The sequence below is a fragment of the Schistocerca cancellata genome, chromosome 9 (assembly GCF_023864275.1).
Source record: "Schistocerca cancellata isolate TAMUIC-IGC-003103 chromosome 9, iqSchCanc2.1, whole genome shotgun sequence".
Taxonomy (NCBI): Eukaryota; Metazoa; Arthropoda; class Insecta; order Orthoptera; family Acrididae; genus Schistocerca; species Schistocerca cancellata.
Genome location: NC_064634.1, coordinates 225,036,389 through 225,180,567, shown reverse-complemented (window position 1 = coordinate 225,180,567; position 144,179 = coordinate 225,036,389).

Sequence of the window (144,179 nt, the reverse complement as noted above, 5' to 3'; positions counted from 1 at the left end):
GACACGCTTTACATACCCTTCACTGCTAGTGCTCTCACCTGTGTATGGGAGCGGTTACTGCACAGTGACGTCGAACATAAGCGGTGGTTACATTAATATAACTGGATTGTGTATATTAAAAGTTACTGTCGGTGTATGTTTTACATAAACGAACTCGGAGTTAGTTTACCATATCATTACTTTTTACTCGACATTTCGTCTTCTATAGCTGGGACAGCAATGAACAGAAAGGAGAAATGGCGGTTAAACATCCTGTGTGTTGGGATTAAGCCGAGCGGTTCTAGGCGCTTCAGTCTGGAAACTCGCGATCGCTACGATCGCAGGTTCGAATCCTGCCTCGGTCATGGATGTGTGTGATGTCCTTAGGTTAGTTAGGTTTAACTAGTTCTAAGTTCTAGGGGACTGATGACCTCAGATGTTAAGTCCCATAGTGCTCAGAGCCACTTGAACCCATTTGTTGGGATTAACACATTCAATTCAAGCAGCGTGTGGCTTTCGTTGTAAGAGTAATCGTATTGGAACTTACTGCTAGTTCACAGTTTGTGCGATCCTCTCTCGAATCAAAGCCTTCCTATCGGTTTAGAAACAGACGGCAGCATTAGCAGTAGAGTGCATTTAAAACATGCCAGAGGGATGCAGACAACAGTGAAGTCACTGTCTGACATCCGGAAGGGTATGATCATTTTCTTTCGGACCAAGTGTGGAAGTATTTCCGGAACAGCTAATTCTGCAAACTGTCGGTGCGCCTCCATGTTTAAAAGTACACCGAAAATGGAAAAAGGGTGCTATCCAAAACTGGTGGCCGAGGGAACTTTGGTGCTCTATGGGCCATAGATCACAGGGGTAAATGAAAGCTGTGGAGATGTTTACGAGCGAACAGACCTGCAACTCATGAGCAGCTGGCCACTGGGATGAACCAAGGAGTTACCAGCTGTGTCTCCTCAACGACTGTTCGTCGACCGTAGCCACGTATGGGCCTCCGCGGCAGGTGCCTGGTTCAGGACACAAGCTGACGACTGTTCATCGGCGAGGAAGGCAGGAATTTGCACACATATACCGTAACTGGAAATCCACTGAGTGACGACTTCCTATGAACCACGTTGGGGCTCCACTACTCTGAAAGCTAACATCCTTCAAAGATCGTTGGAACTGTCCAGAACAGCGGAGGGTTCATCATTGTCTGGGAAAAGTTTTCATGGCGTTCCCTGGGTTATCTCATCATTCTGGAAGGCTCACTGGAATTACACAAGTATACATCTATCCTTCGGCTCCACGTCAATCTCTTCATGCAATTTGATTCTCCTTGGCAGCAAGACAATGCAACGTGTCACACAGCGATGTTTCAGAGAGCACCAAGCTGAGTGTACCGTACTATCCTGGTGCACACATTCCCCGGATTTTAACCCAATCTAAAATCTGAGACGGGCACCTCGATCGGGCTTGTCTTGCCAAGGATCCTCAGCTGAGAAACCTAGCGCAGCTGGCCGCTGGAGTCGAACGGCACCACATCCCATTCGGTATCACCCACTACCTCACTGACTCTCTTTCTACACATCCCACAGCGAAAGACAGTTATTCAGGCTTTTGACAAGTGATCATATTAATGTGGCTGGACAATGTATCTGTTGTTTATTGTCAACTAAATGCCTTTGCTGGATTTTGAAAAGTGGAAATGCAAAACTTCCATTACGTCAAACTTTATATTTATCAGAAGAATGAAACCAAAACAATGTACCTCTGTTTATACGTAACTTATCTGCATCCATGGAATTAAGAAGGTATTGTACCGCAAAATATAACGAGACAGATTAGAAAATAAATGTTTTATTAAGAAGTTGAAAATGACGCACCAGGAATGTGTGGGGATCTAAGTGCTAATAAGAAAGTCTTTACATGATAATTCTGCAAAGAGGTACGTAATAGCCAGCCACTGTGTTAATGCTGTTTACTTACACAAATGGCACTGTTCGCGTTATATATTATTTTTGCTGTTGTTTACATTAGTTGTTGGCTGTTTTTCTTTCCGAAGATGACCTTAGACACAGTTCTAAACATTATTAACACTGGCTACTTTGCAAGAATCAACTTGTACTTTGTACGCATTAACAGCCTCAAAAAAGTGAGTATACGAGAAAACAGCAGGTAGAATTTTTTTCCAAGTGCCATTAACACTGAGTCACTGAGCTTTATTTGTGATAAAGTACAGTATTACAACATTACTACTTGATTTGTAAATAAAACCGCATTTTCTTGTTACAACCAAATTTATTTTTCCAAGATGCGTTTAAACATTTTCTAACTGTAAGTCGAAATGCGTCTGAGGAAATAAATTAAGCTTCAGCAAGGAAAGGCGATTTTATTTACGTTTCTGCGCTTGCTGCGGAGGGTGGCCACACAAACAAACTTGTGCAACATTAAGTATTTAATTAGTCGAACTGTAGTCAATATAAACCACTTGTCATATCTTTTAAAATTTAGGACTCCAGAGGGATATGCAGCTATACCCTATCTGCTGACGTTTATCTGAATAAACCCCTTCATGGTTTGACACTTGGCACTTGGGTGAAGTCTGTGGACTGGCATTAGAGTACCGAGAACAGAGCAGCCCTGAAAACACTAGTTGGGAGAAATGGCACTTAGAAAATTTCTATTCCCACGCTTTATTTGATCTAATTCCAGTTGCTTCAATTTTAGAACTGTTTTACTAAGGTAGAATACTTTTTAGAGACGATATTCTGGTTTAATTTCGTCCTTCAGTTAAATGAGTAAGTACGTAACACATCATCCGTCCTTTCTGAGTCGTACCTGCATACATACTGTGATTGAGCAAACTGCACAAATCGATAATTTTCTGAAACTGACTCGTTATTCTTTTTTGTGATTGTCTAGCGAAGATACCGGCTGTACAGCGTGCTTTCCACCTACCACACCACGCCGTTGACTTGGAGTCAGGGCCCAGCGGTATTAGATAAGTATTTAAAATACAATTTTAACAGGAAAAAAATTGTCCAGATGCGGGTAGGGCTCTCGCTCTGAGGGTTCTGTACAACTTTAATTATGTACAGTTTGTACAGTTCGGGAACCGAAAATCTCTTACTATTTTTCGCTGTTCTAGGTGCTGCAGTCTGGAGCTGCGCGACCGCTACTGTCGCAGGTTTGAATCCTGCCTCGGGCATGGATGTGTGTGATGTCCTTAGGTTAATTAGGTTTAAGTAGTTCTAAATTCTAGGGGACTGATGACCTCAGAAGTTAAGTCCCATAGTGCTCAGAGCCATATGAACCATTTTTTTTGTTTTTTTTTTGTTTTGCTGTTGCCGACACTTATACTGGCAAGACATCGGTCTCACAGGCACCATGATTTTCGAGAAAGTTTTAATTTCAGTAGAACTAGTCTGAGAATGTTGGTTTTACCATATCTAGGTGCGTTAATCGCGTCATATGTGCAATAAGGTCATTCTTTGCCTGATGTTCACTTTTACCACGTCAGCCAAGTGGGCCTGAATACTGAACGACTATTTTAATTACGATGGCGAATAGCAAATAAAAGAAGGATTTCTTTTTTCGATTGGTAATTGCAGACTGACAAATTGCGGTTTTTTTTCTTGACTTGTATCGTGAATTCTTACTGCTTGTCAAATTTCATCACTGTAGATCAACGGGAAGTACCTTACAGGCTTTGATGAGTGAGTCTGCGAGTGTTAAAATAGGTCACGTAAACAGCCGTAGCTTTTACTACAGTGACTTAGAAGCATTAGTCTTTTTACAACCAACGGACCACTCCCCTCAGTATGTGGCATAAATTCAATACTGAGACGTCCAGTCGTACTTAGGAAAGAGGCTTTCTAACGGACGGACCGACAGAATACTGATAAGAATTCAGAAAAAAATCGTGTGATATAATTACAAACTTACAGTTTTGTGTGGTTATATTGTGAATCCTTACTAGTTGTGGACTTTCATGATTCTTGGCCTACTTGAAGTACTCATTAAGTTTTGATGAATGAATCTGCTAGGCCGGCTGGAGTGGCCGTGCGGATCTAGGCGCTACAGTCTGGACCCGGGCGACCGCTACGGTCACAGGTTCGAATCCTGCCTCGGGCATGGATGTGTGTGATAGGTTAGTTAGGTTAAATCAGTAATTAGTTCTAAGTTCTAGGTGACTGATGACCTCAGAAGTTCAGTCGCTTAGTGCTCAGTGCCATTTGAACCATTTGAATCTGCTAGTATCAAAATACGTGAACTAAATGGCTGTAGCTTTTGGTCGCTTTGATTTAGAGGCATAAATTTATTACCCCTTCAAGGCCTACAGGCCTTACTATGTGACACAAACTTTAGCTTGATACGTCTATCCGTTAACAGTCGGACGGACAGACAGACAACGAAGCGATTCTAAAACGATTATGTTTTTAAAAGCTGAGGCACGGAACTCTAAGGAAATAGCATACAATCGCACTTACGACGCTGAGACAATGTGAAATGGACGACCGTGTTCAGAGCGCCAGAGACGACAGCAGACGGCTGCTCCTCGGGGACGCCTGTGTGTGTGTGTGTGTGTGTGTGTGTGTGTGTGTGTGTGTGTATGTGTGTGTGTGTGTCACCTGTTCGACGCACTGCACGTAACTGAGTTAGCGACAAGCGAGCAGCGCCGCATTGTAGCGAGCGGAACAAACAGCGGAAGCTACAAAGCCCCGGCTGTGTTCCTGGGCAGAACTGTCTGCGGAAAGGCACTCAGCGTCATTTCCGTTCTAACTCCGTCACATGTAAGGCCCTCGTAACGTAACGACATTCCCCTCTACAGTACCACAAAACTCATGTGTAAAGGTCCAGCAGGCCAACGCTTCTAGGACGTGAAGCTGTAAGAATTTCTAATAGGAATCTTATCAAAACCCGTATAAGCGTAATCATGTCTTAAGGCTCTCCATAGTACAACACTGAATGCCTTGTCTACACAGCTATCTATATAGAATTTGCACTCCGACTCTCGCTATTTATCATCGAAGTATCCTTCCCGATCGAAAACTCGGTTTACCACCTTTTATGTGATGCCCCATAGCAAAAATCAGTTTCGCAGTGTTTAGCTTGGGGAGAAGGAGAGATGTATTACCTTTATCATGAAATAAATGGAATTGTTAAACAAGTTTCGCATAATTACCGGCCTTTGTGTGCGAGCGGTTCTAGGCGCTTCAGTATGGAACGACCGGCTGCTACGGTCGCAGGTTCGAATCCTGTCTCGGGCATGGATGTGTGTGATGTCCTTAGGTTAGTTAATAAGTAGTTCTAAGTTTAGGGGACTGATAACCTCAGATGTTAAGTCCCGTAGTGCTTAGAGCCATTTTTTGCATAATGTAATTATTCATTTCCATAAAGTCAACTGTTGAGCAGAAACAAGATTGGCTTAAAAACACTACCACATAATCAAATGTATTTATTCTTACATTATTGCAGATATTCGTTTTCTGTCTCACGTCTGTCAACACATTTTATCATGCGAGGATCATATCAAAAGTTATGCACATTGTAAGGTGGAACCGAAGAAAACAATTTATTTTACAAAATACCTTACGTGCCTTCAATGTAATCTTTATTTTGGCTTATGGACAGTTGCCCAGCGTTGGAGTAACCTTTGTATTCCGGATAGATCATCTTCATTGTTGTGGTGTCTGATTATTCGGGTTACCTCATTGGAAGTTTTATCGACTGTATCAAAACGTCTTCCAGCGAGTTGTTCCTTGAATTTCGGAAACCAATCAAAGTCTGTTGGACTCATATCAGTGATTTGTACGGCAGATTTTAGCTTTTCAGATAACAGACTGTAGTTATGAACAATAAATAAACCTACAAAAATAAATACAGAAATATCGCCGTCTCTCGTAAGTTGGTGTGAACAGGAATAAATTTCTTCCCATTATGATGTAGGTTGGGAAAGTATTCCCCGCATATTCGTGCCGCTTTACGTGCACTACATACTGCTGTACGGTACATTAAATGCATGTCTGCCAACTCTCGTAACGAATAATTTCCATCTCTGACTACGCGTCATGCGCTGCACGCACTAACACACCTCACTGTGGACACTTCACAAGCTGAAGCAATAGACAACTGGCTCTAGGGCTATTGGTGTGCGCGCGCCACAAGTTAATGCGCCAGAGCGATACATACGATCGTCACATGACACACGTGCTACGAATTAAGTGATGTACAGTATATTTGTTTGGTGGGAAGGGGTGTACGCTGTTATAACATCTGTTGTACGTTCCAGAGTATAAAAGACACCCGCGATCTTTGCAACAGTATGGTGGCACTGCGTGTGCTGCAGCAAGACTTGCATTGAAACTGGCGGTCGTCGCTTTCAACAATTGCTGTAAGCTACGTTGTCGTTATCCGGTGTATGCTGTGTATGTCCATATCACAATAAATATGTATTTCCGACTATTGGTTCCCTATCTCAATATAATCGGTTATGAACCCACTACCACGTGTTTCAATTTGATCCCAACAATATGAGACATTCTGTGTAATTGCAGAAACTGAACGAGTGGAAAGTTCTTAGCAAATTATGTGGATCCTCATAGAAAATGGAATTTGCATGAAGACAACATTTGAACTCTACACGTAAATATTTATGTTTACCAACACAATGGGGAGGAGATGCTTCAAATTCGTAGACCGTATTTATGGAGTGGACAACAATGAATTCACCGAAACAACATCATTGTAAATTTGAAGACTTTCAAAATCAGATGCAAACTACGGAACATTTACAAGAAATGAAAATTAGAAAAGTAAATATAATGAATTATTCAACCTCTGGAAAACTAGTAACAGATTCGTGGAGAATAGTAAAGAGAAGACTGGGGAGGAAGTGATCGGAACAACGGAAGAAAAAACGTACTGAATTCATGACGTTCTGGAAGTATAAAGATGTAGGAACCTTCAAGCCAACCATCAGATTTGGATGCACTCCTGAAACGAGTGGAACGAAGAAAGAAGAACACTGATGACACTTCACCGCGCTTCGTAGCACTGTAGCTGGTCTTGATACAATAGCGTGCGCGACAGATCCGACCATTTCATTCGTATGGCACCGCGTGGCAGCTGGAGCATTCAATGCCGGCTCGCGGGACGTCGCCTTTAATACGTGAGAGGGTCATTTTTCTTCTTTATCCAGGCACCGCCACAGGGCGCCTCGTTTGTCACACAGCAGCGGACATTTGTAGCGAGCAAGCTGGGAGCGAGCGGAAGCACGTGGCGGCCGTTCCCGTCTGAGGGACAGCCCAGCGCCTTAGCGGGGCGAGGAATGCTCATAGCAGCGCAGCGGGGAATGCGGACTGCGTAGCGGAATGGTGGTGCTACGTTACGTCCCTCGGGACCGAGCAGCCATCACTGGAGAAGAAATTTGGGGCGGCAGCCTTCAGTCCGACACTTTCCTCCAACTGTCCCACTGTTGCCTGCTGTGACGTCAAGTTACAGTGTAGGTCATGTTAAAAGTACCAGAAAGCATTTCAGAATGCTGACGGATTCATCATGTTTTAAGGAAGTGGAGTGTAAATAAAGAATTTGCAAGGAAATGCCTATATGGAAGTTGTACCGCAACTTCAACGATAGCAGTGTGAAGGTGGCTGTATGAAGACAAAGTCAGCGCCCATTCTTAAGTGTGGGGGTGAGTGATATCCATATTCTACCGGCACTTTCCTCAGCGTACATTGCGTAAAAGAAGGTGGTATTCTTTCTGTTACTGTCTGTCCATAGAACTCTACTTTAGAACATGGTTTGAAATGGATCTCACTATTACATATTAAACTTCCATTTCTCTGTTTATAGCCAACAAAAGCGCAAGTAACCTCTCAACTAATATTGGTAATGATATATAAAACATTCACGTAGGATAATTACATATCTTTTTTTACAATTTCTTTATTATTATAATTGTTGTTTTATTGGCTTCTCCTACTGAGGACCTCAAGAATAATTTATATCTTATTTCTTTTCTCCTTTCTTTTCTTCCAGTACTTCTTCATTCTATGAACTTTGAGTTCCAATTACGAAAGCTTTTTTAGTGTGCTAGTCCTCTTCATTACAGATTACATTTGGCTGGAGAATGATTCATCTTGGTTGGTGAGAACCATGTGGGCAACTGATCCCGATCCCCACAGAAATCGCTAGTGACTAAGAAGAAAGGCAAAGTGATGTACTCTGTGAGCAGCACATGAAATTGTCACTTACGAATTTCGTGCAATTGGTAGCTGACAGTGCCTTCAGTGACAATGCGACATCAGTTAAGACAACATTATGAACATTATCTCATACTCTACTGGCATTTCCAATGCTTCAAAATTGTTACACTTATACCAACTACTATGGAACGATGCAAAACTTCGTAGTTTCTTGACACGTAGGGGCGCTCCCTCCACCTCTATACCTCTCCTCCACCCCCTTTTCTTTTTCGTTTTGTTCTCCTCCTTCCCCCATCTCTGTTCATCACCTTCCACACTCTTCCCCCACCCCGTCTCTCAAGCCTTGTTTATTTTTATAGCAAACGGAACCTTCATTTGGAATACAAGTGAAAATGATCCCATAAATCGCGTACATTGGTACGTGGGGTATGAGAGAGGCCTTTCCAGCTACTGAATCTGCTAAGATAGCAGTTTTAGTGACAGTATTTTGGTATGGTTTTAATCTACGAACAGGTAATGTAATAAGGTTAGCCAAAAAAACATCCTTCCTGTTTTTGTCTACAAATGACTATGAAATGGGAAACAAAACAGCACATTTTCACAGCACAGCTTAGGATATTCTATGTCGGAGCCGACTTAACAGATAGTGTTTGTTGTATAATTGTTATTCGATTTGCCTCTAAACGTTGTTTACGCTCTTCGTCAGTCTCATGGACTCGCCAACCATATAATTGGTGTGCGTTGCGCGTACGTCGAAGCATATTTCGGCGCCTCATTGGTGGCATTTTTTCAAAGAAATAAACCACAAACTGAAACTCAACTGAACGTTTACAGCACACCAAGTTATCACCAACCGACATTAACTCAATCTTTGCAACATACCAAAGATATGGTCATAGCGGTTTCAAATGTTTTCTTTTGTGTAAAATATCAATATTCAATGCGGAATTTGTTGTTGTCATGAAAACATGATGCAGCAGAACTGTCAAACTGAACGTCTCGTTTGTTTATAAAAACATGTGACACAGAACTGTCAGACTAACTGTCACAATTCTTTCATTGACATTTTCATACAAAAATTCCTTCCAGATTTTTACGGAGGTTTCCCAAATTCGCAAAAAACTGGTTCAGCTGCTCGATGATATGTGTCATTAACGATCGGCAGCAAGTTGCTTGTCAACAATTCCATTTTTCATCCTTCAAAGCCACGTCACCAGTTTGTCCACTGCAGGAAATGAAAGTAAGTGCTAGGATGCAAAGCTTTGTGCACTTTTGCTTACTTTTGAAACTTTTAGTTGACGTGAGTTCGTGAGTTTATAAAATTGTTGACCCACAAATTTCACAAAGGAGCCAATTTTGTTTTCAAATAAAAATACACTATATGCACCGGCGAAAGTAATCTGTCAAAATAAAAGGAGTGATATTGTAATATAACATTCATTTTGATTTATATTATTGACGTAACCTAAATGCATTGAGGTGATAGAGACTTCTTGCTTAGAGAACTGTGAAATGTGTCCAACCGTAGCGACTTCACATCTACGAACGAATCACATCGAAGGAGGAAGATGACGAAAGAATCCTACATATCATATACGAGGTTTGGAACTTAAATAGTGGCAACTATTTATTCACAACCGATACAAAAGAGTTAAATATTTTGCACTTCTTACTATCGCTCAAAGTAGTCAACATCGTTGTGTAGTACCCGTTGCGAGCATTGTGGAAGGCGTAGGATACCGTTAGCAGAGCCTGTTCTGTTGATGGTGCGAATGGAGCTGTCTACTGCCTGTCGAATCTCTGGAAAAGTTCTGAAGCGAATGCCACCGTCAATGCACAGCATTACTCTCGGTTATTGGAGCATCAGCTACGACCAGCTTTGCTAAAGAAGCGACGACACTTTCTGTGCAACCTACCCATCATTTTGGACGACAATGCGCGGGTGCATACAGCGCCAGATGTAGCTGCTTTGTGCGGTCGATGGGAGTGGTAAATACTGTATCTTCCACCGTACTCCCCGGACTTAAGACCTTGTGATTTTGATTTGATTCCGAAGATGATGGAACCACTACGTGGCATTCGCCTCGGAACTGTTCCAGAGATTCGACAAGCAGTAGACCGCTCCATTCGCACCATCAACAGAACAGGCTCTGCTAACGGTATACTACGCCTTCCACATCACCGGCAACGGGTTCTACACAACGCTGGTGACTACTCTGAAGGACAGTAATAGGTGCAAAAATGTAACTCTTCTGTATCGGTTGTGAATAAATAGTTGCACTATTTAAGTTTCAACCCTCGTAATAGACGGCTTAGTACTCAATGTAGTTGTTTTCAGATTGTATTACGGGAATGTGGTGAACCTAAACGTACAGCCTATTTATACGGTATTGTGCATCGACATAGATCGGGGTCGAATTCACATATTGTACGCAAGTAAGGAGATAACATCGTTTCCTGAGATAAAGAGATAGACGTAAGGATAAAGAAATAGTTTCACTGGGTGCACGTCCGAAGTTTAATGGATCATTTATTTCACCACGAACACATGCAGATGTAGAAGACATGCTTCTCTGAACCTCGATTGAATTGCTTTGAGGCCGCTGAAGAAAGCAAATATATATCTTAGTCTAGAAGCATTAAGTTCCCGTAACGTGTGGTATTGCAAGAGAGAGGATAGCATCAATTAACAGACTAGATATTGACCACGATACGTTCTGCATCTGCCATTGAACTAATATTGTATAACCACTAAGCCTCATTATCTGGTAATGACCCTGAGAACGAAAACTACGTTTACTGGTGTTTATTTCTCTTTTTTGCATTTGGACGGTGCACATAAACTGTTCTTTAAATATTATCTGCTACAGGGCTATAAATACAAACGATGCGAAATTATAAGCCTCCCTAGATTATAACTGTAGATTGAGGGATACAAGTGGAAAATTTGAGGCATGTCAATGTAATCAGCTGTGCTTTCTTTTTCCAGTCCCTCTCTCCCCTGATTTGAATAATAATGTCAACGGTACGTATGCTGTCAGATTTCCATATGCTCTCAACTTCCATGAAGTTTACAGGATATTTTGGTAACAGTGACAAGTGACAGAGGTTGAAATGGAATCCAGTTATATTCGGCCGTTCCACTTTGTGAGATATATACAGATGTACACAGTAACTGTGTTTTAATTTTCCCACCAGTGATTCGCATCTACTAGATGCGACTGGTGGCCACGGATGCGTGAGAGCTGTCACCACTATTTTTTACTGATTTATTTAAAACACTCCAAACCGTAATTCCTGTTCAGTGTAATCAGTGAAAACATTACCTGTTGTTAAGAGGCACTCTAGTTTCAACGTACCAAAATTTCACATTGATTTTATGGGCGCTCTCGCCACGCAGAGGCATTTTGAGCCTGACGCGAGAAGCAGCACTGCATAATGGCTTCGGCGTTACTTTTTCCGAAACCCTCACCTGCGATTCTGCCCTTAGTAATTTACAGATCTAAGTTACAATAAATCCCGATATCTGCTGAATAATACCAGAAAAACGGAAGTTGTTATATCCATGCCTCTCCCACGTGCACGTTTATTATCTGTTAAATATAGCCACCCCTACACTCCTATATTCAGGTTTCGTATCGTACAGAAGCCCCGTCAAGAAAAGAAGAAATTTATTCTGCAGTGTCGAGGGAATATTTCGCTTTCATCGCGAAAGCTCTGAGAGCAGCTGCCGTCACAGGAAGTTTTTCCAGCCTCCGGATGTTTGGAGCTCTTAGAATGTTTGCGGAACCATGCGTTGTTCTTTTCAGTCTGTTTGGAACTTTGTGTCTCGAATGCTGTTTTTGACAGGCTGTAGCAGTGTCTGTCGAGAGAAGAAGAAACGTTTCCCATGCGAGCATACCACTTCGCAGAATTCACAAACTAGCCTCAGAGTAACCAATTCATGAGCTATTCGACATCCACTGTTGTAGAACGGCCCGCTAAAGTTTACTGTGTATATCACATTCCTCAGCTAGATCCACTCATGCACTTGTTTACCTTCAACTGACTAGACTAAAACTAGAAACCCGAAGAGAGAGACGACCATACCAAGGTTAGTAGCAGTCAGAGATAGACAAAGAAGACTAGAAGCATACAGGCTATTAAAGGACCAGTACAGAATTGAATTTTTTAAAACACGTAAAAAACACTGGGAGAGACATGTGGCGTCTAAATTACAAACATATGGGGGTAACCATACAAAATAACTACTGAAAAAATAAAGGGCCCAATTGTTCTGGGGACGTTAAGACACGATGACGGCACGATAACAAAGAGATAGTGGCAAACTGCACAATTCCTGCTGCACAAGCTCCTACTTGTTGACATCGTCAGCACAGATTCATACCAACAAGCAACACAGCGAGAGGAACTGCACGCACCATACGACACTGCCACAATCACTTGCCGTTTTGAGCAAGAAGAAGTGGCGACAGCTCAAAGACAAGAAAGCACCGGGACCAGACAGAATTCATTTAGAAGCATTTAAACAGATAATATCATATCATCCCATTCCTTGCAACTACGCTAAACGACGCTCTACGGCTGGGTCGAATGCCTACAATTTGGAAGGTCTCTAAGGCAGCTGACAGAGAACATCAGATCCCAAGTCATAAAGGTCTCTCGTGGTCGTGCGGTAGCGTTCTCGCTTACCACGACCGGGTTCCCGGGTTCGATTCCCGGCGGGATCAGGGATTTTCTCTGCCTCGTGATGGCTGGGTGTTGTGTGCTGTCCTTAGGTTAGTTAGGTTCAAGTAGTTCTAAGTTCTAGGGGACTTATGACCACAGCAGTTGAGTCCCATAGTGCTCAGAGCCATTTGAACCATAAAGGTCTATATGTCTTATAAATATATTTGCCAAGATCCAGGAAAAGCTCCTGTGCAAGCGTTTACAGGGGCACAGAGATCTCCATGGCCTAAATCAACAGTAGTTGGGCTTCTGAGAGGGAACGTGGATTGATGGGGCCATCAGCCAAGCATTATAGTTGCCATTTTGGCATTTGGCATTTTAGATCGACATTTCCGGTGCCTTTGATAACTCCTGTTGGCCCACATTGTTCATGAGAGACAACTAGAGGTACCTGAAACAGAATACAACAGTTTACTAGACTAATGTAAGAATGAGCGGTCGAATGACAGATGGACGGCTGAAAAGTAATCAAACGAATTATAAAAAGGCTGGCCACAGAAACTAGCTAGACATAATTCAGAACAATTTAAACTCCCCTTGTCAGTTACACGGACATCCCATTGCGGGCTCTTCTAGTCGATACGTAGCTTCGCCGCCTGCACATGGTCTCACAGGTTGAGTCTGTCAACAAACCGGACCCTCATTAGACAAATGCAAAGGAACGCCTTACGTAGACCTTCGGCAGCTTTCGGCACCACCTCAGTGGAATCACAGTGTGTGGTGCTGGGAATCTAGCCAATAGGTATTACGATAATATATAGAGCAGCTATGTACTACTGCCTTAAGGCGGGAAGGCACGACCGGTTTAGGAAGATCAGTGGAGTAAAAAAAAAAATGGTTCGAATGGCTCTGAGCACTATAGGACTTAACTTCTGAGGTCATCAGTCCCCTAGAACTTAGAACTACTTAAACCTAAGTAACCTAAGGACATCAAACACATCCATGCACGAGGGAGGATTCGAACCTGCGACCGTAGCGGTCGCGAGGTTCCAGACTGTAGCGCCTAGAACCGCTCGGCCTCCCTCGCCGGCTCAGTGGAGTACCAACTGACACGAAATCCCAATTAAAAAACCTGACAAGGTGAATGGGACACAAGTGATAAGGCCAACAGGGTACACCATTTCTTTCCCGATGTGAGGGAGGAACTGAAACTTAAATATATCGAGCCCAGCCGCGGTATGATCCACTTTTTAACAGAACATGGCACTTATCCCTCGCTCTTAAACCAACATGCCCTTGCGCTAAAGAAGGCGCCCCAGACACACATTACTGTTAAACCTCAACAATATTCAGGAGACCATACATGCAATGCTCTGAGACGAAGATAGTGGACTACGCTGAACACGCTCACTGAACAGAGTGTGTCCGAGCCATAAAACGAGCCTGTAAACAAAGATAGAAGGAATTCACAGGGTAGAAAACAGCACTGATCCTGACATGGCATAGGGTGATGATACTGATTCCGACACGATCGTAAGTGAAAATCAAGAAACACCCGGAATAGACAATGCAATAGCTAAAAAAATAACATTAATCCCAACCCCTCTGTATCTAAGCAGCGCGTATGGGTAAGTGCACTGTCGTACCATCTCTGGAGCGACCGATAGTATTTACGGGTCGTCGTGTGTCTGGCAGTCAATTCGAGACCGACCAGCAGTGCAGTCGGGAACGGAGCCCCAGTGAGGTCGGCACTGTTGGTTGGTCGTTCGGTCGATCGTCACATCGACGACGTGTGTTTGGGTCGGTTCCTTCCTGTGCAGAGACGTTGGTCGTGTTCCCTCTGCATGGTTGGGTTGGAGCCAGTGTCTCCGGGACGTCGTCCAGCCGAAGAAATAAAGTCAGTTGGAGACGCACCAGCAGTGCAGTCGCAACGAAGCAGCAGTCGCGGACGGACCAGCAGAGTTCGACGACTGAGTTGTTGTTGGCCGTTGTGGGCGCCAATATTCTGTGTGTCGTTGTATTGAAATCTTGAGGTCGGAACTGATTTGGTTAATTGGTCGGTCGGCTGTCTGGCGGTTGGGTTACCTTCCGATTAAGAGATTGCTGGTCAGGCTGCCTGTCTCGCCTAAACGGGCCTCGGTGTTACAATTCCAGGCCGACCCTTGGAGCTTCCGAGCGCCGTCACGTGTCTGTTACATAGTAACTTCCCTGTTTGAGTTTTAGTTATTTGATTGATGTGTAGCCTTCAGCCGAGTTTTATATATCCTGAATTAATGTTCTTGTCTTGCCTTTAAGGCATGATATTGTTGTTCTTTTAGGGGCCCTCAGCCTAATTTAACATCAAATATTTTAAGGCCTTAAGCCGTTAAATTATTGTGTTGATGTGTGACCTTCAGCCGAGTTTTAATATCTCTTAAATTAATGTTCTTGTCTTGCCCTTAAGTCATACGGTTGTGATGTTTTTGTATGGGGCCTTCAGCCAAATTTGCTTCAATTGTTTTAAGATTAGGCCTTCTGCCGTTGGATTGAAACACTTCTTATTGCTTAATATGCGGCCTCCAGCCGAGTTCCATTAAAATTAAAGTGATAAGGCCTTCAGCCTGTTTAGATTGAAGATTTAGAAAATATTTTTGGGTGACACCTCTAGACGAACCTTCGGCGTCAATTTCTGATTTAGGCCTTGCTTCTTGGCTTTTGAGTGTGACCATCAGCCGATCTAAAGTTAATCAAAGGAAATCCATTAAAACTTTGAGTGTTTTGCATTCTTGTGTAATACTGAGTGTGGACAAATAAAGTTCGTATGTTGAGTGCAACTGACAGCAATCTCATTTTGACCCCTTTCAACAACCTAACACACTCTGGCCTGCTAGCCCAGGAATCTCAGTATTGACAACATACTGTAAAGGCTGTTGTTATAGTTCAAGGTTCAGTCATTAGGAAATCTGGAATGTATGTTAGATTTAGATGAACTGTGACTGGAGGTCAGCGACTGGATGGACAATTCCAATACACTTAGCACCATACATATTTTGTGAACGGATGTTATTCTGCTGCCATCTTTCTTATCTTCTGTTTTTATTCTTCCTATATATATGGTTATGGTTTATATTTCAATTTTCCGAAGTTTTGTAAATTTTATTAACTACTTCTCTCTGCTGCAAACACAAACAAGAAGAGATGAACAACAAGAAAAATTAAAACAAAGCAAAGAAAAGAATGAAAAAGATAAGGAAAACAAAAATAAAAGAAATACAAAAGCCTGCCTTCATGTGGCGGACACGGGCTACGGTGTACTGGGAGGTGGGAGCTGGCACGATCTGTACCTATCATCTTAGACCCCATGAACCATCGCAGCGACTAAAAGGCTATAAGACAAAAAAATGATCCACCATAAGCAATCGGAAGGTGATTCGTAAAGAAAAAGCGACAAGTGGAAAAAGGAAGTTACCTTCAATCAGGTCATCACCTGCGTCTCCTCTAATAGTGGACAGTAACAGTGAACATCACTCATAGTTCTTCCTGTTTCTTGTGGTAACGCCAGACACGCACCTCTCCTTTACTTTATAAAAAACACTGAGATTTTGAATGGCTTTCGGATTAAGTGTCCCATTAGAATAAGTCAGAATTTAAATCATTCAGTGGTTATAAATTTCAGGTAGTAACAGCTAAGAATACAGTTACAGTATTATAACAGAGAATGCATATTTGGAAACTGTCTGAAGGTAAGAGAAGATTTCAGCTGCATACACAAAGTCAGAGAGAGGTTCAGAAGTCAAATACTGGATTTTAAGGTGTATCGAGGAGCATATGTAGATTCGTATTACATATTAGTAATGCTAAACAGTAGACAGAACTTGAAGAGAAATATACGGCAGAAAGATGCATGAAGAAGTGTGGTACTGAAGTACTGAATAATGTTCAGACGCGTTTAAAGTTCTTTAAATTATACTGCGATAAATGACTATCACAATACACATTTCGTTCGAGGAGAACTGTATTTCCCTGTAAAGGGCAATTAGAGACGTTGGGATGTCTACGTAGTAACAAGGGGAGAAACTGCGAATTAACCTAGGGTAACAGAAGAAATATTGATGGACGAAACAAAGAACTAGAACATAATGAATAAAACCCGCTGCAGCTGTAATTTCAAAGTTCCTGTCTTCGGCTAACCTGGGCTTCAGGACAGTAATCCAATTAATTAATTAATAGCGGACGACGAAACAGTACAAGTCTCGGTATTGTCGTACACAAGTAGGTCTCACCTCAAAATGGGATTAGTGTCCTGAAACCCAGGTACTGTACAAGCTTTTATCCGAATAAACGAACTTCAAAATTAAAACTGCGGTGGTTTTCATTCAGCATGAAAAATCCACGTAACAGTTGTGGATGTGAAAGTAACAACACAATTGTAATGTTCGGGGTAATTCACGAATACAGAAACACCAATGAAATAAATAGGAAGTGAGGGGAAGCCAAGGCGAAATGGCTGTGGAATAATAAGGTAGAAGGGATGGATAACATTCCTGCGGAATTCCCGAAATCTTGGAACAAGTGGCAAACAAGGGACTATTCTAGTTTTTCTATAGATAAAGGTACTACAGATGCATTTCCAACTTTCCAATGATACAGAAACCACAATTTAAAACATTCAAGATACGTACATAGGATTTGTCGAGCTGGAAAAAGCGGTCGACAATGTAATATGATGCAAGATGCTCGAAAGTCTGAGAAAAATGGGAGGAAGCCATAGGAAAAGATGGATAATTAGCTTATAATATGTAAAAGAACAGAGAGGTAACAAAAGAATGGAAGTCTAAGAAAGAAGTTCTGTGATTAATAACGGTGTAAGACAGAAATGCCCCTTGCCCTACTTTTCAATCTGTATGACAGAAGTAAAAGAAGATATCAAGACATTAAAATTCAAGGTAAAAAGAAATTCGTCGATGACATCACTACCTAAAGTGAAAGTGTAGAAAAATTCCCATATTTGTTGAATGGAAGAGCTGTATAAAGGATATATGGATTAAGAATAAACCGAATAAAAGGCAAAGTGATGAAAAGTACAGGGGCCGCGAACTCTGTGTTGCAGTTCCTCATAGATCGGAGAAGTGATCACTATGGTACGATTTGCTTTGGACCCATCCACTATATTGGAACCTGGCAGTTTTTAATCCGAGCATACCGTCTTTTAGCGGTGTTTTCTTTTTCCGGACAACGAACGTTGGGGGAAGAAAATTCCGAGGTTTTCCGCTGTAATGTTTTAATAGTATCTTCACCTGAAGTTGTGGCTTTTGGTACCGCGAAATTGGTAGTGATACAGTAATAAAGGACCAAATACAGGTGAAGCGGTTATTAATGCCCAAGATGAACACATATCTGTGGCTGTCCCACGTGCTAGGTTGTCTGAGAATTTTTGGTTACTACATGTAGGATTAAAAATTAAGAAATATTTCCGTTCTTGCTAACAGTGACCACATATCGCTATATATGTTTTAAGTAACATCGTTTCTAAATTAAAAATGTACATCTTCACATTTTTTGTAATTGTAAGTGGCTACCGATTGTAATTGTTAATCGTTAAATAGCATAGAAGTGGATGGCTTAGTGATGTATTCATACTGAAGGCCAAATAAAGAAATTAATGAAGAAAATAGATTTTTGGCTAGATTTGGTAAGGATTGCAGTGAACTTTGAACATGTGAAAGAAGACAATTTACCCGTTTCATCATTGAGTGATAAAACACACAGAACTATCTGATTCTTCTATTAATTGGATGCAATCAATTTTGTCTTTGATCAGAACCAGTATCAAGGGCAGTACGTCTACGTTGTTGAGATTTATGACAGGAATGTAGGCTACCTGTCCTTGATTTCTTCGTCGCAGTTTGCTTCATTCCACGGTTTTCATTTGATAATGACCCAGCAGGAACCGGTCGCACCAGTAACTTTCATTTTCACTGCTGGTATCAATCCGCAGTTTCGATAAGGTTCTCGCCGTTAACACCGGAAGTTTCACTCGTCTGGTCACCTCCTTGTCGGACCTGACTCCGGTGTGCCGGGGTACGGATGCAGCTCGTTATACGTACTTCTTCAACTACCACAGCGACGAACACTGTTCTACATCCAATTACACAGTTATCGTTTGCTCAGATTTGAAGAAACCCGACCATAACGCCGATGGCGTTTCCGATGGCGTTTCAGTAAAATAGTTTTCCACAGAACAATTGTGCTGGCAGCATTTAGGATTTCGGCATAAAATTTCTTTCTCATTAATCTATGGATACTAGTGATTTCTGTATCCGTAATGCTCATTGAGCTTTAAGAAATCTTTGCAGCTTTGAGTATCAAGCATACACTCTCTAGGATTTCTTGGTCTACCGTAAAACCGACGGCACAGTGAGACACGGTGTCGTTCGAAAGTCAATACATACGGATCTGTACAATGTAAGATTTAATAATCCGAAATAGATCAATGGTGTCCAGAATACTCTCGTACACAGCGCACGTAGGTTGTTGGTAAGTACCACCTACCGGAAGAAAACAAAAGTCTCATAAAAGCTTCTGAAGATATTATCTATCCACCATGGAAAATTCGCAGGACTTTGTAATTCAAACAGCAGATGAATGTCCACCTGGTCTTTCCACTGTCTAAATGGTTCAAACGGCTCTGAGCACTATGGGACTTAATATCAGAGGTCATCAGTCCCCTAGAGCTTAGAAGTACTTAAAACTAACTAACCTAAGGACATCACATACATGCATGCCCGAGGCAGGATTCGAACTTGCAACCGTAGCAGGAGAAGCAGTAGTGGACTGAAGCGCCTAGAACTGCTCGGTCACGACGGCCGGATTTCCATTGTCTCAAACATAGTGAAGGATATATTTCTGCTTTTAGAGGCTCTGTGAAGTATGATTTCATTCTGCAGAGAGCAGGTGTGCATAAGATTTACTGTCAGTGCGGATTGTCGTATATCGTGCGTACTTTATTTACAGTACCATCGGCGTTACACCGCTTGATACGGCTTGATATATCTGCTGCGGCAGAGCACTGTATACATGCAAGCCAAGTTATGTACTACGAGAATGTTTAGATTTTAAGATGTGTATCTTTGTTATGGCATTCGGTACTCGGGGAAGTCAACCAGTAGATTTAATTAATTGTGATGATGGATTCTGGCTCTGAGCATTATGGGGCTTAACTTCTGAGGTCATCAGTCCCCTAGAACTTAGAACTACTTAAACCTAACTAACCTAAGGACATCACACACGTCCATGCCCAAGGCAGGATTCGAACCTGCGACCATAGCGGTTGGATTTTGCTTCGATAAAATGTAGAATGCAGCATTGCCAAACATCCTTTATAGACGCCTTCGAGGTAGAGTATATACCTACACTATGTTTCCCTTGTGGTATTTCTTCCACTTTTCCCACCACCATCACAGGTATCGACCTATGGAGCTACGAGATGAGGTGCAAATGCGAAGAGATGCTGACATGTAATTCATTGTTTTCGCTAAAGAGACATCCAGAAAGTCCATTAAAAAAGACAAGTAAGCCATGGATAAGATCGGACGTTACTTGCTACTTGCATTCTACAAGAAAAGGAGTGTGCTACACATCAAGACAAAAATAGACGCACCATGAAGGAATTATCCGAATGGAATGGAAATCGATATACGTGATGTACATGTACAAGCAAACAAATGATACAGTTTCTGAAAAACTGGATGATTTATTCAAGAGAAAGTGCTTCACAAATTGAGCAAGTAACTAACGCATTGATCCATCTCTAGCTCTTACGCAAGGGGTTGTTCGTTTTGGCATTGACTGATAAAGTTGTTGCATATCGTCCTGAGGGATATCGTGCTAAATTCTGTCCAATTGGCGCATTCCAACTTTAAAATCCCGAGCTGGTTAGAGGGCGCTGCCCGTAATGTTCTCAGTTGGGAAGGGATCCTGCGACCTTGCTGGCTGAGGTTTGGTTTGGCAAGCATGAAGACAAGTAGTAGAAACTCGTGTGTTGTGCGGATCGATATTAACAAGCTCTTGCAGTGTGCGGATCGATATTAACAAGCTATTGCAGTGTGCGGATCGATATTAACAAGCTCTTGCAGTATGCGGATCGATATTAACATGCTGAAACGTAAGCCCAGGAGGACTTGCCATGCAGGGCGGCGGAACGGGGCGTAGAATATCTTCAACGTACTGCTGTGCTGTAAGGATGCAGCTGATGACAATCAAAAGGGATCCTTCTCTCAAAAGAAATGGCACCCCCAGACCACCACTCCTGGTTGTCAGGCTATATGGCAGGCGAAAATGAGGATGGTCGTCACTGCTGTCCACGGCCGAACCTCGGGAGTCATCACAGTAGACAATTCTGTTGCAGTCAGGGAAATACCAGGCCGAAGACGTAGTATTTTCTTTAGTAGATTTATCGAGGGTACATTTATCTCTCAGTTTCAGCCAATCTCTGAAGCAACGTTTTGGTTTCGTTTTCTTCTTTATGCACAGTGTAAAAGTCAATGTAACAAATGCATTTCGTGTATTGATAGCCATTCTCACTGATCTAACCATACGCACCACATGACAGCTGTTTCAAAATTGAGGATAAATTTGACAAAGACGGCTGGTACGTCTACGCACTTGTGTGGTAAAACAGTGGATAGGCAACAGCGAATTTTAACACACAAGTTTGGTCGCGTAATGGTGCCTTTAATTGTATGTCTAATGTATCACTGGCATAGCGAAATTTAGATTAAAGCACGCCTTTCCTTACAAGAAAGGTGGCGAGAAAGACTTAAGTAACTACGGTCCATTTTCCTTAGTGTCCGCTTTTTTCCAAAATATTCAAAAAAGTAATGTGTGAACCGTAGTCTGACACTGAAGTAGAAACTGTGTACTTGACATAATACCGTTTGGATTCCAGAAGGTTTTTTTCAACTGAAAATGCTGTTTATACTTCACTCACGAAATACAATTTTTAAGGAAAATGTTTTGTGATCTTTTCAAGGCGTTGTTTGTGCACATCCTGTTTCTCTCTTACAAAAACTCTAGATTTAGGGGGCTGATGAAATTTGAAACAAATGCTTTTAATCACATTTAAAAGCCACAACTCTAATAGATGGTTCTGTTGCATAATTCAAACAACAGTTCAAGGACAGGAAACGTACGTGACTGGGGTGAACTCAGGAAGGGAGTCCCACATCATTCCCTTATGTGTCCATACTGTTCCTCGTTTAAGTCAGCGATGTTCGGTTAACATTCATCAGGCAGAGAAATCGACAAAAGAAATAATGTGAATGATTATCTTCATAGAGTTACAAAGTGGTTTCTGAAACTGCTCTCTGTTTTCTTAAGAAACCCTGTATTCATATAGTTCTATACCATAAACGGAATCATAAAAACAATTGATGTAGTACATGAATGTGGTCAGTAACTAGGGTAAAATTCTTCAAATTTTGGTGCACTTATTGATGAAACTTCAATGGGAAGTGGCATAAAACTGAGCTGCTCAGACAATTTAGTTCATCTACTTTTGTTTTGCTAGTCCTGGATACAAACGAATCAATCTCCTAACATATTTCGCATATTTCCACTGAGTAAAGCTTTACGGAAAATTTTTCTAGGGTATCACATCACTTAGAAAGCAAGTATTCTTGTAGGTACCTCCTCGGGAGGTTAACCACATTTTCGCGTTATGTATATACGCTAATGAAATTTGTCATAACGAATTCATCTCAATTTGAGAAGAATAGTCACGTCCCTACCAACAACACTAGCAGAAAAGATTACTTTTGTTTCCCATTATTAAAGCTGCCAGTTGCTCATAAGAGAGCTCATTACGCTTCGACGAAAATCATTGATCCTTTCGCGAGTTACATAAAATGTGTGACGTGTAACAAAGCATATCTCTAATCTAAAATTATTTTCATGGAGAAGTACATCTATTCCACAGGTGAGATTTTTAAAGAAAACTAGTGGCTTGAAAACAGAAAAAAATCTAATTTTAAGGTACAGTTGCACGAACAGAGCTGAAACATAGTATTAATTGCTGATATATATACACATGCTGTAAATTGATTCATTCCGCATCATTTCTTTAAAATAATTTTTATATGCTCTTTGGAACTGATAACTAACATAAGTCTGTTAGCAACAAAATTCCTTAGTGTATCCACGCCCAATGAATCCATCAACACCTTGCAATGCGACATCCAGTGTGGTTTTCGTCCCAGTTTCTGCATCACTGACAATCTTTTTTATCTTACCTGCCCTATTTCACTAAATAAAAGAATGTCCGCCATATTTGTCTCTCTTGATATCTAAAAGTGATTTAACTGCTCTTCAGCTACATACGTATGCACTCCCAGTTAGCTATGTTTCACCAGCGTCGTACGTAAGCTGGAATCAACCACATCTGCTACCACATTCAACCTACTGCATTCGTGCCTCAAGGCTCTGCAGATACTCTCAAACCACTGTTCCTCATCTACCTCCTGTAATACACTGACGACACTGTCAATGAATACAATTTTGTTTCTGTGTGGATCCACAGCCTCTAAATACTTAATAAATAGATCGTGGTCCGTAGAGCGCTGTAATGCGAACTACAGAGATGGTTTACACTGCAGCTTACTTCGACTCAAGCTTTTTTATTAGCTCTCAATACCCACAATGTCCTCCTACTCTCCTATGCCTCGCTCCAGTGCCATTTGAAATTCATAATCGCGATCTGTAATAAATGGAACTTCAAGGAAATCGACAGAGAAGACGAGGAACCATCTTTGTTCGCACCAGTCCCCGTTTCCATCGTCCATATTTCTGTCTATCCTTCAACAGCCCAGTCCTCTGACTAACACAGGAAAGTTTTCTTTCTTTCTCAGGGACTTTGTCCCGCGTCACGCGGGGTCGGCCGTGTTACTATCGAGTTGGCAGTATTGGTTGCAGAGGGTGGCCGGATGCACATCCTGCCGCCACCTTGAACCCCCCGGCATGGAATTAACGTGCCCCAGCTGTCTGCGTCTAGTGTAAGCAATGGAACAGTGAGAAGGTTTTACAAATGTTTGCGAGTCGAGTAACTGAGGCGGAACGTGGGGACCGTCCCGGTATTCGCCCAGCGGTATATGGAAAAGTGTTTAAAAACCATATCCAGACTGGCCGGCATACCGGTCCTCGTCATTAATCCGCCTGGCGGATTCGATCCGGGGCCGGCGCGACTACCCGAGTCCAGGAAGCAGTGCATTAGCGCTCTCGGCTAATCTGGCGGGTCCTGACTAACACAGTATAGTATTTAGTACTAACCTTTGACAGAAACTAACATGGGGTGCACATCTTACTATCAAACACAAAGACCAAAACTGACTAAAACCACTAACGGGCCGCATTTGGAGGGGTCTAAATCCTGCCATTACTTACTTCTAAGGTCCCCATCCGTCCCACTCTACCTTATGTCAACTTGTCTGGATCTCCCTTTCTAAATTTCACAAATCCCGTGAAACAATGAATGGATATGTACCCCCAGCTAGCCTTCTCCATTCACCCACTTTCCCCAACTAGAACTCTACACCAATTCAAACAGTTCCTACAACGTTCCTTAGAGCACCTTCAGGCCCACTCCATCAATCGCAAAATCTAGTCCCGGCACCCAACATGCCAACCATCAACCAACAATCTAGGTACCCTTATGCTGCATAAACACGCACATTCCACTTTCCTCGCGATTATAGACATCTTGCAGCCTATTTAGACGGAACTCCAACGATATGTGACTACAAAACGATGAAGTCCTTATCTAGACATACTTTCTCTCCAGTCATTGCCACAGCGTTCCCCCTTACACCATACTTCCATTTCCTCTGCCTCACTCAATGATTGCTACCTAGAGTTCCACTGTGCCTCCATATTCGTCCTAGTCATTCTGTCTCAATCAGGACCGTTTCCTTGCACCACCACTATCCCCATTATTGCAGCACAGCCATCAGTGATTAAATTTTTACTGTACAATAACATTGTCTAAAAAGATAAAGAAATCATTTGAAACATAATTTACTTTCACGTTTCCTTACATACTTCAAAACTACAGTTTAATATATATCGCTTTTGGCTGAAGATCCACATGTAGCCCGCCTCCTTCGCGAAGCATTCGAGTAACAATGAAGAAAATAACGATATCACTAAAGCTTGATCGCTGACGGAAGCACTGGAAATCTGGGGTAGAAAAATGCTAAGGAATATTCTGGGACCAGTTAATGAACAAACAAAGTACAGAAGATAACACAACAATAAACTCTATAAACATTGTGAAAACTTGGAGACATTATTAGGAAAGGGAGAACATTTATCTATGGTTAATTCAAAAGGACGAATCCCAACAAAGACTGACAAGAAAACTGTACACATATTTCGGTTAGTTAAAAATGGGTCACATGGTGCAAAGAAATTGGAAGGGACGTACCGGAATTCCGAATTATTTTGCAAGATATTGAGGAACACTTGTCACTTAGAAATTAACTGCAAGATTGCAGAGCTTTAGGTAAAACACACAAAAAGAAGACTAGAGTCATCTCAACAGTTGAATGAAGAGAGAAGCATCGAAGGCAAAAAGAGAAAACAACTGAAACGAACGTAGTCAATAGTAGCTCTTATGTAAAAGAACAAGAGAGCTTTTGCGTCAGCTTTTGCGGCTCACTCCGAAAATGTCTGTACAGTATGTAGCAGTAACATGAGCGGAAGAGAAAGACGAGTTCCAACCATTTAAAGGCCAAGTACCGCGCCCTGAGTACATGAAGATACAAAAACAGTAAATGGTTTGTACTCATTGTTTTACGACGGATCAAATACTCAGTCAGCCGCATGTGGAAATAGCAATTAGGAGGACACAATCGAATATCGTTTTGAGCGCCCCAAATCTGTACAGCTAGGGACATGAATCGACTCATTAGTATAATGGACATAATATATATATCACAGAAGAGTGGTAAATTATAAGGTGGCACATTTTAAAAAATTGAGACTATGGCTACTGAGAAAACTACAGCTGTAACAGAAGATGTTTCGGAATGTCTGTCAGAGACAATGTGCATGTTGTGAAGCTACGAGTGACTGAGTTAGCACACTGCGAGTGACGGCTGCCACGCGATCTGACACGACGTCTGTATTACCGTCGTGCGGTGTCCGCTCCTGGCCAGGTGGCGACCAGTAATTTGCGCTAATGCCTCTGGATGCCTTGGTAATTGCCTTAAGCATATAGCTGGCCATCACCCTGGCAGTTCCCGAGCTGCTAAGGCGGCGGGGGTGGCCGTTGGGGGCGGCGGGGGCGCGGTCCCTCCGGTGAAGACAGGCGGAGCAAACGTAATCATCCACGTGCGCGTTTACCGTTACCTCCAGTGGAAACCGTCAAGAGGATCATGTCAACCCATTAGCACCAAACTTATTTTTAATTACCTCTTATTTTACATTTTAGGGAAGCTGTATCATGGCAACCCAATTCACATATACTTTTATTCACTTGCCGTCTTCGTTTGAGAACACTGAGCACTTGTTTGTTGTTTTATCGTTACACTGCTCTCCAGAAAAAGACAAGGGATGAGGGAAGTGGAGATAACAAACTCATAACAACATTCCATAATTATTATTCATCCTACAAAAACTGACATTAACAAAAGGATTCGCTCAAAAACTTTTCAAAACAAGGATATAGTTAAGTTTTATCATGATATTTGGGAAATCATTCAGTACCGAGCGTAACACTACACTTCACACAATACATTATAGGTTCTCTTTTACAGTTCTGAAACCGGAACCGTGCGGAGTGGCCGAGCGATTTGTGGTGCCATGTTAGGACTTCAGGGCCCCTCCCACCGGAATTTCGAGTCTCCCCTCGGGCATGGGGGTATGTGTTTTTCTTAGCATAAGTTAGTTTAAATAGTGTGTAAGACGAGGGACAATTGACCTCAGCAGTTTCGTCCCATAGGACATCACACACATATGAACATCTGAAACCGGAATTTTCGTTACTTTTCCTGCTCCTAGATGACGTGTAGTTTCTGGCAAGTCTGGAACATTATGGGACCCGTTTTTTTTTGTCTTCCATTAGTTGACATCATTTCAAGACCTTCCTTCAGTTACGTTCTGGCAGTCTCAGTCCTTCCACTGCAAGAGAAGTTCCTTTATTGCAGCTCTTGATAGGCAGGTATGCATTTACAACAGTCATATCGACCATCCTCGTAAAAAGGCTACAGAACCACTTCTTTATCACGAACCGAAATTGTATGTTTTTCTATTAGCAATTCGTAAGATGGACGCATCCCACGATTCTCGTACGTTTTCGATGCATGCGGTTGTGGAACACTGAGCTTTTCTTTCTGGCATGAGTTTCAAAGTTGGGCCATGACGGCAGGGAACACGGACTCAAAAATAGTTCCTACTGCAACACAGTTACTATCATTCGAGTTTTCGACCAAAATTTATTTCTCCCTGTCAAATCCGAAATATCACTCTTTTTCTTTTTCGTGACGTCATTTGGAAATAGGAGACAGTTCCTTATTCCCTTTTATCTTATGGTTGCTAAAGCTAAACTAAACTAAATTTTGTCCGAGCAGGCCATGAAGATCCAACGGCACCGACCGGCCGCCATGTCAGCCCACAAGCGTCACTGAATGCGAGTATGGACGGGCATGTGGTCAGCTCACCGCTCTTCCGGCTACTTCTCGATCAAGTAGCTCCTCAGTTTGCTTCACAAAGGCTGAGTTCACCCCGTTTGGCAAAAGCGCTCTGCTGACCGGATGGCCACCCATCCAAGTGCTGGCCCAGCCCAACAGCGCTTCACTTCGGTGATCTAACGGGAACCGGTGTTATCACTGCGGCAAGGGCGTTGGCTCTCTTACTGTTCCACTTGATCGAAATTCTAGTGGCACATCCTCATTGCCATCATTCTGGTCCTACACACAATAGGTATATTAAGAATCTATAACATCAGCCATCAGTACAACGTAAGGCCAATGGTTTATACCCAAGGCGATGGACTTGAGTCCGATAAACGGCCTTATACGATCATGTCCATAGCATCTCATAATCATTTCATCAGCTGTTGGATTTTCATTAAATCTGCCAGGATGTTACAAAAGTACCCATTTTTGGAAATTTTTGTACAACAGCCTCTGCTAATGGTTTTATATCGGTACTTTTGTCACTTTTGTTTTCATTGACCTTTTTATTATTATTGAAATGTAATACATATTCTGTTCAAGATACGTTACTGCATCTCTCACTATATGATACCAATACCATTGTCCTCAGATAATCTCTTACAGTGGACAATTTAGACACAACCTCACTAATAAACTTGGATATAACCAATAGGATCTGCAAGAACACTCCACTCTTGTTAACAGGCTTGAGCTATATAATTGATGAAGAGAAATAACATCAGCACCCATCGGTCTGAACTACTTCGTACAAAATGGTATGGAGAGGTGAGCTACAGAGTGATGCGCCAACTGTCGACGTAGGAAAACAGCACAGGAGCAGAAATGATTAGCGAACAAGTTAACACAACAAACAGAAGTTTTAATTAACTTCTGTTTCTCCAAGCGAAAAAATACTCATTACAAATAAGTAGCAAGAACTAAAGTCAAGCTCAAACATAGCAAAAAAAAAAAAAAAAAAGACTCGCTGTCCTAACCACAAACGAGAATTCGTTGAGTAGTGGCTCCAACCGTAACTGGTATGAGCGGCTGCTACCGTTCGTGCTGTGTGCAGTGGTATGGGGCGCCTGCAGTGCAGGGCTGCTGGAGTTGAGGGTAAGTGGACTCGTACCACTGGGTCCATGTATCCTGCGCGACAACTCTCAGCGTTGGACAGAAACTTGCCATTCGGTTACCAACCCTATGTATATATGTATGTATGTATGTTAACCGGGGACCTAGAAACGACGGAGGGGCTACGTCCCCGCCGCAGCTGCAATGGTCCACAACGCCACGACGACTACCGCAGTCCACTTCACCCCTCCGCCGCCCCACACCGAACGCAGGGTTATTGTGAGGTTCCGTCCCCAGTGGACCCCCCAGGGAAGGTCTCACACCAGCCGAGTGTAGCCCCTATGTTTGCGTGGTAGAGTAATGGTGGTGTACGCGTACGGGAGAACTTGTTTGCGCAGCAATCGCCACATAGTGTAACTGAGGCGGAATAATGGAACCAGCCCACATTCGCCGAGGCAGATGGGAAACCGCCTAAAAACCATCCACAGACTGGCCGGTTTACCGAACCGCTACACAAATCCTCCGGGCGGATTCGTGCCGGGGACCAGGCGCTCCTTCCCGCCCAGAAAGGCCCTACCAACCCTAACATGCATGATGCAACTCTCTGTTTTTGCAGTAAACTTCAATTTACAACAAAAAAAAGCCCATTGTTTATCGAAGTAGCATACACTGTAAGAAAAGCCGACTTTCCCCGGCTGAGTGTAGTGGGTGCGAATGTTTAACGTCGGTTATTTCTTTTATTTTGATTACAGATTCTTATTTGTTCTGTCCAGTGAATCCGACTACACAGGATATCCCATGTGATGTGATATCCTTGGTACAATCCACATTGAAAGACGTAGGGAGTGGAGGTTGGGGGGCGCAGTTGTTGGGTGAAATATATATATATATATATATATATATATATATATATATATATATATATATATATATATAAAACACTCCCACATGAACCATGGACATTGCCCTCGGTGGGGAGGTTTGCGTGACTCAGCGATACAGATGGCCGTACCGTAGGTGCAACCACAACGGAGGGGTATCTGTTGAGAGGCCAGTCAAACGTGTGGTTCCTGAAGAGGGGCAGCAGCCTTTTCAGTAGTTGCAGGGGCAACAGTCTGGATGATTGACTGATCTGGCCTTCTAACACTAACCAAATCAGCCTTGATGTGCTGGTACTGCGAACGGCTGCAAACAAGGGGAAACTACAGCCGTAATTTTTCCCGAGGGCATGCAGCTTTACTGTGTCGTTTAATTGATGATAGCGTCCTCTTGGGTAAAATATTCCGGAGGTAAAACAGTACCCCATTCGGATGTCCGGGCGGGGACTACTCAAGAGGGCGTCGTTATCAGGAGAAAGAAAACTGGCGTACTACGGATCGGAGCGTGGAATATCAGACCCCTTAATCGGGCAGGTAACTTAAAAATTTAAAAAGGGAAATGGATAGGTTAGATATAGTGGGAATTAGTGAAGTTCGGTAGCAGGAGGAACGAGACTTTTGGTCAGGTGAATACAGGGTCATAAATACAAAATCAAATAGTGGTAATGCTGGGGTAGATTTAATAATGAATAAAGAAATAGGAGTGCGGGTAAGCTACTACAAACAGTATAGTGAACGCCTTATTGTGGCCAAGATAGACACGAAGCCCATGCCTAATACACTACTGCAAGTTTGTATGCCAACTAGCTCTGCAGATATTGAAAAAATTTATGAAATGTATCATGAGATAAAAGAAATTATTCAGGTAGTGAAGGCAAAAATTTAATAGTCATGGGTGATTGGAATTCGAGAGGAGGAAAAGAGAGAAGGAAACATAGTAGGTGAATAAGGATTGGGGCTAAGAGATGAAGGAGGAAGCCGTCTGGTAGAATTTTGCACAGAGCATAACTTAATTATAGCTAACACTTCGTTCAAGAATCATAAAAGAAGATTGTATACATAGAAGAATCCTGGAGATACTAGAAGGTATCACATAGATTATATAATGGTAAGAAAGAGATCTAGGAACAAGGTTTTAAATTGTAAGACATTTCCAGGGGCAGATGTGGACTCTGACCAAAATCTATTGGTTATGAACTGCAGATTAAAAATGAAGAAACTGCAAAAAGGTGGGACTTTAGGGAGATGGGACCTGGATAAACTGACTAAACCAGAGGTTGTACAGAGTTTCAGGGAAAGCATAAGGGACCAATTGACAGGAATAGGGGACAGAAATACAGTAGAAGAAGAATGGGTAGCTCTGAGGGATAAAGTAGTGAAGGCAGCAGAGGATCAAGTAGGTAAAAAGACGACGGCTAGTAGAAATCCTTGGGTAACAGAAGAAATATTGAACTTAATTGATGAAAGGAGAAAATATAAAAATGCAGTAAAAGAAGCAGGCAAAAAGGAATACAAACGTCTCAAAAATGAGATCGACAGGAAGTGCAAAATGGCTAAGCAGGGATGGCTAGAGGACAAATGTAAGAATGTAGAGGCTTATCTCACTAGGGGCAAGATAGATGCTGCCTACAGGAAAATTAGAGAGACCTTTGGAGAAAAGAGAGCCACTTGTATGAATATCAAGAGCTCAGATGGAAACCCAGTTCTAAGCAAAGAAGGAAAAGCAGAAAGGTGGAAGGAGTATATAGAGGGTCTATACAAGGGCGATGTACTTGAGGACAATATGATAGAGGTGGAAGAGGATGTAGATGAAGATGAAATGGGAGATACGATACTGCGTGAAGAGATTGACAGAGCATTGAAAGACCTGAGTCGAAACAAGGCCCGGAGAGTAGACAACATTACCTTAAAACTTCTGACGGCCTTGGGAAAGTCAGTCATGACAAAACTCTACCATTTGGTGAGCAAGATGCATGAGACAAGCGAAATACCCTCAGACTTCAAGAAGAATATCCCAAAGAAAGCAGGTGTTGACAGACGTGCAAATTACCTAACTATCAGTTTAATAAGTCACAGCTGCAAAATACTAACGGGAATTCTTTACAGACGAATGGAAAAACTGGTTGAAGCCAACCTCGGGAAAGATCAGTTTGGATACCGTAGAATTTAGGGAACACGTGAGGCAATACAGACCTTACGACTTATCTTAGAAGAAAGGTTAAGGAAAGGCAAACCTACGTTTCTAGCATTTGTAGACTTAGAGAAAGCTTTTGACAATGTTGACTGGAATACTCTCTTTCAAATTCTAAAGGTTGCAGGGGTAAAATACAGGGAGCGAAAGGGTATTTACAATTTATACAGAAAGCAGATGACAGTTATAAGAGTCGAGTGGCACGAAAGGGAAGCAGTGGTTGGGAAGGGAGTGAGACAGGGTTGTAGGCTCTCCCCGGTGTTATTCAATCTGTATATTGATCAAGCTGTGAAGGAAACAAAAGGAAAATTCGGAGTAGGTATTAAAATCCATGGAGAAGAAATAAAAACTTTGAGGTTCACCGATGACATTGTAATTCTGTCAGAGACAGCAAAGGACTTGGAAAAGCAGGTGAACGGAATGGACAGTGTCTTGAAAGGAGGATGTAAGTTGAACATCAACAAAAGCAGAACGAGGATAATGGAATGTAGTCGAATCAAGTCGGGTGATGTTGAGGGTATTAGATTAGGAAATGAGACACTTAAAGTAGTAAAGGTGTATTTCTATTTGGGGAGCAAAATAACTGGAGGAGGAGGAGATTAGTGTTTAACGTCCCGTCGACAACGAGGTCATTAGAGACGGAGCACAAGCTCGGGTTAGGGAAGGATGTGAAAGGAAATCGGCCGTGCCCTTTCAAAGGATCCATCCCGGCATTTACCTGAAACGATTTAGGGAAATCACGGAAAACCTAAATCAGGATGGCCGGAGACGGGATTGAACCGTCGTCCTCCCAAATGCGAGTCCAGTGTGCTAACCACTGCGCCACCTCGCTCGGTGCAAAATAACTGATGATGGTCGAAGTAGAGATGTAGACTGGCAATGGCAAGGAAAGTGTTTCTGAAGAAGAGAAATTTATTAACATCGTGTATGGATTTAAGTGTCAGGAAGTCGTTCCTGAAAGTATTTGTATGGGAGTGTAGCTATGTATGGAAGTGAAAAGTGTACGATAAATAGTTTGGACAAGATGAGAATAGAAGCTATCGAAATGAGGTGCTACAGAAAAATGCTGAAGATTAGATGGGTAGATCACATAACTAATGAAGAGGTATTGAATAGAATTGGGGAGAAGAGGAGTTTTTGGCACAACTTGGCAAGAAGAAGGGACCGGTTGGTAGGACATGTTCTGAGGCATGAGGGGATCACAAATTTAGCATTGGAGGGCAGCGTGGAGAGTAAAAATCGTAGAGGGAGACCAATAGATGAATACACTAAGCAGATTCAGAAGGATGTAGGTTGCAGTAAGTACTGGGAGATGAAGAAGCTTGCACAGGATAGAGCAGCATGGAGAGCTGCATCAAACCAGTCTCAGGACTGAAGACCACAACAACAACAACATAAATTAACAAAGCAATTCTTATAAATGCTTTGACTCACGGAAAGAGTAGACTTTTCCTGCCACGACACATCACTCCATCTCAAGATGCTAACACCGTAAATTGTTCCACACATGAAGTAGGATCTCGGAGGCTACACTGGATAAATTGAGAGAGTGAATACTACCAGTCTGTCCTCAGTGCTCTACTGATCGTTGGTAGAGAGACCTACGTACAAGTCTTCTAGAAATGAAACAATACGATTTCAGAGACCATTTCAACTCTCGAACGTCTGTGATGTATCATTCCACAGGTGATTTGATCAAAGCTAACCGTATGGTTCGAGATTCGTTTTCAGTTAGCCTACATACATCATAGATGCTTGATATTTGATAATGGTTCTGGAGCCATAAAATTTCATTTGATTAGTGCATTTATATATGGGTTTCAGGCACAATCCCTCGTTTGTTCGATGCTGCTCCGATATTGTTGGAGAGCCTATGCGATGGTGATCGACTTCATTGGGGAATACCAACGGGCACGGGAATTTTGATTGAGGAAGGAGGCGTGCTAAGGTAGTCTGTTAAGTTATAGAAATCCTTTGTGCCAGCGTGGGTAGTGGTTACCGCATTTACCTAGCGAGCAGAAGACCCGAGTTCGATCCCCCGTTTTGCGGTTTTCAACAGTGATAGTAAGTGCTGTCGTAGGTGTCATTGCTATTGCGCCTACAAGAATGCTCACAGATACGATTTCAAGAAAAATTGATGCCACATTATTGATTTCTCCAGTTGTACTTCCTTAGGAAAAAAACGTATATCTAGCAACATGGTAAAATCAGTGCTGTGTTAGAGCCAGTAAAAGTCTATATCAGCTCTGCGTTCGTCATGTCAGACCACAATATCGAGCAATATATTTGTAGTCTTATACCACCGCCTTCTCCTCAGAGGCGTTTTGCCCTCGCATAGACAATCTCACCGGACATTGTAACCTCCTCCTTTACTTGTTGTATTTCAGTTTTTGGCGATCGGACATGGGGTGAGTCTAGGTTAGCAGACAGAACACGCTTCGTTAAATAATTCTCAATATTAAATCTTCCCAAAGTATTTTTTGGAGAAAAGTTGCTTTAAATGATAAGGGAACAAATCATTTTATTTTGTTTATTGTTGTTTTGAAAGTAACACACTAACAAAATCTTGATCCAAATATATACATCTTCATGTAAATGACTACTCTGTTGTTAATTAAATGCATACCAGATGGTTTAGTGAACTACCTCCAAGGTATTTTTCTACCGTTCCACTCTCGAACAGTGCGCATCAAAGACCAACATTTAAATCCTTCCAGGCGAGCCCTGATTTAGCTTCTTTCGTTCGATCATTTCTTCCTGTATAGGTGGGCGTCAACAAAATATCATCGCCTTAGGAGAAAGTAGGCGATAGAAATTTCCTGAGAAGATACTGCCGCGAAGAAGGTGACTAACACCCAAGTTTGCGTATCGTATTATGTGGCACTTATTTCGCAACAATACCACACGAGCTACCCTTGTTTGCACTTTTTCGGCATCCTCCATCAGTCCTAACTAACGCGTACCACACATACCACAGAGGGCGGGCAAGTGTGGTGTAATCAGTCTCTTCAGTAAGCCTATTGCGAGTTCTACGATTTCTGCCAATAAATCGCAGACAACATTACCTGTATGATCTTTCGAGTTTTATTCGTAATTGTAACCCCTAAGTATTCAGATGAATTTACAGCCTTTAGATTTGTGTGGTTTTTCGTGTATCCGAAATTTAGCGGAATTCTGTTGGTACTCATGTGGATGACTTTTTCATTATTTGGAATCAGCTGCCACTTTTCGCATGATACAGATATCTAATCTTAATAGTCTGGTTCAGATCGTCTGATGACTTTACAAGACTGTAAATCACAGCATTATCTGCTAACAATTGGCTACACAGATTGTCTCCTAAATCTTTTATCCAGATCAGGAACAGCAGAGGGCCCATAACACTTCCTTGGGGAACACCACATATTGCTTCTGTTTTACTCTATGACTTCCTGACAGTTACTACGAACTGTGTAGTTTCTAAAAGAAAATATCGAATCCAGTTGCACAACTAAGACGATAGTCCATTTCCGCCCAATTTGATAATGCGTCTCTCGTGAAAAACCGTGTCAAAAGACTTTTGGAAAACTAAAAATGTGGAATCAATTTGATACTTCCCGTCGATATCATTAATTACTTTGTGAAAATAAAGAGCTGGTTGTGTTTCATGAGAACGATATTTCTGAATCAATATTGGCTATTTGTCAATAAATCTTTTTCTTCGAGCTAATTGATAATGTTCGATCACAAAGTATGTTCCAAAATTCAATGTTCGCGACATGGGTCTGTAATTCAAAGGATTATGCCTATCTCCTTTCTTGGGCATTGATGTGACTCGTGCAACTTTAGAAGTTTTAAGTACGGATCATTCGATGAACTAGCGATTGTATGTTATTGTTAACAAGGGAAGGAGCTGTCCCTTGTAAGTATGGGGCTACTGTATTAGCATACTATGAAAGGAACCAGACTCGTCTACAACCTGGACAGGAGGCCTTGGCTTTATGAAGTAATTTAAGACGCTTCGCTACATTGAGGATATATACTTCTAAGTTAACTCATGTTGGCAGTTGTTGATTCGAATTCTGGAACATATAATATGTCTACCGTGCTGAAGGAATTTCTGAAAACAGGCTTCAGTAATTGTCCGTTAATGGCACTGACTTCAACATCATCGCTATTGTTATCGTACAGCGGAAGAATTGATTGCATCTTGCCGCTCGCGTACATTACATACAACAAGAATCTCTTTCGGTTTACTTTCATATTTCGAGACCGATCTGTTGTGGAAACTGTTAAAAGCATCTCACACTGACGTAAGTGTTAAATTTCGAGCTTTTGTAAGACTTTGCTGATCTTGGGGATTTTTAGTTACCTTAAATCTGACATGCTTTTTTCGTCGCTTCTGCAACAGTGTTCTGACCAATTTTGTGTATCATGGGAGACCAATACTATCTCTTCTCAATTTATTTGGTATGTATCTCTCAATCTCCGCCGATGCTATATCTGAATTTAAATCATATATTGTCCATGCTTACATAGTCAGACTGGAAGCAGAGAAGACCGTCTCTTAGGAAGGCGTCAAGGGAATTTTTATCTGCTTTCTTAAATACATAAATTTTGCGTTTGTTTTCAGTGGGTATAATATTAACGTATCTGGTCTCGCTACAACAACCTTCTTGTAATTAATTTCTGTATCCATCATAATGCTCCATATTTGCTCAGGATTATTTATCGCTAATAGGTCAAGTACGTTTTCGCAACCTTTTACACATTCGGTGGGCTGCTGAGCTAATTTTTCAAAATAATTTTCTGAGAATGCATTCAAATGGGTTCAAATGGCTCTGAGCACTATGGAACTTCTGAGGTCATCAGTCGCCTAGAACTTAGAACTACTTAAACCTACCTAACCTAAGGACATCACACACATCCATGCCCGAGGCAGGATTCGAACCTGCGACCGTAGCGGTTGCGCGGTTCCAGACTGTAGCGCCTAGAACCGCTCGGCCACTACGACCGGCGAATACATTCAGGATGAACAGATAAACGCATTATAATTCCACACTGAAGTCTGCCATTTTCGAATAGCTTTTCCGAATAAATATTTCACTTTATAATTGTTTACTGGAGTGTTTTTATAATTATTTAAATAATAATATGTTCTGTTAACAAAAGCTACTGCTTATGCATGATGAGACTGTTTCGCCCATTAACTTGCACTTTCTCTAAATAAACCGAACCATTACTCACTATCACCCTACTCACTGACACAATATTTTAAAACTTATAAATGATCACAATTACAAACTATTCACAGAAATCTGGTGCAACAAAACTGCACGCGACCGTTCCACATGAAACATGAACCATGACCAAATCATCAAATTTTGGCACGCGATTGCTAGTGTTTGAGCATTGTTGAGTGTAACAGCATGACACTGCCCATGTTGAAAAACGTCGCACTCAACTTAGAATGTCTCATAGAACCAGCAATGCATAAGAGGTCCATTATACTGCATCATACCTCTATAAGCAGTGTGGTATCACGTATTGATGTCAGCCCATGGACGTCGTAGCAACGGGAAAGGAAATTTCCATCAAATGCCGATAGCAGTCTCTCGGTATTTGGCGAGCCTGCTGAGCCACATCTCCAGCAGCTCTGTACCATTAGCGCCCTCTGGATAGTCAGCGGCCAACTCGCACTTGGAGCCACTTCAATTCAGGACCCTATGCAGAAGCCACCTAGTCGCTATTCCGACTCCATTGTTGTTGATGGTGTAACAGCTGGATCCTGTTTCTTGCTGCGTTATTTATATAATCTCTATTCGCTTGCAAAAATACAAGTTACGTAGTTCTTCTGTTTATTGTGATTAACTTGTCCGCTAATCATTTCGGTTCCTGTACAGCTTTCCTATTTCGACATTTGGCGCACCACTCCGTAGCATACCTACCGTAGGGTACATTCACAGCAATTTAATTCATTTGCTTATCTTCCGAAATTTATTTTCAATACATAACGTTACAAATTCGGAAGGCCAGTATGAGTTAAGATCCCCGTATGGTCAGTGTGTACGGGAGTATTTACGGTCTGATACACTTCAGTGAAATGGTCTTATATCGACTGCAACGTTCGTCTAATCCGTGTCCACGTGTCTACAACATCTATCGTAGGACAATCTGCCATCTCTTTTTGACACGTACAGTTAGACCAGTGAATGCAACTCTGTACTGAGATTATGACATGCAACGCGGCAATAAATGTCGCAATCTGAAACTTTTCTTTTGTTAGGTGGAGCGACGCATCTTTTGTGACAGCAACAGACATCTCTCGAAAAATTAGTAAACTGATATTTTCATTGTTAACCTATGTAGTGCAGAGCCAGAACTACTGTTTAGTGTGTAGCTGTAAAACTATTCGACACGCAGGAAATTTATGTACGCTGTCACGTAATCAGAGGCTAACGGGGGAAGACTTTGCTTAATGGTGGTACTCATTAAAATTCAGTACATTTTTTCAGCTATACTAAAGAAAGCATCTCAGCATACACTGACAAAAATTCGTGTACTGCTCAGTAGCAGCTGCAGTGCCTAAGGCTGTAGAAGTCTCTGAATATTTTTTTAATTTATGTAGTACGCCCATTACTTGCCGGAAAAAATATTCCATTATCTTGATCATTTACGTAGTATGAAGAGAGCCCATGACAGACACTCTACTTATTGGCCGTTCCGGCTACGTTTGGATTTGTCGCGACGGCCCTCCAAGCAAATTCTTAATTCAGATAAATAATAAAATCCATATTTTTCTTTACAACCAGAGAAATAGGGTACAATTATATTTACACAACCCACGGCTGAATGGAACGATCACTAACACCCCAAACGGCCCTCCCTTCTCCTATCGGGGCAGGGGGTGGGACGTATTAAAGACAGTATGTTAGGCTGCAGTTCCGTGTCCTGTAATTACTTACTCTGGAATCAATTATTGTTTTAAAGTGGGTTATGTAATGAGGCAAAATAGAAATATTTGACTTGCCAACGGTGCAGCTAATGAGCGTAGGTATGTGCTCCAAAATAAACTTCACCCCTACAGGGAGGAGGAGATTAGTGTTTAACGTCCCGTCGACAACGAGGTCAGTAGAGATGGAGCGCAAGCTCGGATGAGGGAAGGATGGGGAAGGAAATCGGCCGTGCCCTTTCAAAGGAACCATCCCGGCTTCACCCCTACAAATAAATGTGTTTATGGTTCAGTGATGTTCAGTGAAGGTTCTTACGCCGAATGCTCTCCAACCGCTAAGAGCCTCATTTTTTAAATCTGCATCTACATCTATACTCTGAAAGCCTCATTACAGTATATGACGAAGGGTACTTCAGGTACTGCTATTTATTGCCCTCTTCCCTGGTACATTCCGGAATGTGGAGAACGACAGTAAATCTCCGTATAAGATAAAAATTCTTTAATTTTATCGTTGTGGTCGTGTCCCGAGCATACAGGCTGAATCGACAAAAACTTGCGTGTCAGATATTGGGGAAATGGAAAGTGCTGTTGATGTGCGGCTTCCATAGAGTGGGTTGGTAGTCACGGGCTCTAATTGTTAGCCAATAAAAAGATTATATAATATTTAGAAGGCCTACTTTTGTGCAAAAATACACATTTTTAAACTGAACAAGGCCTATTGATGTTAATACAGGGTAAATTAAAATGTTATTGGAGTTTTTGCAGGATTCTAGTGCGAGTCGTTTACGAGATACAGTTTTCACCCCGGCAGTTGTTTGCGCCATTCAACCTGCGTAGTTTCCAGGTACTATATTGTCATGTTTGGTTAAGTGTGCTTGTTTGTTCCTTTAGTGCAGTGCGACTTGCTATTCAGTCAATGTGTGACAGTTCAAGCGATAGGTAGTGGCTGCACGATGAGATTTATTAATGAAGGAAATGCCGCCATGCTCACGGTGTGCGGAGAGTTTAGGAAGATGGTTCAAATGGCTCTGAGCACTATGGGACTTAACATCTATGGTCATCAGTCCCCTAGAACTTAGAACTACTTAAACCTAACTAACCTAAGGACATCACACAACACCCAGTCATAACGAGGCAGAGAAAATCCCTGACCCCGCCGGTAATCGAACCCGGGAACCCGGGCATGGGAAGCGAGAACGCTACCGCACGACCACGAGCTGCGGACAGTTTAGGAAGAATGCAGTCGTTCTTGTAAGGTGTATGCGGCAAGATCTCCCAATAGACGTCAAACATCTCGGAATTGTTCATCAACTTCTTCTAACAGCTACGTCAAAGCGGTGGTGTGACACCTAGACAACGTAACAGAAGGACACAAGTGACGACAGTACAGGGGGAATTGGAATTAGTGTTCTGCTCCTGTTGCAGATCACGCAAATAGAATGAGGAAGTGGGATGAATCTCCATCGACATCATATCTCTCTTCTTCAAGAGCTGCATGGAAAAGAATATGAGAATCGTGTTAACTTCTGTACAAGGGCATTAAAGCTATACACGGGAATCAAAACAGGATATTGGAAATGTACCCTATTAAGTGATGACGCCACGTTTATCAATCATGTTTAGGTAAACCAACGAAACACGGAACGCCAGTGACTACGAACATGTGGTGTGGGATAGTGAATCATCAGCTATAGCCACGTTTTTCATAGCCGAAACACTGTAAACTTCTCCGTGAAGCACATCATCTTTCTTGTAGCGTCTGCATATTGGAGTTTGTTGGTTTACGTTACGGTCTGGTGCCGACTAAACGACTGCGTTCGAACTTCTCCATCTCTTCCATTAATTCAACTTGGTAAGGATCCCTGACTGAAGTAAAACACTCACGAATGAGCCAAAGAAGTAATTTGAAAGACACTTCACAATTAATAAGTTACATTGCAAGCCTCTCGTAGAAAATCTCAGCCTTTCGTCTGTTTCCGCTGCTATTTGTTTTATGTGGCCATTCCACTATAGAACCATTTAGAATGGTTACTGCAATGTATTTTACGTTACTTGGTTTTTGCGGTGATTTGTAGCGAACAATGTAATGAAACAGTAGTAGATCTCTCTGCCTGTTCATGAGTAGTACATTACATTTTCTTATTTTCAAGATTAACTGCCAGTAGTCGCGTCCGTAACCTGCACATGGCTACAGTCTTCACACGTCAGACAACAGAATCGCCCGTGAATCATCTCACGGAAGCTCCAACGTTAACATCCCGATCGCTAATATAAACTATAAACTGTAATGATCTTATGACACTCCGTAGTACTACTCTCTTGTACCACTCTCTAAATTTCCTTAACATATGTCGATGTTGTTGTAACTTGTATCAGTTAACACGAACTTCTGTAGAGAAGGATTGTTATCCATGAGCTAATGTGAAACTGAGGCAGGTCCTGAAGGAATTTTTCGCTGGGTGTGTTTTTGCTAATTTATTTTTCTTAATCGAGCATGTGAACGGTATCTAAATATGCAAATTTTGTATGTGTGTATACGTTGCGCATGTGCATTGTAAGTAGACTGTTTAGGCTTTTATGTTGGTAACGCCACGTAGCGCTCTGTATGAAAATCACTGACTGTGCTGTGTGCAGTCTGTGGCTGGTTTGCATTGTTGGAAAATTTGCTATTGTAGTGTTGGGCAGTTGGATGTGAAGAGCGCGAAGCGTTGCGCAGTTGGAGGTGAGCCGCCAGCAGTGGTGGATGTGGGGAGAGAGATGGCAGAATTTTAAGAGCGGACGATCTGGACGTGTGTCCGCCAGAAAGAGTAGATTTGTAATACTGGATATCATGAACTGATATTATTACTTTTGAACACTGTTAAGGTAAATACAGTGTTTGTTCTGTATCAAAATTTTTCATTTGCTAACTATGCCTATCAGTAGTTAGAATCTTTTATTTAGCTGGCAGTAGTGGCGCTCGCTGTATTGCAGTAGTTGGAGTAACGAAGATAGGTAAGTGATTCATGAAAGGAATAGGTTATTGTTAAGCAGGGCCATTCTTTTGTAGGGATTTTTGAAAGTCAGATTGCGTTGCGCTAAAAATATTGTGTGTCAGTTTAGTGTTAATCAGAATAAGTAAAGAGAGTAATGTCTGAGCACGTTCAGTTTTGCTCTGCTGTTTGAAAATCAAATAACGTAGAGATTTATCAGCACAGTAATTCATTAATTGTTCAAAGGGGATGTTTCAGCATGTTTAGTGATTTAAGCACTATGGCTAAAGACATTAATATCAAATTAAAACATAAGAACAGGGAGAGAGAAACACAGTTGAAGGACAGTAGGTGCACGGAGGAATACGTAATTGCATTTGTCGTAAATATTTGTGCTGCGGTTCGCGAGAGTGACACAAAAAGTCTTAGTGAAGAACATATGCAATTATCTGCATGGAACATATTGTGAGCCTACCCAGTAGGAGTTTTAAGAGTAACGGTGAATAGGAACCAGAGTAGGAGTCATCTAGTTAGAGACTACACGCTCCTGCCAAATACGGTCGAAGTCTTGTGCTGAGAAGTTTTGCGGCCTATTGGGAATGGCGCAAATGCTAAGAGCGGTTTAGGCGGTTAAATGTGTGTCAGCAATGAATAATAACGTCTGTAGTCAAAAATAAACTCAGCCATGTGTGCTTTCAGACTTTGAGCAACATTAATTCTTAGAGGAAATAGCATATTGAAGGCTTTTCATGTTTAATGAAACACTTTATATTAAAGCATTCTCGCAACAGAAACGACTAATGCACATATCTACCAGTGTTTTTGTGCTTAGCAAATGATACTCTCTCCCTGCATGCTGAGGCCGTTATCCTTGTAGTAAACTTAACGCTAATAACAAATTTGTTGTAGGTAGCAATAAACTCCGAACGACATTAACAATACTACTGGCAGAAACCACTGATAAATATGGAAGTTTTATTGGTTTCGGTGTGTGTATTTGAATATTGTGTGGTTTGAATTCAGCTTTATGACGAAATAAATATTAACAAGGACAGCACAAATTTATTAAGAATAGCTGAAGAAGAGGAGACAGTTATAAGGGACCTACTTTCTCCCATCGCAAACATCTGCTACACCCTTCCGCGAAGAGAGTTAGATTTACTTATTGTATGATATTACTACAGATCACATTAAAGGAGATAAGCTAAAAGTAATGTTCATAAAGAAACATCTAGTTAACAACTGCAGTTAATTATATTGTTATCCATGTTAGAATGTCTGCAGTTTGTTCTGTGTAGGCTATTATTGGACATGTCAGCGCCATATGACGGATCGTCTACTACACAATCGCAGTTCGGAGACGTGATTACTTTCCACTTACTCAATGAATTTATGCATTTGTCATTGTTGTTTCGAACCATGTTGAAGGACTTCTTTCTCCAGAACATCCGCGGAAATTGCAACTTCTTGAATCGGCTATTACGGTACCTTCCCGGACTTTCTTCCAGTATGTTGCTGTTTCCTAGGAATGTAGTTCCAAAAAACTTGGTTTTGTAGAGCGCAGTTGTTTAATACTTACGAAATGAGAGGAGGAATAAAACGGATGTTATTTAGTGTTTTCTTTTTTTCCTGTCTTTGGAGTCGTGCTGGCCGCTGTCGCCGAGCGGTACTAGGCGCTTCAGTCTAGAAGCGCCCTACCGCTACTGTCACAGGTTCGAGTCCCGCCTCGTGCATGGATGTGTGTGATGTCCTTAGGTTAGTTAGGTTTAAGCAGTTCTAAGGTGTAGGGGAGTGATGACCACAGATGTTAAGTTCCATAGTGCTCAGAACCATTTTTTTTCTTCAGAGTTGTGGTTGAGGTGTACGATGTAGGACTGGTAGCCACAAGGTGGGAGTATTGCCCGAAGTCACTCGCACTGAGTGATTTAGTCCGATATTTTTTCCTTCCTGTGGGGGGCTATTAAGCCAGACGAGGCAACAGTATTATGCTGCTGAATAAGTAGGAGGTAACGATGTTGTTAGTAACATAGAAGGCGATGAACCCAATATGGCGGCACATCTTCTGTATGGTGTTACTCATTGCACGGCGTTTTACAGCTGTCTTTGGCAAGTGTTGTAGCTCAACGTTCTGCTTAAAATAGCTCGTAGGTAGTTGAGAGTTTTATCGTGAATTAGGGTTCCATTGTTGTAGGAATTATAAGTTCCAAATCTGCAAGTCCATTGTTCATGTGAATGTAAGACATATCTTTATCACAAGATTACTAGCTATTTGTGTTGTCAGTGCAAATATTCCTCGGGACACATTTGCCTGCAGTGATTCGAAGCGATGACGGCGTCCTCTGGATGCAAACGTAGCGCCACCCGTCGGAAGACAGCTCCGGAGGGAGCGTAGACCGGCTGCAGCGCGCTGTTCCGTTGTTGTAAAGTCTCATCTTCCGCGGCGATGTGTCCGGAACACGGCACTTCGTGTGCGGTCAGCCAAGACAAAGTTGATACCGCAGGAGGCCGTAACATTCGCATTTTGTTTCATTTGTTTGGATTACTCACCCGAAATTACGTTACTTGCAGGGATTGAGTTTTTACAAACAAGGTCGTTTTTATGCTTTCGTTTTGAAGGCATTTCATCTGCATAGTAGTCGTGCAGAAAGTTGTTCATTTTTCAAATACGTTCCGTGAGTAGTAGTTGTATATGTCACTGCGATCCTGACCGAACCTGCTGTGCATCTCTGGTGGCTTTTCTTTTTGTGAAGGTGGTTAGGTGAACCCTCTGCCAGACACTTGAATGTGATTTGCAGAGTATAAATGTAGGTGTAGATGTAGATTACTATCACATACAATGCTTCCCACGCCTTTCCTATTTCACTCTCACCTGTATTCACAAAATGGAATTGGAGGAAAAGATTTATATTGCCACACTCATAGGGAGGCGCTATGTTTATTTCGCCGCGAACTTGGTCATTTTGTTTCCATTCACTGTAGCGCTAATTTTGAATGTTTGGTGAAAATTATTGTGGTGTTTCTGCTAGGGAAGATATACATAAGTACACACACACACACACACACACACACACACACACACACACACTTATATATATATATACATAAGTGTACACACACACAAACACACACACACATACACACAAACACACACACACATATATGTATGCCGCATCGGAATAAAAAAAAAAACAGGCGTGGAAAGCAGTTTGTAGAATAGAAAGAAATCCCCCACAATATATGCGCAACTGGGTGGAATACGTAATTACAGTGACGTACACAACTTCCACTCACGAAATATGGTTGAAACGTGAGCTACAGAAGGTGGCACACACATGTCGAAACCATGTCCGCATAAACAGAAAAAGAAACACATTAGTTTTTACATAAGACGCAGTTTAATTCGTAAGCACGTATAAGACGTGTGCAGGGGATTGCACCCAGAGTAAGACGATTGTCAAGCATTTCTAAGTCTTAGTTGAACTGGGCTGAAGGCCTCATTTACGGAAATAATTACCTACTGTATACTAATAATTTGTTGGGACATTCTACGTTATCTTAATTTCCTTGAATTTTGGAGGTATTGCCTAATCATCACGCTACCCAAATTTTAAAGATCTTGTTCAAGGAGTATACAGCAAAACATAGTGAAGGAGAAAGAAATGCAACATAAACGGAAGTTGGTAGGCGTGTTTCTACATCTGAAAGTAAATGTCTACTCTAATTTCACGCCAGTCGCCTAGGAGGGCCTAGTAGGACCACTATGAGGCTGCCAGTCAGGTTTACTTTAAATACACGCTGTAACTGTAGTGAGCGTTAGTTTCTTTGGAGGTTGTACGTGGTGAGTTGATGTTAGCCAAGACTTGCTCTAACACGACGACCACACCGTTATCAACACTTCACTGAGTTTGCACGATGTCGTGTAATAGGGCTACGAGAAGCTGGATGTTCCTTCCGCGATTCTGCAGAAGTACTTGGCAGGAATGTAGCGACTAAACATGGTTGCTGGCACAGGAGATCACGAGAATATTCGGTCGCAAGAAGACCGGGATCCGGATGCCCACCTGTTACTACCGAATGGGAAGACCGTCATCTCCGTTGTACGTCTATGGCGCATCCGGCTGCACCTGCGGCAACAACAGGAGCTGGCTCTCCAGCTACACAACGAAAAAAACTGGTTGATTAAAGGACAACTCAGAGCCAGACGCCCACTGACAATATACCACCACCATTTGCGACTTCAATGGTGTCGAACCAGAGCTCATTGGAGAGCAGGGTAGACAACTCTAGTGTTTTCTGATGTAAAATTCTGGTGCATTAATAACTGGTGTAGTTGCCTGCCCCGCTGCCAGTAATGGCCGTGTTTAGGAGGGGGCCACTTGAGGGTGTGCACCAACCCGTCCAGACACTATTGACATATTCCTGGCATTATGGTCTGTGGAGCGGTTTCCTATCACAGCAGCGCTTTCGCGGTTATCTCACACACCCTCACTGCAAATCTATAACTCAGTCTGGTGATTCGACCTCTTGTACTGCCATTCAAGAGCAGAATTCAAAGGGATGTTATTCAGCAGGGCCGTGTTTAGGAGTGGCCGTAGTGGCTGTAGTGGCCGAGCGGTTATAGGCGCTACAGTCTGGAACAGCGCGAGCGCTACTGTCGCAGGTTCGAATCCTGCCTCGTGCATGTATGTGTGTGATGTCCTTAGGTTAGTTAGGTTTAAGTAGTTCTAAGTTCTAGGGGACTGATGACCTCAGCAGTTAAGTCCCATAGTGCTCAGAGTCATATGAACCATTTTTTCAGCATGATAACGCTCGCCCACATACCGCTGTTGTTACACAACATGCTATACAGAGTGTCGACATGTCTTGGCCTGCTCGATCACTAGATCTGTGCCAGCCGGTGTGGCCGAGCGGTTCTAGGCTCTTCAGTCTGAAACCGCGCGACCGCTACGGTCGCAGGTTCGAATCCTGCCTCGGGCATGCATGTGTGTGATGTCCTTAGGTTAGTTAGGTTTAATTAGTTCTAAGTTCTAGGGTACTGATGACCTCAGATGTTGAGTCCCATGGTGCTCAGAGCCATTTGAACTAGATCTGTCTCCAGTTGTGAACATGTAGATCATCGAATGAGAGCTCCAGCGTCAGCCACAAACAGCATTTACCGTCCCTGTTCTGACAGTCCTAGTGCAATAGGCATCATACAAACTGACATCCGAAACCTGTACAACAACACAACGCATGCATGTTTGCATGCTTGCATTCAACATTTTGCGACTACACCGGTTATTAACGTACCAACATTTCACATTTGCAATGGCTTATCAAAAGCTTACAGCAACCAGTGATCTGGCTTCTATGTCAATCACTTGAATATGTTAACTGAACAAATGTATCCCCGGCATTTCATTACCCCATATTAACTACTTTTTGGTACTGCAGTTCATTCTTGCCAGTATATGACGTCTAAGGACAGGAAGCACCAAAGTATAAAAATTCCTTAAAACGCACATACGTGTGATAGAGCGTATGTGTGTGTGGGCGCCACTGTTTACGCCGGTTGTTGGGATAACTATTTTGCGCTCAATGCGACGGTGTTTGTTGGCGCAGTGGGTGGCGCGGAGCTCACTGAAGCCGTCAGGGTGCGGAAGGGGGAGGGCTTCGACAGCTGCCAGGCGCAATTAGTCGGCGAGTGCTCCCGCCCACGCTTCACCCCACCCCGGCAAACACGGGGCCATCTTGCTCCTTCCCACGCCGCGGCGCGCCTCGTTAATGGCCATAGGACGGCTGCGGCAGACGGGCAGCGCAGCAAGTGTCGGGATCGCCTCGAGTGCGTGCTGGATTACGCTGTCTGAGCTAGGAAATAGGACTCTGCAAGTCAACGAGTGGCATGCGGTGTCTGAGATTGCACCGCCACTAACAACAAAGTCAAAATCCAAGCAAATACCAATGTATATTCAATGACGTGTACTATCAGTGTTGGGTACTTGATGAACACCACAAAATATATTAATTTCATTTTAGTTTTAGGTACTGAAATTATTTTTAGCACCTTCTTAACAATATCAATGCATTTTCTGTAACGATCAGGATACTGCTCGAATGGCTCCGAGCACTATGGGACTTAACATATGAGGTCATCAGTCCCCTAGAACTTAGAATTACTTAAACCTAGCTAACCTAAGCAGATCACACTGCTACAGTCGCAGGTTCGAATCCTGCCTCGGGCATGGATGTGTGTGATGTCCTTAGGTTAGTTAGGTTTAAGTAGTTCTAAGTTCTAGGATACTGATGACCATAGAAGGAAAGTTCCATAGTGCTCAGACCCATATGAACCAGATCACACTCATCCATGCCAGAGGCAGGATTCGAACCTGAGACCGTAGCGGTCGCGCGGTTCCAGACCTAAGCGTCTAGAAGTGCTCGGCCACAACGGCCGTTCAGGCTACTGCGAATTGTAGGGGAGACCGTACGTAGTGACCACAACAAAAAACATTAAAAACGTACAAGCTTCATAAATTGTTGCTGACATTAACTAGCAATATAGAGGATAACAATTATTGCACTATAAGAAAAAAAGTAAATTAGTTACAAACTACCGAGAGAACACACTTTATTCAGCATGTAAGCGTCACTACAGATATCCGGATTTAGGTTATGATATGCTCGCATACCTGCCATCAAGATTTGGATCGGACGAAGGGCGTAATTCTGCATGACCCACTGAAGTGCCGGAACATTGATGCTATCGAAAACTTGCTGAATGGCCGTTTTCAACTTAGTAATGGTTTCGGATTTATTGCAGCACACCTTATCTTTAATATAGCCCCACAAAAACGAGTCTCAGTTACTCAGATCCTGAGAATATAGCGACTAATCGAAGCCCATACTAGTGGCCTCTGAGTACCCTAGAATGTGGTTCCGTAAGTGTTCCTCCAGGACATCTCTTGCTTTGATGGAGGTCGACTTCCGTCTTGCATGAATCATATCTTGTCGAAATTAGGGTCGCTTTGGATAATGGTGATGAAATCATCTTCCAAAACGTTCATGTACCGTTCATTAGTTATCGAGGAATATCGCACTGATTATTCCGTGACTTGATATTACAGACTACATTGTCACAGGCTGACGCTTTTATTTCTTATAGTTCAATAACTGTCATCCTGTACTTTATAAGAGGCACCAGACTGTAAGCCGGGTCCATACCCAAAATATTGTATACATATACACGAGAGCTATTCAGAAAGTAAGGCTCGATCGGGACCAAAACTGAAACTACTGAAACTGGTTGCACAGACGTTAAGGGCAGAGTCTCTAGTATGCCCGTCGATGGCATCAAGTCATGCTTTCTGATCTGAGCGCACTGTGAGAGAGTAAAGGTGCCTAGAGCAACAGTGTCTCCCGCAAAGTATGAGGCCAAACTGACAGGTTTCGCCTCAAGGTATGCAGCCCACATAACACAATTGCCACGCACATCCTTGTTTATGGCAATTCTCAGCCGCACTCTACAGGGGCAGCCTCTTCGGTAGGAAGTGTTCTGTCACCCACAACACAAGCACTAATTTTCTCGTGCTGAGTGTCATCTCTGTTTACATGAAACGCTGGATATGAAGACAACACTTGGGCCTAGACAATGCCGTCAGCTATCGGACCATACTTTCTGAATAGCCCTCGCTGAACGAACAGACACCACATACATATAATTAAGGCGAAGACGGTCGATGACCCCAACAGCACAGGTGCACACCAAGCTCGAAGTCTTACGGGATTCGGCGAAATGCCGTGAGTAATGAGGCAAGATCACTACATTAGCAGCGTGTGGTTAATTTGAGAATTTGGGTCTGACAGAAGGCGTGCTAGGATACTCTGTGTGGTTGCGATGACCCCTATTTCAGTGCTTGTGCCCAGTGAGCAAGAGACCTGGGTTCAAACTCCAGTGCGGCACAAATTTCCAACTTTCCCTATTAATATAAATCCATGCGCACTGACACCGTATGTCTTTAATTCCATTGTGTCCTGAAAATATTGAATATTACATTTGTTGTGAAAAATGGCACCTTGAGCTATTACTAAATCCTTTGAATTAAGGTTATTTAAATAAAAAATTAAAACATTGCATTATCAGGAAGAGAAATTTATTGTAATACATAATTATTTTTTTAAATTTTTAGAATGTGAAGTACACGACTCGTATACCCTATTTTTAAAAAAATGGTCTAACGTACACTCCGTTTGCAGTCTTCTCCTTCGGTACTGCTAGGGTTAAACTGAGTGAGGCTAGTATACGAAATTTCGTCTGCCCGCTAATTGTTTAGTTTTTATCTCGTAAGCGATTCGAGAGGCTCACTAGTTTCGTTGCCATTAGGGGCCACAGAAACAGTATGTACTATCACACCCAAAGAACGTATTGCAATCTATTTAAACCTAATATCGAAGTATAGTCAAAAGTAATTGAAAAATTACGAAGGGATATGACTCTCTCTTGTGTGGTTGCTCCAGTTCATTTAAGATTGATTTGAATTAAACATGTGCATCAGTCAGCGAATGAAGGCAATGTTTCTGGCCAAGTAATGAATGTTTGTCATCCTCCAGTTTCAAGACACAGATATGTAAAATAACAAGGAAGAATGAGTAATGGCAAAAAAGATCATTACTATGTTGCAGACCAACCAATAATTAGGAGCTGCCACGGTTTTGAAAATTTCAAGACTAGCAGGAAACTGGTAACTTTCTTCGTACGCGCGAGCAGCAAGCATGGTTCAACTCCCTACCAGGCATCAGGTGTAACCCTGTGTTTTACTGCTAGAAGTAACAAGGAGAAGATGTAAATCACTAGCTGCGTTTTTGCAGCTTCAGATAAGCGCAGCAAAATCCCTTGCTGTGAAAACTAGTGAAACTGAAATAACCCCTTCCACCAAGTGCATTTGTTTCATTTTGCCGTGAAGGAGAGCCCTTTTGATTTTATACCTGTTTGTGAAATTTCGTGTATTGTGTCCCATTCCCTGTAGAGTTCTTTTTTATGCTCTGTTTTGTCTAAAGATAGCAGTGTATCGAGATTCTTTGGCTAGAAGTATTTTCACTGCGTGGACATTGTAAGATAATTTTAAATCACAACTGACAGGTAACAGCCCTCGGTCACTATTTCATACGAATTAACCGGGTTTCAACACTAGGAGTGTCTTCCTCAGAATTTAAATCAAAGAATGGTCTATAACATGGTCACAGAATCATGACTAAAAACGTATGATACAAATTATAAGTACGGAATCATCGAAAGACTGGCAGTACTTATATGTCATTTATAAAATAATAAATATGCAAAAAGGGCATAAGTCACAAAGATACTTAAGATAAAAACCTGTATCACACGTTTTTAGTCATAATTCTGTGACCATGTTATAGATCATTCTTTGATTTAAATTCTGAGGAAGACACTCCTAGCAGTGTTGAAACCCGGTTAATTCGTTAAAAATTGTGACCTAGGGCTGTTTTCTTTCAATTGTAACTATTCACGGTCTCTGAACGTGCAGCCACGTACAAAATTTTATAATTTTAAATACTTGTCAAACTATTTACTTTGCCAACTTTCAGTACATGTATTTTTAAATTAGTAGCAAGTTCTTGGGAATACGATTCAATAAACCGAAACCTAGTAATGTAAAAAGGTTCAGTATCCAAAATAATAAATTTGTTTTTTAATACTTTTCAGTCTCATCACCAATTCTCAAAGCTGGATTGTTTTAAGCTGCAGACAGCCCATAGGTCTCGAATCTTTACAGGAAGATATGGGAGGGCACTAGGGTTTCCGGCATTTGCCTTCTCAAGTTGGTGAGAATCAGATCAGAAGACTGGAATCACTCATGTGTTTTGGAACAGCTTAGATTTATCTGCTTCCACGCGGAATATCGATAAATTGATTTTAATATCAAAAGACTAAAAGACTCAGAAGTTGTTGGTAGACACCTCGTATCGCTGCAGTTCCCTTCTCTCTTTCACACATAATCAAACCCTCTCCTTTGTGTTTTTTGCCTACAGACTTCATATTCTACCATCCTTTGGTGGTTCCAAATAATTTTCTATCACTTTAACTCCTATAGTTTGCGGAGCGTAGCGACTGTACCCATTTCGCATAGAAGACATGGACACACATGTTGATTACTTTACATATCAGTGGTAGTTCCATATACTCATTATGTCAACTGTGTAACATTTTCCGGCTCTTTATATCAAAGGTACACTTTAACTCTTTCAAGTTCTGTCCTGTTCTTTTCACAGTCCTGTAAATTTCTGTTGTTTACAGAGAAGGAACAGGTGGAAGACATGAAATAGCTGGCGCAGAGCCTCACCTCCAAGAGAAATTATCCAGGAGAGTAGTTTCGTGGCGTCGTTTGGTGGGGAGCTTCCTGGCTAAATACGCCCCAGCTGCCAGCAAGATGGGGCGCAGGGGGGCTGTGGGCGGAGTCCCTCTAGGCCCCAGTGCGCCTCGGTCACGAATGTTACTTCAACACACGCACACACACACACACGCCATTGTTACCTGCATACATAACGGACGTAACTCCGCGGAACCTGAAGCGGCTGGAAAATCGACACGATGCCATGTCAAAAAGGCAACATGCAAAACGAATGTTCTGGCCTGTATGTGGTATATTTGTTAATCCCTTAATGGAGTAACTCTTCTCAAACTGAATGAGACAAGAAGTTACAAAAGTTAATGTATTTAAGTACAACATCTACTGAGCACAGTGAATGGAGTGCAGTTGATCTCTTTTATTCGTATCTCACATTCTATCACGCATTAACTGCAACTTTATAAATTGCACCCACCCTAAAATTATGGCCATTAGTTCGATGGCGCACTAATTTCTTTGAAGTACGAGCACCCCACGGCTACCGCCGTAATTTCTACACGGAATGTGTAGTAAGGCAGGCACGTGGGTTTGGGGACAGGTAGAGTCAAACAGTTGAGGATGCAGAGAGTCTGTTCATTGGTAGATGGACTTGTAAAACTACTGTAGGTTATCGTAACTATCGTAGGTAAGCGTAAATTACAATTGGTCATCTAAGATCGTAACCGTGTTACCTGTGTGTTAGGTACGTTGCATACCTATCAGGCGTTACCTCATTTCGCTCGCTTTGTTTGCGCATGCGATCAGTGTCTTACTAGATTCACCCAGAAACTGTTGGCAGTGAACCATCTAGAAATTGAGAGAGGATACATAAAGGCTGTGAGAAATATAGAACAGGTTTGCTCTACATAGTTGCCATGGGTCTGTTGCTTAAAAATAAATAATGTTTATAGCAAATATAACCTATGGAACGATGTTTCCCTGTATAGTTATCTCTTGCCTGTTAACTACAAATATTATTTCTAGCAAACAGAGAGAGCAAAGATAACAAAAAAATATCTTAAATACTTCGTTGCGCAAAAATTATCAATAATAATAGGAAACTCTTCCTTTTAATTGTGATGAAAAACCTTCTATTCAGTACATAATAATAATAATTACATAGATTTTTCTATGTAAACTGTACTCCCATCAAAAGTAATTGATTTGGTTACAGAAAAGCACCAAATTTACGTGATCAACTAATTTTTATTGTTTATAAGGTGCAATTTATGATTTTTATGGATATAAAATACATAGTGTACTAAAAAAAGGCAAAGAGAAGTCAGCGACTCCCAGTTGGTCTCTCGCACATTCATTTATGTTTGTTTACCACCAAAGCTGTTAACAGCTTATTACGTCGCTTATGTACTGTACAAAGACTATCGAACTGTAGTTTTGGATTTTTCGGAAGATATTCAGGGATAGTTTATATTTTTATTTAAGAGACCTGCGGTCTACAGTGGCTCGCTGACATTAACGTAATTATTAATTTTTCAGAATTACTGTTCCTGTTACTTTAATGATAAAATTTGTGCACTCGGACGTTAGGTCACTGCTCACTTGTGGCTTAAGGTCACATTGTATGAGAGTGGGAGAATTCTTTCTACATGGAGGTTTCTATCGTTTAAAGACTCTTTTATTCAAGGTGCTTGATTAATGTTCAAGTAATGTAGGTGCGTCACGCACTATTGTGGAATTTATATTTTATTAATGGGAGTTTATTTCTTCAGTTTCTTCGATTATGTCATCTGTAGTCCAGTTTTTCAATTTGAGCTTTTTGCTGTCGTTATTTGTTTTCTGTTCTGTTTTAAAACTGTTATGACATCGTGATAGTCTTTTTAATGCTTGGACACGGACACTTCCCTCTATAATTTTGTATCATTCAGATGGGTTCCATGTGCGTATAACGTAGAACAGTAAATATTAACTTATGCACTGAGTGTTTCCCGATACACAATGCAAATGTATATGTTGGTTCTAGTGTGCGCCAACCGTCCACCGTTGAGTGTGAATCAGAACACCACCAACATAATTTATAAGGTTATTCTGGGCTGGTTTCCATTTCAGTTTGAGAGGTCCGTGGGCTCCGGTGGCTCGTTACAACTGGTGTAATTATGAATGATCAGTTTACTTCTCCGGCTACTTTTGTGCCTGTCAAAACAGCGTCGCAACATAGGACTGTAATATGCAATCAGCAAAATGTGCAGCACAAAACAGAGTAATGCAACGCGCCTCAGATGCAGATTACTGTAATGTGGCTACTATTGCTGCGGAAACAGCACGCCGTAAGCGTCGTTCTGTCACTCTTTCATTGTAATAAGGTAGTCCATACATGAGATGCGTATGCACTAACTCTTAATTAGTGAACCTACCCATACTGCGTTGTATGACAAAGAAACGTAACATTGGCGAAACGGAAGCCGACCAGTAACGAATATAAGCCTGGAGACGGAAAGCGCAACAGTGAGCCCCGTGAGCGAGTAGCAGAAGTATCTTTCCAAACAAGACACCACCGACACATTCATTGTTGTGCATATGTTGTCAGAATAACACAAATAATATAAATTTTGACAAGGAATCAACCGAAATGCGAGGACATGGCTCCCGTATAACAGAACACTGAAGATATCCTTGGAAAACCTCCGAAACACTGTCGGCGGATTACGGCCCCAGCCTGATGACATTTTTACTATAATTCAGCTTCCCACACCTTGCACCACACAGCTTGCCCACTAAGCCTCTGAGACTCTCATCGATTCTACTTTCCATCGAGAATAGCGCTCTTATGTTTCCGGCAGTTCGAGTCGGCTGGCTGGCGCGTGGCGGCGGCAGGAGTGTTTTGACCAGCACGGGCGGCTAACGCAAAAGTGGATGCGAAGTGAACAGAGACACGGAACACTTCTCAGTAAGGCTTGCAGTTATGTTTGGCATTTTCTTCGCCGTAGTGTGTTTTTCCCAGTCTCTTGGTGGTTCTGCCGTAGTACCTTGTTCAGCGGTTCCTTCGCCTTGGTTAATGACTTACTCTTTGGCTAACTTCAAAGTCAGAAATTTCGTGTTGGAAAGTTGGAAAATTATATGTGGGTACTGTAATTGCTTGTGCTGTCACTTGTGGAGCTGTTCATTGTACGACATAGAAAGTGCCTTTTAAGCTGTTACATGAGGCTCGAGCTTCTTATTAAAAAAAAGGGAAAATATATTGCATCTGGTTTCCTTGTGAATGTTAATTAAGCTGCCTCTCGAGACAGTATGAACTTGATACAGATAAATAGGAACTCATTCTACGATATTGAGAGTAAACTGTGTGCTACTGTTTTCCTTTTTTCCAGTGTTAAAACTGTAGTGTGTTTTGGTGATATTCCTCCTAGTGCCACTAAAAGTAGTTGAGTACTGCGGTATTGTCCGATTGCGGCGTCTGACGCTCTTTGGTATTGAAAGTAGCACGTTTTGTGTGCCTTTGTCTACTTAAATGACACTTTTTCAGCTTCAACGTTTGAGCTCCACCATAGAGCTCTTCTGTGTATTCTTTCCCCGTCTGCGGTCTCTCCTCTGCATTTAACAGGGGAAATCTCGTTGCACGCTTACTATTACCACCCTTGCTTTTAATTTTACCGAAGGTTATTTTGACTTTCCAGTATGGTTAGCCAGTCCTTCCGACAGTCATTCCGACAGTCATTCTTTTCCGATTTCTTCACGATTTTCAAGCAGCCACTTCGTCTTAGCTTCCCAGCACTTCTTATTTATTTCATTTCCCTTTCCGTCCTGTCCTTCCCCTCGCCACATTCAATTTACATAAAATGATGCAAACACTCAACGCTGTAAACAGTGCGGCTCCCCGCGTCGGAGGGCATAGGTGTGTGTGTGTTGTGCCTATCGTAGGTTAGTTTAAGTTGGATAAAGTGCGTAAGCCTAGGGACCGATGACCTCAGCAGCTCTGGTCCCTTACCACAAATTTCCAGTTGTAAACAGTGTTTATATCCTTTGTTGCGTATCCTTATGGGACCACACCATTGCTGTACCACAAAGATGACAGGAAGAAGATGCTGCCATATGCAAATGATTAGCTTTTGAGAGCATTCACACAAGGCTGGCGCCGGTGGCGGCACCTACAACGTGCTGACATGAGGAAAGTGTCCAACCGATTTCTCATACACAAACAGAAGTTGACCGGCGTTGCCTGGTAAAACGTTGTTATGATGCCTCGTGTAAGGAGGAGAAATTCGTACATCACGTTTCCGACTTTGATAAAGGTCGGATTGTAGCCTATCGCGATTGCGGTTTATCTTATTACGACATTGCTGCTCGCGTTGGTCGATATCCAATGACTGTTAGCAGAATATGGAATCGGTGGGTTCATGAGGGCTATACGGAACGCCGTGCTGGACCCCAACGACCTCGTATCACTAGCAGTCGATATGATAGGCATCTTATCCGCATGACTGTAACGGATCGTGCAGCCACGTCTCGATCCCTGAGTCAACAGATTGGGACGTTTGCAAGACAACAACCATCTGCACGAACAGTTCGACGACGTTTGCAGCAGCATGGGCTGTCAGCTCGGAGACCATGGCTGCGGTTACCCTTGACGCTGCATCACAGACAGGAGCGCCTGCGATGTTGTACTCAACGACGAACCTGGGTGTGCGAATGGAAAAACGTCATTTTTTCGGATGAATCTGGGTTCTGTTTACAGCATCATGATGGTTGCATCCGTGTTTGGCGACATCGCGGTGAACGCACATTGGAAGCGTGTATTCGCTATCTCCATACTGCCGTATCACCCGGCGTAATGGTATGGGATGGCATTGGTTAGACGTCTCGGTCATCTCTTGTTCGCATTGACGGCACTTTGAACAGTGGACGTTACACTTGAGATGTGTTACGACCCGTGGCTATAACCTTCATTAGGTCCCTGCGAAACCCTACATTTCAGCAGGATAATGGACGATGGCATGTTGCAAGTCCTGTACGGGCCTTTCTGGATACAGAAAATGTTCGCCTGCTGCCCTGGCCAGCTCATTCTCCAGATCTCTCACCAATTGAAAACGTCTGGTCAATGATGGCCGAGCAACTGGCGCCAGTCACTACTCTTGATGAACGGTGGTATCGTGTTGAAGCTGCATGGGCAGCTTTACCTGTACACGCCATCCAAGCTCTGTTTGAATCAATGCCCAGGCGTATGAAGGCTGTTTTTACGGCTAGAGGTGGTTGTTCTGGGTACTGATTTCTCATGATCTATGCACCGAAATTGCGCGAAAATATAATCACAGGTCAGTTCTAGTATATTTGTCCAATGAATACCGGTTTATCACTGCATTTCTTCTTGGTGTAGCAAGTTTAATGGCCAGTAGTGTATTTTCTCTAACTATCCAGTATGCTCTTGAAACTAATGGCGAACAATTATGGCTCAGTGACTTTGCGCGTGTTTGGGAACATAAAGTCCCTGAATGGCTGCAGATAATTTCCAAGTAGTGGAACATAATCGTTTACGGGCAATGATAAGTTCAGTTGGACCTGAGCACCAAGTCCATTCCATACCCACACCATTACCCAGCCACCACCAACTTGCATATTGCCTTGTTGACAACTTGAGTCCTTGGCTTTGGGGATTCCTGTGCCACTCTGGAACCGTACTGTGAGCTCTTACCAAATGAAATAGGGAATCATCTAACAATGCCGCGATTTTTCAGTAAAGGGTAAAACCGATATGGTCACGAGCCCAGCAGTGGCACTGCAGGCGAATTCGTACTGTTAGCAAAGGCCCTCGCACCAGTCATCTATTCCCACAGCTCAGTAACACCAAATTTCGCCACACTGTCCTAACGGATACGTTAGTCGTACGTCCCACCTGATTTCTGCAGTCGTTTCATGCAGATTTTCTGGTCTGTTAGCAATGACAAACCTACGCAAACGTCGTAGCTCTCAATTGTTAAGTGAAGGCCGTCAGCTACTGCGTTGCTCGTGGAGAGGGGTAATGCCTTAAATTTGGTATTCTCGGCATAGTCTTGACACTGTCCATCTCGGAATATTGATTTCAAGTCTGTTAATTCCCGCCGTGCGTCCATAATCATCTTAGAAACCTATTCACATGAATCACCTCAGTACAACGACAGCTTCGCCAATGCACTGCCCTTTCATAACTTATGTACGCTTCGCTACCGCCATCTGTATTTATACATATTGCTATCCCATGACTTTTGTCAACTAAGTGTAGTTTTATACTATTATGTTCAAAATATTGAACGTAATGTATGAAGAAATGTGCAAATTTATAGATTTGCTGTAGTTATTACATAAAGGAGAAACTTTTTAGTCAATGGGATTTTTTCGTTTGACTTGGTGTGGTGTAGAAAGTCTTGAACTACTCCTGTGGTGTAGAAGGTCTTGAACTACTCCATTAAACCTATAGCATGTGATTTCCGGAAGTGGCGAAGCAACTTCATCCAGCGTTTTTTAGGTGTGCTGGTATGGCTGAGTTCGTAAATCGTACGTAGCAGTTAATGTGTCCAGTGCAGCTAGTATAAAAATTCCTGCCATTACTTCCTGCGTAATAACTTTAGGAAGTTTCACATATCATTTTGTATGCTCCTGACTTTCACAATTTACCGCTGTTAGTCCTTAAGGTGTAATGGTTCAAATAGCCCTGAGCACTATGGGGCTTAACATCTGCGGTCATCAGTCGCCTAGAACTTAGAACTACTTAAGCCTAACTAACCTAAGCACACCACACACATCCATGACTAAGCAGGATTCGAACCTGCCACAGTCGCGGTCCCACGGTTCCAGACTGAAGGGCCTAGAAATGCTCGGCCACTGTGGCCGGCGCTTAAGATGTGAACTAATTTTGTGTTTCTTTTTTGTGGAAATTTTCTGCTTTCACTTCATGTGATCTACGTACTTTAATCTACGTAGTTTTGCTAATTTTTCGAGAATTTTACCTACAGATACAGAGCTGATGCCACGGTACTCGAATTCATGGAACGAAACAGCAAATCAGAGGCAGATACTGAAAAACTGAATGCCGTGTTGAATAAAAAGTTATCCCAAACGGTCGTAAACTGAAAAGTTAATACTTTGTTATTACGTTATTACGATACCTGGAGATAAGAAAATGTGTATTTAGAAGCACAGATGAACATATAATAACTGTACTATCTTCAGAACTCCTAATACGTAGTTATTACTACGATGTCTTCTGTTTCTTGATGTATTTGTACCGTCTGTTTCACTCACGTTCGTCTACTGATAGCCTGTCTCTGGCGGTTGAGAACAAGCCTCTGTGGTTTCCCGACTATAACAGAGAACATGGCGTGGTTTCGTGGCGGCTGAAAAAGAAGTTATTAGAACAGGGAACACGACGACACTTATGAAAACCTACCGGCTGCTTCCTGAATATTTACGCACGCGGCGCTATTCGCTGCGGACACAGGAAGTGGAGACGCCTGTTAAATTAAAATTCCGCCTCAGTGCAGCGTTCTCAGGACAGGACAGCAAAGGCACCGACGGCGGGCGTGTTTTTATACGCGTCTCGTGGCCGTCGGAGTAAAGCATCCTGTGGAAAGAGGAAGCGAATAGGAACCGCTCTGGGAAGTCCAAACGCAAACAAAGGCGTATTCATATGTATGAACGTAGGCGCACAATTTATCGCATGTCATGTTCGCCTCTTTCGTTTGGTGCTCTGTTTCGCGGAATGAAGTATCCGCACCGAGACTTGTAACATGAGTCTGCAACTCACAGAGGTACGAACTGACATTAACTACAATCGTAATAATACGTGCACGAATGCGTAGCTGCTGCGTAAACTGCCATTTCAAGTGAAGATTTTAGGTGAATCCTCTAGATATATTTTGTCTTTTCCCATGAAACGCAGTCACTTATAGTTACTCACGAGGAGTACTGAGACCTCAGAGAATTTAAGTTATTTACATATAAGATGTAGCATCGGAAAGTAACCGAATGATAAAATATTACGAAGCACGTGTCATCATGAGTTTAGTTTTATAGTAAGAGTAACGACACTGCAACTCCAAAATATTAACACGCTATTTAATTTTTCTTTACCTTCGTTTTTTTATGAAATAAATTACTTTGAAGCACTTCAGTATATCCGTTGCTTTAAAAAGATAACAAGCAATGTCATCGATTAGTGGTGTGTGATACTATTTAAAATTTTGTGTTTTCTGTGCGAACCTATAACTAATTATTAATGCAATTGCGCTCTATCAAAGCTATGGTTTGGTAATTTTAGTATACTATAAATAACGTTATAAATGGTATTGATAGGGAAAGAAACATAAATGAATACGTAAGACAGAAACTTGAAGCCAATGACTTCTCTTATTTTTTCTTTTTCTTTTTTGCGACATGATAAAAACTACACTTCATTCTATGTTGATACATTGTGTATTTTATACTCTTACACAGCATAAATTGGATTTCATGAGTAAAAACATAAATTGGATTTTATGAGTAATTAAAAGTTAGCTGATGTATATGCTGTTTGTTTTGTACTTGACATAACTCTCTTCATCATAATCAAAGGCAAGCGTTTCCTGTCATTGTTGATAAATACGTGAGTGGTTTATGAGTAACGAAAACATGTTTTATATACGTTCGACGAAATATTGAAATGATATTTAATATCTTTTTGTTCTGCGATAGTTTCTATTTTGCCTTTCGTTGAGGAAATTGCTTATGCTGTATGCTAAATACGTATTGTTTTCCATATTTTTGTTACGCCATCGCTCCGTTCCACGTCACAGATCAAGAGTTTTCGAATAAAACCTGAATTAAACATTGACAGGTTCAGCTTTTCCATAAGTACTGTTTCTTTTTAAGTGACAGACAGGAGGATAACTATGCAGAACGAAAATGTCCCATAGGCTATGTGGCCTTTATCTATCGTCACTGTTTACAGACACCTTACCGTCTACTTTTGTAGTGTAAGCTAGTAATACATTGATCGTATATATAGACAAAGCGATCAATACAAGGTAACTCCCGATAGCTACGCAACATTCCTAAAATACAGGTGATGTGGGTACAGCCTATACTGACTGAAGATTCTAGCAAAACTAGTCTATGTTAACTTATGATATTCCAGAGTTGCCTATAGTAGTTTTGCAATTATTACACATCAGTGAAAATTTGTTGAATTATTTTGTTAATGCTGTAAGTAAGCGTGTAGTGTAAAATACAGTAAGCAGGTACTGTAAAATACAGAAAATACAGTATTCACCGATAACCATTTTTGTTAAGAGATAGGTACATAATACGTAGATAGATAGAGAGAGAGAGAGAGAGAGAGAGAGAGAGAGAGAGAGAGAGAGAATAGGACTAGCAGTACGTAGATGAAAGACATTATTTTGTAACTGAATAACGATGGATAGCAGTGAGCAGTGGTTGAGAACCATTCGCTGGTAGTGTGCATGCAAATCCGAGTAAGTGAACAGTAGTAGACGGAAACAAGTGTTAATTATTATGGGGTAAACCTATCTAGTGCAAGGTGAGCCTGTAGTGCTGGATGAAAAACCACTTGCGACACTGGCGTCAGCGCTGTAGTGGGTGTTAGTAACTCTAGATTTATTTCTGGAGGCGGTCCAGTGGATACTACAACTCACGCTAAATATTAGAGTACTGCATTAAAGTTTTAACAATATGTGATATTTAACTTGGAAACAATCCATGACCACAGATATATCACTTATGTACACTGCACAATGCAATTAAACAAGCACTTTACCACATGCCCCACTCCATACCCCTCCGATGCCAGTAGCCTGTATGCAGGCGTCTAGGACTATTTAGTGGGTTTTCTCCGTTAATCGCCTTCTTAAAATTCTGAATAAATGTGCATGGGTGCCACTGAGGGTATCCCCGGACTGGTGAAACTTAGAGGGACCCGTTGCCGTTGTATTCACCCAAGTTTCAATGTCGCGAAGGAGTAGGGCTGAAAAAGCAAAAGCAGGCTTTGCTGCTTTGGACCACGTTCTAATTCCATCGAATGATTTTGAATGGCCGCTAATGATTCCAGCCTATACAGTAGAGCAAAAGTTACAATCGCATTTCACTTCAAACAGGTGCGATCTCGCTTAACGCGGTTGCAGCCCCACAGTGCCCTTAGAGGGTATTGAAACGACCATTAGCGTCGAAGTCTGTAAAGTATCTCGTCCTGTTGCTCAGAAAACCACGCGATTTAAAAAGCAGATGTCGCTGATCTGACCTCTATCCTAGAGACGACAAAAGAAGGAGTGAAGTATGGGAAGAGGGGGGTGCGAAACCTTCCCAGGGTATGACATGTCCACGATGGCGCTGGGCAGAATGGTGGTGGAATTTGGCGTCAGTTAACATAATGAATCCATCTTACATTTCACATGAACGTCTGAGCTCTGGCCTTTTCGCATCTATCGACACCTTGCTGTTTAACGTGTTGTCGAGAGAGCGCGAGGGGATTGGAGGCAGGGGATAACGCTGGGCGACATATTTTCGTATCATTACAAAAGACAATTTTGAGCCAAATTTCAAGGTTGTACGTTGCAATGGGACACAACTAAGGCGTCTCGAAAGAAAGGACTTTTAACTGTGTTTAGTAGTGCTTTTTTTTACTATCGCTGGAATATAACTTAGTCCTTGGTACAATACGGAGCGATAGTCTCATGTCAGAGTAAAACCGACTGTGAAGTTCTAGATGACGCTGTCGTAAGCGGTGAACGATGTGTGCTATGAGCGACTCTGTAGTCTGACGTACGCAGTATTCCAGCAGTGGTGGTGTATGGAACCTCTGTGTAAGAAACCTCTTGACGGCGTGTCCACGCCAAGGTCTCTCATCCACTCTCTGGTGTCACCACAAAGCCACCAGTCACGTACAAGATTGCTAAATACTTGTTTTGTCAGTACGCCATCCTAAACTTTTGGCGTACATCAACAGTGTACTGAACTGCTCTACAATTAAGTACCTAACATTTCATAAATATGACTCGATCTGCCGGCTGAAGTGGCCGAGCGGTTCTAGGCGCTTTAGTATGGAACCGCGCGACCGCTGCGTTCGCAGGTTCCAATCCTGCCTCGGGCATGGATGTGTATGATGTCCTTAGGTTAGTTACGTTTAAGTAGTTCAAAGTTCTAGGGGACTGATGACCACAGAAGTTAAGTCCCGTAGTGCTCAGAGCCATTTGAACCCATTTGACTCGATCTTGCGATTTCAATTTGTCTACAAATAAATAAATTTCATCTGTTGTCAACAAATAAGTTTTTAAAGAAATAAGTGTTTCCATATAACCACAGTCGTTCCTTAGCACTACATTTGCCACAAAATATCTTCGTTATTATATTGCAATGTATTTTCCCATATTTGTGTTTTTTCTCATGTGTGAATGTATCTCTGTAGTACTTCTGTATTTTTATTATGCCACGTATTATGCAAATAAAGCGTTTCTAAACGTCATGTGACTGGGGCCTCGCGTCAGGTAGACCATTCACTGGGTGCAACTCTATCTACACTCCTGGAATTGAAATAAGAACACCGTGAATTCATTGTCCCAGGAAGGGGACACTTTATTGACACATTCCTGGGGTCAGATACATCACATGATCACACTGACAGAACCACAGGCACATAGACACAGGCAACAGAGCATGCACAATGTCGGCACTTGTACAGTGTATATCCACCTTTCGCAGCAATGCAGGCTGCTATTCTCCCATGGAGACGATCGTAGAGATGCTGGATGTAGTCCTGTGGAACGGCTTGCCATGCCATTTCCACCTGGCGCCTCAGTTGGACCAGCGTTCGTGCTGGACGTGCAGACCGCGTGAGACGACGCTTCATCCAGTCCCAAATATGCTCAATGGGGGACAGATCCGGAGATCTTGCTGGCCAGGGTAGTTGACTTACACCTTCTAGAACATGTTGGGTGGCACGGGATACATGCGGACGTGCATTGTCCTGTTGGAACAGCAAGTTCCCTTGCCGGTCTAGGAATGGTAGAACGATGGGTTCGATGACGGTTTGGATGTACCGTGCACTATTCAGTGTCCCCTCGACGATCACCAGTGGTGTACGGCCAGTGTAGGAGATCGCTCCCCACACCATGATGCCGGGTGTTGGCCCTGTGTGCCTCGGTCGTATGCAGTCCTGATTGTGGCGCTCACCTGCACGGCGCCAAACACGCATACGACCATCATTGGCACCAAGGCAGAAGCGACTCTCATCGCTGAAGACGACACGTCTCCATTCGTCCCTCCATTCACGCCTGTCGCGACACCACTGGAGGCGGGCTGCACGATGTTGGGGCGTGAGCGGAAGACGGCCTAACGGTGTGCGGGACCGTAGCCCAGCTTCATGGAGACGGTTGCGAATGGTCCTCGCCGATACCCCAGGAGCAACAGTGTCCCTAATTTGCTGGGAAGTGGCGGTGCGGTCCCCTACGGCACTGCGTAGGATCCTACGGTCTTGGCGTGCATCCGTGCGTCGCTGCGGTCCGGTCCGAGGTCGACGGGCACGTGCACCTTCCGCCGACCACTGGCGACAACATCGATGTACTGTGGAGACCTCACGCCCCACGTGTTGAGCAATTCGGCGGTACGTCCACCCGGCCTCCAGCATGCCCACTATACGCCCTCGCTCAAAGTCCGTCAACTGCACATACGGTTCACGTCCACGCTGTCGCGGCATGCTACCAGTGTTAAAGACTGCGATGGAGCTCCGTATGCCACGGCAAACTGGCTGACACTGACGGCGGCGGTGCACAAATGCTGCGCAGGTAGCGCCATTCGACGGCCAACACCGCGGTTCCTGGTGTGTCCGCTGTGCCGTGCGTGTGATCATTGCTTGTACAGCCCTCTCGCAGTGTCCGGAGCAAGTATGGTGGGTCTGACACACCGGTGTCAATGTGTACTTTTTTCCATTTCCAGGAGTGTATTTGCGCCACTTCGGCGACTTGCGCGTCGATGGGGATGAAATGATGATGATTAGGACAAGACAACACCCAGTCCCTGACAGGAGGAAATCTCCGACCCAGCCGGGAATCGATCCCTGGCCCTTAGGATTGACATTCTGTCACGCTGACCACGCAGCTACCGGGGGCGGACAAAGAGTTTTAAGACTCATGGAAGTCGTTGATCGCACCTCTGTCAGCCTTCAGTAAACCACATTTTCTAATCTGTAATAATGTTGTGAAATGCAAGTTACTACGTTTGATTACAGTCAGTTGTAACATGACGAAGGGTGTACGATCCGCCTACACTTTCCTTAGGGGAAAGGTGATTTACATTGTGGGACCAGACCGATGCGAGAACGAGACCGCAGCGATAGAGCAAGTTCAGCTGGTTCCTGCATTCACGTGTGCTAAATCTCACAGCTCCTGTCAGTGCTAAACATCCTCTTATTCCTTTCCGTATTTTACCAGTCTCCCTTACTGCATTGTAGGCAATGTTGCTCAGTGATTCACACGTTTAAAATTATTTATCGGAACTGTACTTTGCGCACCAAACTCTACGGAGCACAGTTTATTTTCAACAGTCGAGGCCAGACAATGAAATATGCTCATCGCATTAATAAACTTACAGTCTTGTTAGTGACAAGATGCAGTTCTTTAGTTTTTCTCCTATCACGCTGCCTTGTCTTCCTGTTCTCCTTATAAAGGGCTGAAGTGATTCGTTCATCCGTTATAGATACGATGAAATCTCCTGCGTGAATCACTTCATGTCAATAGCACTTCAGAAGTACTCTGGTTTATCGTACTTATCTGAATAAAGTTGTCAACTGCAATGTGAAGTTGCTCACAGTTACCAATAGACCAGCTCCACGACCAATATTCACTGAATACAAAGTAGTTATCTAATAAAAAAGTTACTTTACACTGGCGTACAGGTTCCAAACGAAAATTCATTAACGCTTTTAGTAATTTTTCCGGTATTTAACGACAAGAATTAGATTCTAAAAGCCATGGATATATTATCTTTGTAACGTATCACACCAAGTGTAGCTCACTGAGAACGAACAATATCATCCATATAAGGGAGAAAAACAGTAATGACACGAAATAAATAAACGTGGAGTGAACGCGCGTCTGTGTCATCGAACAGTTAAAGAGTACTCCTATAACATAGTCACCTCTTCATTAGCAGTAATTTGTATGTGTTTATGCGTAATTCATTAAGTTACCACCTACTAAATTCAAATCTCGTCCACTACAACAGTAATTAAAGTTATAAATAAGAGACTTAATTGGGCGTAAGACTTGAACTGATCAATCTTCTGTTACTGATAGGTTATAGACCTTTTAAAAATTTTCATAGTAATCTATAATCTGTTGGCAACTCAGAGTACTCGCAACTCTCCCATAAGTCAAATCCTCTGTGCTCCCATCGCCATGAATTATATCAAAACTGTACATCGTCCTTTCTTGTTAAGCAGAAATGTTGCTCAAACTGTTATATGGAACGAGTGGTGCTATAGAAACTACATATTACAATCTTGAACGTCTCTAATATGGAATTAGCCGATAAACTACCTACAAGCATCACAACACTCAGCAAATATCACCGCTGCTTTGTGCTTTTTCCAGCGATGCCAATTTCCGTCAGTCGATCCACTTCAAGGAAAACTCTTCTTTTGTGCAAGCAAACCTCTGCAGGAGTCCTTTTGGCTGGCCGCAATCGTCTTGGATCCCATAACAGAGACGTTCATTTCGGGCTCTGGGCGATACGACTATTGACCTTGAGAAAGCAGGAGGTTGGTTCCAATTCCCTTCGGGACATCTCTCTTCCTCCTCCTCCGCTCCACCCTCCCCATCACTCCTCGAACCTACCTCTCTCTCTCTCTCTCTCTCTCTCTCCCTCTCTCTCTCTCCCTCTCTCTCTCTCCCTCTCTCTCTCTCTCCTTCTGTCTGTCTGCTGTGAGTGTGTGTGCGTCTTCTAGTTCTCGTGAGCTGGCCGTTGTGAACAGGAGACATAAAAGAAGAACTTGCTCTAGAGGAAACTTTGAGCTGAAATTTCGAAATTCAGCTGTGGTAATGCATGTCGAACCATAGCCTCGTTAGACCGGATTCATGAATTTCCTTTCCTCCCTTATCTTTAGTTTCTGGAAATTTGTGGAAAGATCCTATGGGACCAAACTTCTGAGGCCATCGGTCCCTATGCTTACACACTTCTTAATCTAATTTAAACCAACCTACGTTATGGACAACACACACACCCATGCCCGAGGGAGGACTCGAACCTCCAACGGGTTGAGCTGCGCGAACCGTGACAAGGCGCCCAAGACCATGCAGTTTTAGTTTTATTCCGTAGAGAACATATCTAAGTATTCAATATTGATACCCATTTGTAACAGTTGAACGAAAGCATGTGATTACATTAATGAGTACATTTTGCCGCAGCAGAATTTGTTGATCCGCAAATTCTATAATGGTTTTGAAATAATTCCGTGTGTGTTCTCACATAATAATTCACCACGATGGAACGCTATAGTTAAGACATACTTTGTTTCACAAAAGGTGTATCCTTGAAAATCGATAACAGATTATCCTGCAGTCTAATAAATTGCTTATTTTGGTCTCAACAGAAGGATAACATTGGTTTCTAAGAGATTTATATGTCCACAACAGCACTTAAGGAATTTCGTACGATGTGTTGAGTCATTTCAGAATGTGAGAAATAATTATAAAAAGTATTAAAATAGGGGTAATTTATGCATGTCGTCGTATTTTCCAAATTTTTTAGTGGGGGTTCACTACTCAAGTAATGTGTGAACTACATACGAAGGTTGGAACTTTAATAGTGTCAACTATTTATTTACTTGTCGTTCAAAATAGATACGTGTTTGAAAGTTTTACTTATCTTCAAAGTAGTCAGCAGCATTCGATATAGCCCGTTGCTAGCGTTGTGGAAGTCGTAGGATACTCCTAGCAGTGCCAGCTGTGTTGACAGATCGCCGGCGGGGTCTATTGTGAAACGAATTTGTAGCAGTTCTGATGCGAATGCCGTGAAGTGTTTCCTTCAGTTTAGAAATTGAGTTGAACTCACGAGGGCTTAAGTCAGGGGAGTGCAGTAAGCGGTGTAGCACTTAGCAGCACCATCAGTCAAACAAATCAATAACAGCTTGCACTATACGTGCTTCAGCATTGTCCTCCAAAATGATCTTCAGGTCCCGCAGAAAGCGTCATCACTTCTGACTCTAAACTGGTCGTAGGTTGTGTTCCAAAAATGAACAATATAGAGACAGAAGTGATGACGCTTTCTGCAGGATCTGACCATTTATTTTGCAGGACAATGCTCAAGCACGTGCAGTGCATGCTGTTACTGATTTGTTTCGCTAATGGGGCTGCTAAGTGCCATACCACCTACTGCACTCCCATGACTTAAGCCCTCATGAGCTCATCTCGATTTCTAAACTGAAGGAAACACTTCACGGCATACGCTTCAGAACTGCTACAAATTCGTCTGACAAAAGACTGTGCCGCCCGAACTATCAACACAACTGACATTGCTAAGAGTATCCTACGAATTCCACATCTCTGGCAGCGGGTTATACACAATGCTGGTGGCTACTCTGAAGGTCAGTCAAACTATGAAATACGTATTTATTTTGTACGAGTTATATATAAGTGGTTGCCACTATTAAAGTTCCAACCCTCGTATTTAACCTATACGGAAACAGATAGTTTTATCGTGTGTTGTGTTGCTTCTTTGATTTAGTTTTTTCGGATACATTTTGATTGTGTTCCGTTGATAATGGAATTCCTCCTTCCCGTCATTTTATTTTGCTCAGCCTGGAATTTAATCTGTTTCTTATTTTGATTTCAGCTAGTTCCAACGTTTTGTGTCAATGTGAAGCATCTTGTCTATTATATCCTGTATTTTCATATCACCCATACTGACGAATTTAATGTCTGAATGAAACGACTGTGGTTAATCTATCTAAAGGATTCGGTGGAAATGCGTTTTGCATGCTGCAAACAAACTCTATGAATCATAGGTTGTTTCCGTGAATGCAAGCTACAGAGTGAAAGATCGTTATCTCATTAGTAAAGAAAATTAGTTTCTTAGATTATTTTCAGTAAGAAGAAGTGTTTCAGTCTCGCTCATAACACGTCAATTTTTTAAGTTCGTTTTAGGCATTAACGGTTCAAAGTGAATCATTCTTCCGTTGTAAACATGCTGAAATCCGTGCTTATAGCATTTCATGTGAATAAAACCTTAGCTATGCGCTAATTTCAGCACAGTGATCTCAACACAATCGTCGCTTTAGAAGTGAAGTGGCCCACATTTACCTCCAGATGATGTCCATGACCAACGGTCACCAAGCAGGAAGTAATTATCTAATAAAAACACCGAACTTGCTACTCCTTACAAATGAAACAATTTTAAATGTTTCTCTTTATAATTACGTGAACTTCGTTTACCTGAATAGTTAAAATAATTGCGATAAAAGGTTGCAGGTATAAAACAGATATTTCGTAGAGTTTTATCTACTCTCTGTAGGTGCAGGTGTTTACGAGAGAGGAACCTTGTACACTGAATAAAGAAATACTAATCTTCCTTCCAATTCCTGCCATTCGTTCATGTACCACGTCACATTCATAGATGAACGAATATTCCTTAAATTCGCGCACAGGGCATATAACTCCGCTTAGACTTATGTTCCACCGGATGACCTACTTGTAGGTAGTCAAACGTACCCAAAAAACGTTTGGTGTCTTGTTTATTATGCTGATGTCCAGCAATGTAGTAAAATATTTTACTGTATTATGTTATTTGTTATTGTATCCCGGCCATTTTTTATTCTATTAGCATTTTGTGGAGTTTCAGACCACCCATCTCCACTTTTACAACTTACGACCTCTCTTAAATTTGAAGTATAATCAAAATATGTCCGTTTGACGGGTTGTAGAATGTAAGTATATTTCATTTTAATTATGTCATCTGAACAAGCAATGATTCTACATTAGTTCTTTAATGTTTCAGAGACTTAAAAATAGTTTGTGTCAGTCATTATGTCAGATTAAAGTTATTCAATATTATTTCAATACTGGATGTCGATATAATTGTAATTAAGTACAATATGAAATCACGTAAGGTCGTTGTACATAATACGTTGTATCGTTTTTATTGTTACGTAAGTCCGTTCGTGAACATTGAGTAATGCTGTCGTGTGCCGCTACTAGACAAACGCCATAGTTTTCTTTCTCTTCTTCTTCTTTTTTTTTTTTTTTACAAGAGGAGCACTAAACGGAAATTTCCGCTTGGCTGTTCAGAATCTACGCAGCGTTACAAAGTATTGTCATGAATCTGGTAAGTCCAACCTCTAATAAACTCACCACAAAAATTGTCAGTTAGCCGCCTTAACGAGTGCTTTGGACACTTTCTCAGAAGTGTCCGATCTTTTACCTTATCTAATTCTCATTCGAAGCCGACGAGTATTTTGGCCCCCATGTAATATACTTAACACTAATAATAACTGAGTAACGAACAACAACAAAAAAGAGGGAACAGAATGGAACAGTGAGGGAAGACAGAACATATAGTCCGATGGGAGTTTCGATTTGAAGATATTCAATTTATCGTAACTTTAAATAAACGGAATCTTATTGAATTTTTTTACCGATTACGTGATAGATGCTCACTGCTTGGGCGTCGTTGATACGTTCTTTCAGCCACATGTGGCCTACAGGACGTGGGGTGGACATCCCTGCCGTAGATGGTGTAGGACTGGTAACAGATAGTCATGTGATTTCCACCACTGACACAAGTCATGTCAGTGACATTGTTTGTGGCAGTGTAAAGATGTCTACATGCCACTTGGTTGTATGAAATCAGCACCATAAGATACATGCATATGGCAGAATGACAGAAGGGAGGAGCTATCATATTTAGTCACACCTATCACCAGGCTGAGAATAATTATCTGAATTCTTGCTGCATGAATGAGGGTTGTACAACTAGGAATAGCGTCCCAACTGAAGTTATCTAACCTGGCATCAAAATTAATATGGGCTGGAGACTGGTGTCACGCCTTGGCAATGGCAATCGGCTTTAATCCGGACACGAAAAGTGAATGTAACGGAGTTAAGTATCTCACTGAACAGTCATGGTCTCATAGGTACAACGGCTGATAAATCAGTGCGTCTTCAGTAAGCCAAATTGGAGAATATCTGACTTGATGTATAGAATATGTTCATGGCTTTTCTTTGTTTTCTTACGTTACAAAGCATGGAGAGCACTGACAGCCCAGTTATGGGCTTCCAACCCACTATGTGAAGGGTACACTTCAGGTAAAAGGAGATTCCATAATGTTTATAATGGGACACGAATTTCATTCCATGACTTGGAAAGACTCACTCAAGTTTTGTTGCTCAACCGTTTTCTCAGAAACAGTCCCATAAAGTATGTAAAGTCCTAATGAAACGCCCAGTAGATTGAAATGTTTAACTGGTGTAGATGAATGTGACATGGCATTACTAATGATTCTCGGTAGTTGAACGATATAACGTTACACGTCATTTGCCCTTTTATTCGGATTTGGATGCCTTGTGTAAATGAGAGGATGTTGAAAGCAGACTTGGGATGATGCAACAGCGTCTGGGCTACCTGAGGAGTGCTTCAGGCCACCACCACCGGAGACGTGGAAGGGAATTCCAGGAGCGGTGCAGGTCAGTGGTTCGTAGGTCATCGGACACCCGTTTGCAATGCCGCACTGGGGTGTCTCGAGTATCGTAGACAAACACAGATAGGCTCATCTGTGGCGCATGTCTGTCCACCCACGGCCGCTGTACAAATTTGAAGCGAAAGGAGGGGGAACACTTGTTAGCAGAACGCACCTTTGTTCACAAAAGTAGAAAGAAAAATTTTTCTCCAGAAAGCATAAATAACCATCTCCAAAGTGGAACGTGAACCCACAGTTTCGGGCCTTTTAAAGTGTGAGAAGCTGCCAGACGTTTCACTTCTCAGAAACCAGATGGTTTGTGCAACATAAAAACTGCAGGCATTGGCTGACTAAAATAATCTAAAGGTTAGACAGAGAAACTTGACTGTGTTGATGAGGACCCACCTCATTGCTCACAGGGAAAGATGGAGAGAGAGTGAGATGATTTCTTTCTGTGTTAAATGGTATAATGTACGTTACTGGTTAACTGACTGAAGGATTAGAGAATAGCCCAGGGAAAGTGACTAGTGTTTTCTAAAGAATTTTTACTGGTCGACGCTCGAAATACCCAAATACCAGCCAATCTGAATACTCTAAGGGACGTAAAATGCTGCAGTGCAAGGTTTCCTTCAGTAAATATTCGATCAGAAATTACTTGGTACACAGACCTGGTCTTCAAGACATTTGATCTTCCAGAGGCTTGATATTATAGAGTCTTAATCTTCGGGAGCCTTCATCACCAGACATCACTTCTACCAGCCTGCCTCCACAAGAGCATGTATCGAAGGGGTTAGGGAAATTCGGGCTATGGTAAGGTTCATGGGACCAAACTGCAGTGGTTATCGGTCCCTAGGCTTACAAACTAATTAAACTAACTTGCGCTAAGGACAACACACACACCCGTGCCCGAGCTAGACTCGAATCTCCGAAGGGGGGAGCTACGGGAACCGTGACAAGACGCCCTAGACCACACGGCTACCCCGCGTGGCGGTTATCTGGGCTGATTGAATCTGGAGACTGGCGAGAATCGTTGGTGCTACCAATGGCTGATTCTGCATCCACTAACGGCTCCACCTACAATTTAATGTGGTGAGACGGAGCCGCTACTGTGAGATGATGTGCAGGGAAATTAAAGTAATTTTTTATTATTTCGATTACTTCAAGCCTCGCTTTGAGGACTTGCAGTTTCCAAGAACATGAACCAAGATGATTCTGTCAACAATCTGGATACTGCCCTATCTTCTAATTCTACACAATGAGTATGCTGAGGAAATTCTCATTTTCGAAGTTGAGAACAGCTGTGTTCATAGAGCCACATACACCCGTCACGGTTTGAAGAATTCTCGGGCACCCACCATACCTCGACTGACTCGTTAAATCGATCTATCTTTATCTCATAGGACATGTTTTTGAAGAGCGTGTGCGTTGTAGCAAGCACCATACCCACGATTTTATAGCTCTACTAGATCCAATCATCAGTGACTGCTGGATATGGTATGCTAGTAAAAATTTGTCTATCCTCTTTCCACAATGAAATGAGGCCATTTTCTAGGATAGAGATGATGTCACACAGTATTAGCCTGACACCTTTAAGGGTGTCCAAGTTAATGTCTGGTGGCCTTACGATGTGTATGTACTCGTAATACAAACACAGCTGTAATTATTTAATTGTTCCGTTAAAAGTAATTCCTTTCTCACTACCATAATGCATAAATCACAATCCCTAAAGGCTACAGGAACAATTGAAGATTCGTCTCATACAGGACAGTGCTGGAACGACGATGAATTTAATGAACAGAATCACAGGGATGCATTCGCTGTACTCGGTATTGCACCAGGCTGCCACTCAGCTGCTTCTCCAACTGTAAAAACCGACATGTGGGACAACAGCATCTGCCCTTCTATTCGGTACAATGAACTGCCTGAGAAAAGATCTGAATACGTGTTGCATATTGCACCACAGGCAATACTGAAGCCAACATGGTAATTTAACTACACAGTTGTTACACTTCGGGAGCTGATCTGATCACAAACGGTGCTTTCGCATTCTTGTCATTTACAAGCTAATCGTGCTCCCATTTTTAACGAATTACGTGCTCAGACCAGTCATAGTATCTGATGCTGACGTCATGACGAAACATCTGGCTCATTTTGTTATTTCATCTTTTTTAAAGAAATGAATCCCGTTAACTGTCAATACCTTTGTGACGTCTAATCAGAATATCAGTTACCAATAATGTGAGATACTACTGAAACTTATATTTTTGGTTTATTCCTCCTATCGGATTTATTTATTTACGATCGCGATTCTGAAGTAAGAGATGAAACAACATACAACCGCAAAGACACGTTTCTCTTTCATGAATACGTTCTGTTTTGGAATGATACAACAGCCGAAATCGAATTGGTATGTAAATAAATTTAGTAACAGTTCTTATATATACTTATGTAAACCACCGCCTTCGGTGCTGTTTATCAAATGCTTTACGTACATCAGGTAACATGAAATAAAACGTAACAGAGACGCGTATAAAGATATGCAGCGATGACTATGAAACTATATATCTTCAAGCGTTTCTTAACAAAAAAATATTCACGTGTGACAGTGACCTTGTGGAGCTCTTTGGCGTACATAAAAGGACTTCCATCAACATAATACAGCCCTACACATAGCCCCATCATGTAATGCCACCAAATAAGAATAAAATTATCGTACAACTGCAGAAAATGAAGTAGGTGTGTGCGAGTAAACGACTAATTGCAGATTAAATTCAAGTACTGTGTTAATACGTATTGGGAATTTGTACTGATCTCACTGTGTTACACAGTAACAAAATTAAACGAAGACCTCAGTTCGGAATTCAATGCGACAATTTGTATTCGCTCTTGAAATAATGTAGACATACAGGGTGTAACGGGTACAAGTGCAGATATTTCTAGTGGTGACTGAGGACGGTGTACTGAACAACTATACATGAGTCGTTACATCTGCAGACTAATAATTATAGCTTTTAGAAGTAGTATGTTTTTGGTTTGGTTAGTACCTCGCCCGTCCGGCTAGCCGTGCGGGCTAAAGCTCTGCTTCCCGAGGGGGAAGGCGTGCCGGTCCCCGGCACGAATTCGTCCTTCTTTCACTTAGTACGTTGCATTACGAAGATTTTATAAGTGAGCCGTGGTAAAAATTGCTGTTTTGAAGAGCGCGCCGCAGCGTGTAGTGTTAAGCAGTCGCCCTCCGTTTCTGGCGGTGGCGCCGCTGTGACTATCGCAGCTTTGGTGTCTCTCTCTTGTGTGCATTTAAGGGGCGCTATGAGCTCGCCAGTTGGTCAGTCTGGGAGAATCTGGAGTCCTTATGGGGTCAGTCTCTCGTCCCCAGCTTGCCAGTCTGTTCTCGTCCGAATTTGTGAAGCAGTTAGTGTCTGTCTGTCGTCCAGAGTGTTAGTATGTCTTTCGTTCGGATCAATCTTTAAAGCCGGATAAATGAGAGTCTTTCCACTCCACCAGTAAGAGAACTCAATGAGTGGTCGCCCGGTCGGGGCTTAGTTCCTGCATCTGAGTCTGCGCATTAGGCTGCCAGTCTGCTCGAGTTGCTCAGGCAATGGGCATTGGCGGTTGGATCGATCGGTTGGTCGGTCGGGCACTGAGACACAAGATGACTTGTCCGCCTTGAGCGTCGGCGCATGTGAGGTCGCCACGTGAGTCCAGTGGGCCGCGCCGTATAGCGAAGGGTAGTGGCTTCGCGGTCGACACGAGAGCAACTGGAGTCAACCCACGACATCGGTCTTGCCGATGCGAGCTGCGACGCCGTGAGACGGGAGGTCGGCGCGCCTTCCTGCGTCCGTTGAAGCGGCTGGCAGCGGACGGTTCGGGAGAGCGATTTGGGGATGGTGCGCCATGTCTTCGCCATAAATCGAATTTTATTAGAAGTTAAGTGATTGCAGATATGTTGTTTCACTTACTTGTTAAATTCTACTTGTTTTCTTGGTGAGGTCACTAGCCGCTTTGTTTTAGGGTCGTCCCACCATTCTTCTCCGTTTGCCCACCCGCGGGAAGGTGGTTATTTATGAATTGGGTGGTCCGTTTTTCCCTTGGGGTGGGTTAGAGCAACCTGCGGTTCGGGTTGTTCGATAATCTTCCTATCAATCTGCCGTACGTTAATAGATGCCTCTGTCATGTTTGTCGGATTCGGTGCGTTAACGAATTTATTGCTTTGAGTGTAACGGCCTAATTCCTGAAAATGTTTTGATCTTGCCTATCATCTTGAGAGGCGGTACATGTGTACTGTAGAGAATTTTAACTCATTTGGCCAACCGTGTATAAATTTATATAAGATTGCATTTCATGGGTTTTTCTTTAAATGGTCATTTTAGTATATAAAGTTGCCACATTTCCACCGTAAGACTTTTCTTATAAGTTAAAATCAAGTTGCACCTTTGGTGGCAAGTTAATATTTTAATTTTTAGTGTTGTGTACCATTTCCATCCCTCCTAAGGGGTGCATAGTTTGTGTGCTTGTGTGAATTGTTAAAACTTTTGTTTAAAGTAATCTGGTGTGTTGCAGATTTGCACCAGTGTAGTCTTTCAGAGGTTGTTGTGAGCGGTCGTGACTACGGCCCTGTCAAAAGGGAATGGCTAGGTTCTCAGCCCGAAAGCTCATACAGTCAATAATTTGTTTCTTACTGCCTGTGAATAAATTGTAACTTGATATTTAGAAGGTGCTTTCTGATTATAATTTTAAATATGTTTCTTTTAAAAGAAAACGCTTTTGGGAATAAAATTTCCATTTGTTAAAGGCGATTTGATTATGATTTCATCAGTTGCTCCCTGGCAAATACTTCCACGCTCACATAGTGTGATTAAATGTGTTAATGTTCTCGATAAATCGATAGTAAATAAAAGTACAAGACAAAAATCAAAACAGTCCTACTTACTACAAGTACTTCCGACCACGATGTTATTTCCCTTGGCCACACGTGGCCATTATACACTGAAGAATAAAAGAAACTGGTATATCTGGATAATACAGTGTAGGGCCCCGAAGCACGCAGAACTGCCCGAACACGACGTAGCATGGAAGTGACCAATGTCAGAAGTAGTACTGGAAGGAACAGACAGAATCCTGCGGAGCTGTCCATAAATCCGTGAAAGTATGAGGGTATGGAGATCTCTTCTGAACGGCACGTTGCAAGCCATCCAAGATAGGGAGTTTGGTGGCCAGCGGAAGTATCTAAACTCAGAAGCATGTTACTGGAATAACTCTGTAGAAATTATGGACATGTGGGTTGTCGCATTGTCCGAAGGCACAGTGGAAATGAATGGATCAAATGACTCAAATGGTTCTGAGCACTATGAGACTTAACATCTGAGGTCATCAGTCCCCAGGACTTAGAACTACTTAAACCTAACTAACCTAAGGACATCACACACATCCATACCCAAGGCAGAATTCTAACCCGCGATCGTAGCAGTCGCTTGGTCCCGGACTGCAGCGCTTAGAACCGCTCGGCCACCGTGGCCGGTGGAAATGAATGGATGCAGGTGATCAGACAGGATTCTTGCCTACGTGTCACCTGTCAGAGTCGAAACTAGCCGTATCAGGGGGTCCGATATCACTCCATCTGTACACGTCCCACACCATTACAGGGGTTCCACCAGCTTGAACGGTCCTCTGCTGACATGCTTGGGCAATAGCTTCATGAGGTTGTCTCGACACCCGAACTCGTCCATCCGCTCGATAAAATTTGAATAGAGACTCCTCCGCCCAGGCAACATGTTTCCAGTCATCAACAGTCCAATGTCGGTGTTGACAGGCCCAGGTGAGACGTAAAGCCTTGTGTCGTACTGTCATTAAGAGTACACGAGTGGGCCTTCGGCTCCGAAAGCCCATATCGATGATGTTTCGTTGAATGGTTCGCACGCTGACACTTATTGATAGCCCAGCACTTAAATCTGTAGCAATTTGTGGAGGGGTTGCACTTCCGTCACGTTGAACGATTCTCTACAGTCGTCGTTGGTCTCATTCTTGCAGGATCGTTTTCCGGACGGAGCTGATAATCACGGTGAGCTCGTCAAATGTTCTTATGGGTAAATCCACACTTCATCGCTACCTCGGAGATGTCCCATCGCTCGTGCACCGACCATAAAAGCACGTTCAAAATCACTTAAATCTTGACTACCTGCCATTGTAGCAGCAGTAACTGATCTAACAACTGCACCAGACGCTTGTTGCCTTACATGGGCGTTGCCGACCGCAGCGGCGTATTCTGCCCATTTACGTATCTATCTATTTGAATAGGCATACCTACACCAGTTTCTTTGGCACTTCAATGTAGGAAACAAACGGTGACGTTGCAGTAAACGGATACGGTGACAACCAAGGAAAACACATCGCATTGTGAGTGATTCCAAGACAGTTGTGCGTGTACTTCCGTGCGGTTCAGCGTGTCCTTATGAAATAACACGACAAAAAAATTAGGTTAGGATGACCGAAGCGCCCTCACTCCAAGGTGCAGTAATATTGTTGTCGACTAACACCATACGCACTTTAATTAGTGTGAAACAAAGAAACAATAGGAAAAGCGCACGTTGGGGCGCAACCGACAAAGGTACCGTAGTGACGGTTTTTGTGACTCACGCTTGTAAATATGAGTAGAATATAGCAAACTGAGGCGCAGGTCACGACAGGGCAGCGTAGCACAGTATCTGCTTCCACTTTCGTGGTCCTGTGTCTCGGATACAACTTACAGCTGGAAATGAGAAAAGCCGACCGGTTAAAACGGATACCTATATTTTAGTTATGAATAACTGGTATTGTTCGGTAATTTTTTGGTCTTGGTTAAGGCAGATTTTTTATTCTTGACTAATAACGGAATAAAAAAAACCCGAAACATCCATTATGCACAGCAGCAGTGCTACAAGTTTTACTCTTTAAGTAACCTTTATTTTTAAAAAAATGACAATTTTATTCGTAAGATTTGCACTTACTGGAAGTATGAAAATGGGAAAATGGAAAGTAAGTACACCGCCATCAGAAACGAGCAACAAACACATTGCATAAAAATTGGTACAGCATTGCTCTGACAATACACCTCCTGCTTCCGTGTGTCATGGCTTACGTGCAGTGAGCAAAACTTTCCCTCCCTGGCCTATACTGTAGTTTCTCACTGTTGTCGCCGCACATGCGTTGTGTTGCTGAAAGTCATCAACGCTAATCTGGAAATATTTTCATGAAGTACAACGCTTCATTTGCTTTAAAAGGTTAAAGATTTGTCTGCCATTCCTGTGAAATATGGAAAGCGGAAGGAAATTATGGTAACAGTAATAGATGAAAGACTCAACAACAGTTCATTCGTACCGTACAACAATAATAGAATGTAGCTGATCTCCCTCCTGTGTCTACATAACATGCCTTTAACTGGCTGTAGCCGTTGAAAACGGAGAAATTAACACAAACTCAGTTTTCTTTCTCTAGCACTGTATATTTGTAATGCACAAATAGTGGTAGGATTCCAGAGTACAACATCATTTTTGAGCAAAGTTTTATAAAATTTAATTCAGTAGGAGAATTAAGCGATTTTTTTTTTTTTTGTGGATTAAACCAGTTATCAGTTTTCGAGGAAAGCAGTGAACGGTGGACGGACTAAATTCACTTTTATTTGCCTATTTAACGTATTACCTTCATTCTCTGTATCTTGAAACTGAGGGGGTCAAAATTTTTAAATCTTTGTTTGAAGTTTGTGTCTATTACAGGAAATAAGAGGAATAAAAATCGAAAATCGGTTATTTCAGAAACCGATTACTTTGGGCGGTTTTAACACACCGGTTAAACTGCCGCGAAATAAAAGAAGAAACGATGTACAATACACGTAACAAAAAACCTATTGCTTCAGCGATTACCGCCGTACCTGCTTACTGAGCGCGCCCCACACGTGTTCCCATGGAATGGTTTCTCAGAATGATGACAATTAAGATGAAGACAATGGAAATGTTGGTAGTTACGAGCGAGTTACATCTCAAACTGAGGGCGCTGCAGGACTGGGCACTTCATCGTTAATTCAGCACCTTTGTTGTATAGAACAACCAAATAAAATGAAGCAACTGGTAATTTCCGAGCTTATACAACATTCCATTTTGCAGAGCGAACGAAGGGCAAACGAAAGAGCGATTGAACGTAAATAGACTTAACATCTGCCAGTGACCCAAATTATCATTTCTACATGTCGCTGTACCAAGCAACTAAAAATATGCCACCAACAAGTCAACATTTCATCCGAGGCAAAATGTTGGAGGTCATTTAACAAACTGAGGCATATTTCCAAGGAATTTACAACCGTCCAGCTCGTAAACTCGAACTACCTTGCAATTAAGGAAGGGAAAAATTAAGGACGATTGCATTCAATGTCCCGTCGACATAGAGGTCAGAGACGAATCACAAGCTCGGGTTTTGTCAAGGATGGGGAAGGAAATCGGCCATGCTCTTTCAAAGGAACCATCCCGACATTTGCCTAGAACGATTTAGTGACCCCACGGAAACCTCGATCTGTACCCCGGTATTACGACGCAAGATGCTTCATATCCACTGTACTAGTCAGAAGCAAGCGGTACGTCTTTGATACATTTTCAGCACTCAGTGCACGTGCCTTCAAGTAGAGTTGCTGGACCTCATCGTCAACTCATGAATAATAACATTTTTTTTGATTTTTCAATGTAGCCTTTTTAATTCTTGCTTATGTCTTTATTTTGTGAGACATTTGAGTAAAACTAACAAGAATACGTGGAGTTTTTACTTCTTTTCCAATTTTATTGGTCATTTACCAGTTAAGAAAAGGTAGATTCCCATAACAGCACGTGAATCTCGTGGAACTGATTCCGGTCTAAATGGAGGTAATTCGTGAACTGTTTACCGTAAAACTCTTGAAGCAAAAGGAAACTCGTCATGAGTGTTTCCCTTGTTTATATATCCCCTTCTCCAGTCTCATTTGTTCAGAGTTGATGTATTCCATGACAACATCAGCATGTTCTTTTCCTCATCATAATCCACTTCTGAACGAGGATTCGTGAGTTCAGCCATACATTCAGAACGAAGGACTGCGCACTGGATCGACAAGGAAATGCAATGTAACAATGGCTAAACTGCATTCCAATAGGCGCACGCATTAAATCACGCAGTGCACCCTTCGCTGCCCTACCCTACCCTGCGTCGGCTGCGTCCCAGTGTGCACCTGGCCTACATCTTTCTGCAAAATTGTTTCAGCAGCCAAAAAGACTAGCACGCAGGTTAAAATACAGGGTGATTCAAAAAGAATACCACAACTTTAAAAATGTGTATTTAATGAAAGAAACAATATAACCTTCTGTTATACATCATTACAAAGAGTATTTAAAAAGGTTATTTTTTTCACTCAAAAACAAGTTCAGAGATGTTCAATATGGCCCCCTCCAGACACTCGAGCAATATCAACCCGATACTCCAACTCGTTCCACACTCTCTGTAGCATATCAGGCGTAACAGTTTGGATATCTGCTGTTATTTCTCGTTTCAAATCATCAATGGTGGCTGGGAGAGGTGGCCGAAACACCATATCCTTAACATACCCCCATAAGAAAAAATCGCAGGGGGTAAGATCAGGGCTTCTTGGGGACCAGTGATGAAGTGCTCTGTCACGGGCTGCCTGGCGGACGATCCATCGCCTGCCATCAGCTGCAGACAGTGCTTGACCAAATTTCAGACGATAAGGTTTCATAACTAACCTTTTTCGTAGCACTCTCCATACAGTTGATTGTGGAATTTGCAGCTCTCTGCTAGCTCTGCGAGTCGATTTTCCTGGGCTGCGAACAAATGCTTGTTGGATGCGTGCTACATTTTCATCACTCGTTCTCGGTCGTCCAGAACTTCTCCCTTTGCACAAACACCCATTCTCTGTAAACTGTTTATACCAACGTTTAATACACCACCTATCAGGAGGTTTAACACCATACTTCGTTCGAAATGCACGCTGAACAACTGTCGTCGATTCACTTCTGCCGTACTCAATAACACAAAAAGCTTTCTGTTGAGCGGTCGCCATCTTATCATCAACTGACGCTGACGCCTAGTCAACAGCGCCTCAAGCGAACAAATGTACAACTAAATGAAACTTTATAGCTCCCTTAATTCGCCGACAGATAGTGCTTAGCTCTGCCTTTTGTCGTTGCAGAGTTTTAAATTCCTAAAGTTGTGGTATTATTTTTGAATCACCCTGTATATCACAGTGCTCATGAAAGATTTTTATAAGTCACAAATGTAAAACAACTACTACAATAGTTGTATCGTCAATAAACATATAAAACACAAGGTGTCTTAGGAAGAATAGTCAATATTCACTTATATGACAGGAATGATCATTCGAAAGATAGAGTCAAATAAACATGGGCTATCAAAAGTGTCTCTTTGCTTTATATATTTAGGTGAGAGGTGGTATGGACCACAGCAAGCAAGAAATCGTCTATTAAATATGTCCTGTACAAAGCGTACCGTAACAGCTATGACCACTAGTTCAGTGAAGAGATGCGTTTCACATTAGTGGAGATGAACATGTGCTCATAGCTTTTAAGGTATGCATTTTAGAGCCAAAGATTACTAAACATTTGGCTTCGAATTATCGTTCCTGTCATATCACTGAAGATTGAATATTCCTCATGGGACTTCCCGTATACAGAATGGAGGAGCTGAAAATTATTAATTTATGCAAAAAGTAGGCACACTGGAATACGAGACAGAATTGGTCCATTGCTTGTGTACACATGCCAGAAGTAATTGTCAGTTCAACTTAGATTTTCGCCATTGTGATACCGCGCTGTTTGACAGTGGTGGCTTCATGTCACTGCACTAGGTACTAAGAAATACGTGATGCATCGGACTAGATTTGTGACTAGATTCAAGAATTCCTTGCAGAGAGAATTCAACACGTCGCTCTCAACAAAACAAAATGGACAGATGTAAAGATGATTTCAGTCCTACCCCAGGGAATTGTGGTGGGGCCGTTACCTTTTGTAATATATGTAAATTGTATGGCAAAAAAGTCGGAAGCTCCATAAGGCTATTCACAGATGATGTGGTTCTCTACAAGAAATCTTTATCATCTGCAGGATGACCTACAGAGGACCGATGAATGGTGCACGGATTGGCACTTGATCCTGAACGTAAAGAAATGTAACGTAGTGCTCATACATAGGACCGAATCTATTTCTGCACAGCAACATGACTGATGACAAGTAGCTGGAAAGAGATATGCCGTAAAATATCTAGGACCGGAAGTTGAATGAGGACATGAAACAAATGCTACGATAGGAGATGTTAGACTGATATTCATAGGAAGAATCTTAAGGAAATGTAATCATCCACCAGGAAAATGACTTATAACATAGTCGTTAATACTATTCTTGACTATTAGTCATCACTCTGGAAACCTTACTGGGTAGGATTAATTAAGAGATGGTTAAATCCAATGAAGAACAGCATTTTTCGTCACAGGGTAGTTTAGTCTCAGCGAGAGCGTTACGGAACTTCATAACAAACTCCATTAGCAAACGCTAGAAAGAGGCGTTGTACATCATGAAGTAGTTTACCACTGAAATTCCGAGAGCATACTTTCCGAGAAGAGTCGGACAACATATTACTTCCTCCCACATACGTCCCGGGAAATGAGATATTAGAACAGTGGAACTAATACTATCATTCTTCCTAAGCGCAATTTGCAAATAGAACATATGAGAGAGAATCAAAAAGTGATACCATTAGTACTCCCGGGCTCATATGAGTAATCAGATGCATTATTCTTAGATGTTTTACCTTGCAGGGGTAGCTATATAACCTTATGTGCTTCTTTGTTACGCTCTACAGCACGTCAACTGTTCGATCAACGCTTCATGTTATGAAAATTATAATATTATCCAAATAACAACTACTATTTACATATATGTGGAAGCACAGAAGCATGGAACGTATCTCCCAAAATTCACTGACAGTTCATACGTTGACACTATCAGTTGTCTAAAAAATAATCCCAGATCACTGACAAACACATTTTCTAACGAGGTCGATTAAATTTCAGCTGTTTTGGTGGTTTCCGAGAGGCTTGGGATACTTTAATCATGCCCGCCTTCTACACAATATTATCTGAAATACCAAAACATGCAGAGCTGTAGGATAAAACTAAAGAAAAGAGCAACGAGTAGCTACAGACTGGCTGGTTACTATCTTCGGGTAGTTAACACTGCCTTAAAGTAGCATCCAGAAAATCGTGACGTGGTTGAGGTATTGGATCACATATAAATTATTCGTATGTGGTAATCTCCACGATATGCATATCGTTGAAGTAAGTCAAAGGCCATAAAATGAATTGTTGGTTACGACAATTTTAAATTTTCTTACAGATCTATGGATAAAAGGCAAGGAGCTGTGACTAAATACAGAAAGTAAATATTCTTAGTTGCGGCTTCGCAAATGGTCCGTAAGAGCAATGCCTGCGTTCATATCTGATTATTTATTTATTTATAATTATCTATTCATTGAGATTTGCTAACATCCATGCGTCATCTATTGGAATAGGCTTTTCACAATATACATTTAGCTCCTCATTATCAGACAAGGACCTATTTTTGTCTCGAAACACCAACGAAACAAGTGAGGCGACGAGGTATGGAGCTAAGGAAACAGAACCTGAATTTCTGTATGCAGGTGAACACACTAAGTGCAATATGTGTGTCACACTGACCATTTTGCATTTTGTCATACTAGTTATTCAATGCTTAGTTTTAATTAATCGCAGTACCAATAAGTTTGGCAAAGAGATTTCATTTGTTGTGTGACACAGAATTATAGTTTCTGTGATATACGCAACGGTTATCGTTAGGACTTAAGTACGGATGTGTTGAATGTACGGTCCATTTCCTCATTATTTTTTAACTGTTCACTGCCTGTCATACAAGGCTTGTACACAGATTCCCAGCGTTCCTTGACCCCCTTGATTTATAGCAAAGGTGGCAGTATAAGTGCTTCGTAATCAGCACTCACAAAAAACAAGGTGATTTATCGTCCAGTCGACTGCGATATAAAGCAGTAATCCTGTCATGCTTCAGCAATAAACAGAGCATTGAACACGAATCGTCAGAAACGTGACGTGTATGGTTCGAATCCAATGAGTGATAGCAGCGCGGGGTATTTTACTTCGGAGAGGCCAGATGAAACCTCCATGATGACTCAGGCCAGTCTCCGCTGCTCACAAGCAATTTGGTTAAGATAGTGGATACAAAAAAAGGAAATAAAGAAAACAAAATGTTTATGGCTTATTCGCCATTACTGTAACTTCAACACCTTTATAGGTATATCGTACAGAATGTGGACAAATTTCAAAACATTGTACTTGATCAAATTCTAAGTATCTCTTGACAATCATTCGTGAAATATTATTTACTTGATCAGTAATTTAGAATGGAACACATGTGGTTCGTAGCATGAAATTACACACAGATTACGGCCATCTGTGTCCGTGACAAAGAAACGGGTGTCCTAGTTACTTATTATTGATACCAAACAGACAAAATGTCTTCTTAAAAGTAGACGTTTCTGAGTGAATCAGGTACAAGCTTGCCACCATTTGGTTTGCGTACGCAGAAAACTATGAGAAATTTTTTCCAGCAGATGTGTTCGAATTGTTTATGATGATACAATACGCTTCTTAAGCGACTACTTCTTCCAGCAGCTCCTTCACACGTAATGTTTAGTGATTTGAATAGTTTGTATTGCAACATTCTGATAACGTACTAGTCCCATGCAGCATCGATCTAACGTTAAGATGTTGCGGTACAATCTATAGCAGGAGAGACTGATTGTCTAACTATCTCGGAAAAGGCTAGCGCATGCGTGTTAAATTGTTTATTTCAATTAAGTAGCTGTTATCGTAATCACAATAAAACATTAAATCTAGATTTAAGTTCATCGCAGGAAAATGTTAAAATCATAAAATATCAATTATGCAAGGAAATTCTCTACAACACCACAATGTTTTGCAGACTATAATTTGGAGAAGAGTCGAGAAATTTGAGTCAGTTTTCTTCTAGCAAACCTTGCCGCTTCAGATTCCCACAAATAATTGTTTAACCTCGAAGGAACTCGTTTTCGTGCGGACACTATTTAAAATTGTAACATATTTATATTTCCTTTTATCCTTAAGCCAAGGCGCCATTGAATATTCTTTTGGCTAATAAGTAATATAACTTACAGTGTTATAAGTAGATGTGCTTAATACAGAAACCTTTGGGGAGCCTCGTAAACCTTTTGGGAACCTCCTACGACAGCTCTCAGCATCTGTTAGAGAAATCGTTTTAGTATATTAGATCGATTTCGCGCCTGCCGCCTAAAAGCGGCGCTATTACTACCGCTAGGAGAATGCAAATGAAGTTTGCTTTAAATATACGCTGTAACAGTCCTGAGCGTTACTTACCTTTGAGACTTTTGATAGTGTGTTAACGTCAGTCAAAAGGCCTTTAAGGCAGCACACACCCCACTCTCATCTGCTCACTTAGTTTGAATGATAGTGTGTGACTGTGTAATGGGGCTACAAGCTGGATGTTCCTTCTGCGATATTGCAGAAAGATTTGTCACGACTGTCGCTTGAATATCGGGTCCAGACGGCCACGTGGCACTACCAAGAGTGAGCCGTCCCATTCGGCGTATGGCTCTGGCACAACGTACTGCATCTCCAACAGGAACTGAGCAGCAGTTGGCACCACAGCTACGCAACGAACTGTTACAAACAGGTTACTTTAAAGACAGCGCCGAGTCAGACGCCCTCAATGTGCATTCCACTGACCTCACACCACCGCCATTTGCGACGTCAGTCGCGTCAAGCGAGAGCTCACTGGACGCAGGATGGAGGTCTGTTGTGTTTTTTTGATGAAAGCTGGTTCTGTATTGCTCCCAGTGATGGCAGTATGTTGGTCAGAACAAAGCCAATTGAGGTCCTGCAGCAAATCTGTCTGCTTGCTAGACACAGTGGACTTATGGTCTGGGCTTACTTTCGTATGATCGCAGGAGCATGCTTGTGGATATCCCACACACATTAATTCCAAATTTGAACTTCATTCTGGTGTTGCCATTCATGAACAGCATTCCAGGGGCTGCCGTCGAATAGGAGAACGCTCACTCGATGATGATGATGATGATGATGATGTTTGGTTTGTGGGGCGCTCAACTGCGTGGTTATCAGCGCCCGTACAATTACCCAGTCTTTGCTCAGTCCAATTTCGCCACTTTCCTGGATGATGATGAAATGATGAGGACAACACAAACACCCAGTCATGTCGAGGCAGGTGAAAGTCCCTGACCCCGCCGGGAATCGAACCCGGGCGCTCACTCGTTTACCGCTGTTGTAACCCAGCATGCTCTATAGTGTGTCTGCATGTTCTCTTGACCTGCTCGATCACCAGATCGGTCTCCAATCGAGCACAAATTGGACATCATCGGACGACAACTTCAGCGTCATCCTTAAGCAACATTAACCGCCCCTGTATGGCTCTACCAACTGGAACAGGCATGGAAATTGTGCCCACAAACTAACAACCGGCACCTTTACACCACAATGGATGTTCGTTTGCGAGATTGCATTAAAAATTCTGGTAGTTACACCAGTTGTCATTGTACCCATGTTGCACATTTATAGTACCTAATCTCATGCTTAGACTAACCTGTGATCTTGCAGTGTTAATAACTGAAATAGGCTACCTAGGCAAATGTGTTCCCGAAAATTCATTACGCTACATTAATTATTTTTGATGTTGGCTTTTTTTTTACATAGTTGTTTTTAACGTAGTCCTCATGTAGCTGTACACATACTTCACAATTATCTGAGAAGAATTTAGCTCTGCAGATTGATTTTCACATAGGGTAATGATTATGATGTGGTCTCTCCTGAACTATCTGCCAGCCAGTAATATAACTTTGCAGGTCTTTCAGTGCGGTATGAGAATACTGCTCCAAAATATAGCGTGAATACATTTAGTAACAAAAGAAGTAAGTAACTAAAATGACATGCTTGAGGCGGCAGTTGTACTGCATGAACAGTGAAAATACGGTGAGCGATAAATTTTTTTGCTTTCGTTATTTTTTTGGGAGTTGTCAGCACGAAAATGTTTCTTAAGAGTTCGAAACTATGTGTGAAATTTGTTCTAAGTCACTAAGTGCTCTCATTTGCGAGTACTGCATGACTGAAGTATGACTCTTCGCACGTCGTGGGTTACATTGCTCGTTGGATAGCCACGTGGTTCTTATCCCAACAACAATGATTTCTTGATAGTAAGTGATATGTGTACCAAATTTGGTTGCAATCCGTCCGGTGGTTTAAGAGGTGATGTATATGTGCGTAAATTTTTATAATACGTACGGATTCGGTATTACTTTCTACGACTTTTACTAATCGATGGTGTTCTCTTTCCATACGTACGTTGGTAGGACGGTGTTGTTTGAACAGAGCAGTAGGATACACAACAATAGGCTAGAAAAGAAACGTAAATGTAAAGCAAGGATTACAAATTATAAGAGAAGTCGTACAGATTAAACCCTAATTCCAAAAACGAAGTGTACATTTGAGTCCTAACTGAATAGGTAAGATTATCGTGACACTTATAGTATTTTTTTGCACATATTTGTTCACTTCCAGTTTGGATATGGAACGACTGTTTACACATGATAATCTTTATGTTTTATAATCATCGATATTACTTGCGCACTGCAGGTAATGTGTAGAGAACAGACCCCATAAAGGTACGTTAACAAGCGTTAGTAGACCCTATTAACTTTGAACACCTTTTTTTGGTGTTAAATCTATGTAGAACTGCAATTTCCAACAGTAAAACACTCTGTACCCTTGATAATTGGTAATTCACATTATAGTTCTGAAAATACTGTTAACATCAATGTTTTCAGAACGCAACGTTGTTTTGTGAGATATAGTTTAAGGACTGGATTTAATGAGTACTGTAAGGATTTAGACCTCGTTTTTACAAGTATATATCAGTTTCAGTGGCAATACCCTGTTATTTCCGAGCAATATAGGGAGCTATATAATAGCTTGTAACTTTTCCTGTAGTTTTGGAATACGTTTAAGTTAGTTCATTAGTTAGGACGGTACATTCTTATTCCAGAGAATTACAGTAAAATTCACGTATAGCAGCCTCTAAACTTAGTTTGTTAGCTTAAAATGATCCATCCACATATTTCACGTTTCGAGATATTCAGCCGCAGTACTCGACGTGAAGAACGAACACTCGAAGTATTTGAGATAATATGTGGCACTAAACACACTGTGAAATAATACCTTCAGTGCCTGACAGACGAGAAAACGTTTTGACCATGCACTGTAAAAAAAAAGCAACAATACCATAATGTCACATAAGTTTTAATTTAAATACTTGTTTCCTATACAAGTTTCAAATTTCTTACACTTTAATTGTAGTCTTGGGGAATCAGTCTCGATGAAGTATACCCACAAGATCGCCAGTATTGTGTTCAGCACTTGATACTGTTTGATGTTGTAAGGTGTCAGGCAAATCCAACACCTTCCATGAAAACCCTGACATGATAAGCAAATCCAGTAGTATGTCTCATAGCTCCGAATAAATCGTGACATTAAATTAACCAAATTAATTCGAGTAACGAGTGAGCAAATGGAATACCACGTACTAACACACGGATGCCTAAATGCATGTCATACCTTCCCACCGTGAGACAGACGCAGTTCCGAGGGGAGAAACGAGAACAGAAGCCGAGAGCAGAACCGTGTTAAGCTAGAAGGCCCTACAGTAAGGGACGGACTGGACACCCAGGTCGCCAGCTAACCACTAGGACCACCCCAGCTGCAAGTTTTAGCGTGAGACTTTTTCGCGTCTCTGTTACATCAGGACCACCCCCCAGCCCATGTTAAAAGATAGAGCCCCCCAGAAGAACAGTATAGATCTTACGATAACACAAAAAGGGCAACACCACCCGCAAGTTTTAGCGTGAGACTTTTTCGCGTCTCTGTTACGTTGCAAACTTTAAAAACATTGCCCCACCACGAAAAGTATAACGTTTCTCATTGGATAGACAGAAGTTTTGTAGGCGGAGCTTAAGGTTAACATTGAGACCCTGATTGGTCAGATGAAAACACAGCCAGATAGTTTTTTTAAACCCACTTCGGTAATTTGTAGTAAGGAGAATTTAGGACAGAGGCGAGACGGCGAGGTGAGCGGATCTGTGCTGCCCGTCGCCCCCTGACGAACACCGACAAGGTAATGAACGCACGCGATGCCGCATAACAGCGCATAAAGCTTCAATCAGAACTGCAGAAGTCTCATCTGTTACACCCCCTTTTTGCGTAATACTAGTGTCAATCGTCAACTAAAGCTCATGGTGTTCATATATGCCACTTGAAGTAAAAAATCTGAATCGCGATGATTTTTCTGTTATATAGTTATTGAGAAGCCACATTAGCCACTGTAATTTACGACAAGTTAGATAAGTAATTAAGGATTATTGAGGGTCACTGTAGACCATTTTGATAGTTTTCTCTCTTGTGAAACTTAAATTAAACTACATTATAGATGTGATATGGCATAGGTCATCCTTCGATCCATTGTAGAACTTGGAAATCCACTCAGGGAATATTCGTTCACATTGTTTTTGTACTCAGTTGGTTTTTGTCATCCTGTTTTAAAACATTTCCTTATATCAATAGTGCAATTAATAATGAATGTTTTGTGAGTAGAATAATATTTCCAGTGGTAAACGTAACTACTTTTTCGATGTTATTTTACCAGCTAACTAAAATAGGAAAGCCTTGAACCCCTTCCACTAAATTCAGTTAGTATTAAGATTCTTTTACAGGGAGTGCAGTGGACCTGACGTTGAAATCATTAAGTATTTGGTTATATCATCGCTAGTCTCACTGAACTCTTCTGAACTCTACATGTCACGTGTTGTCTGGCGTCTCCTTACCAGCAACATGTCCCAGGTTCAAACTAGTCAATTCCCTAAAAAACACGCTGTTTTCGTTGCGCGAAAGTGGTAGGGAGACACGATATAGAACAAACAGACACCATGCAGAATGTTAGAAAATGGCGACCCTGCCAGGATGGTAAAATACCATGATTGAAGGTCGACCACATGCCTAACTAGGTCAGAAATATATCCTGCTGAAAAATTTTGGTAGTAAAAAATTTTTTCATAAAATTATACATAGTCGAAAACAGTAGCTGCAGCGATAGATAGTAAGAAGTTATTCAATAAATAGTGAGACATGCTAGCAGATACAGTAGCATAATTAAGTTATGAATTTTAAAAATTGTTAGAATTAAGTTTCCTCCTCAATGCAAGCGCACAGGTGGCGGATACATCGTTGACAAGTTGGTTCTGACCCAACAAGTAAGTGAATTGATTGTCAAGTCGTGTGTGTAAAAAGTTTATGAAACTCGTGAGATCGTATGAGCGCATGTTGACTCGAATTAGGGCGCGTGAATTGCTTTTAAAACAGAAAATAAGGGTTTCGAAAGATTAGCAATGGCAGATCGAGACCTTGACCGAATTGAGGTAGAGACCCAGCATGAAGATGGACAGAGAATAGAGGACTGCACAACAGACGATGCAGTGTCGCGAGAAATAGGACATATAACGCACCATAACTAGGATAATGTACGTCAAGGCATAGAAAATGTAAGTCAGCATACGACAGAGGAGCAGGAAAGTAGAGAGACAGGTGATGAGGATTCTAACTTGCGTCTTGAATACGTAGAACCCATAGTACAAGTAATCAGAGCTCCCTCACCACAGAGTACAAGGAATTCGAGCAGAAACATGTCACCGCACAGTTCAATGCAATCGGTTGCAAACCAACACTTGGGCGAAAACACAGAGCGTAGGACGTCGGAAGAAAACGCAATAGGACCCACCAATCTGGCAGAATTATTACAATTAATGACGGAAACCATGACAAGATAAAATAAAGAAACTGCGAACCAAATTAAAATGCAGAAATGACGAAACAAAATGCAGAAACCACGAGACAAATGCGTGCGATTAAAGAACAAAACAAAAAAATTCAGTTACACCTAAGTCATATTGAAGACGAGGCAAAATAATCTCGAGAAGTGATAGGAAACTTAATAACTGGTCACAATCAATTGAGAACAGACATTGACAAGGTACAAGAGGACGTACAAACATTGCGTAATGACATTCAGGACGAGATCAAAACATTACGTAACAACACCCACGGAGACGTCAAGAAACTAGAGAAACATTAAACGTAATTACTAGACAAGCAGCAGGTACAGCGCGTGAAATTGTTGAAAACAGTGTGTTACACAAACGTATCACAAAAGCAGCGCTGAAAAGATATGACAACCGCATAGTCAAAATAGAGGGGCAAGCGAAGCATCAATTTCAGAAATTGCGAGCAGAGTTGTTGCAAATCATTGAAGAGCGTAGTGAACAGGATCGAACAAGCACAGAGTCTGCAACCGCATCCGTATCTGTAACAGCACCGGAAAAACAAGCAATTAACGAAGATATTACACATTTGCGATTCCAATCACAGGCGGGAAGTAACATACGTGAAATCAGACAGCCTGCACAGCAACAAACACGTTTCGAAATTCTTGATGAACAAACGTCATCACAAACACATGCGGAACCTCAAATGTATGTTTCAAGACAGTTTGGATCGTGCAATGAAGCAGCAAGGTTAGCCAGACAAGATACCGAACCAATACCTGACAATGGAAAGCCAGGTGGCGAAGAGTACAGTGCAATGCATTCAGCTACACGTTCGCAACCGATGGAAGAAAATTATTGCGTACCACTCCAACGATACTACGCAAGGGTACGCGAAAGTTACAGTGGACAATATCCAATGGATCTACCAAAACCGGAAAGAACGACTGGAGAAATGATCAGAAACCAAAGTGGCGAAGAACCGCGAATTTCATATCGAACTATGACGAAGTACGACAACGATCATATCCTCACAGTCAGAAAATTTAAACACTTTCGAGAAGGAAACTCATTACATCCACGAACTTTTATTGGTCAATTCCGAGCAGGATTACCAGAACACTGGACGCTAGCACACAAATTAGACTTTATATTTGCACACATGTCAGGAACAGTCGCAGAAACCATGCAGAATGTTGCAGCGACATGCCGATCGTACGAAGATTTCAGAGAGAAGTTTCTCTCACGATATTGGTCCAGCGAAGCACAGAACACAGTGAAGTACGAATTATTACAGAACCCATATTTTGAAAATTCAGGAGAGAAGAGTCCCGTCGAATTTTTCGAATTAATGGCACAGAAAAATCAATGCTTAGATGTACCATACAGTGACGGAGAGTTGATTATATTATGCGCGATGAAGTTACCATTGAAATACCAGCAATCATTCGTAGGTCGCGGAGGCAATGACGTCGAAGCATTTAAAGGTATTCTAAGGGAACTAGAGTTAATATTTTCGGAAGGTGACGGAAGAAAAAGACGACGCGCACGTGAAAACGAAAGCAAAAAGCAGTGGAATCCACAAGACATAGTACGAAGAAACAATAATTACGAACCACGTGATAACTTCGCACCAAGAAACGACAATAGATTTCAGCAAAGAACCGGTTAAGGATTTAGAAGAGAATATGGCAATAAATATAATTCACCCAGGAACGGCAACAACTATTACAGAGGGAATAACGACAACCGGAATGGGTACTGGAGAACCGATAGACCGATAAATTATCAACAAAGAAACCACTATCAACAAGCTGAACAAGAAAAGAGAATACAGATAGAAGAGGTGGAGGTAAGACCACCAAACCCCGATAAACGTTCGAATTGACAGCCAAGCGCCCATGCCAAAAAGAACGACGCATCGACCCAGGACAATTGCAACACCTTGAACAAAGAAGTAAAACTCTTATCACGAGAAGATAAGAAGGAAGAAACAAATCCGCAGGGACCAGATGAAAACGAAGGCAAGAAAATAACAATATCGTGTTGGGACGAAATTAATTGGGAGAATACTGACGAGGAAGATGAATTACCAGAGGCATGCACAACGAATGTAGGAGGAAAGGACGAAGTAATGAGTATTGCAGAGCTATTTGAGAGGGAAACCAGGGAAAGCGAAGTCAATGAGGATAATGCACAGTCGACAGAAGTTGAAAATAAGTTACGACTGGGCACACAACCCAACGTATATAATGAAGGAAGTTATGAAGCGATAATTAGAGCATTTAGATGCGATTATGTGGAAGTAGCGACGAAGAAGGAGAAGATAGACGAGGATGAGGAAAAGTAGGGGATGTTGAAGAAAGCGTAAATGAAGGAAGAAATAGACAAGAGGAAATAAAAGAAACTAGCAGTCGAAGCTTATCCTGCAGAAAGTTCGAATTCACAAGGGAAATTCCTAAAAAGACTCATGTATGATTCAGTGGAGGATTCGTTGATGCAAGAAGAAGAAGAACAGAACCAACCCTTTAAAATTTAACCAATTGTGAAGGCCATGGTAAAGCATATCCCAGTCAATATTGTAATTGATAGCGGAAGTGAACTGACTGCGATCTCAGAAAATTTATTCTTGCAGTGTAATGCCAATGAGGAATTGCCAGATCTGAAAACACGTAAGATTAAAGTAAGAGGTCTTATTAGAAACAATGCTGCGGAAGTTACGAGACAAACAAGGTTAACTCTTTCGTGTCAAGGTCAAAAGATCGAAGCCAACTTCGTGATTATACCTAAACTAACTGTAGATTTGATTATAGGTGCAGATTTTTTAAATGAGAGACGAGCGATAATAGATATGGGGAAAAGTAGCGTAACATTCGGGAATGTCACACTTCTCTTTGAGCAAAAGCTAAAATTAGAAGAAATACCAGTTATAAACAAACAATTAGGAATGACGCGAGATAAAGAGGATGAAGAATTAGAATGGTATGCACAAAAGGGGGAATCACCTCAACTCATTTTAGAAGTCCATAAAGAAATCGACAAAAAATTGCAAGAAGTTCAAGGTATTTCGGAACACAGTAAAAAAGAATTGGAGGGTATTTTACGAGATAAAGCAGAGGTATTTTTACCTAAGATTGGCAGTATTAAACACTTTCAGTACAAGTTTGAAGTAAAACAGCACAAACATTTAGAGTGCCACCCTATACAATCCAATTAAGCTACAGGAATAAAGTATTCCAGGAGATATCTAAAATGTTAGATGACGATATTATTCAACCAGCTACCTCCACATATAACAGCCCGCTCCATATTGTACAAAAACGAGATGGGAGCATCAGGTTAGTGCTTGATTCCAGACAGATCAACACAATCATAATCACTGAGACAGATCGCCCAGAAAAAATTACAGGAATTGATACAAAACATCCACGGTGCTAAAATATTTTCATCAACTGATTTACGGAGTAGTTTCTGGCAAATAGAATTGGCCCCAGAATTTAGAAAATTTACAGCATTTATCGTATTCGATAGATGTTACCAGTTTAAACGATTGCCATTTGGTTTAAACATATCATCAGCACCGTTTATTAGGGCATTTAATACTATACTCAGTCCTGAAATTTTACAAAAAATTACGTGTTATGTTCATGATGTGATTATAGCAGAACCCTCTTGGGAACATCACAACGACACATTAAATTTGGAAGGCGAGAGGTCAAATTTCTAGGACACATAATTTCCGAGAAAGGGGTAATGCCCGACCCGGCAATCAAAGAATTCTGTACTGCATATAATAAGAAAACTCTCCAAGGATTTCTAGGTCTCACCGGATTCTATAAAAAATTCATTTGGATCGACTCTCTCGCAACGCCACGCCTATGTGCGTTGACTGGAAAAAACACGCCATGCGTATAGGATCAAGAAGCCAATGAAGAATTTTTAAAAGTGAAAACCGCTCTAACAACAACACAGATTTTAACACATCCTGATCTAACACAAAAGTTTTGTATGGCCACTGATAGCGCGAAAACAGGTTTAGGAGTTGTTTTATTCGAAGAATACGGATAGGCTGGGCTAAGATCATATAGAACAATTGCATTTGCCAGTCAGGTACTCACAAAAAGCGAGAAAAACTATTCAGTCACGGAGCTGGAAGTATTGGCCATTGTATGGGGCTTCCAACATCTTCGATACTTCCTATTCGGAAGAAAAACAAAAGTATACACTGACCACAAAGCATCAGAATTTCTGTTATCCGCCAAACTAACTCAAGGGAGGTTAGCCAGATGGATGTTAATACTACAAGAATTTGACTTCAGTATTACACACAAACCAGGACCAGCCAATGTATTAGCAGATGCTTTATCACTATGTCCACAGGGTGCATCCAATAACATAGGTTTGGAAGCACCAGAAGACCAGTTTACAATGTACTATATGAGACAAGTACCTTTCGGAAACTACATTACGGCAGCATTGAAAAACATAGGCAAAGAACACGACAAGGATCCCGAAATACTAGGAAACAAACACAAGTGGAGAAGTAAGGATTTTCCAGACATCCGACAGCACTATCTTGAAAAAAACAATGTTTTATTTTGTTGACGAAATGTTGCAACGAATGAATGGTTAATTTTTATCCCAGATGAACTAATTGATAAGTACATATGGTATACACATTTAAGTAATGGCCACTTTGTACCACAGAAATGCTTTTTTAAAAATAAAACAAACAAGCCATTTTCCTAATATGGAAAGACGAATTACAACAGTATTAGTCAAATGCAAAAAATGTATGAGATCTAAACACATCACTTTCCAAACCAAACCACCTGTTTCCAATAATCCCTAAAAGATTAAAACAAATAGCTGCAACAGATTTGATGGGACACCTCCCACACACAAAAAATGGATATATTTTCATATTTGTCGTTTTGGAAGTTACTTCTAAATATGTTACCTTGACACCATTAAAACGGGCAACAGGTCCTACTATAAATAAAGCATTTAGACAAGATTTTCTCAGACAAGTAGGTCGAGTGGAACGAATAATTTCGGATAATGGCCCACAATACAAATCAGTGCAATGGCAGAACATGTTAAAACAACACAAAATAAAACCCATCTACATAACTAAGTACAAACCTAGCGTAAATCCAGCAGAACGTTCTATGAAGGACATAGGCACTTTATGCCGATTATATGCAGGCAAAAAACACAACACTTGGCATATATACCTTAAAGATTTTCAAGAAATAATAAATGAAATGCCACATAGCACTACACTACTACCTCCAGTTATGGTACTTATAAATATTGAACCCCCAAACATAACCAGAGAAAATGTTAGATTTCCTATTTTACCACGTAGACAGCACAAACAAGTCAAAGCAACAGCACTCTCCAACATCAGAAAGACAGCCATTAAAAGAAAAGAAAGAGGAGATAGAATAGCAATTAAGAAAACATTCTCAGTAGGCCAGAAAGTCTTTGTAAAAACACACCATCTCTCCAGCAAACAGAAACAGACAATATATAAGTTTTACGCTGCATACAAAGGACCTGTCATAATTAGCCGAATTGCTCATGATAATGCTGTGGAACTAATGAACCCAAAAACAGGCAAAACCTTAGGACTGCACCATGTGTGCCATATCAAAAAGTTTGAAGATTAGTTTTATTACTGGTAAATAATCAGCACAATATTTCAAGATTATGTTGCAGATAAGATCGTCAGTAGAAAGAAGAATGAAGAGAGAGGAAGGTGGGAAAAAGAAAGTAGTTTCAATAAAAACAAAAACAAAAATAACACCAATAGTACCATAGATTAAGGTGAAGGGATAAAGCGTAGATAGACTAACAGCATGAAGTATTAAAATGCTATACACTATGACACTACACAAAAAAATAAAAAACGAATTTGAGGATTCTTGTAGAAGTTAAGACTCAGAATATCTTAGAATTGTAACATGGAAAGGGCGCCAAAATTTGTTAAGCTTTTAAGAAGGCGTAAAAAACGTAGGTACTAGACATATGTTAGATGATTATGAGTAAAACTTCTTGTAAGAACCATTGTAAAAACTCCAGTAAGGACGAGATGCAACGACCCACAAGTTGCAACGAGAGAAGTATCAGGAAAGAAAAGGACGTAATTAGCAAGACACGGATCCTACAAGGCAGATGCATCGAGAGAAAGGAAAGGACAGCGAGACCAACAAAAGGCCCATGTATCAAAAGTGGGCAATAAATCTGCCCGCTAGGTGGGACCCTGCTGGGACGGAACACGGAGGCACACAGTGGCAGAGACGCGACGGAACGCCGAACGCCGGAAGGGTCTCCGAGTGCCCCGACTTGGCGGAGTGAGCAAAAAATGGCCTGACAAGAAGATGGCTTGGGCAAGCCACCACTGGCAAAAAATATGTGTAAAAGTCACACTACTGCTATTAACAGCACGCCAATGCACGAAACTGAGGAAAACATCCACAAAGTAGAAATGACATGTCCAAACAATTTATCAAACTGTTACTAAGAGGAGAGCTTCAAAACGATTAGTTATCAATAAATATTTCCATATCCTGCCCAGAGAAGAACCAAGAATCAAGTAAGAAGCCGAGAAAAAGCTGGAAGAACAGAAGTTGAAGATTCGCAAGATTGAGACCAAGAAAGAAGATGGGTGAAGAATAGACGACATACTTTCCCAAATCCCTATCCTATTGTAAACTAGTCGTCTGTGAAATATTACAACGAAAAACGACCGCTTTCAGCGACACATAACGATGACTTTCACGCATACAAAGCCAGGAAACCACGAGATTCTGCACTCACAGCTCCATTCCATTATGGGATCTCCACAACAGCAACACACACTTGCAAAGCCAACAAGGAACAACGAACGAAGCTGTACATCAAATACTTGCCCACATCCATCTCGCTCAAGTCCATCACCTTCGAGCAAAAACATTCGCCAACCTCATGCTTAAACATTCATAGGATTGTGTGAATGCGTGAAATCAAATTATGTGATGTAGGAATTGTGCAAATGAAACGAGTGAAACACTAAATAAGTTAAGCATACCAGACAGCTAATAAACTACAAAATAACATTGACTATGGACTTAAGTAAAAAATAGACTATCGATAAAAATAAGTCATTAGTTCTGAAATGGACAGTATATAAACAACAAAAGTAAGGCATAATCAACACTAAAACTATATGCCACTTATTTTCTCCTCATAAAAATAAAAGAATAACTATATTTTACTTATTTTCTCCTTATAAAAAGAAAGAATAAAAAATTATCTTGTTGGATGTTTTTCCTTTTTTTCAACATTTGTACCATTTGTTAGGATGATATCGCAATACTTGTATATGTATTTTTTTTTGTTAAAGCAATTCTTGGAAATAATTCTCATTTGTTAGTGCAACAATGTTGAAATGAGTGTCTACAAACAAAATCATTCTACTTGTACATGATACTTAGAAAATGTGTTAGGAATAGAATTTACTTAATTACTACATTTATAAAAATAATATTTCTAAGAAAATCGATGTGAAAGACTCCTCACTTTCGATAACTAACTTCTTAAAAAACAAACTTCACACTTAAATAAAGAAAGAAAAAAATTAAACATTAATAATAGCATAAAAATATTCTTCTCTTGTCATTTTCGAGAATAATGTGGAAGAATATAAAAATATAAATTAGTAATACAAACTAGCATAGAACCAGAATAACATGGCTGAACAGTAGGCAACAAAATTTAGATAAAGGAATAATTTTTGACTGACTTAGACAACGATTCAATCATTGCCTAAATTCAGTGCAAAAATTTAGTTCGTAGGGTGATGATATGCAAGGTGTCAGGCAATCCAACTCCATCCATGAAAACCCTGACATGATAAGCAAATCCAGTAGTATGTCTCATAGCTCCGAATAAATTGTGACATTAAATTAACCAAAGTAATACGAGTAACGAGTGAGCAAATGGAATACAACGTACTAACACAAGCATGCCTAAATGCATGTCATACCTTCCCACCGTGAGACAGATGCAGTTCCGAGGGGAGAAACGAGAACAGAAGCCGAGAGCAGAACCATGTTAAGCTAAAAGGCCCTACAATAAGGGACGGACTGGACACCCACGTCGCCAGCTAACCACTAGGTCCACCCCAGCTGCAAGTGTTAGTGTGAAACTTTTTCGCGTCTCTGTTACGTCAGAACCACCCCCCAGCCCATGTTAAAAGCTAGGGCCCTCCAGAAGAACAGCATAGATCTTACAATAACAAAAAAAGGGCCACTCCCAGACTCAAGCTTTAGCGTGAGACTTTTTCACGTCTCTGTTACATCAGGACCACCCCCCAGCCCATGTTAAAAGATAGAGCCCCCCAGAAGAACAGTATAGATCTTACGATAACACAAAAAGGGCAACACCACCCGCAAGTTTTAGCGTGAGACTTTTTCGCATCTCTGTTACGTTGCAAACTTTAAAAACATTGCCCCACCACGAAAAGTATAACGTTTCTCATTGGATAGACAGAATTTTTGTAGGTGGAGCTTAAAGTTAACATTGAGACCCTGATTGGTCAGATGAAAACACAGCCAGATAGATTTTTTTTTAAACCCACTTCGGTAATTTGTAGTAAGGAGAATTTAGGAGAGAGTTGCTTCCGAGACGGCGAGGTGAGCAGATCTGTGCCGCCCGTCGCCCCCTGACGAACACCGACAAGGTAATGAACGCACGCGATGCTGCATAACAGCGCATAAAGCTTCAATCAGAACTGCAGAAGTCTCATCTGTTACACCACCTTTTTGCGTAATACTAGTGTCGATAGTCAATTAAAGCTCATGGTGTTCACATTTGCCACTTGAAGTAAAAATTTGAAACGCGATGATTTTTCTGTTATATCAGCCACTGTAATTTACGACAAGTTAGATAAGTAATTACAGATAATTGAGGGTCACTGTAGACCATTTTGATAGTTTTCTCTCTTGTGAAACTTAATTTAAACTACATTATAGATGTGATATGGCATAGGTCATCCTTCGATCCATTGTAGAACTTGGAAACCCACTCATGGAATATTCGTTCACATTTTTGTTGAACGCAGTTGGTTTTTATCATCCTGTGTTAAAACATTTCGTTTTATCAGTACTGCAAGTTATAAACAATGTTGTGTGAGTAGAATAAAATTCCCAATGGTAAACTTAACTGTTTTTCGACGTTATTTTACCAGCTAACTAAAAATAGGAAAGCCTTGGACCCCTTTCCACCAAATTTAGTTAGTATTAAGATTCTTTTACAGGGAGTGCAGTGGATCTGACGTTGAAATCATTAAGTATTTGATTATATCATCGCTACTCTCACTGAACTCTTCTGAATTCTACATGTCACGTGTGGTCTGGCGTCTCCTTACCAGCAACAGGCCCCAGGTTCAAACTAGTCAATTCCCCAAAAAACACGCTCAGAGCGTCGTTGCGCGAAAGTAGTAGGGAGACACGATATAGAACAGACACCACGCAGAATGTTAGAATGTGGTGAATAAAGTCGAGTACGGAATCAGTCTTTCTGTTTCACACGCTAGTGGCTATCTTCTAGGATACTTCACTTTCTGTACAAATTAGCGGTAACAGATTGATAAAACTGACTTCATAATGTTCTGTGTATACTGCGCGTTTAGGTGAACAAATAATGACAGACTTTTCTTGACATGTTTTGATACATAGTATGGTGATTAAAGTTAGTGTATGTCCGTCCCAAATATTCTGTTTCTTGAAACTTATGCTACAATTTGAGAACTGTTAAATCGTCACTTTTCTTTCCAATCATATCAGGTTTCCGTTTCTGTGACGTTTATGTTTTGATCATAATCTACATTTTGTGCGTAATCATAAGTACTTGGTTGCAAATCAATTTTTTCTCGTGTGAAATTAGAGACACTGGATAGAAGACTGGGCTTATGATTAGATTGTGAAGTATGGAGAAACACACACGCAAGAGTACTTTCATTATTTAAAACGTATTGTTTTCTCTGTGTTGTCTCTAAGTGTCTCAATAAGTAGATGTAAATCGCAATAACGCACGTTCTAACGTAGTTAGTACACTTTAACGTATGTCTACATACTCGAGTAATTGTATAAAACGAGCGAATATTTGAATACCCAGGTTTGGTTGAAGTTTATGTCACACCTTGATTAATTGATTGACTAGAGAGTTTCACGTAGTCAACTCTATAACCATACTGAATGTCGATTCAACTTTTATTTGAATCGTGTGAGGTTTGATCAACAGCCGTCCTCAGATTGTTCGTCTTGAACGTCAGTTTTCCACTTGCCAGAAGTGCCCAAATGAACAAGATCCTTCACTGTCTCAGCATGCTTTCCTGCGTTAACAGCGAAATTCGGAACCGATAAATATACTAGACGCAATATATCTGTGTCTGCAACTGATTCGCGTTGACAAATCAATCTTTAATTATACGCTACGCTATTTCTTATGTATATGCTGTGATGATTTGTTCAGCAACGTCACAACCACTTAATTATTTCACTCTTTCTCCTTATGTCGCATTCTACCCAAGTTGTTTGCCCCTGTTGGCGTAATTGTCGAAGAAAATTTGAACTTTATCTTTCCCTTCTGGTTCCATTTTTTAGTTTAGTAGAATTAGTAGCTTTTTGTTTTCTCAGTTAAATACAGAATCGGATGATCCACATTTGTATCTACATATATACTCTGCGTGCGGTATGGTGCTTTTTACCAGTATTATCAACTTCCTGTCCTATTCTAATCGCTTGTTTGTCGAATGAAACATGGCTATAGGGTAAATAAAGTAAATAAACAGTCTCTGCCCTTTGATTAGGCGCTAGTTCATTCTAATCACGTGACTATTGCCAAATGGAGATGTACAAAGATTAAGACAGAAAATTTCTGAATCGATTCCAAACATAACCTGTCACATTAAGGAGACTATCAGCTTCTTTCTTTGTCGCCACAGAGATGGTCATCTAGTCTAAGTTATCAGTTGTTTACAGTCACTCAGTGAACGTTAATTAGCGTCGTTATTAGTGCAGCTGAGCATGACGTGGTGCAAGGTAACCTCCAACGCACTCCTTCGCGCGTTACCGAGGCAACTAACGAGCTGCATGAATAAAGCAGCGCTGTCATTGACGCACAGGTCGCGGAAGTGGCCGTAACCAGAATAACTTCTCTAGCGAGCAGACCACCTTATTCCGAAAACATGTAGTTTTAGAAAGACACCAACATTCAGAATTTATTCTTTCTTTACTTTTTTTTTTTTTTTTTTTTTTTGCGTTGTTATAGTGGCCTCATGTCCGTAAACAGCCGGAATGGTCTGGAGAGGATACTGGTCTAGGATTCTGCTTGAACGGAATTAAGCTGAATTTCTGACTATTTTGACGTAAATTTCCGTCCTTCCCATTAATGGTCCAAATGGCTCTGAGCACTATGGGACTTAACAGCGCGCCGGCCGGGGTGGCCGAGCGGTTCTAGGCGCTTCAGTGTAGAACCGCGTGACCGCTACGGTCGCAGTTTTGAATCCTGCCTCGGGAATGGATGTGTGTGACGTCCTTAGGTTAGTTAGGTTTAAGTAGTTCTACGTTCCAGGGGACTGATGACCTCAGAAGTTAAGTCCCATAGTGCTCAGAGCCATTTGAACCAGTTTTGAACTTACAGCGGAGGTCGTCAGTCCCCTAGAACTTAGAACTACTTTAACCTAACTAACTGAAGGACATCACACACATCCATGCCCGAAGCAGGATTCGAACCTGCGACCGCAGCGGTCGCGCGGTTCCAGACTGAAGCGCCTAGAACCGCTTGGCCACGAAGCCGGCCCTTCCCATTAATCATCTCTGGCAATTGTATCAATACTTTGTCAGAAAGATAGCGACGAATATCACTTCTCGCCACTGTGAAAATGGTCTACTCCACCTCTAATGATTTCGTCTCCTGTTACTGATTTCGCCCGTGTTACTGATTTCGTCCATTTTACCGAAAAATCGTAGCAACATGCTACAAAAGAAGTAACAAGTCTTTTAGTTTCCGCTGGTGAAAAACAGCACCATCTCCTTACTGACTCCAATAACGAGACATCGTTTAAATATATTCCCCACTTTATACAGATGGGATTTGAAACAAAGTAACTTATGTCTTTGTCAAATCACGATAAGGGTAAATGTATCATAGTCAGATGGATTAACCCGTCCCAGAAAGAAGTGAGGAACTATCATGGTCACTGCTGATCTTCTGGTAACAATAAAAAACTTAGTGGAAAGAGTTTTCCGGCGCATATGTGAATGTCTGTAATGTGAGTAGGGTACTACATTCACAAAACATATCAATCTCTTCCTACAGAAACCTGACACTGCTGCATACCCGAAAGATACCACAGGCGCCGAGAATTCTTGCCAGGTGATCCTCCTTAGTCTCGACATTTTTTGGGCGCACAAGACTTCTCGCATGCTTCCACAAAATGACTTAAGATCAGCTGGCTAGCATACTTGACCTCCTACCTTAAAGCACGCCTGACTTACGTGGTCACACACAGCATACTTAAAGCATACTGGAGCTCGGTCATGATGGGATCTATTCGAAGATCACATGAGATACCATCGCACAACTTGAAGCCTATTTCTTATGAAATACGGCGCATACTAGTGTAGATCAGAGGCGAAAGAGTAGAGGCGTTGCTACTGAACCGTCATCGACTGTGCACTAAAGTAGCTCACAGGTTTAGCGTACTGTGTTAGCTCCTCACAACTACAGCCAAGGGTTCTTCAGCGGACGTACGCGGCAACTGCCACTGTTGAACATTCTGTCTGGTGTAAAATACGATTCGCATGAGAAAAATACCTAGGCATGAAAGTGATGTACGTTGCGCCACAGTGGTAGTGCTTGGTGCTTAATAAAAAAATTGTACTTTCTGTGACCGGTAGTGCAGTTCGCAAATTCATTTCAAGTGCTGGTGATGGAGTGCTGATGCAAATTTCATCTAGTCCAAGAGGGCTATCACCACTTTTTCCAAGTCAGGAGTCCACACAGTTACCGGCCCTCCTTAATCGTTGTACTGTCATACGACTCACCCTGTTCGCGTTATCCCTAGCAACAGCGTTTGAATCATCACATGCATCGGATGTGGCCTATGTTCGTACATGGCCCAGTACCACGTGTCAGCTTCAATGCAGTTTCCATATGCCAGTTTATGTCCAAGGATCACATCTGCGAAATGTATCAATTTGAAATTTGGCTCAACGATGCGTACAATCTTATTCTGTAAAGGACCAAAATCATGGCTCACTGCGAGGTCACCCTCGGACTCGAGGCAGGTAAGGGTGATTATGCTTTTTAGCGCTCCTATTTTGTGTCCTCCTGTGGCGTGATTGCAGGGAGATGCTGCCATGACATATGAAAGAATAAAACGGCAAAGAATCCCTCTAAGACCCCCAGTTCCGCAAATCCCTTGGTAGTTTTGCTCGGCTTTACTGATAACATTAGAGGTATACCTGTAGAGACGGACCTGTGACGGAGGCCTATGCGCTTACAGACCGGCAACCTCTTCCACACACTCCGGTTCCGGATTGCCTGTCATGCGCAAGAGCAGGACTGTAGCGGAGAAAGGGCAGCGGTGCAGCTTGCCTGCAGGCGCCTGGTACTCTTGTCACTGCTTCTGTCTGTACAGGTACAGTTTTTAGGTGATCAGCAAAGACAGGCAGATGGCACAGAGGGTTTTGCCTAACTGTTGGGTCTTAGAAGGATCTTTGCCATTTCATTCATGCATGCGTCACGCTACAGCATGACACAAGGAATGAGTGGAGAAAAGTAATCTTAGTTGCTGCAGACCACACTGAAATTTCATCAGATAACTGCAAATGGTTCCTAGTGGTTCCAATCAGTACACGAGAGTAAAAAATATGGATGCTCTGCGCTCCAAACGAGTGCGATCTCTTTCGAGAGGAATGCAGTTCCACAGTTTCCTTAGAAAGGGTTGAAACGCGCGAGGGTGTCAGCAGTGTGGTAGGTTATGAAGAACGTCTTGTCGCCTAATGCACTGTGAAATGTGGAAATCAACGTCTGAGGAAAGTAATTGGTTTCGTTGATGCTCTTTGTGCTATCCTCTGTGGCCTTTTCCTGTCGATTTTGAGCTGCAGTGTGTATTCTGGAATGTTTTCCCCGGCCACTCGTAAGAAAACCACGTAATTTCAACGCTGGGAGTCGCGGTTCTGACTTCCATCGCACAGGCGTCAAAAGAAGGGGTGAAATGTGGATAATGGGGTGTGTGCCGACTTTCCGATCGTGTTACACATCTGCAGAGGCATCGGGCAGTATTGTATTGAAATATGGTGAAAGTGTGACTTTTAACCCATCTTACACGTCACATGAACGTCTGAGGTGTGACTTTTTTTCGCATGTTTCGACACACTGCTGTTTAAAGCGTCGTCGAACACAGTTGTGAAGTTGCAGGGCGCCCCGCATTTTCACCATTACAGAGGAGATTGTACGCACCTTCGGGTCAAATTTCTAGGTTAAGTGTCGCTGCGATTGGCAATTACGGGGCTCCGAAAAAGTGAGTCATTACTTCTGTTGCACAATGTATATTTCAGCGCAAAAAGAAAACTTTGTAGTTTTGTCTCTGCCAGAGTTCTACAACAGGTGTTCCGATTACGTAATTATCATCTTAGCCATTTATAGAAAGGGACTAATTTCTTCATTCTGGGTGACAGTTTTTACAATCATTACGAAGAAAATCTTTGTTCATCAATGAACGGTTAATTGCAGAAGAAAGAGCGGATAACTGGAAACAGGAACAATCTGTAAAGAATCAAGGAAAACAATAGGTCCTCCATTCCACCGAATAGAGTCAGTTAAAATTTTGTATGTATCATGTGATTATATTTCAGATAAAGTTATCGGAAAACTTATTAATAACGACTATGTAGCGCTTTTCACCGAGAGAGGTTACGCATTGTTAAAAACACTGGACTCTTGTTGGGGAGTACGGCGAATCAAATCGTCATCTGGCCATATACATTACAGTTTAAACAGTGGTTTCCCGTAAATTTTAAAAAGAATATGATCGGTTTACTTTCCTACCATTCCGCAATCGTAATTTTGACTCCATCTCTAACGACCTCGTCGACGATAGAACATTAATCCCGTGGAAAACGAAATAAAGCTCAAAGTGATAAGACGTTACATATTACAATTCAGCCGAATCAAAATATTTGTTATAACATATGTGTAAGACAGTTTCAAAATTGTATTTTATGTGTGGAACAGTCTGTAGCGGAGTTTGAGGTGGCGTAAAAAACTACGGTAATGGGCAGTCGATGACTGGAGGCGAGTGATCTGGATTGGTGAATCATGCTATAATCTGTGTCAGTCCTATGGAAGTAAACGGGTTTGGCGACTGCGTGGAGGACGCTACGTGCCGACATGTGTAGCACTAACGGAGAAGTACGAAAGACGTGCTGTTACGGTATGGAGGTGGCTTTCGCGGTTAGGCTGTGGTCCCATTGTCGTGCCTAAGAAGACGCTGAATACAAGAGGATATGGACAAATTTTACAGTATTGTGTACTGCCTGCTGTAGACGAAAATTTCGGAGACGGTGACTGTTTCAGTATGATAATGCGTCCCGCCATGAAGGAGTATCCCTGAGACAATGATTTGTTGACGGTAACTTTTTTGAAGCGCACTGCCCTGCCCAGACTTCCGAACTGAACTCAATGAAACGCCTTTACGATGAATTAGTAAGACGACTTCACTCCGTGTCCTAGCGTCCAGAACCGCTGCCTTTTCTGGTTTTGGTTCTCGAGGAATGCCGGCCGGTGTGGCCTAAACCACTTAAGATAAATTCCAGGATGGGTGCTTTAGAAAAGACGCGTCCCCAATCCGAGCTTACGCTCTGCTTCTCTCTACCCCGTTAAAAACTAAACGTTAAACCCTACTCATTCTCCTGGTATCCTCCTAAACAAATATTGTCAAATCATTCGCTTGGACTGCAGATTTCTAAAATTTCTCTTATTTCGTTATATCTAATCCTGTAGAGTGTCAAATCAAAAGTATCCTGAACCTATTAGTTGTCGATAATCCGGGATACATCCTCCCTTCCCCTTTATTAGAGCATGAACTATGCTGGGGACGCTTTCGATGAATTGTCTCAATGGCAGCCCAATATTCCTCAAAAAAATTATTCAAATGGCTCTGAGCACTATGGGACTTAACATCTGAGGTCATCAGTCCCCTAGAACTTAGAATTACTTAAACCTAACTAACATAAGGACACCACACACATCCATGCCCGAGGAATGATTAGAACCTGCGACCTTAGCGGTGGCGCGGATCCAGACTGAAGTGCCTAGAACCGCTCGGCCACACAGGCCGGTTAAGCGGTTTAGGGAGATCACGGACCATGTCCAATTAGTTGAGCTGAGCCAACGTCCTCTCGAATATGAATATAGTTTGTTACTACTGCACCAACGTGATCAGTCATTTTTAGTGACATTAACACGTGACAATAGTAGCAAGATTTTTCCAAAAAGATAAAAGTACAAATAGAGCAAGAGAGAAGAACGGCCAGACCAAGTAAATGTAAGGTATCATAAAGGGTTACACTGTATTTGTTCGAAGAAAAATTAGAAGGATGAGTATGGACTTCGTTGACATATCGTGTACAAGAGGATGTAGTAGCTGATCATTAGTCATAGTTCCGAACAGAGGAAAACTTAACGTCCTTTACGCGAATAATGGAGGAAGATAGTATCAGAAAAATTAAAAAATGACTCAAATGGCTCTGAGAACTATGAGAATTAACTTCTGAGGTCATTAGTCGTCTAGAACTTAGAACTAATTAAACCTAACTAACCTAAGGACATCACACACATCCATGCCCGAGGCAGGATTCGAAACTGCGACCGTAGCGGTCGCGCTGTTCCAGACTGCAGCGCCAAGGACCGCTCGGCCACTTCGGCCGGCTCAGAAAAATTACATATAATATTTCAACAAAGACATGAAATAAGCAGAACGAACGCTAAAAAGGAAAGTGAAGAGGTAACAGTGGATACGTTCTATTTCGATGGCGATTTCCCAGATTTCTACACCTTTCGAAAGGTTGGAAAATGTTGTAACTGTGAAATAAGGGTACTCCCTAAAAAAACTACCTTTGTTTTTATAATGAGCTCAAGCAGCTGCAGTTAGCACTGTGGCAGTATCCACGATTTCTCTGCCCTTTCAATCGTTTCAAATATTTTCGTTGTTAATGGCGCGTTGACAACAAAAAAAGCCGCTTGTCGGATTTTGTTTCCCGCGCACAAGCGAAAATCGTACGACGCCTATTGTGCAGACACTGTTTCATTTATCAGACTGATTTGAATTCTATTCCGGGACCGGTGCTCACCATAGCGCCACGGTGCCGTCGGCGTGTGCGCCTGGCCGAATTCTCCAGCCGAGTCCCTGCTTCATTATTCATTCGTCTCCTTCAGTTCTGCTAGGGTCCACGAAAAGTGTTCCGCTAGTCCCCGTCTCTCCCGCAGCCCGAACACCAACAAGTGCCTCTTTCTTCCCATGTTCTTCATGTGGACAGTTTTCAGCAGCAATAATTTATCAACACCTCGACGCAGGTCTAGCTAATCATTCACCAACAACTAATCCTTTATGAAGCCTTAGACCTAGCTGTAGTCTTTAAAAATAGGAAGAATTAAGTTGCAGTTTGTTGGCCTTTTCACAGCCATTATGGAGCAGTGAAAATATTTTGTTGCTAAGCCCACAATATTAGCTTTACCGACTACTGCTGAGGGTATAACTAGTGTCAAGCAGTACAGGCTTATTATAAACGGTTGAAGCACGTTCGCAGATTTTCTATAGCTATTTTATTTGACACATTTTCAAACACACAGAAATATTCAAAAAATATTTTGACGTCTTACAAGTGCTCCATATTTATCCCCTTCTAATTCTACAGGTATCATGTCGTTAATTTAGTTCTTCTTTCATTCGGCGCTGCATGTCCCTCACCATCTGTTCAATGTTGGTACGAGCTCGAAGTTATGGTAGATTTGTTGGTAGAGGAGGCATGAAAACTGAATACTTCACATCACTCCATACCACTAAACGACATGGAGCTAGGATGGGAGAGCGTGGAAACCATGACATGAATTGCTGATTATTTACCGCCCCACAACCGACCGGATTCTCGATTTCGTGTTTAACAATTCCCAAACATCATGATGGAATAGAGGTGGCGTACAATCCTATTGGTCCCAAGGTGTTTCGTTGGCACGAGACAATTTTTTCAGCATGTCCATATGCAGGGCATACAGAATGCTCCACCCTACAATTTGAGGTAGGAGTCGAAGAAGCCAGCTTAAAGAGATATCGAAGTAAACTTGTCTACCGCTTTGTCTAGCGTTACTGCTTCCCAGCATATTTACAACTAACATGGGTACAATTTTACGCGTACTGTGCTGCTTATTTACATCTACATTCTTTATTTAATGCAAGGATACAAAGAGGACGAACCTGATAACGTGAATGGCCACCTGCACTTTAAGGTCGTGCAAAGAGTTTCACCTGGGTTGTTGGAGAACGTACCCTCGCCTGTTCGTGAGATACGACATGACGGTGCACCGCTTCACTTCATTGTGGCTGTCCGCAACCATCTCAGTGCTGTAGTTCCTGGTCGCTGGATTGGGAGGCCCTATTCCATGGCCTGCGAGGTCACCTGACCGGGATCCCCTTCATTATTTGGGATGGGGATATCTAGAATCACTGCCCGTTATATGATTCGAAACATATCAGGAATACTTGTCAGGGTACGTTACAATCTAGTTCGCCGATGTCATGCTTGCACTGAGGTAGTGGCCGTCAGCTTCAGCCCACTTTGTGAAATACACTGAAAATGTGTTATTGCCAGTCAACTGTAATTAATGTAAATAAAAAAGTACACAGTAATGTGATTTTATTCCTATTATCTCCTTAAGCTGGGTTCTTAGAACCCACGTCAAATTGTTCAGTGGAGCTCCTCTATGTCCTGTAACAATTTAGGATGCTCTTACGGAAACATACTGTGCATGTGTCCTATAACGATCTTTTCGTAGAAAAAAAAAGGAGTGTAAGCTTTAAGCCGTGAGACTACACAGGACTCATTAACTTCTGGTGAATTTCGAATGTGCTGCACAACAGCATGGGTATTCCCTGACCTCTAGATTCGTACGTTGTGCCTGTTTGCTGTGCCTTTCACAAAAAGTGTTGCTTCTCGCCGGCCGGGGTCTGCAGTCGCAGTCTGGTACCGCGCGACAGCTACGGTCGCAGGTTCGAATCCTGCCTCGGGCATGGATGTGTGTAATGTCCTTAGGTTAGTTAGGTTTAAGTAGTTCTAAGTTCTAGGGGACTGACGACCTCAGAAGTTAAGCCCCATAGTGCTCAGAGCCATTTGAACCATTTTGTTGCTTCTCACTGAAGACGAGTTTCTCACACAGTCCAGCCTCTTTCATAAGCTGTTACAACAGTTCATAGAATGAAGGCTTTCACGACCTGATGATATACCCGCTGGTAAACATTTTGAGTCAGAAGAGTTTCTTGGACCGCGACATCACATCCCGAAAGGTTTACCAGCAGCTATGTTACAACTGTGCCGAAAATTCAAAGCGTCTAGCCTTGTGATCGGGAGTCAGTGTTGGCAGCAGCTGCAGGCGTTAAGTCTTCAGTCTGAGTCGTTTTTTTAAGATCTTCTAATTGGTCGGTCGTGGAATGTTCATCTCTCTGATTGCTCTGTCCGTCCGGTCTACAAGGGAAACTCGCCCGCACGCGATCATCCGTTTTCTTCACTCACTGCTGGCTGACCTGCTGGTTTCTCCTTGGAGACGCATCCCGAAGCTGTGAACTGCGTATAGCGTCGCCGAACTACCGTTGATTGATGTTTCTTATACTTCGTTCTGAAGTGTCTCTGCACTGCTATGAAAGACAAACGTGAACGCGTTTCAAGCACAATATACGCCTTCTCTTGCATTTTTCTAAATAAGTGTTGAATTATGTGACAATATGTTGATTAATGTAGCTACAAGGAAGTTATGAAATCGCTTCAATCATTTATAATGACCTTGTGTACTTAACTTACAGTTAACAGCTGAATGCTTATGACGAAAACGCATCGTCCGCGCATAAAATGGAGGCTCACTGAAAAAAAAAAAAAAAAAACTAGCCATCCCCCTGGTTTCCTTAGAGCACTGTGGATGGGGTATAATTGAGGTTAGGTGGCCACGTGACCGTAAACTACTGTAATATGTCACAGCAGTGGAGCGGTGCGTGAGTGAGTGAGTGTGTGTGTGTGTGTGTGTGTGTGTGTGTGTGAATTGACTGTGTGGAATCATCGCTTTAAGATGGATCGACTTGGGGAATGGCAGAAAGGAGCTTGTTAGGAACTACTGGGGCACAAACGTGCCCTATACAACGTGTCTACAGAAAATGGTACGACTCGCAGCAATGTAGAGCAATGCTCGGAAAACACCTCAACCGACATACTCCAGACGAATATCGACCATTGTCAATGAGAATTGATTTGAAACCTGACAGAACTGCCGCTGTCACTGAATGCAGGTACAACCCAACCACTTTCCGAGAGAAGTACGCCAATAGACATTTGGAGTCAGATCCTTCGCTAAAGGCCATTGCTCATAGCTGCATGTAAAGCTGAGCGGTATCAGTGGGCCTAACCACACAGAGACAGGACAGTAGCGGTCTAGACAGATTCTAACAGTATGTAACTGGATAGTACACTACTGGCCATTAAAATTGCTACACCACGAAGATGACGTGCTACAGACGCGAAATGTAACCGACAGGAGAAGATGCTCTGATGGGCAAATGATTAGCTTTTTAGAGCATTCACACATGGTTGGTGCCGGTGGTGACACCTACAACAAGCCCACATGAGGAAAGTTTCCAACCGATTTCTCATACACAAACCACAGTTGACCGCCGTTGCCTGTTGAAACGTTGTGATGCCTCGTGTAAGGAGGAGAAATGCATACCATAACGTTTCCTACTTTGATAAAGATCGGATTGTAGCCTATCGCGATTGCGGTTTATAGTATCGCGACATTGCTGCTCGGGTTGGTCGAGATCCAATGACTGTTAGCAGAATATGGAATCGGTGGGTTCAGGAGGGTAATACGGAACGCCGTGCTGGATCCCAACGGCATCGTATCACTGGCAGTGGAAATGACAGGCATCTTAAGCGCATGGCTGTAACGGATCGTGCAGCCACGTTTCGATCCCTGAGTCAGTAGATGGGGATGTTTGCAAGACAACAACCATCTGCACGAACAGTTCGACGACGTTTGCAGCAGTATGGACTATCAGCTCGGAGACCATGGCTGCGGTTACCCTTGAAGCTGCATCACAGACAGGAGCGCCTGCGTTGGTGTACTCAACGACGAACGTGGGTGCACGGATGGCAAAACGTCATTTTTTCGGATGAATCCAGGTTCTGTTTACAGCATCATGTTGGTCGCATCCGTGTTTGGCGGCATCGCGGTGAACGAACATTGGAAGTGTGTATTCGTCATCGCCGCACTGGCGTATCACCCGGCGTGATGGTTGGGGTGCCATTGGTTACACGTCTCGGTCACCTCTTGTTCGCATGGACGGCACTTTGAACAGTGGACGTTACATTTCAGATGTGTTACGACCCGTGACTCTACCCTTCATTCGATTCCTCCGAAACCTTATGTTTCAGTAGGATAATGCACGACCGCATGTTGCAGGTCCTGTACGGGCCTTTCTGGATACAGAAAATGTTCGAATGCTGTCCTGGCCAGCACATTCTCCACGATCTCTCACCAATTGAAAACGTCTGGTCAATGGTGGCCGAGCAACTATCTCGTCACAATACGCTAGTCACTACTCTTGAAGAACTGTGGTATCGTTCTGAAGCTGCATGGGCAGCTGTACCTGTACGCGGCATCGAAGCTCTGTTTGACTCAATGCCCAGGCGTATCAAAGACGTTATTATGGCCAGAGGTGGTTGTTCTGGGTACTGAAGCAGCCAAATTGCGTAAAAATGTAATCACATTTCAGTTGTAGTATAATGTATTTGTCCAATGAATACCCGTTTATCATCTGCATTTCTTCTTGGTGTAGCAATTTTAATGGCCAGTAGTGTAGCTAACTGTAGGCGTGTAGAGTGGAGCGATGCAGGTGATGAAAGGTGTCGAGTTCACCGGCGGCTAGAGGTGTAAACTACCGTAGGTTACCGCAGACTATCATAAGTGGTTGTAGACGGCTACGGTAGTTTTCCTTGAATCCTTGGTCAGACTGTATCCGCGTTACTTGTACATTAGGTGTGTTGCATACCTATCACGCATTACTTCGTTTTTATCGCTTTGTTTGCGTATGCAATTAGTGTTTTACTACATTCCCCTAGAAACTAAAAGTAATGAACCATCTAGAAACTGAGTGAGGATATATAAATGGCCACATAACCTACGGAACTTCTTTGTTCTAGTCCGCAGATCGTGGTCTAGTGGTTACCATTGCTGCCTCCGGATCATGGGTTGGGAATTTTCTCCACTTGGGGACTGGGTGTTTGGGTTGTCCTCGTCATTTCACCATCATTCGGGAACATGGCGAGACTGGACTATCCGAAGATTGGGACTTTGTACGGCCGCTGATAGCCATGCCGCTGAGTGCCCCACAAACCACATTCATCATCGTTTTTGTTCTATGTAGCTATCCTCCTACCTGTTACATAAAATTAAGCACTATTTGTAGCGAAATTGATATGAATGTTTTATTCTGTTTTTATTAGAGAATTGTTAATTTTTAACGTGAAATTGAGGGATGTTGTAGTAGAAATAAAATGATAATTCAGATTTATAATACTGCTCTAGAAAATGCAATGTCCTAAAAGAAGTAAGCTCAGAGAAACCATACAACAAAAACGCATGACAGATCACTTCAATATATCGTAAAATTTATATAAAAATATATAGGAATGTTCACATTTATCAGCAATAAAAAGGATACTCATGCTTCTGATCATGATAAAGAACGCTATATTCAGTACATCAATAATTAAATAGGTATTTTTATGTTTGTGCATGTAAACTGTGCTTGCATAAAAAATAATTGAATTTGTTACACAAAAGCACAGAAGTTACTTACTCAACTACACTCCTGGAAATGGAAAAAAGAACACATTGACACTGGTGTGTCAGACCCACCATACTTGCTCCGGACACTGCGAGAGGGCTGTACAAGCAATGATCACACGCACGGCACAGCGGACACACCAGGAACCGCGGTGTTGGCCGTCGAATGGCGCTAGCTGCGCAGCATTTGTGCACCGCCGCCGTCAGTGTCAGCCAGTTTGCCGTGGCATACGGAGCTCCATCGCAGTCTTTAACATTGGTAGCATGCCGCGACAGCGTGGACGTGAACCGTATGTGCAGTTGACGGACTTTGGGCGAGGGCGTATAGTGGGCATGCGGGAGGCCGGGTGGACGTACCGCCGAATTGCTCAACACGTGGGGCGTGAGGTCTCCACAGTACATCGATGTTGTCGCCAGTGGTCGGCGGAAGGTGCACGTGCCCGTCGACCTGGGACCGGACCGCAGCGACGCACGGATGCACGCCAAGACCGTAGGATCCTACGCAGTGCCGTAGGGGACCGCACCGCCACTTCCCAGCAAATTAGGGACACTGTTGCTCCTGGGGTATCGGCGAGGACCATTCGCAACCGTCTCCATGAAGCTGGGCTACGGTCCCGCACACCGTTAGGCCGTCCTCCGCTCACGCCCCAACATCGTGCAGCCCGCCTCCAGTGGTGTCGCGACAGGCGTGAATGGAGGGACGAATGGAGACGTGTCGTCTTCAGCGATGAGAGTCGCTTCTGCCTTGGTGCCAATGATGGTCGTATGCGTGTTTGGCGCCGTGCAGGTGAGCGCCACAATCAGGACTGCATACGACCGAGGCACACAGGGCCAACACCCGGCATCATGGTGTGGGGAGCGACCTCCTACACTGGCCGTACACCACTGGTGATCGTCGAGGGGACACTGAATAGTGCACGGTACATCCAAACCGTCATCGAACCCATCGTTCTACCATTCCTAGACCGGCAAGGGAACTTGCTGTTCCAACAGGACAATGCACGTCCGCATGTATCCCGTGCCACCCAACGTGCTCTAGAAGGTGTAAGTCAACTACCCTGGCCAGCAAGATCTCCGGATCTGTCCCCCATTGAGCATGTTTGGGACTGGATGAAGCGTCATCTCACGCGGTCTGCACGTCCAGCACGAACGCTGGTCCAACTGAGGCGCCAGGTGGAAATGGCATGGCAAGCCGTTCCACAGGACTACATCCAGCATCTCTACGATCGTCTCCATGGGAGAATAGCAGCCTGCATTGCTGCGAAAGGTGGATATACACTGTACTAGTGCCGACATTGTGCATGCTCTGTTGCCTGTGTCTATGTGCCTGTGGTTCTGTCAGAGTGATCATGTGATGTATCTGACCCCAGGAATGTGTCAATAAAGTTTCCCCTTCCTGGGACAATGACTTCACGGTGTTCTTATTTCAATTTCCAGGAGTGTATTTTCATTACTTACAAAACGCAATTTATATTTTGTATGGATATAAAATATACAATGGACTTACACCGAACAATTTCCGTTTTTAACTATTTGCAAAATCAACCAAGTAACTCTCTGACACATTCGTTTATCTATCTTTCCCTACCAGTGCTATCAGTAACATAGGTAATCCTATTGTTTACAACGTCATTGATGTACTGCATCAAAGTACCGAACCGTAGTCTTGTCTGGGCGCATCTCTAACGACGGCCACACTAGACGTTAATCAGCAGTCTATGGAGGGCATAGTTCTCTTCAGAAGTAATAATGTCAGCCTTTGAGTATATTATTCGCATCATAGATTGGGCTCACTCATTCAAGATACCTTAAACATAAACCAGGATCCGGAATGGATTTTTTCCCCTGCAGCAGAGCGTGCACTGATACGAAAATTCCTTGCAGATTAGAACTGTTTGCCGGAATTGTACTCGAGTTGGGCGCCTTTATCGTTTACGAGCAAGTGCCATACTGACTGAGCTACTCAAGAACGTCCCACAATTTGACCTCAAAACTTTAACTCTGCCAGCACCGCATCTCCTACCTTCCTAACTTCTCGGAAGGTTTTCTGCGATACCTGCACGACTACAACTCCAAAAAAAAGGTAAAGTGGAGACATAGCCACGGCCTCCACGGACTGGGGATGTTCCCGAAATGAACATCACCCAAGCTGTGGCTAAGCCATATCACTGCAATAACCTTTCTTCTAGGGATGGTAATCCTGCAAGTTTCGCAGGTGAGATTCTGTGAAGTATGAAAGGTAGAAGACAAAGTACTGGCGGAAGTGGAGCTGTGAGGACGGGTAGCTGGGTAGCTCATTTGATAGACCACTTGGTCGCAGAAGGGAAAGGTCCCAAGTATGAGTCTCGGTCTGGTACACCGTTCTAATCCGCCACGACGTCTCATAATGCAGGCTGTTTATTTAAGTGTTCTTGGTGACCAGGGATGCTCTTTCTTCTACGCCTTTGTGATGAGTATGTTGTGAACACTATAATGTCCTAGAGAAAAAATTTTCAAGACCTTTTTGTAGCAAATTTAATTTAGTTAATATCTGTACGTAGACCACGGAGTTATTCAAGAAAAACATACAGAAGTGATTTTCCGTCGCAGTTCCACTCTCACCCCTCACCCGTCAGGATTTCTACTATGTCAATCATGGCACTCCCTCCTACCGGCGTATAAAAATCTTTGAATACACGGCTTATTCCCGACATTCGACCTATTTTGATCTGTACTGATTGCGCTATTCCGCCACGAGCATTCGGCTATTCCGGTAACATTATTAACTTAAACGTGCTAGTTAGGATAATGAAAGAAAACCTAATTTCGTAAACGTTACGCTGTATCTAATTACGTTGACAGTTCGATCTAAACTTTTATAGTAGTTTCTTAACCAGAAGGCCTGACGAATACAATGATGTCTTTGTTTATTTAATGCTGTCAAAATTCAGAAAATTGTTAGATGAAATTTAGACTAATGTCATAGTATGTAAGTGCTGGACTAATATGATGGAAAATTAAAGACACTCAATGTAAGATAAAATTGGTAGCATGTGGAAATAACCCGTGGAGTAGCAAATTTTTCTACACTGATATGAGGGGGTGTCACGAACCACATAATAGAAATCCCGACTGTTTCGGGATGAGCGTAGGAACTGGGTGGGGATGCGTTTGAAAAATACTTTTGTGCGTTATTCTTGAATACCTCGAAAACTATGACATTTAGCGAAAACGTATCCCAGTACGGATGTTAACTACATTAAATTTCCGATAAAATGATAGTTCGTTTTCTCTGTGGGACTAATAGTTTCCGCAGTGTAATATTATGCTGTGAAATGTGAGAAGTTACTTCTGGAAAGGCATTCTACCTTCCGCTAAGAGTTTCAATTGTTAAGAGCTTGGGTGAAATTGTTAGAGCGCCATAGTAACAATTCTATGTAGAAGGTGGGGAGGTCAGTCGTCTGTTTCGTAAACTGAGCCAGGCAATTCCCAATATGACACCACGAACTATATCTGGAACCGAGGTGACTGATTTCGGTCGAGTGCGGCATTTGAATCACGAGCCAGTGGCGCTGTGTACAGAATGGCATGATTCTGCCGCCTGGCTGCAGGGCGCTCACATCCGTGCTGTGGTGTGCGTGTCAGATCTGCGGAAATGTCAGGTCAGTGCACTACTGGGATACCTGCCAAGCTCTGATCACAAAGGTACAAATACCATTATATACATTTGCGGTCGTGCAGCGCAAAATATTGTAGTTACAATAAAGCACAATAAACCGTTTTAAGAGGAGAAAAGGATGACATTACATATATAGACGATGTAACGGATGTAAGTGCAGATATATTTATTGGTGACTGAGGACAGTATACTGAACAACATTACACCAGAATTTACGTCATTTGCTAGTATGGTTTTAGATTGGTTAGTACCTCCAAGTACATGTGGCAAGAGCAAGTTATTAAAGTTTATTTCCGCCGGGCAACAGATCAGATGTTCAAGTGTGGATGCGTGGACACAAAACGCTTTTTCTGCAATTACAGGCGTCCTTCACTTTGCAACCCAGGTACAGACAGGTAAAAGATATTATGTTGTTAAAGTTCATGCCGTGTTCGTGGAATGACTGTTTGACGCAGAGAAGAAACAGATAAAACAGTGATAGGTGGACATATTAAGGTACCACACATAAAAGTTTCTGCACTTATACCTGTTACACAATGTATACATATACTGGAGAGATGAAGTGGGAGAGAAATTACAACACCCAGAAGTTCCTTTAGCGGGAATGTAGAAAATGAATAATGACTAACGTAATTTTAATTTCACAAAGGGGATCAGCCTAAACAGTTAGTAGCGCTCAATTTCACAAAGGAGATCAGCCTAAACAGTTAGTAGCGCTCGTCTTTAGACATCATCTGAGCTAGTAACGTTTGTATCACTCGAATAATTAACCTGTGAGAGACGTTTCACTTGGACATTTCCTTAAAATTAGCGTTTTTATATACTACCAACAAGTCAGTATATGTTTGCACACGTACCAATATACACATATCACTAACAACATTTAGTTTATAAAATTTATGTTTGTAATCATTATTTTAATTAATTGCTTGCTATGCACTTAAACTAAAAAAAAATTAGAGTGACAGTAATTGTGATGACAACAGCGTAAACAAAGACTTAATTACTGTGAGAAAGAGGTACCACGCGTGCTTGTACAATAGTTATACAAGTAAAGAGATTATAAACTGAATTTGATCACTCCTGTTAAAATATGTATCTGTTTAACTTGCTTAAACCCCTTTACATATAATCAATGATGATGATAATATTTGGTTTGTGGGGCGTTCAACTGCGTGGTTATTAGCGGCCGTACAAATTCCGAATGCTTACACCCTTCTGTCTCGCCGCTTTTACGAATCATGATGAAATGATGACATTCCCCGAGCGGAGAAAATCCCCGACCCGGCCTGGAATCGAACACCTGTCTCCGTTATCCAGAGGCAGTGACGCTAGCCACTAGACCACGAGTTGCAGACCACGTACAATGAAGTGTGATACGTCATTCTATTTAGATTTTTAGCGAGCTCCTAATGGTCCATTCAGATTTAAGATTGGATTTTTGCATAAGCACTTTTAAATGAAGTTTATGAGGACTCCAAGTCTCTAAGTGACGTAGACGCTTGGAATTATTACAAATGACAGTGGTCTTCTTGTCTCGTGGACACTTTGTAGGAAAGGAGCTGTATCTGTTTGCGAGACGGTCTTGTCGCTCACTTTTAGGAGTTATAAGTTTTCCATTACGACTTGGAAATATACCGCATTGGTTCAGTGGAAACGTAGAGAAACGCGCAGTGGTCGCGACTCTGATTTATTATGCCAGTGGTTGTGTGGAACTGCATTTTTCCTGAATTACGCTGGATCGGACATGGAATTATTTTTCCTGAGTCTATCTTCAACTCACTTTGGCAGTGGGGGGGGGGGAGGGGGGCTCTGATTACTTCACCATTGGTCGACGCTTAGGTTTGTTACATCACGTGTCTTTCTGAATTGTATTTCATTGTGTTAATGTTGACCTGACTGTGTTTGTTAATCACTATATTGGGGACTCGAATATTTTCAGTTCGCTAAACATCGTCGTTGAGTTTAATCACTATTCTGTATTCAAAATATGTGACGGAGGATAGTAAGCATTATTACTGAACTTTCACAACTTACAGCCAGGAAACCTAACTTAGACTGCTGCATCTACGTTCAACTTCACATAATTTAAATCTGATAACACCAGAAACAATTTCGTTACCGTTTTACTTAAGGCAAAGCTAACTGATTTTAGTTGTCATCCCCTAGACAGTGATATCAACATCACAGTTGCAGTATTATAGGTTTATGTCGCAGTCCTTCAAGCTGGCTCCAAAATCTGTTGTTGTGACTGAGCGAATCAGGTAATACACAAAAGCCTGATGAAAGCTGACGTCTCTACTATCTTTTATACTCCGTAGAAGCTTTCCAGCACATTCTTTCCTGGCTTCCGATCTGGAGGACAAAGGAAAGTGTGAACCTATAATTTTCCGTTTTCAGTATGATTTGCGTATCTGTTTAATTATAACAGTCATGGCGATACATGAGTTGCAATCTCTGGCATGTTTTACCACTAGTGACACGTTTCATTCATACAACAAGATACGTATATTCAGTTACTGGTATTAATTTGCTTATTTTGGAACTGTAGGTTTACTGTTTCGAAAATGCTGATCAATTTGATAACTTAATTATTAAAACAAAACCGGCTGTAGACATTATGTACTTGTTTCAAAAATATACGAATCCACGGGTGAGGAAACGTGCATACATTGTGTTGTACTGGTGCCAGTTGTTCGTTTTTGGCCTAGAGTTCCATGCCTGTTTCACTTGGTCGAGCAATAAAGGGGCGATTAGAGCTGTTTCTGGATGACTCTGGACTTGTCTTCCGATAATCCCCAATTTGTGCTCGATTGGAGACAGATTTGGTGATAGAGCAGGTCAAAGAAACATGTCGTAGAACTCCTTCTTGGTGTTGCGATTTTTTTACGTTAGTGTATATTTGAAAAATAATAAGAACCGCAAACGTAAGGCAAATACTGCCTCAATAACAATGTATATTTTCTGACGAAACAGGAACAAGGATTCGTATGTTTAATTCAAATGTGTGGGCTGCCGCATACGCCAGCGAAAGATGAAAAGTAGAGAAGTTTCATAAATATATGTATGGCACATCATCAATAACTGGTGGCCAAAAAAAGAAAAATTAATGTGAAGTCCTTGAGGAAAACACACAATACAGAGTAGAAGACTGAATATTCCGCGCGGGATTAGCCGAGCGGTCTGGGGCGCTGCAGTCATAGACTGTGCGGCTGGCCCCGGCGGAGGTTCGAGTCCTCCCTCGGGCATGGCTGTGTGTGTTTGTCATTAGGATCATTTAGGTTAAGTAATGTGTAAGCTTAGGGACTGATGACCATAGCAGTTAAGTCACATAAGATTACACATACATTTGAACATTTTTTTTTTTTTTGACTGAATATGTGTGAGAGGAAGTGGAGATTCTTTTATCGACATGACTTGGAATGACTCACTTTGCAGGATCTTTATACGTGTTTAGTGTTAACATTAATGGATATGTTATTTTTTAGTTCTACTCAGGCAACACGCAATTACGCTTAAAATAGGTTTTTAATTTTTATTTTATTTTACTTATTTATTTGGTTTTGCTTGTCGACAGGATAGAGATCTTCCTTTCTCTGTTTACTCATCATCCAGGTCATGATATGCTTCCATTTCTTCATGTAAGTAACATGCATAAAGAACGAAAATGTTTATATTAGTAGCAATCCTACCGCGTGACAACGAAAGCTTTTCGTAGCGTTTGCACTCGTCATGTCTGACATTAATTTGTTTGACCTTTTCAGATTCTATTGCATCTTTATACACAGTGACAATGCGACGTCCGCCTCGTTACCTGCGCCGTCAGCTAGGCGGATAGCCAAGTGAAGGGGTCGGGGTTGGATTCCCGGCTGGGTGGGAGATTTTCTCCATTCGGTGAGTGGGTGTGGTGTTGTCGTTTCGTCCGTATCGTCATATTGACATAACACTGTTGAGCTGGTTGAGTGGGCACCTTCCGAAAGCTAATGAGAAAACAAGGAAAGAAAATAGTTAAGCGAGTATGACGAGTCGCAGGATTGTCGCGCTGGGGTGACTTCATACTCGTCGACTTGTTCTCCCTTACTGAAGCAAATGGGAGTGTAAGGCTAGTACTGCAGGCGAGTACTATGTTTTGCTGCTGTGAAGTCGTACTAACAAGGCGAAATGATCGAGTATGAAGCACAATTAACTCTTTACTCACACAATGTGTTGAGTGCTATCGCCAAAGGATTTCAAATTGATTCCGTATTTCCATATTTCAAGAAGGCTTTTCACACCGTAGATCACAAGCGGCGTGTAATAAGTTTGCAGTTTATGGAATATCGCCTGAGCTAACGACTGGATTTGTGGTTTCTTGTCGGAGTGGTCACGGTTCATAGCAAGTGAAGAAGATTATCGAGTAAAACAAGTGTTTCTGGTGATCCCCAAGGTTGTGTTTTAGGTCCCCTGTTGTTCCGTATCTACATAAACGATATAAGAGACGATTTCAGCAGGCGTCATAGGTTCTTTGCAGATCATGATGTTGTTTAGCACCTGATAAAGTTACCAGAAGATCAAAAACAATTGCAAAACGATTAAGAGATATTTGGTGCGAAAATTGGCAACTAATCCTAAGTAATGAAAGGTGTGAGGTTCTCCAAATGAGTGATAAAAGGAATCCGTTAAAGTTCTGTTACAGGCTCGTGATGACTGGGTGTTGTGTGATGTCGTTAGGTTAGTTAGGTTTAAGTAGTTCTAAATTCTAGGGGACTGATGTCCATAGATGTTAAGTCTCATAGTGCTCAGAGCCATTTGAACCATTTGAAGTTCTGTTACACGATGAATAAATCAAATCTAAAGGCCGTAAATTCAACTAACTACATACGAACGACTTAAATTGGCGATAACACTTAGAAAATGTTGTGGGGAAGGAGAATCAAAGACTGTGTTCAATTAGCAGAACGCTCAGATGACGCAACAGATCTACTAAGGAGACCGCCTACACTACACCTGTCCGTCCGCTTTTGGAGCACTGCGTAGCACCCATTCCAGATAGGATTAACGGAGTACATCGAGAAAGTTCGAAGAGGTACAGCACGTTTTTTACTATCAAGGAAGAAGGGAAAGGATGTCACGGACATGAAAGAGTACCTGGAAACTAGACGTTTCCCGTTGCGGTAGGATCTTCTCACTAAATTTCAATCACCAACTTTCTCCTCCGAATGCGAAAATATTTGGTTGACGCCAGTCTACATAGGGAGAAACGATAGTAAAATAAGGAAAATCAGAGATCGCACAGAAAGATGCATGTGCTAGTTTCTTTCCGTGCGCTGTTCGAGAGTGGAATTACTGTGAAGGTTCTTCGATGATCCTTCTGCCAGGCACTTAAGTGTGATTTTGCAGAGTATCCATGTAGAGAAAGATGTAGATGTAGATCAGATGGACTTTAACGAGGCTGTGTTTTGTGAGATTGTGGAGCGTGCAAGACGACAATTAATTGATGCAAATCACATAACTGCAAATGTGTTCCATTAGAGGGGGACTTTCACGTCATAGCCACGTTTCAGACGGAAAACATGCAAATTTCGTTCAATGCAAACTAAGTAACTTTATACTTACTTATTCTGCCTCCACCATGAGGAAACATGTATTCTACGTCAAACGGAAACCGGGCATACAGTAACGTCACTGTTATATCTCTGGGACGAGAAATTTCCAGATATCTCTAATCATTATTTGGGCATGGCAACTTGCGTTTGTGTGCTGACAGCGAGTTGTGCAGATTATCATTCATTCCTGTATTAATCAACATTCAGGGATACCGGTTGACCTTCAAGTCGTGTTTTCTTGCACTGTAGGTACAGAGTTGGTAACGTCTCGAAAGTGTGTGGGTATCAATGTAATTGTCAGACATTCTCTGAATAGATATTAAATCCACACATACTATAAGAATATATATATGTATGTGTGTGTTTGTGTGTGTGTATTCTGTTCCATGTCTGTCCTGAACCAATTGGCCGATTTCAACCAAACTTGGTACACATATACCTTACTGTTAGGAAACGTTTTGGCGTTAAGAACCACCTACTTACCAAATGGTTGGAGTGGAAAAGAAGCGTAGCCCCTGACGAAAGGTTTCCCAGTAATTGAAAACGAGGGCAATAATTTTTACAAATAATATTAAACCCTTTTCTCTCGCTAACAATCCCTACGAAATGATGAAAGAAAAAATGTATCAATTAAAACGGTAGGTTCAAAATGGTTCAAATGGCTCTGAGCACTATGGGACTCAACTGCTGCGGTCATTAGTCCCCTAGATCTTAGAACTAGTTAAACCTAACTAACCTAAGGACATCACAAACATCCATGCCCGAGGCAGGATTCGAACCTGCGACCGTAGCGGTCTTGCGGTTCCAGACTGCAGCGCCTTTAACCGCACGGCCACTTCGGCCGGCTAAAACGGTAGCACCTCTACAAGTCACGCGTTCTTTTTACTTTACATGTTTCGTTTGACAGGTACTTAAGATGAAGTTGAAGCTTATGTGGACCACCACGAAGATTAAATTGAACCGAGACTGCTTGGTGTCATCCCAGAGTAGCTACTAGCACACTTTCGGAATACATCTTGCATCGCACAATGGAGTTCGAAGTATATCGCGTTATTCGAATGAAACCTGTGAACTAAAACTAAGTTACATGCGACTCATGGTGGCTTTACAATTTTAATTTCGTATGGTCGCTGCTCCCCCGCAGATTAATGTTAGTACTCTCTAAATGGTTTGTAAATTACTACTTTTCTACAGTTCATGCAGTAAAAGTATCGAATGAGGCATGACGTTATAATTTCTTACATTTTTACTAGTAACTATATTCGCGGTAAATTTTGCAGACAGTGTTCACTTACAGTACTTAATGTAAATGCGAAATTACATCGTTGTACGAAACATGGTTTAGGAAATACGATGTCATAAACATTAATCACATTGCAAGAAATTGCATTTCATGCGTATGGACGCACAACTATAAATAAATACATGATCTTTACCACTATTAAAATAAATTTACAGCAGTTTTAGAACAAATATTTACATGTATAAATGTATCTCCAAGCAGAACAATATTCACTGCTAACCGATCACTCATTGTATTGGTGTGTGACTTGCTCCAATTATTTAGCTTGCACTTGAGAATGGCTATAAAGTACAAATCATGATTTTGTGAAATAAATAAATAGTAACTTACATTTAAACACCGAAAATTTCTCTGCAAAAAAAAGGAAAAAAACCGGTTGCATACATATCGGGAACGCTTGAAGTCCGCGGTTATACTTGCAAACTCGTGCACTCGCTCTCCTTTCTTTTTCTCATATTTCCTGTGTGATGTCTGTGAAGCTACCAAGTTTGTGGCTGAACCTCTGTGTGTGAAGTAGATGGGTAACATCGTCTTACCTTACTCATCATAAGGACTGTGGGCTGTTTGTTCTTGAGCCATTATATTATGTTGGTTCTGCTACTGCTGTCATGTTCTTGCGGGAATTCTAGGGTTGCACGAGTCAGTCGAATCCGCTGCCAGTGTTCAGAGTGGACAGAGCGTGTGTATTCCAGATGACTAGATGAGGGACGTAAAGCTTCGAATTTAGCGACGAGGCTCTGCGTCGATCGGACGATGAAGCACCGGATCGTAGATTTAGTTCCTCGTGAACGTAGTTCCTCGTTCAAACCGCGAACCTTCGCCCTTCTAGACGACCCTAGTGTCAGGTAGTGGTTTTGAAGAGTTTGAACTGGCTTGAGGTCTCAGATACCATTTGAATATTTGCTGGGAAGGTGGATACCCGGTATGGGCGCAACTTAGTGCTTGCTTGCATGTTCGTACTCTCCAATGGAGGACAGAGTAGGATGATGAGCAGTAAAACCTTTTGGAAATTGCGAGGTATGTAAAAGTCAAACAGTAGATTAGTATCCAGTATGAAACCTAAATATATCACATGGTTGGTCAAACGGAATTTTCAGTCGTCGAGGGTCAGTCGGTCGTGTAGCAGTGTGCGCTTCCCACTGAACATCACCGCCGTTGTTTCGGTGGCGCTGAGAGAGATCGAGTTTTATTTGACGCATATCTCAGTGGTTGTCAGCTGCCGTTTTAAAAGCGAGATAACTGCAGTCACACGTCGACCTCTGGTGTCATCGGCGAGCTGAGCGACTCCCATCTGTGGTGAGATTAGGAGATAGTGGCGTTAGGACAGATCCCTGTGGAATGCTGTCTGCAAGCTGTTTGAGACTGGAACGTTGCCCATTTTACCAGAAATCTCCAATGCTCAAGTAAAATACCGATGAGCGATATGCAGTATTCTGGCAAAGTTCGTAGGCGGAGTTTGAGCAGCAAGTTATCCTTCCAGACTCCATCAACGGTTTTCTCCACATCCAGGGAAACTGCCGCAGGATGACATGGGGAGCAACTGCAGCTTAGCCATAGTATTGGTTGGAATGCAAGCTGATTCGTTCGAATAATGTCACATTACAAGGTGGACTTTCTGATTCGCAGGCGTACGATTCATTCGAGGATCTAGAATAGTGTCGGCAGCAGGTTAATTCGCCGGTATTTGGCCGGTATTTGCTTGCCTGGTTTGGGCAATGGTACGACCTGAGTTATCTTCCATTCGGACTGGAAGTATACTAGCAACATGCAGTGGTTGGAGATGCGGATGAGCAGTACGATGGCTTTCTTGGGAAGTGCTTCAACTGCACGTTAATTATCCGGTCGGGACCGGGGGTGGAATGATTTCCTAATCGGCTAATGAATTTCTTTATCTCTCGCCAGTGTAGTCAGCTCGGGAGTCAGGTGCTCGGAAAGCTCTCGAATTCCTTGTTCCTGATGTCTGGACCGAGCTACTTCATCTTCTGTCTCGTCCAGTGCCAAGCTGTTTTGTGGACCGAACTACTTCGTCCTCAGGATGTCAAATTAAACACCTTTCAGCCGTCTAGCTCCAAACTTATTTTTAAGATTTACTAAACTATCTTCAGGCCTCTGACCGACGTGCAGGAAGACTACACCTCGATTCTGATCAAAATAGCGGTCGCCAGCAATACTGGTATTTGTAGATTTCTGCTTTCTCTAGAAACTACTTCATCTTCTGTCTCGTCTAGCGCCAAGTTGTTTTGTATCTCACATGTGCGGCGAAAATTTTGGCCTCGCCAAGAGTGTCATATCGCTGGCCAGCAGGTCCCGTAATGGCGAGCTTTGGAGGGATCGGGTTTCGCAACGTCCTCACGAGGCACCATTCATTTCTCAATTGCAGTCTTAAGGTGACCTTTCTGCCTCCCCAAGCTGTATTCGATGTTCTACGCCTCGGAAGTAAAGTCTTCCTAAAAGGCGCTTCATCTGTTTGCGATCTGCTGCACTACGAGCGCTGTTCTTAAGAAATTTAAGCTCTTACGGTAATGATGAAATGATCTCATATTGGTGTACGTGATGAGTTGTTTGTACGGAGGCTTGCCTGTAACGCCCTCTTGATTTAGCTCTTCATCTCTCCTTTGCGAGCGAGTCGAGCCACCTGGACCAGACGAAAGGGACGGGTCGGCTGCGGCAGTCGATTCTGTGGGCCTACGGAGACGGCGATTTCGGAGATGACGTAACACAACTCATTGGCGTGTTTAAAGGCGTGTATAGGAAGTTTATTTATGATTCCTAGTGTAAGGAAAAATCCAAAATCTTGTTGCATCACCCCAACTGCATATAAAACTGGCTCGTCGTGATTAATGTGATTAACTACTGAGGTCATCAGTCCCCTAGAACTTAGAACTACTTAAACCTAACTAACCTAAGGACATTATACACATCCATGCCCGAGGCAGGATTCGAACCTGCGACCGTAACGGTCACGCGGTTCCAAACTGACGCGCTTAGAACCGCACGGCTACACCGGCCGGCCCAACTGCATATAATTAGGAGAACATCCTACATGTGCGAATGTCCGTCTTCATATTTTTCAGCTTAACTTACAATGTTTCATGCTACAGAAACGAGTGAATAACACAATAAGTCAATCCAGTTGGTTGATTTAAATTAAGTAACAATAGCAATAATCACCACAAAACCAAAATATTCGTGATCATTCAATCGAAGCTCTACAATATAGATAGGACAAACATGTTCAGTGATATACCAGATACACTTTGCATCAATTTTTGTTACAAATGTCGTGATTCAGAACGTTGTGCTATGAATGGCACCAGATTAACACCAACTGCTGTACGCTGCCAAAGCAAATCGATTTACTTCTGAAATGATGTTTGGTTTCATTCGTTTGAAACATAGAGCGCAGTTTTACTGAATTCTCCGCATCACAGTAAAATAATTGTCTCACGCTGGTTGGCACAGATATGCTATCTACTGCGTACTGAGTGTAACCGCGTATCGGAAAACTGGTGCTACAGAGAAGCGTGCAATTTAATCAACGTTTTTCTTTTTTTTACTCCGCGCGGCACTGTAAATACAGACCGTTGGCCCGTTGTACGCTGAACGCTTAGCGGACGCTGGCGTAAGTTCGTAGACCTACTGTTAAGGTTTTCAGCGTATATGGTGCGGCAATATATAAAACATTATGCGGACTCTTTTTATAAACACTATTATTATAGCTTATGAAGGTTCTTTAATGGCTTTGTGAATGCGTATGTGTATTTTTCTTGGGAGGCGTATTTTAGAACGTGTTTCGTTCACACGTTGCAAGGGAGACAGTTCTACCAGTCACAAAAATAATAGAAATGTAATTAACGGTGTGACGTTATTCTATTTTCATTATAACGATTAATACACATGACAGTCTTATTACTTCCTGAAGCACTGACACGGGAAATTATTCTCAGTATTTCTGAAACGTAATGCGCGAACGTTGCTGATTTTGTTGGACGAATTCAATTCTCACCCAGTTAAATTCAACCCAGAGATGTACTTTAATGTTTAGCTATTGGCTGTTCACTGACTAGTCTCGTAAAGAAACTTAATTATCGTCTATCCAAGAAGCAATGATACTGCCTGTGTGAACACGAGCATTCTACTGGTGACACAAAGTCGGTGTAATGGTCGCAGTCTGCGGGATTGAAACATGTACACAAACACCCGCATACGTACTGAATCGACCAGAAACATCTGTGCGAATCTAAGCCAGAAATTAGCTCCTTTCTATCTCACAGCCACCTCCACCGCCGCAGCGACCCACCACTACCACAGTAACACGAAGCTCATTTTAGCCACAAAGTAAGCGTTGTTAGCCAGGCTCTCGCCTGGCCCACATAAACCACAGAAAATTCATCACTCTATTAAACCTAACATCATTACGTTGTTATTTCTGCTATATCAGGCGTCATGGAATACTATTTCGCGCTCGATCCACTAGCAGTCATGACTATGGAATTGTAGTAAAACGAACAATCAACTGATCATTGTGACACCAACTCTGTCTCTCAGGTTCAGCGGTACGATGGGAAACAATTATGTTTGATGAGTGGTTAAGCTCTACAATAATGTATTTCATTTTGAATAGTCTACTGGAGGGATAAGCGATTATAGGCGTATTGTTTTCGCAACTTTAATGAAGTCGTGTACGTTTGTATCTTCTGTGATCTATCTCGGGTGGAAAGTGCAGCCATGATAGGTTCTTCAACACTATCCCTCTGTTGACACTTTCTGACAGAGAAAAAAACGTACTTGAAGTTGGCATATTGCTTCACCGCTACACTCTATCATATATAGGCGCGTCACACGGAAGATACTCATCAGTCTGTGATATGGTTCAAATGGCTCTGAGCACTATGGGACTTAACATCTGTGGTCATCAGTCCCCTAGAACTTAGAACTACTTAAACATAGCTAACCTAAGGACATCACACACATCCATGCCCGAGGCAGGATTCGAACCTGGGACCGTAGCGGTCACGCGGTTCCAGACTGAAGCGCCTAGAACCGTACGGTCACACCGGCCGGCCAGCCTACAACACAATCAGTTATTGTGTGCTGTTTAGTAAAGTGTCCAAAATAATCAATGACTACAACCTCACTGGAATGATTCGGTGCTTTCTGCAGAACGGACGGTATTTGGTTGAATATCAAGACCGATTGAGCAGACGGAGGAATGTCAAAGGCGGCCTTCCATATAGGATCGTGTGTCATGTACTCTTTAATAACTACTCTAATTATCCAGAAGTACCAAACCACTATTACAGGCAGATGATGTCACTACAGAATCTCAAGAGGATACACGAAAATGCTAAAGGGAGGCTGGCCCCACGCTCTACGAATTCTGGATAGTTACTATTAAGAGAAGAAGCTGAATCCAAATCAGTCGAAATCCCAAGTCTCTGCCTTCTACCTCAAAACCTTATATGCATCTAGACATTTGCTCGTCATCAGGGAAGGTACGGAACTAGAAAACGGTTTCACTTCCAAATACCTCGGGGTAATTCTTCACAGAAAAACGTTGTATAAACACTAGAAGGAAGGTAGTGGCAAGGATATCTTGCAGATATAGTCAGTCGAATCAAACAGATGTCGCATTAATTGAGTGCTGCAGACTCATTACAGCTTGTCTGAGATCTATTCCCGTCGAAAACGGTACGGCCCTAATAGGTACTTGACCTGATTTCTGCCGTGAGAGGTCATCCTGGCTAGAGATATGTGGGGCAATGACCATTAGATAAACGCATTGTCCATGCATATTTCACTGATGTTACGGCTTCTTTTGCAAATGGCCGTCCTCAGAGTATATAGCAAAATGACCCTGAGGATGGCGGTTTGCAACAGTGGCCGAAACGTCAGAGAAATTTTACATATTGACAATGCAGTCAGATAACCAGAAGAATTCTGTCAATAGCGACAACAGCAGAGAAATTCGGAAGGCTGCGTTTGCATCTAATGCTCTGTAACTGGGAACTCGTACTTCATATAGGTAGGCCTATTAGCCGGCAATCTAAAGGGTCAAGTCAAAACAGAGCTTGCTCCACGTTACAGAAACCCTCATTGAACCATCTTCAACCTTCAGAATAATTTCATGGCGTTCCAGACCTAGCCAACTAGCAGGATGGATCATGCCTTCAGAAGGGTTCCTTTAGGTCAGGAGGAAACTTGGTCTATATAGAAGATACAGATTAACTTTTCGATTTGTATGGAAAGTAGAACCACTATTTGCAGACGGAAAAGCTTTAGTCCATCATTAACGTCAAAGTGTCTTGTGTATAACAACGTCCTTCTTTGGCTGGAACAGATAATTGTGTACAGATTTCAGAACAGGCAGTCGCACAGGAGACTCCCAAGTAAGTGATGGAAGTTCATTACGGATATGTAGAAATAAGAGTAAGCCCTATTCATTCGCTGACACTGTCCAAGTATCTCTGCCAGTCCACCTTTTACTTGGTTCACACTGAACGTTTTGGATGCTTTGCCAGCAACGTGCTTCAGCTCATTGCTAACAGCTAGACGATGTCTTTATAACAACATTTGTGTAAAAATTAAATAATTTTATTTTCATCATAACTGTCTTATGTGCTCTTTAATTATTGATTAGCGTGACGAATGGTGCATAACATTCTAATTCATTTCACATTTAACTCATTTTAATCCATTTTGTGAACAGATCGACAAGGCACCCCATGTAATATTAAATAAGTACTCTCATCAGTCATAATCTCCCTAATAATTGATTTTCTATTTTCCGATGTCGTGCTACAGAAGAATGCTAAAGATTAGATGGGTAGATCACATAACTAATGAGGAGGTATTGAATAGGATTGGGGAGAAGTTTGTGGCACAACTTGACTAGAAGAAGGGGTCGGTTGGTAGGACATGTTCTGAGGCATCTAGGGATCACCAATTTAGTATTGGAGGGCAGCGTGGAGGGTAAAAATCGTAGAGGGAGACCATGAGATGAATACACTAAGCAGATTCAAGAGGATGTAGGTTGCAGTGGGTACTGGGAGATGAAGAAACTTGCACAGGATAGAGTAGCATGGAGAGCTGCATCAAACAACAACAACAATTCCGATCGCTATTCGGAATATATGTCATTTTGGCAACAGTGTGATGAACGACACGATTAATCGCATCGCGGCCATCTACTGTGAAAGCAATCAAATTCACTATTCCAGCTCCTGCGTCGTCATCGTTCGCCTTGGTGTTAATATGACCACTGAGCTCTGGACGGATCATTCCTCTGCTGTCGTTACGAAATTTCAAAGCTTTTCGTGGATTCAGTTGGTAAATGTTCCTTGGATTTCAATAAGCACTTTTCATGTTGCTCTCCCGAATCCAATTTTGACTTTATTCAGCTTTTGTTTGTCAACATTACTTAAAGCTGTAACGAAACTATCTTTCCTTTCGTAGCAACTTTCTAACATAGCTGTTAAATCAAAGCTCTGTCTTTCCAGCACCACACAACGTTGCATGGCACAAACATATGTGAAGTGTACCGTATGGCACTTTTGAATTTCACCTATTAACGCTCCTCAGCTTCGTCCCCAAAAGTGAATGATGTGGACTGCTTATGTGAGCTACAGTCTGTTATCATATTTGGCAACATACACTGTGGAGCCAAAGCATTACAACAACCTGCTTAATAACTTTGTCCGTCTTTCGAACGAAATGCCTCACTGATTCTGCGTGTCAGGGATCCGACAGTTGTTGGTAGGTTTGTGGAGGTATGTGGCAATAGATTTATACGCACAGGTCATGTCATTCACGTAAATAAAAGGCCGCTGATTTACGTACTCGCTGATGGTGCCCAATGGGGACACAGACGGGTTCGATAGGATTTACATTAGGCGAATTTAGTCGCCGAAACATCGACGAGCGTTCACTGTAATGCTTCTCAAGCGGCTGTTGCACCGGTCTGGCAACGAGACACGGACAATTACACTGCTGAAGGATGACATCGCCTTCGGGAAACACATAAGGCGTGAGATGATTCGCAGCTGCCAGCGTGTCTTCTATTACTACCACAGGTCTCATGAAAGTGAAGGAGAATATACTGCTCCTTCCAGCCTGGGTCCGTGGCGCGCTGCCCTTTATGAGTTGACGTTCACCTCGATGACAGTGTTCGTGGAGACGACCATCAACCCAGTGTAGCAAAAATGTCATTCACCCAAAGAGTCGGCCCGTTGATCGACCGTCGAATCCTTAGACTCACCTGTCCACTGCAGTCGTAACTGACTATGCCGTTGGGTCAACATGGTGAAGTCGTAGGGGTTGTTTGCTGCGGAGTTCCATGCTCAACAATGTACGATGAACGGTGGGCTCCGAAACACATGTGCGTACTGCAGCATTGTGTTCTTTCGGCAGAGATGCCACAGGTCACCATCTGTCCTACTTTACACAGCAGACAAGGTTCCGAACTCCACATTGTATGAAGAATCATGAGCACCCAACCATTTAGCGCCTACTGTTGGTTTCACTGTCCCTCTAACTCACGACAGCAGCACATGAACATTCGACCAGCTGCGCTGTTTTCGGGATATTAGTTCAGAGGCTCTGCGTAATTGTAATTTACCCTTTGTCAGAGTCACATATTCCAATGGATTATTCCGATTGCAGCCCATATTTTCGCTAGAGTGACGCCCCGTCCGTATCTTCTTCGTTCACATACTTTGGTTACCGCGTCACCTGTCTGCAGTGGCACCAGGTGACATCCTACGTCCCGGTGGGCAGTTGTCATAATATTTTGGCCTATCAGTGTACATAGCTGCCTTTGTTAAAATTCCTTGTTGCTGTAACAGTATTACAATCACTAAGTATACCCTCAGTTTTGACAGAATCGAGAAGTTTGAGTATATCTAAGAAAAATTACTGAATACCTACGTACCCCAGTAAATAGTGATAATAAGGATAATGATAATGATAATAACAGACTTACTCCAAACTTGTGGATACATGGTTCCATAGGATTTACATTAGACGAATTTAGTCGCCGAAACATCGACGAGCTCTAGGAAATATATCGAAAACTTACTCTAATCCGCATCGAATATGTGTTTCACAAGTGAGCAACGTGTGCAACAACTGGATACTTTGATACCGAGCCTGCTCCAGAGTAACATATCTGTAAGGTGCTTACAATCATTTACTCACCCTCTCCTCACAGCTGCGGAGCTTCAAGGTGCGTTAATGACTAAGATCGTGTCAAATAGTAGGCTGTACGATATCGACATGTAAACCAAAGCATTCAACCAGTGGTCGTAGGGTAACAGCTGCGTCCAACACTGTCGTTTCGCAAAGAAAATTTTGCGGTTCTTATCAACCCCAGTGCATGACTGACGGTGTTATGCGGCTTCGAGAAGTTGACAAGGCCGTTTTAAATTGGCGCAGATGGTTCTATCAAATTATTGTTCGTCTCTTTAATGTCCTGTAGTGCTATTAGGAGAGCACCAGGACTATATAGATGGGAGAAGATTACTTTCTTCCTGAATCAGCATCATCATCACAGTTCGTTCAAAAGCGCTGATCGGGAGTAGCAGTTTAGTAATAGTATGAACCAACTGTGCTAGTTCATCCATCTCATTAGGATTTACCAACACCCGGGTTCCCGGGTTCGATTCCCGGCGGGGTCAGGGATTTTCTCTGCCTCGTGACGGCTGGGTGTTGTGTGCTGTCCTTAGGTTAGTTAGGTTTAAGTAGTTCTAAGTTCTAGGGGACTGATGACCATAGATGTTAAGTCCCATAGTGCTCAGAGCCATTTACCAACAAAGTAAAAGTTTCTTTTTCAAACTGTTTATATTAGCGTTAGTCTCTTACAAGTAAGGAAGTGAACGGAGAAAAATCAAAGAAAGTTACTTCACGTCTGTTGATGAATTTCCAACCCCAGCGTCGTGTGCTGCAAGATAGAGGATGAGAATGAGAGGGCAATTTCCTATAGAAATTTATAGACTGTACATTCCTCAACAGTCAGACATCATGATGAGATTTTCACTCTGCAGGGGAGTGTGCGATGGTATGAAACTTCCTGGCAGATTAAAACTGTGTGCCCGACCGAGACTCGAACTCGGGACCTTTGCCTTTCGCGGGCAAGTGCTCTACCATCTGAGCTACCGAAGCACGACTCACGTCCGGTACTCACAGCTTTACTTCTGCCAGTACCTCGTCTCCTACCTTCCAAACTTTACAGAAGTTCTCCTGCGAACTTCTGTCGGCTGAAAAGTTTGGAAGGTAGGAGACGAGGTACTGGCAGAAGTAAAGCTGTGAGTATCGGACGTGAGTCGTGCTTCGGTAGCTCAGATGGTAGAGCACTTGCCCGCGAAAGGCAAAGGTCCCGAGTTCGAGTCTCGGTCGGGCACACAGTTTTAATCTGCCAGGAAGTTTCAGTCAGACATCATGTTATTTCTGAACTTATATTACAGGATGTTTCCGTAAGAGTGTGCAAAAATTTAACGGGACATAAAGTATGCTCGACTGAACTATTTGAGGTAGGGCATCTGTGCTCGGAGAAGCAGCTTAAGTAGATAAAAAGAATAATATCACATTGCTGTGTAATTTTTTACTGATATTAGTTGCAGTTAATTGCAGATACCATAGCAGACACAATGAACGTACAATTTGTACTGTATTTTACAAAACGTGGAAGCGTGACATCGGCCAAAAGATTCTGGCGCACCCTGACAAATATCCCTGGTGTGCTTCGAATCACATAGAGACAGCTACAATTCTGGCAACTAACTCCATATCCGTATCCACTTTAGGTGTTCCCTCAGGAAATAATCTATGGGATTCAGGTCATGTGACTTCGCAGGCCATGGAATAGGCTCTCCCCTTTCAGTCTAGCGACCACGACATACAGTATTGAGATGGTTGCGGTCATCCACATTGTAGTGAGGTGGTGCACCGTCATGTTGTACCCACATCCTCTCACGAACAGCCAAGGCTACGTTCTCCAACAACTCAGGCAGAACTCTCTGCACGCATCTCAAGTGCAGAGGCCATTCAGACGGCCAGGTAGAAGGTATGGCCCAATGAGATTGTCGCCGGGCCAGATATTCACAGCAAAACGTACTTGGTGGGGCGACTCTACTGCAGTGTCAGGATTTTACTCATCCCACGCACGGCTATGAAATGAGGCCTCGTCAATAAACAGCACGATTTGGAAGAAATATGGTCGATGAGTCCATTGTTGGAGCAACCACTGACACAATGCGACCCTTAATGCAAAGTCAAGCATTTGATGGGCTCGTTTTGGGTGATAAATGTGTAATTGTTTTTGGTGGTGTACTCACCACACGTTATAACGTGCAGCGCCGATTTCACGTGCAATACGACGAGTACATGTAGTGCGGTGCGCGGCAACACGTTCCAGAACACTTTCTTCAAAAGCAGTTGTGCGAATGGTCCTCATGTTGCTAGGTCTCTTGTTCCTTCTTTGCAATGAATCAGTCTCCCACATTCGTCACTGATGGATATAAACACTCGTCTTGACGGATGAGGCCGGTTAGGAAACCATTCCCTGTAAAGCCTTTCATCAGCGAGAACGTTGCAACGTACGTCTCGATACAGAAGGTGCAAGCAAGTTAGTGCTGCGAAACTATACTGGTACTGCTCCGTCGTACTTCACTGTACGTCTCTCAATAGCACTGAGTGATGAGTGGGACTGTCGTTTATTCATAGCATATTCTGTCGCGGGACAGTGTAAATATGATACAAAAGAGCCACCTTATGGACAAGTAAAGTAAACAAAACCTGCATCATGATTTCATAGTAATCAGGCTCGTCTTCCTTGTTTCCTTGCAAGAAACAAAGAATTTATATAAACTATAGCGCCAAAAGAACTGGTATAGGCATGCGTATTCAAATGCGAAGTTATGAAAACTGGCAGAATACGTCTCTGCGTCGGAAACGTCTATATAAGACAGGTGTCTGGCGCACTTGTTAGATCGGTTACTGCTGCTACAATAGCAGGTTATTAAGAATTACGTGAGTATGACGTGGTGCTATAGTCGGCGCGCAAGAGGTGGGACACAGCATCTTCGAGGTAGCGATGATGTGGGGATTTTCCCGTACGACCATTTCGCGAGGGTACCGTCAATATCAGAAACAACTGTCAGCGTGCGGCCCATTCAACGAAACGTCATCGATATGGGCTTTCGGATTCAAAGGCCCGCTCGTGTACCCTCGATGACTGCACAAAAGAAATCTTTACGCCTCACCTGGGCCCGTCAACGACGACATTTGGCTGTTGATGACTGGAAACATGTTGCCTGGTCGGACGAGTACAGGTATGGAGATAGTCTCATGAATCCATGGTCCTGCATGTCAGCAGGGGATTGTTCAAGCTGGTGGAGGTTCTGTAATGGTGTGACGCGTCTGCAGTTGGAGTGATATGGGATCTCCGATATGTCTATTGGATATGCCTCTGACAAGTACACATACGTAAGCTTCCTGTCTGATCACCTGCATCCATTCATCTCCATTGTGCATTTCGACGGACTTGGGTAATTCCAGCAGGACAACGCGATACCCTACACGTCCAGAACTGCTGCAGTGTGGCTCCAGGAACACTCTTCTGAGTTTAAATACTTCCGCTGGGCACCAAACTCCCCAAACATGAATTGAGCATATCTGGGATATCTTGCAAATTGCTGTTTCCCAACCCCTCGTACTCTTACGGATTTGTGGACAGCTCTGCAGTATTCATGGTGTCAGTTGTCTCCAGCACTACTTCAGTGGTGGTTCGATGAACCCTCTGGCAGGCACTTAAATGTGATTTGCAGAGTACCCATGTATGTAACAGACATTACTCGAGCCCACGCAACGTCGTGCTGCGTCATTTCTGCGTGCTACCGTGGGCCTTACACGATATTAGGCAGGTGTAACAGTTTCTTTGGCTCTTCAGTGTATAAAGAAACAACGCACTACATGTAAACTTGTAAGCATTTTAGTTGCAAATAAGCTGGAAAGCAGTAATGTTAGACAAAGCAGTAGACAAGTTTGCTTCTATGTCTCCTTAAGATGGCTTCTCCGACCCCAGGATCCCTGCGTAAATTGGTTCGGTTGGGCATTCTCTATATCCTGTGATATTTTTGCGTCCTCTTACTGAAGTTCCCTGTGTGGCACGAAATGGGCACTCTGAAAATTTACACGTACATAAGCATCCTGTCTGATTACCACCGTCTCTTCATGTCAGTTGTGCATTCCGAAGGGCTTGGGAAATTCCAGGAGAACAATGGGACACCCCTCACGTCGAGATTGCTACTCTTCTGAGCTTATACGCTTCCGCTGGCCACCAGTCTCCCCAGACGTGAACGTTATTGACCATATCTGCCTTGCAACGGGAGGTTCGAAGAGAGCTCCAACCCCTCGTTCTCTTACGGATGTATGGAGAGCCCTGCAGCACTCATGGTGATAATGCCCTCCAGAACTACTTCAGATATTAATCGAGCCCACGCCACGTCGTGTTGCGGCACTTATGTGTGCTTCTCGGGGCCCTACACGATATGAGGCTGGCGTAAGAGTTTCTTTGGTTCTTCAGTGTATTTTATTTAAGAATGAGCTCAAATTGTTTACCATGGACTGCAAAGCAAAGCTATAACAGCAGTTTGTGAGAAGGATGAAGAGGTGTAGGTACATCAAATGATATAATGTTCCATATTGTGGCGATTCGACAACGTAGAGGGTCTAGTGCAGTTCGGGCACCATGGTAGATTGCATCTTTCACAGCTCCCCTTGGAAAGAAGTCAAGACGTATCAAATGAAGGGATCTAGCTTTGCCATTGTACTGCAGCACTATACAACGGCTAGAAACCCTTTCATTCAGTATTAGCTTTTCAGAACGAGAAGAGTGAACTGAGTAGGTGTCGTGTTGGAAACACATGCACTGCCACTTATCCAGTGGTACCCCTTCTAGAAAATCATGTAGAAAGGTCGTTATAAAATGTGCATGCGTATTGTATTTTCGTTTAACACCCCTGTGATGAAGTCTCACAGTGGAATATAATACGATGCAACGCAACAGGTTTACGCTTCACGGTCGTTGTACCTGACGAAGCCAGCATGGATCTTCAGCAGTCCAGTAAATTTTCATTGCCGTTCTCGTAAACGTTGCTGCTTCGGTAAAGAGTACACGTAGTAAAAACGTGACGTAGTCTCCCTGGAGCTGCAGAACAAACGGACAAAATTCTATACGATGTTTGAAATCACACCCTCCGAGTCTTGTGTAGTGACAGGTGATAAGGCTGGAAAGTATGTCGATGTAGGATGTGAATGGCAGTCGTCTGGCTGATAACACATTATTTGGAAATACCTCAGGTGCAACCACGTGGAGTGGTAAGCGTCATTGAGACAACAGTTCCTTCATATGCTCTGTCGGTTGCGTGCTTTGTACTCGTCCTGTACTCACGCTGAAGCTTACTAGTGGCTAATAATTCGTGCAGGTGCCTGGAGCGACGGACAGGGACGATCTAGATAGACGTGCATATACCGCCGTACCGTTACAACAGTATTTCATCGACATTCACCGTATAAACGCCACATGTCAAACTTCTCCCTGGTGCTCATGTCTGCACGCAAGGAATGGCGAAACAGAAATGACCTGCCGATAGACGATATAGTTCCTGCCAGTTCTGCAGCACAGACAAGTGAACATTCGAAAGACTTCTTTACAACGGATTAGCCGAATACAGCCGACTTGCCTTTCAATTTTGAAATATTTCTCTGATTCTTTTGCCAAAAGTTTCAGCCTCAGAATAAACAAGCATTATAACACTGTACTCGACTTTTCAACCGCTTTCGGATGCCGTTAAAAATGTATATCATTCTACTTTCCAAAACATTTGCTTGCTTCAATATATTGATCGATAATAGAGCGAAGATTTTTTAACACATAAAAAAAATTACACCTTTTTAGAGTATTATCATTTGCCGGAAACCTCGTTTCCACATTTGGAACTGAGCACCAAATAAAATGAGTGTTACGCCTTACGTGACTCACCCTATATACAACATGAGACAACTGAACGTCTCGAATAGAAAGCATCGTACGGAAAAAGTGTTCTAATTCTAAGTGGAAAGGTAATATTCTTAACAGGTTTCCACTGCTTGTCTTAGTGCTTGCCAAAGCCTAGCTTCAGCAGCAACGTCTCTAAATCTGTCCCAAAGTGGGAACATTTGGCGCATTATGGGTAGGGCCTTCCAACCATCTCGGGATTTTGATGACCTAACTCGTCAGTCGGACAGATTTTAGCACGGTATCTCTCAGGTTAATAGTTGACATTTTTATCAATCAATGCCAAGCCGAATAACTGCTTGCATAAAGGGCAGAAGTGGACCATCACGTTATGGACTTGCTGAGTTTTCTAAATTTTTCAGTAAATCATCGTGTTTTACTGAAATTTTAATCAATTTCATGTCTGTACAAGTATGACACATCTACTGATTTCCGTCCCATTCGGACTGTTCCTGCGTGGTGCACTCTCTTCGTCTCTGTCTCTCTCTCTTTTTTTACGCAAGACGTCCTGCACGTGGCAAAATACACTACTGGCGATTAAAATTGCTACACAACGAAGATGACGTGCTACAGACGCGAAATTTAACCGACAGGAAGAAGATGCTGTGATATGCAAATGATTAGCTTTTCAGAGCATTCACACGGAGCACAAGCTCGGATTAGGGAAGGATGGGGAAGAAAATCGGCCGTGGCGTTTCGAAGGAACCATCCCGGAATTTGCCTGAAGTGATCTAAGGAAATCACGGAAAACCTAAATCTGGATAGCGGGACTCGGGATTGAACCGTCGTCCTCCCGAATGCGAGTCCAGTGTGCTAACCACTGCGCCACCTCTCTCGGTTTGGCGCCGGTGGCGACACCTAACAACGTGCTGACATGAGGAAAGCTTCCAACCGATTTCTCATACACGAACAGCAGTTGACCGGCATTGCCTGCTGAAACTTTGTAATGCCTCGTGTAAGGAGGAGAAATGTGTACCATCACGTTCCCGAGTTTGATAAAGGTCGGATTGTAGCCTATCGGGATTGCGACATTGCTGCTCTCGTTAGTCGAGATACAATGACTCTTAGCAGAATATGGAATCGGTGGGTTGAGGAGCGTACTACGGATCGCCGTGCTGGATCCCAACGGCCTCGAAAGACCAGCAGTCGAGATGACAGGCATCTTATCCGCATGGCTGTAACGGATCTTGCAGCCACGTCTCGATCCCTGAGTCAACAGATGGGAACGTCTGCAAGACGACAACCATCTGCACGAACAGTTCGACGACGTTTGCAGCAGCATGGACTATCAGCTCGGAGACCATGGCTGCGGTTACCCTTGACGCTACATCACAGACAGGAGCGCCTGCGATGGTGTACTCAACGACAAACCTGGGTGCAAGAATGGCGAAACGTCATTTATTCGGATGAATCCATGTTCTGTTTACAGCATCATGATGGTCGCATCTGTGTTTGGTGACATGCGGTGAACTCGCATTGGAAGCGCGTACTCGTCATCGCCAAACTGGCTTATCACCCGGCGTGATGGTATGGGGTGCCACTGGTTACACGTCTCGGTCACCTCTTGTTCACATTGACGGCACTTTGAACAGTGGACGTTACATTTCAGATGCGTTACGACCCGTGGCTCTACCCTTCATTCGATCCCTGCGAAACTCTACATTTCAGCAGGATAATGCACGACCGCATGTTGCAAGTCCTGTACGGGCCTTTCTGGATACAGAAAATGTTCGACTGCTGCCCTGGCCAGCACATTCTCACCAACCGATAACGTCTGGTCAATGGTGGCCGAGCAACTGGCTCGTCACAATACGTCAGTCACTACTCTTGATTAACTGTGGTATCGTGTTGAAGCTGGATCGTCAGCTGTACCTGTACACGCCATCCAGGCTCCGCTTGACTCAATGCCCAGGCGTATCAAGGCCGTTATTACGGCCAGAGGTGGTTGTTCTGGGTACTGATTTCTCAGGGTCTATGCGCCCAAATTGCGTGAAAATGTAATCAAATGTCAGTTCTATTATAATATATTTGTCCAATGAATACCGGTTTATCATCTGCATTTCTTCTTGGTGTAGCAGTTTTAATCGCCAGTAGTCACATCCTAATATACTGTGTATATTAGTGCTAAAATTCCTACAGAGCATGGAGCGACAGTAACCATACTTGAATGGGAAAAACAGAAGCGTTAAAATCCTATGACATATTTCATTGTTGAAGCAATAGCGGACGTAAAAACGTTGGTTCAAAAATCGTCTTAACTTCCAATTTTATGACGTCCTAAATTCTCCCCCTACCACGTATCTTAAGTTTTCAGCCATATTGCACATCTGAACACATGACATTTCCTTATGTTTTTAGAATGCTTGCACCGATTTTTATGTTTCAAACAGCCTAATCCAAAATTCCCTCTTCCATTTATTTCCTACAACCATGTGTTTATAAACGGATAGTAATTTATTGTAACATTACTGTACAAACTATGTCCTAGTATGATGCTCTTGCGGTTCCTGTCTCATAGTCATGTTTAAAACATTAATACCACCTAGTGTTTAAATTGTTAATTATGTTAAGTAGTAATTACGATTTTTGGACGGTTTACACAAAAAAATCTGCCTAACGTCTTTGGAAAGAACGGAAACAACGAGAAAATAACAAGTGATCAGGATTAGTCCAACAAAATTCACGTACTCGAGGGACTGTATTTTAGAAGAGCAGTTTTTTACATATAGAAAATTTTTTCAGCATCTCGAGAAGTACGCCAGTGACGTGAATCGTATCGTCTCACGATCGTATTCCACGTGTATCGTCCTTTAAAACACATGAAATTTTCTAAATTCCGAACGGCTTCATATTTCCAGTATAAGTGCGAAACGAAACGGAGCTACAAAAGAACCACTACCTATTGAAACTACCACATGTCACGACCGTTAACTTCGTCATTTTGGAATACGTTGTCGATAAAAATTCCTCTCATGTTCCGTTACGCAAGTAATCATTCTCATGAGAGATCAGGGTTGTAAAACCCGATTCCAATTCTGTGCGGCGTCGCCATTTCTCTCGCAGGAAACGCGAGACTCAGCGTCGCTGCTATCCGATAAGGGGTTAACAAACAGAGCCTCAGGGGTTTGCCCCTCGCGTGCTGCCGTTCCTTCTATTTTTGCCACTTGTGGCTTACCGTTAGATCTGTCTTTTGCGGCCCTATCTACCGGAGACAAACAAGACGGAAAACAAAGGATTCCAGAAACACGATCGTTACAGCGGCAGCGGTGAAATCGATTCTCGTCGGTTCGGAATTGCTGTAATTTAAGATACGCTGCTGTGAGCAGAGACGATGAATGCTGGCAAGCGTACTAGAAAACTGTTATCACTTGCATTAATGTAATAATTATATTGCTGCATAGCCCCAACGTGAACCGAATAATTACAGCTCATAGCATTCTTACTGACGCGGTCACTGTAACCACATGAAACAGGTAGACCTTTGTCATACTAATAACACAAATATGGCTTGCAAATACCGCTTGCACTTCTCTGACAACGTAATTTCGGTGTTAAAATGCCGTACGTTCTACCTTAGTTCTTCGTTTGTGTTTTTGAATTTTCTTACACAATCATTTTTTGTTAATCGTCGAAACAACTGTATAAGTCCGTTGTGAATGAAAGAATCTATTCATTGACGGCTGATGGTATTCTCATTTGCTATACTACAGGACGACTTTAATTAACTCTTCGCTACTTGAGCCAATAGAGACAGAGAACTGTTTGCCGTATAGGTCCTCAACTATGTACGAATGATGTTCAGAGTGTGCGCTGCAGGATTTGCA